This window comes from Populus nigra, chromosome 3 (assembly GCF_951802175.1).
Source record: "Populus nigra chromosome 3, ddPopNigr1.1, whole genome shotgun sequence".
Classification (NCBI taxonomy): domain Eukaryota; kingdom Viridiplantae; phylum Streptophyta; class Magnoliopsida; order Malpighiales; family Salicaceae; genus Populus; species Populus nigra.
In genome coordinates, this window is record NC_084854.1 from 16,260,992 (window position 1) to 16,404,426 (window position 143,435).

General features: G+C 31.7%; 14 protein-coding genes and 1 pseudogene across 20 annotated transcripts; 7 read left to right on the forward strand and 8 right to left on the reverse strand.

The window, feature by feature from the left end:
- Window positions 1-519: 519 nt before the first annotated feature.
- On the reverse strand, window positions 520-5,515 carry LOC133690360 (interactor of constitutive active ROPs 2, chloroplastic-like). 5 transcript variants are annotated; one of them, XM_062110631.1, is made up of 5 exons: window positions 5,308-5,514; window positions 3,940-4,020; window positions 2,895-3,069; window positions 954-2,638; window positions 520-872 (listed from the first exon to the last, which is right to left on the reverse strand). In XM_062110631.1, exons 2-4 carry the CDS (start codon window positions 3,957-3,959, stop codon window positions 971-973), a joined length of 1,863 nt encoding a protein of 620 aa, XP_061966615.1. In that variant the 5' UTR covers window positions 3,960-4,020; window positions 5,308-5,514; the 3' UTR covers window positions 520-872; window positions 954-970. The 5 variants fall into 5 exon arrangements, with proteins under 5 accessions (XP_061966615.1, XP_061966614.1, XP_061966617.1 ...); XM_062110630.1 differs by having other exon boundaries at window positions 520-2,638; window positions 5,308-5,515; XM_062110633.1 differs by having other exon boundaries at window positions 520-2,638; window positions 3,940-4,028; window positions 5,308-5,515.
- A 10,321-nt stretch (window positions 5,516-15,836) lies between these two features.
- On the forward strand, window positions 15,837-19,940 carry LOC133689189 (uncharacterized). Its single transcript, XM_062108969.1, has 6 exons — window positions 15,837-16,432; window positions 16,634-16,825; window positions 16,922-17,161; window positions 17,978-18,195; window positions 18,531-18,785; window positions 19,209-19,940. Exons 1-6 carry the CDS (start codon window positions 15,994-15,996, stop codon window positions 19,461-19,463), a joined length of 1,599 nt encoding a protein of 532 aa, XP_061964953.1. The 5' UTR covers window positions 15,837-15,993; the 3' UTR covers window positions 19,464-19,940.
- A 324-nt stretch (window positions 19,941-20,264) lies between these two features.
- LOC133689190 (mitochondrial import inner membrane translocase subunit TIM14-1) lies at window positions 20,265-22,926 on the reverse strand. Its single transcript, XM_062108970.1, has 3 exons — window positions 22,774-22,926; window positions 22,029-22,207; window positions 20,265-20,687 (listed from the first exon to the last, which is right to left on the reverse strand). The coding sequence occupies exons 1-3, from the start codon at window positions 22,774-22,776 to the stop codon at window positions 20,531-20,533; spliced, it is 339 nt and encodes a 112-aa protein (XP_061964954.1). The 5' UTR covers window positions 22,777-22,926; the 3' UTR covers window positions 20,265-20,530.
- Window positions 22,927-24,720: 1,794 nt separating this feature from the next.
- Window positions 24,721-28,795, reverse strand: LOC133690219 (protein IQ-DOMAIN 2-like). Its single transcript, XM_062110445.1, has 6 exons — window positions 28,492-28,795; window positions 27,636-27,734; window positions 27,227-27,538; window positions 26,770-26,991; window positions 26,189-26,308; window positions 24,721-25,702 (listed from the first exon to the last, which is right to left on the reverse strand). The coding sequence occupies exons 2-6, from the start codon at window positions 27,708-27,710 to the stop codon at window positions 24,995-24,997; spliced, it is 1,437 nt and encodes a 478-aa protein (XP_061966429.1). The 5' UTR covers window positions 27,711-27,734; window positions 28,492-28,795; the 3' UTR covers window positions 24,721-24,994.
- A 5,173-nt stretch (window positions 28,796-33,968) lies between these two features.
- LOC133689557 (beta-1,4-xylosyltransferase IRX9-like) lies at window positions 33,969-37,538 on the reverse strand. Its single transcript, XM_062109453.1, has 3 exons — window positions 36,684-37,538; window positions 35,838-36,066; window positions 33,969-34,260 (listed from the first exon to the last, which is right to left on the reverse strand). The coding sequence occupies exons 1-3, from the start codon at window positions 37,355-37,357 to the stop codon at window positions 34,084-34,086; spliced, it is 1,080 nt and encodes a 359-aa protein (XP_061965437.1). The 5' UTR covers window positions 37,358-37,538; the 3' UTR covers window positions 33,969-34,083.
- A 1,192-nt stretch (window positions 37,539-38,730) lies between these two features.
- On the reverse strand, window positions 38,731-41,507 carry LOC133689556 (elongation factor 1-alpha-like). The gene is made up of 3 exons (XM_062109452.1): window positions 41,348-41,507; window positions 39,952-40,433; window positions 38,731-39,824 (listed from the first exon to the last, which is right to left on the reverse strand). The coding sequence occupies exons 2-3, from the start codon at window positions 40,411-40,413 to the stop codon at window positions 38,943-38,945; spliced, it is 1,344 nt and encodes a 447-aa protein (XP_061965436.1). The 5' UTR covers window positions 40,414-40,433; window positions 41,348-41,507; the 3' UTR covers window positions 38,731-38,942.
- Window positions 41,508-44,423: 2,916 nt separating this feature from the next.
- On the reverse strand, window positions 44,424-49,073 carry LOC133688308 (importin subunit alpha-9-like; annotated as a pseudogene).
- A 1,895-nt stretch (window positions 49,074-50,968) lies between these two features.
- On the forward strand, window positions 50,969-54,577 carry LOC133689995 (lipid phosphate phosphatase gamma). 2 transcript variants are annotated; one of them, XM_062110123.1, is made up of 2 exons: window positions 50,969-51,793; window positions 54,129-54,577. In XM_062110123.1, the coding sequence occupies exon 1, from the start codon at window positions 51,103-51,105 to the stop codon at window positions 51,769-51,771; it is 669 nt and encodes a 222-aa protein (XP_061966107.1). In that variant the 5' UTR covers window positions 50,969-51,102; the 3' UTR covers window positions 51,772-51,793; window positions 54,129-54,577. The 2 variants fall into 2 exon arrangements, with proteins under 2 accessions (XP_061966107.1, XP_061966106.1); XM_062110122.1 differs by having other exon boundaries at window positions 50,969-51,775.
- Window positions 54,578-55,815: 1,238 nt separating this feature from the next.
- On the forward strand, window positions 55,816-59,670 carry LOC133688398 (uncharacterized). The gene is made up of 4 exons (XM_062107874.1): window positions 55,816-56,298; window positions 57,420-57,850; window positions 58,888-59,143; window positions 59,247-59,670. Exons 1-4 carry the CDS (start codon window positions 55,920-55,922, stop codon window positions 59,366-59,368), a joined length of 1,188 nt encoding a protein of 395 aa, XP_061963858.1. The 5' UTR covers window positions 55,816-55,919; the 3' UTR covers window positions 59,369-59,670.
- A 3,730-nt stretch (window positions 59,671-63,400) lies between these two features.
- Window positions 63,401-65,975, forward strand: LOC133687771 (uncharacterized). Its single transcript, XM_062107083.1, has 2 exons — window positions 63,401-64,655; window positions 65,364-65,975. Exons 1-2 carry the CDS (start codon window positions 63,718-63,720, stop codon window positions 65,365-65,367), a joined length of 942 nt encoding a protein of 313 aa, XP_061963067.1. The 5' UTR covers window positions 63,401-63,717; the 3' UTR covers window positions 65,368-65,975.
- A 21,876-nt stretch (window positions 65,976-87,851) lies between these two features.
- On the forward strand, window positions 87,852-89,206 carry LOC133688541 (uncharacterized). The gene is made up of 3 exons (XM_062108051.1): window positions 87,852-88,120; window positions 88,204-88,379; window positions 88,791-89,206. The coding sequence occupies exons 1-3, from the start codon at window positions 88,048-88,050 to the stop codon at window positions 88,809-88,811; spliced, it is 270 nt and encodes an 89-aa protein (XP_061964035.1). The 5' UTR covers window positions 87,852-88,047; the 3' UTR covers window positions 88,812-89,206.
- A 5,165-nt stretch (window positions 89,207-94,371) lies between these two features.
- Window positions 94,372-96,708, forward strand: LOC133689555 (cell number regulator 8-like). Its single transcript, XM_062109451.1, has 3 exons — window positions 94,372-94,889; window positions 95,739-95,941; window positions 96,317-96,708. The coding sequence occupies exons 1-3, from the start codon at window positions 94,586-94,588 to the stop codon at window positions 96,554-96,556; spliced, it is 747 nt and encodes a 248-aa protein (XP_061965435.1). The 5' UTR covers window positions 94,372-94,585; the 3' UTR covers window positions 96,557-96,708.
- A 14,780-nt stretch (window positions 96,709-111,488) lies between these two features.
- On the forward strand, window positions 111,489-113,825 carry LOC133688078 (cell number regulator 8-like). Its single transcript, XM_062107465.1, has 3 exons — window positions 111,489-112,006; window positions 112,856-113,058; window positions 113,434-113,825. Exons 1-3 carry the CDS (start codon window positions 111,703-111,705, stop codon window positions 113,671-113,673), a joined length of 747 nt encoding a protein of 248 aa, XP_061963449.1. The 5' UTR covers window positions 111,489-111,702; the 3' UTR covers window positions 113,674-113,825.
- Window positions 113,826-115,014: 1,189 nt separating this feature from the next.
- LOC133688079 (DNA-binding protein S1FA) lies at window positions 115,015-117,212 on the reverse strand. Of its 2 annotated transcripts, none has more exons than XM_062107467.1 (2): window positions 117,001-117,212; window positions 115,015-115,402 (listed from the first exon to the last, which is right to left on the reverse strand). In XM_062107467.1, exons 1-2 carry the CDS (start codon window positions 117,049-117,051, stop codon window positions 115,202-115,204), a joined length of 252 nt encoding a protein of 83 aa, XP_061963451.1. In that variant the 5' UTR covers window positions 117,052-117,212; the 3' UTR covers window positions 115,015-115,201. The 2 variants fall into 2 exon arrangements, with proteins under 2 accessions (XP_061963451.1, XP_061963450.1); XM_062107466.1 differs by having other exon boundaries at window positions 115,015-115,417; window positions 117,001-117,200.
- A 15,778-nt stretch (window positions 117,213-132,990) lies between these two features.
- LOC133687852 (L-type lectin-domain containing receptor kinase VIII.1-like) lies at window positions 132,991-135,652 on the reverse strand. The gene has a single exon (XM_062107187.1). The coding sequence runs from the start codon at window positions 135,448-135,450 to the stop codon at window positions 133,303-133,305; it is 2,148 nt and encodes a 715-aa protein (XP_061963171.1). The 5' UTR covers window positions 135,451-135,652; the 3' UTR covers window positions 132,991-133,302.
- Between the last annotated feature and the right edge of the window lie 7,783 nt (window positions 135,653-143,435).

Below are 143,435 nucleotides of genomic sequence, written 5' to 3' on the forward strand. Positions count from 1 at the left end.
GTTTCGGCTTGTACAGATCTTGATAAGGATTCAAACCCCTGTTTTTGCTTGTACATATTCTTGATAAGGATTGGGTTGCTAAAAGTGAACCGAACCTTCCGGTTTGGAAGGGGAAAAAACCAAACCGAACTGAAATTAATCGATTTTAACCGGTTTTCGGTTCGGTTCCAAAACTTAAAAAAAAAAAAATAATTTGATTGTTTATTTTGATCCAAAACCGGACCGAACCAGAAATGCTCAGCCCTAGCGGGATAGTGGCAACCAAACAATGTCGGCATTGCTGACGAGAATGATTGCATGGCTATTGATATTGTCTAGAAAAACATTCTGGGGTTCCTCACGAGTGCATAATTGCCGATTTCTTTTGGCAAAATTTCGTAACCAGTTATTACAACAGTCAAACCTTCTGTGAAAATTGCCCCGTGTATTGGAGATATACAGCTGATTCGAATGGATACATGTGAACAAGAAATTGAACAGATGCATTAATTAAAGCAAGCGAAAAAAAAACGATGAAGATAAAAAAGGATGAGACACAGCTAGCTTGGTCTTGTACAAGAAACACAAAATCATCAGCCGAAGTAAACTTGGAGTATCTCCGATAATACAATACAAGTGTCCCTGTTTTTTTTCAGATTCCAAATCAATACATAATTCATGCTGATGCCGTACTAGCAAAGATCAACTGCTTCGTGCAGTGAACTAGATGATATCTACTGGAAAATCAAAAGCCACTGCGACCATCAGATGAAACAAAATGGAACCCCTGAAATTCACCAGTTTCCACGAAACTATACAGCAGTCTTCAAAAGAGCCTAGTCTTTGAAACAAATTTATCCATCATACTAAACTTGGCTGCTACCAACCAGCACCTGCAATTTATATGAACAAGAACATTAAGAGTTGAGAGAAAGTATTCGAACTGATGAAACAACCATAAAATGCGTTGTAACCTGGCAGTAAAGCCTGGCTACTTCTGACCCTTCTTCCACAAGACCCCAATTTTCTTCAGCATGTTCCTGTTTTTCTTCCTTGGCGAATCATCCATATCTTCAGAGCAAGGTGAACCCATATTTCCAGCAATAGGATTATAGCTGCTATCAAGTGAACCTGTTCTCTCTACAAATTTACCATTGTTCCCAGTTGAAAGCATAGCAGCAGCTGCCTCAGCGGCCTTCCTCCACTGGTCTGCCTGCACCTTTAACCTCCTCAATTCAGCCTCCATTTCTGTGTTCGCTGCCTGGGCTGCATCCAGTTGCTCAGTCATCCGTGCTGCTCTTCTGCTACTTTTATCTGCTTCCTCTGTCAGATAACCAAGTTTCATTAGAGCTTCATGTTCTGAAGCCCTTGCAGTTTCTGCCATAGCAACAGCTTCATCACTAACTTTACTTTGCTCTATTTCCCCTTTCTTGATTTCTGTCCTGAGTGTTTCATTTTCCTCAGCTACTCTCTGCAACTGCGCTTCCTTATCCAACAAACTTGCCTTCAACTCTGCCAGATCATGCTCTAAATTCTTCATCCCCATTGCAAGTTCAGCTTCTCTCTCACTTGGCTGATTTTTCTTTATCTTCAACATCAGTCCCTCATTCTCCTCAGAAATGCCCTGCAATTCAGTTTCCTTATCCATCAGGTTAGCCCTCAACTCTTCAATATTATTTTTGGCTTTCTTCAATTCTGTTTCCAATTTAGCCTCTCTTTGGCCTGATTCCAACTTTGTACGTTCAACTTGCTCATAAGCACTTCTAATCTGCAATGTGCTTTGAATATATTCTTCCTGGCACCGTGTCTCGGCTGCTTCTAGTAAGGATCTCAACTGACCTACTTCATTTTTCAAAAGGTTCATCTCTGCTTCGAGCTGTTTTGTTTCCTCATTTTCTACACTTTCATGTGAAACTTGAACATCCCCTGTAGGATTCTCGACTGTTTTCTCACTGACATTTGCCAGATCTGCTTGCAATTTACTCACAAGTTCCTCTAAAGATTTTTCTTGAGCTCTTGATTGTTCCAGCTTCAATGATAAGGATCTGTAAGCCTCCATGGCTTTGACGCCATCAGCCTGCAGCATATCTGCAGTTGCATTTGCTTCTTCCAATTGCTTTTGAGTTTTACTAGCAAGTTCTAGGGCTTGAGCTTCAGATTCCCTGGTATCACTGAGCTCAATTTTCATTTTTTCAACAAGGGAGAGAGTTTCAGTTAGTTCCAGCCTCAACCCCTTTAATTCAGCATGCACTGACTCCACATGTTTTGTTTGGGAAGCTTCAGATTCCACTACCATTTCCAGCTGAGTTTTGAGCCTCTGGGTTTCATTCATGGCAGAAGCCAAGGCTGAATAATCAATAGAGTGCTGTTTCTGTACAGCCTCCAGTTCAGACTCCCAAGCTTTATCACGATCATGGGAGATTTTACGGAGCTCTTGAACACGGACATCTTCAGAACTAGAAAGCTCCATCAATTGATGTTGTGATTCCTCGAGTTTCATTGACATGGTTAAAAGCTGCTTCTTGGTATCTTCAGCTTCCTGCTGGGAACGCCTCTTCCATGACTCTGAAGTGTTCAGTTGCTCTTTTGCCGTCTTCAGATCCTCCTGGAGTTGTGCAAGCTGTGATTCCAATTCTGATATTTTGCTTGGGCGCTTCTTCTGGGCTCGCAAGACAGAGAGAGGATAGCAAAGTGAGTAAACAACAGTATCAACATCAGTAATTTGTGAAAATATTATTAATACAAAAGGTTTCTTTCTCAAAAAAAAATCAACAGAGAAGGTTGACAATTAAGGAATTATATGGCTAAAAACACTCAAATGGTGTGGACAGGTATTTGTAACAGTGACATGGCCAACTGTAAAAGTACTCTCACGGGTAATTCTGTATAACCATTAACTAGTTGTAGCTGAGTACCTCAGTTGCTGGACTTCGTGGTGATTTCCTTTCAGTGACTTTAGGGCTTCTGTCTTTTGGGGTCCTACTTGCTGGATTTGGAGAGACACAGTCAGTTTCTGCTCCAGGTGTCTTGAGTTGCCGAGTTCGAGGTGTTGCAGGAGATTTCTTCCGAGGCACTTCCAAAGAGATGGTTCTGCACTCAAAGTTAGGGGAATGACAACCAGAGCTTGAGAAAATACAAGAAGAATGACATAAAACAAAAGGAAAAACTAAATTGCAACAATGAAAAACTCAAACAAATCTGTTTCAAAAGTGTAAATGCCAGGACTAATCAGGCTATATATCAGTTACTGCTGGATGATAGATTTACTACATCTTGAAAAGATTGGCCATGCAAGAATTCATAGCACACCAGTGTGTTTTAAGATGATACCATAATTTCAATACCTGCCACTTTTTGAATAGATTAACCATACTAAGTTTCAACATTCCCCCACCACTTATATCTTGATGCATCGTCTGATTTACTGTCACTAATTACCTTTGAGATACTAGTCAATATGCTTTGTTGACTGCTGGGATAGAAAAACAGGTTTTTTTTTTTTTTTCAAAAACAAAAGGAAAGGGAAAGTAAAGGAAACAAACGTTGTTTCAAAACTTGGATTCAATTGGTACCCTGTTAAAACTTCATTTTCCTGCCTTGGTGTGATACTCAAACTCATCCTGTTCCTTGTAAAAAAATCTTTCCAGCACTAAGTCTATTCAATTAAATTATCTGTGGGGTTCACATTTAGTTACCAAATGATTCTCTAAATCACTTATACACCTATTGCAGAAGAAAGTTCATTTAGACTTGGAATTAAATGGACTTAAATGAAAGCATTTTTCTGAATGTAGATCAGAAAAACAGTGCAGAAATGAGTAGGTCTACATTACATGAAGAACATAATATTGAGGTCCCATTCAGTTAATGACATAATAAGAAAACAGATCACACGAAAACATACAAACACCTAGAGTGGGTAAAAACATTGTAATACTGCTAAGGAAATGACGATCTTACTTTGCTTTTGGTGTCTGCATTATGGCTTCTATCTCCTTCACTAAAAGTCCTCTTCTTGAAACCCCACCTGGCCCACACCACCTGCAGTTCTTCAGAGGAAATCTTTGGCTGAGAAAGAAATTCAAACGAGAATCTAATACATATGTATCTAAAAGAAAGAATAGTGTGGAGTTGAAAACGATGACAGCCACCTCAAATCAGTATGCACAAACCTAACAAGCAAGAAAAAAAATACAATGCCTTCCAAGAAACTCCCCGGAAACCACCCCCACTACCACCAACCAAAGCCACAAGACAAAATTAAAAACAAAGAAAAGGGTGTAATGAGAAGACCTCATCACATATCATTACATAATCCATCTTTGCAACTTTCTTTTCTCTTTCCTTTTGTATCCCTTTCTTTTTACTCAAGTACTTGTATTGTGCTCCAAACACGGTTGTAAACAGAACAATGGGCCAGAACCAGATAAATGATGATCATCATAACAAAAATGCTGTCCATTTGGAAAATGCCGCGTCATTTAGTTTATAATATAAAAACTAGTTCCGTTCTTAATTGAAATACTTTTGCCTGTCTACTTCTGTATGTGGTGTGAAAAAAACACACTTGATGACAGCTACAAAAGGAAAAGAAGAACACAATAGAAACATTCTATCTCCAAATCCAGAGACATCGTCCGGATTTATTTTATCAAAACTTGCACGTCAAGTGTAACAATAATGGAAAATAAACATGGCATTACCCAGAAACCAGGCAGCCAGAGGGAAATTTGAAAGGGAAACATTCCTTGACTTATATTCTGTAAAATTTTCAGAAGACCCTTGAAGAGATTATGATTTTGAAAAGTGAGAGGCTACCCTTGTCGACTCTAATAATAATAAAAATAAATTTGTAAGGAAACTGAAAACAAATTATTACCCAACATATGAAGCACTCTACACATTGAAAATTTCTCCCTCTTTAGAGTTTTAAACGCTTAGATCTACAATACATTGATTTAAAACAAGCTTACAAAAAAAGAAAAAAAAGCTAGAAACAGAGACAGTAGAAACAGAGATCCATGTTAAGCAAATAAATGTTTTCCAGAAGTATTCTGTCAAAAAAAAAAAAAACCTCAAAGCTTTGGTCTTCTTTGAAAAAACTTTCAAAACTCAAAAGCCAGCCACACTTCAAGCTCTAACTCAAGGCCAACCCACATTTTAATAGAAAATAAGATATCTTTCAGGAAGATGCACAAAAGAAGCATTATTGCTAAGCTTAAAAAGCAAACCCACCAAAGAAAAATCTCAACATAAACACCTCAGAAAACCAAAACAAAACAACGCGTAGCAAAACAAAAACATAACGAGTTCACATTCGGGGCTTACCAGAAAATATCTTCTGCTTCGAAGGAGGCTTCTTTTTTATATATATCTAAAAGAAGAGAGAACAAAACCCTAGTTTAGCTAAACCAAACAGGATGCGAGTTTTGCATTGGTGGAGAGAGGGAGCGCGGAGTAGAGAGAAGGTAGTTGCTTGTGTGCTCAGTTCTCGAGACTCTCTCTGAGTATCTATTACTCCGTCTTTGTTATACTTTGTCAGTGGGAAAAGGCCAGTCATAAAGCAAAAACTTACTGTACAAATATAAACAGGATAGACTATTTAGACACCGGTCATTCTTTTAAAAAAATTGAACTGTTTTAGTTTTAAATTAATATTTATTATTATTATTATTATATATTGATGTAAAAAAATAAAAAATATTATTTTAATACATTTTAAATAAAAAACACTTTAAAAAATAATATTCACTATTTTTTCAAATAAATTCTTAAAGTGGACCATGGTATTAATTTTTTACACATCCTTCACTATCATGTGCCTATTTTCAAATATTTTTGTTTTGTTTGTATTGAGAAAATAAAATCATATTTATTGAACATGGGGATTGGGATTCCATCCACTATGCTAAAAGATAAATCTATATAAGGAGTTATTAAGAGATACATGATCAAATTCCAGGAAAAATTATAAAATTTGAAGTTAGACAAGAGAAACATAATCCTTTCATGTAATCTCAAACAAGTAATCATAAAAATACAAAAAAAATTTTGGCTCACTTGTATGAATGTCCATGTACAAGTTTTATTTTTTTAAAAAAAAAATACTGAGTTTTTGTTTTTTTAAGTGTACAACCTTGAAAGTCTTTAATAGTTTTATACTTTATCATCTTTTTTTTTTGCCATGGTTGCCTTATTATCTATTTTTTAAAAAAAAAATTATTAGGATTTTTCTGGATTAGATTTCAGGCAACAAAGTTATATCTTTTATTATATTTTAAGTAAATCAAACATCTAAATATTTATTTTTTTTAGAAAATATTTTTTGTTATGAGCCAAAGGAAATCAAGGATTATTTGATTATCATGAAAAAAGAGCTTAGCAACATATACAACAGTTAGAAAAGAAAATGAAGAACTAGTTTATAAACAGTTTCAAAACTATCATAACTAAATGAAGAAAGTTGACATGTGATGATGGTTAGCTGAGTTTGTTAATAATTAGTTAGAATTGTTAGTTAGAAAGACATTTACAGAGGTTAGTGAGCTTGAAATCATTGTATATAAACCATTGTATAAAAACTTGTTAACCAAGCAATAAAACAATCCAAGTTTTGCAATTTAATATGATTTATTCTCTCATTCTCTTAAATTCTTTCTATTCTTTTTTAAATTCCTTCAACACTAACTGTTTGTTAAGGGAGAAAGCCTTAACAAATTAGTATCAGAGCCTACAATTCACGGCTAATTAAAGTTCTACATTAATAAACAACTAACAATGATAGAGAATAACAACATTAAGGCCTTGAAGGGACATGGAAGAAAAGCGGACAAACAAATACAATATTTGCATGTGAAACTTTAAGAAATGATAGAAGAATAATATAAGAGGAATGAATAATTTAGATTACAGTTGGATACTATTATAGTTACACATGAGACATTAACATGGGGTATATATAAAAGCATATAGGAAAGGGAGGACTAACACAATGTTTGGTGTATTAATTTCCAATCATATAATGAATCAACATAATATTTGGGAAATCAAGAAGTTCAAATAGTAAGATACAATGTAGCATTGCCTAAAGTAGATTTGCCATTTTTTTAGGAGAGAATCCAAGATGTTAGATAAGAAAATGCAAAAAGTTCTTCAAAATAAACTTCATTATAGTATAACAATGGTTTAAGATAACATCATTTTACTTGGAGGGCAATATAAAAATATGTAATGAGGGATTCTTATATGGGGTAGAAGATTTGGCTAGTTGAGAAGAATTCACAAGGTTTATTTCCATGAGGTTTGGCAATAAAAAAGATGTGGTGGAGGAACTCAACAAAATTGTGCAAGATAAGGTATGGATGAATATATAAAGGGATTTGAGAAACTTAAGTCCTTAATGAATGCATTAAATCCTTACTAACTAGAATCTTATTATATTTCAAGCTTTATCAGTGAGCTTAAAAAAGATATCAAGCCAATGCTCAAGATCTTTAAACCAACAACATTGATACATACCTTTAATTAAACAAAGTGGCATGAATAATATAAGAATGCCTTGGCCAAAAAGACCAAGTTTGTTCTAAAAACAAATCATTTGAAAGTAGAATCATCACGAGGTTCCAAATATTATGCTAAGACTTTGCATGAATAAGGAAAGAGGTTAGAGAAATGTTTTAAATATGGATAAAAATATATATTTGTTCATCAATATAATGTTAATGGGTTGCACATGGTGGGGTGAATAAAGGATGAAAAAGAAGAGTTGTTGAAATGATAAAAGAAAGTAGCAATGAAATTTTAGGTGAAGAAGGTAAAGTGCATGAATATAGATTATCATTGAATGCGCTGACTAATATATATGCACACAACACCACTAGAATCAAAGGTTATTATCAATAAAGAAATATGATCATCTTAATTGATAAGTGTACTCATAACTTCATTGACACTCATATCATTAGATAAATTAAGGCCACTATTATAAAAATTATTATATTAGTTTTGATAATAACAAATGAAAGTGTGATGAGATGTGACTCTTAGAACCCTTAGTTCATATATTTGTATGAATTTTAAGTTGACCTAAGGATTTTAAAGTTAGACAAATATGATATGGTTCTTAGAGTGGATTGGATATGAAATTATTCACCTATTTTATTTTACCTTATTAAAATAAAGTTGTCATTCAAAAAAGAAAGAAGGATAATAAAATTAAAAGGAATAAATAAAGTTATTGATTTACAAATGATTATAGCTGTAAAAATACATAAAAGTTTAATAGAAACAATTTTTGGATATATTAGGCAATTTTATTAATAGAAGCAGTTAAAAAGACCAGATATATTGTACATGATTCAATAATAAAAGCTTTATTAAATGAATTTGAGGAAGCTTTTACAAAACCAACACTATTGCTTATAGTTAGAACTTTAGACCACATGATTCCAATAATGTTTTGGTCTAAATCATTTAATATCAGGCCTTATAAAAGTTCTTGTATGCATAAAGAAGAGATATAAAAGTTAGTGAAAGAGATGCTACAAAATAAGATAATTCAACATAGTTGTAATTTTTATATATTTTCCAGTCTTGCTTGTAAAAAAGGACAATACCTTAAGATTTTGTATTAATTACAAGTAGCTTAATAATTTGATAGTTTAGAATAAATTTCTAATTCCATTGATTAATGATTTAATGGATGAGTTATAAGGTTCATTGTTTTTTTTTCAAGGCTAGACCTTATATTTGGTTATCATCAAGTAAAAATGCATGAAGATGACATAGAGAAAATTGCTTTTAAAACTCATTACAGGCACACTATGTTCAAGTGATGTCATTTGGTTTGACTAATGCTTCAACCACATTTTAGGCCTTAGTGAATACAATATTGGAGCTATTTTAAAAAAAGTATATGTTGATATATTTTTATGATATCTTGGTATATATTTATACATTTGAAATGCACTTATAACATTTAATGCTAGAATTGGAAACCTTAAAGAAAAACCAATTATTTACCAAGAAATTAATATGTTTTTTTTTATATATGAGAAGAAGGTTGGATGTTTAGGGTAAATCATTTTCATATAAGGTGTGATTATAGATTTAAAGAAGATAAAAGTTGTGAGGAACTAGCCACAACCATATTCAATGAAAGAGTTAAGAGGATTTTTTAGGTTAGCATGCTATTATAGGAGGTTTATAAGGGGTTTTAGAATCATTAGTAAGTTGTTGATTGAGTTATTAAAATAGAATATTTTTAACTAAAATGAAAGTTCACAAAAAGCATTTGATGATTTAAAAGATGCCTTGTGCAAGGCTCTATATTCAACCCTTCATAATTTTAATACAACCTTTGTGTTAGAAACCGATGCGTGTGTTAATGGTTTAGATTTTGGTTTAAGTCAAAAGAGAAAACCATTAACTTATTTTAGTGAGGCATCTTGAATTGTCTATTTATGAAAAAAGTTCATGACATTTTTAATAACAATGAAAAGATAGAGACATTATCAAGAACATAATTAGTTTATCATCAAAACTGATCATAAAAAGTTTGAAACATTTGCTAGAACATAAGATACATACACCAATTTAAAATAAAATAAAATGACGAAGTTGTTGTGGGCTAATATATATAATACAATATAGAAAAGATAAATAAAACATGATAATAGATGCATTGTTCAAGAAGATTAGGAATAAGGATTGTTTTGACTCGTAAAAAACTGAAACTGAAAGCATAAAAGTTATTACTACAATCTTACTAGTTTGATAAAATAAGTCAGTGATATTTATAAAGAAGACAAACAACTAAAGAGAATTATTGTTGAAAATTTGATAAATGTTGATAACTAGTTATAATACACATATGAAAAAGGATTTTGAGATATAAAAAAGTTTGTTATTGGCAAACAAGGGAGAAATTAATGAGTCTAAACATGATTTATAAGTTGAAGGATATGCATGAGTGTAAAATTTTTATAAAAAATTCAAGGTTATATTCTATTAGTTTTTTTATAAAAGTATTGATGAAAAAGTTTGTAGAAGAATGTGATGTGTATAAGGAGGCAAAATTGAAAAGAGTGTTATATCATGGGTTGCTTCAACCATTACCGTTGCTAGAAGATATATAGAGAAATATAACTATAAATTTTATTGAAGGGTTGCCAAAGTCAATAAGGAAAAATATAATACTAGTAATTGTGGATAGTTTTACTAAATATAGAAATTGCTAACTATAACCATTATTATATATAAGGTCATAGTCTTTACCGGTTTGTTTTAAAATGAATTCTTCAAGTTACTGGGAGTAAAGCTAATAATGAGTTTATCCTACTATCCTCAAACTTAGGAACAAACAAAATTGGTTAATCAATGTTTAGAAACTTATTCGAGGTGTATGACCATGCATAACCCAAATAAATGGTATGAATGATAATTTTTGGCTCAACGATGGTACAATTCTAGTTACCATTCAACTATTAAGATAAGCCTTTTTTAGATTTTGTATAGCTACCCTCCTTATAGCAAGAAGGTTGATCCACAAGAAACTACTTTAGTATCAATAATTGAGGAAGTGATTCAAAAGAGAGTTATCATAGATCAGTGGCTGTAATTATAATTAGAAAAAACTAGAAAAAAAATGAAGAAGATTACTGATAAAAAGAGGGAAAAAAGAGTTTCAAGTACGAAATTTGGTGTATTTAAAGCTCCAACCTCATAAACAAGTGAGCATGGCTTTCATGAAAAATATCAAGTTGAATCCTATATTTTATGACCCTTACAAGATTATTATTTTACACAGAGGGATAGATGTACCCTCGTAATACATAACACTATCACAAATTGTTTTTTTTTCCTAGTTTGGATCACTTAAACATATCAAGCAATCTAATATTGTTAATTTGATGCACTAAATTGAATATATGCTTGCTCATAAACAATAGAAGAAATTACTAGACTTCATAAAAAAAAGTTTCTAACAAAAATAAAGGATTGAGAAAACATATTAATTCACCAGAAAAGCTAGTGGCTTCCTATTCATGTGGAGAACTATACATTGTAGGCCTTGTATTTCTGGTAGGACAATTCCTCGCATTATGGCCTTTTTCGATATAATTGACAAATGCATTTTTTGCTTTTATAAACTATAAAATCTTTGAATTTATCACTTTCACTTAATTTTATCCCAATCACTTGGGGGTAAAACTTGCTATTATGACCATTTTGACGACATATTTTGTCAACTTAAAGTTGAATCTCATTTTGAATAAGCTTAGAAAGCCACACACCAATCAAGAGTAACAAGAGATATATATATTTTTTGGATTCTAGGTTCAGTTCAATTCAAGCACGATTGAGATTAGAAAAATGAATGATATGCATGTTAATGTGATGCTAGATCTGGTAGTTTATAATTTAAACAGTTTCATAGATCTTATAGTGATGGTTGATACTTTTTTGTTGATGTAGATTTGAGTTTGGCTACACTAAGAGGCGTAAAAGTCGATTAAGAAATAATTATAGGTGGAAGTAGTTGAAACAAAATTTTGATTCATCTAGCTCCACTAGTGTATTTATTTAAAAGTGTTTATGTTGAAAGAACTCAAATTGGGTTTTATTGATTATAGAACCTTAATTGAAAAGGAAAGAGAGAAAAGGGAGACAATGAAACATAAGAAAACGAAAAATAAAATTGACACAATAATTGTTATTTGTGTTATATTATATTCAAAGGCAACTTCATAATTTAATCATTCTTGAAATTTTTATTTGACCAGGATGTAAAGTGTAATTTCTCAATCTATAGCGGGAAAATGAAATCGCAAAAAAACCTTATGATTTTTTTATATAATTATCCAAAGAATTAAATCTGATAATTACTAGAGCAAATTCCCTTCATTATCCGCCTTAATCACCTGCTAAAAAAAAATAATCCTGACAATTTTAGCTATACATTTAATATCTTTTGATTGAATAAAAATTATCCAAAAAATGTTTAGGTTATTGACGAAATTGATCGGTCTTTATCATAGGATGGACATACTAATGGGTTGGTAAAAAGTAATTATTTATGGGGCAAAAAAATATATAAACTCAAAATAGATTGATAAAAAAATATTTTATAATTTGAAAAATTATTTTATAGTAAATCCAAACCTAATATAGGCTTGAAAGCTGAGGCACGAGCCAAGCTAGGCTGCATGCATGTGTGGCTTAAGTCTAAAGTCTATTTTGCTTATGTCTTTATCCCTTTAAAAGCTCAAATCTCTTTCAAATTTAATTTTAACTTTTTATATTTTCACTATATAAACAATAAGAAATTTTTTTTTTCATGTGGGATATAGTTTTTAGATGGTGTTGGGTTTTTTCAAAACTTGCCAAGAAGGGTTCTTTTAAATCCTTTTCTCATTCATGTGTGATATAAAGTAATCATGTTGATATTTCATATTAAAAAGCTAAGAATAAATTTCAATAAATTTTCAACCTAAAAAAAGTGAAAAATATTTTTAATTTGACTTCAAATATATTTATTAACCATGTATTTAAACAATTTATTCTTCACATTTGTAGTTCTCCATTGTCATCCAAATAAAATCTAGGTCCATAAAATTCTAAAAAGTAACCAACTATTGGATTTGTGATCTAAAATTTCTTGAGATGATTGAGACTTGAGTTAAGAAGATGGGTATGTAAATCTGACGAAACAAGATTCAATATAATTTTTCATTTAAAAAGCTGCGTCTCCCAAGAATCCATGCATTTCATAACCAAACGACAAACAAACATGAACAGAATTTAACACTTGTTTGCTTTGAAGTGTCATTTTCCTTCATTAAGTAGGCATTCTTTAGATTTCTCCCACCCCACTGCTGGCTTGCAGAACAGCGCAGATCGAAGAGCCTCTCCGACTCGGGAATTTGGGCGGTTTTCCGGTTCTTAACCGCGCATACACATGTGCTCTGCCTCACTATATGGAGCATTGATGAATAAAAAGGGTGGCGGCCTGGCGTCCAGCTTCGTCCTTCTTGCCAGGGCAACCTAATTACACCGGTGGGCCATCCAAAATCAGAGCATTTTCAGAGGAACATAAATTACAAACCCACAAGACAATGTCAGATGAGACATAGATGTATGGCGATTGAGACATGTTCCGTGTGTGTTTATTATTGCCATGGTGTATAAAAAAGTTCAGATGCAGGGTTAATGTTGGGTTTAAATTCAAATTAATTTTCTCAAAGATAAATGAAACTGAAGTTATTAAAATTGAAGTTAATTAATAATTAAATTTAAATATTAAATGAAACAATAAATTACGAAATAAAAAAAATAAAATAGGCATGCATGCTAAGAAATATTAAAAAAATAAACTAACCAACAAAAGGATTTTAAAAACAAATTTAAATCACATTAACTCGCTAAAATTCAAATTAAATAATATTATAGAATGAGATAATCATCCCAAGAGTTATACCATTTGTTCTTAATATAATTGGAGCAAAAGGTAGATATAAATTAATTTAGATGCACTTTAACACTAAGACCTTGTTTAGGATTGTGGAGCAATTCATTTTTTTATTAAAAATTAATTTTTTAAATTATTTTGATGTGTTGATGTTAAAAATAATTTTTTCAAAAAATATTATTTTAATATATTTTTAAACAAAAAAAATTATTGAGAAAAATACCTTAAAAAACTACTTTCTTTTTGTTGATTTTCAATGAACCAATAAAAATCTCTGTATATAATCTTGAAAGTAAAAAGAGTGTTTAATTATTATTTTTTATACAGGACAAAGACTATATATCTACACACACGTATACATATATAGGCCTTAGGCCTTAGAAGAGAAAAGAAACAAATTATTTTTCTTACCTTAAAAAATAATTTGAAATCCCACCGGCGGCATATAATTTTGCAGATATTGATGAAGCTGGCCTTTAACCATCCTTTCCACTGAGTTACCATGGACCGCCAATGATAACGGGGTGTTTCGAAGATGCAGTAATAATTATTTTTAAATATATTTTTATTTAAAAATATATTAAAATAATATTTTTTTATTTTTAAGAATATATTTTTAATATTAATACATCAAATAATATAAAAATATTAAAAAATAAAAAAATTATTTAAAAAAAAAAACAAAATAAAATCATGCTGCACAAAATCCAATAAGACAAGGAGAAATTCGTGGCTGCCCTTCCCCTCATCCCTGACCGTGAGAGAATGAAGCCACCTTATAACGGGTGTTTTGAAAATACAGTAATAATTAATTTTTAAATATATTTTTATTTAAAAATATATTAAAATAATATTTTTTTATTTTTTTAAATTTATTTTTAATATTATTACATCAGAATAATATAAAATATTAAAAAATAATTAATTTTAAATAAAAATAATTTTTTTTAATTTTATTTTCAAAAATATTTTTAAAACACAACAAAATCAAGCAGCACAAAATCCAACAAGACAAGGAGAAATTCGTGGCTGCCCTTCCCCTTATCCTTGACAGTGAGAAAATGAAGCCACCTTATAATGGGTGTTTTGAAAATATAGTAATAATTAATTTTTAAATATATTTTTTATTTACAAATATATTTTTTTATTTTTTTAAATTTATTTTTAATATTATTACATCAGAATAATATAAAAATATTTAAAAATAATTTTTTAAATAAAAATATATATTTTTAATTTTTTTCAAAAATATTTTTAAAACACAACAAAATCTAGCAGCACAAAATCCAACAAGACAAAAAGAAATTCGTGGTTGTCCTTCCCATAATCCCTGACCGCGAGAGAATGAAGCTACTCTGTCCAATTTTAAATTTATTTAAAAATATGGATATGATTATTTTTTAAAATGTTTTTTATTTAAAAAAATATTAAAATGATATGTTTTTAGTTTTTTTAAATTATTTTTGATATTAACATATTAAAATAATCTAAAAATATAAAAAAATTAATTTAAAATAAAAAAATTAAAAGAATTAAATTTTTTTAAAATGCAAACAACCAATATCTTAACCGAATTCTTTTAGCCACCACCAGGCCCCACTCCCTTGTTGCTCCACATCACATCATGACCTCGACTTTCCATTTTCTCTCCACCCATTTTTTTCTACCCAAGGAGAAACATTAGCGTCTTTCTTCAACTACCCTCTCACCTATTCACCACCCTACGATGTTAAGAAAAAATGCACTTCTAGTCTTCTAAAATCAGAACCAACGGTCACAATTTAAGGAGGACGGACTTACTAGCATCACTGCATCAAAACCTTCTTAAAAAAAAAAGTTGTACAAGAACATTCCCGTGCACATGCATCCACCGCATATTTCTCGCTGACACATCAGCGCCGTACGCAACTACCACCAGAAAAAAAATTATCACACTCACACTCACGCTCACGCTCCCAACCGGACGACACCCACCGGCACAGCCGGTTTTACCAAGGCGTTAAACGCACGCGTGCGTGTATTGGCAGTTGGTCACGTGGCAAAACCGTCACCTTCTGCAATATCCAACGGTCCAAGAGCACCGTCAGGTCTCTCTCCACAGTCCACACACAAAAGGTCCAAAACAGGAGAAACAGCTCGGGAGGGGGAGAGGGAAGACTAGAGGAGAGCGGGATGATATAAGTTAACGAGTCAATTCATAAAAAAATAAAAAAAAAGAAGAGGTTGATAATCACTCCTATTAAATTAAATTAATTAAGCAATGAGAATTGAGATGAGATGATAATCAGAGCCAGCAGTTTTTGTTTTTTCCCCCCTTTTCTTCTTCTTTTTTTTTTTGCCTTCTTTTCTATTCTTAGAAGAAGATTTTATTCTTTATTAATAATGGTCGGCTAGTTTGTTTGGACTTCAAAATAATAATAATAATAATAATAATATTAATATTAATGAAGGCTTGAAACTCACGCTTAGAAAGCAAACTCTCTGTCGTTTTATAGAGTGAGAGGCCAGACGGTATTACTAGAGTTAGGTTTTTTTTTACAGTGAGAATGGCGGAGATGGAAGGAGGTGAAGGGGTGAACACGTGGGCAGACGAGCTAGCTAGTTTAATGGAGGACAGTGGAATCCGATATACCGGAGAGCCAATTGATATGACGGCACCGCCACCGCTACCGCCGATATTCGCTGCAACAGGAATAATGGGATCGGAGACGGAAATGGAAAGGGAAAGGGAGAGTTTGAAGGAGCAAGTGACGGGGTTTTTGAAGTCGTGGGGAGAGATGGTGGTGGATTTAGGGAAAGGATGTAAAGATATAGTGACGCAAAGTAATTTGGTGACCGAAGATTCGTTTATTGTGCGAAAATTTGGAAAGCCAATGGCTAAAGCGTCGGCCAGATTAAAGTTTTTGAACGAGTTTTTGCCTGAGGATCGGGACCCTGCTCTAGCTTGGCCTGTCATTCTCTTCGTATTTGTTCTCGCTCTTGCAGGTAACAATAATATATTTTTGTCAAATTTGTACTCAAGATCTGTATGTATTTATTGAGAAATTACTTAATCTGATTTATATTAATGTGAATTTCGATAGTGTAAATGTGGGTAAAATCTTTTATTATTATTATTATTCTTTCAGTTCTGTGCCGTTTGGCTTTGTGATTCGACTGACTATATCCTTTGTTGTGTCTTCTCAGCACTAAGTATAAATAGCACAGATGATAGCTTGGTTCCGTCGGTAAAGAAAATGCGTGTACATCCGCCTAGTGCTAATCGCATACCGCTTCCTGATGGTCGGCACATGGCTTATCTCGAGCAAGGTGTTCCGGCCGACAGAGCTAGATTTTCTGTGATTGTTCCGCATTCTTTTCTTTCCTCTCGACTCGCAGGTATGTATGAGGAACTGGGATTTAGGGGGCTCTACCAGGTGGCTTATCAATTTTGATGTTTTTTTTTTTAATGTTTTAATGATTGTCCGTTGAAAGGTATACCTGGAGTCAGAACATCACTGCTTCAAGAGTTTGGTGTTCGCTTGATCACGTATGACCTTCCTGGTTTTGGAGAGAGCGATCCTCATGCCATCAGAAATCTTAACTCCTCGGCAATGGATATGCTCTACCTAGCTGATGCTGCTGGTGTTAATGGAAAGTTTTGGGTGCTGAGTTACTCAAGCGGAAGCATGCACTCTTGGGCTGCACTTAGATACATTCCAGACAGAATTGCTGGTATGTCAACCTATTTATTTTTATAAAAGTGATTTACTATGAAAATCTTAACCTTCTTTTTCTATGTTTATAGTTTTTTTTTTAGTTTGAAACTAATACCCTTAAATTCTGATAAATTTCTCATGATTCTCTCTTTTCCCAGCCTGATGATGTCAACATAGGTATTTATTGAATTATAGTTGGTTGGGATCTGATTAACGAGATTCAAGCTGGGAATGTTGAATTTGGCATCATATGAAAGAATAGTGTTGAATTTTGAGAACGAGAATGTAAAACTGCCTGGTGGCGGCAAAAAGTTTGTGGTGACATCGTGTAGCTAGCTAAGGGTTTCATAGATAAACATGACTAAATAAACACAAGAATAATTCGATGAATTTGGAGCTTAAGAAAATGCCATCCACAAGACGAGTCCATCAAGTAGGTTAGTTTCTTGTTGGAGAAATTAAAAACTGGGATGAATGTAATGATTTTGCTCTGGGATCAGCAGGAAAGGTACCATGCATGTGCTCTATAAAGTTCCTTGGATAAGAGATGGTTGGTGCAGTTGTTCTACAATATGCCATGTTTTGGATTTATCACAAACTTTGAACTTCTATACTCTGGCTACTGTGAGCAGAATATTTTTGTACCCCTCTTCTCACGAGCTGAACTTCCAAATTCTCAGATCATGTCTGTATATCAGTAAATGTAATAATGTGATGAAACATACATTTCCTGCTTTCCTACTTAGTATTTCTTCGTTATTCAACCAAGAGTCCATATTTCGTGGGATAAATGTCACGTGATTTATCAGGATCTTCTTTTCTGAATTTGCAGGCGCTGGCATGTTTGCTCCATTGATTAATCCATATGAGCCAAGCATGACAAAGGAAGAGATGAGAAGAACATGGGATCAGTGGTCCTCAAGAAGGAAGCTATTGTATTTCTTAGCTCGGAAATTTCCGAAGTTCCTCGCTTATTTTTATCACCGAAGCTTCCTGTCTGGAAATCATGGTCAAATTGATAAGTGGATGTCTCAATCACTTGGAAAGAAGGTTAATTCTTGTTATCTTGAGTTACTTCTCAGAGGATTTAAGCCTTTCCAGACCTTTACATACGCATTTTACCTGTTGTAATCTTCAACCTCCTTTCATTATATTATCATAAGATGGTTTGCCTATGAGGATTTCAACTAGTATCGTATAACCAGTGTTATGAGTGGAAACACATGGCATCATTCTTGTATTACCGAATACCTGAAATAAACAACCTGGTTCCTGTTTCTGATACATTTGACAATTTACTTGTCTGGACAACCTTCATAAACTACAACTAGTTGTGAAGGATGTTATTTTTCTAATTATTTGTAACATTAGCTTGACATGTTCAGGATGAAATTCTGATCAAGGAGCCAATGTTTGAGGAGTTTTGGCATAGGGATGTCGAGGAGTCGACACGCCAAGGGAGTACAAAATCATTCATTGAGGAAGCTGTGCTACAGGTGTCAAACTGGGGTTTCAGCATAGCAGATCTTCAGGTGCAGAGGAAGTGCCAGAGGAATGGCTTTCTTCTTTGGCTCTGGTCCATGTACAGTCAGGCAGAGTGTGAATTGGTGGGATTTCTTGGTCCAATACACATATGGCAGGTTTGTGAAATGTGAAATCTTCTTTCATGATAGTTGCTGCTTCACCGCCCCTATTCATACTTCACGGAATAGCATTTCTAAGCGGATAGTTTACTTCATTTTGTTTTGAAGATAGAATTCGTTGGGAATAATAAACATTGCATTAGTATTCTGTTTTATAAATCAAAAACTCCCACTCTCTTTCCTAAACCAAAAAGGTACCAAGATAGCATTATAAAAGGCCCCAAATCTCTTCCTGGGTTGTTTTCTGGGATTGCCTTCTCCATTTTGTAAATGGATTTGACATTAGTTGCAGTATAGTTAATTTCTTGAATTTTCAAGTATTAAAACACAATACTCTATACCGACTCAGTTATATAACTATTACACTGCTGAGTGCTACCAAAGTTGTTTTTGTTTTATTTGTTGATTGATGTTGAACAGGGTATGGATGATCAAGTAGTGCCGCCATCAATGATTGATTACATAAGCCGGGTTCTACCAGGGGCCAACTTGCATAAGCTCCCAAATGAAGGCCACTTTTCGTACTACTTTTTCTGTGACGAATGCCACAGACGGATATTCTCTACTCTTTTTGGAGATGCTCTAGGTCCTCTTGACAAGGTGGAAATCGATGGAACTTCATTTGAAGCAGAGGTGGGAGAAGTATCATCCACTACAAATTCTGTCGGGAAATGATACGTCAGTATAGTTATACTCCTTTTAGCACGAAGGAAAGCAATGTAAATACCACAGGTCAGTGGAGCATGAAGAGGTTTAATTCTAGGTGCTATCTGTTTCCAAATTTTTGAATGATGGGCAATACGAAGGAGAGTAGAAAAGCAAGGAGGCCGCGAATCCAGATGAAGGTTTTTCCTTATATAGTGAATTCTCAATAGTCTTAATATTCTTAAATACTACCACTTCAATTTCGAGTAGCCACGTTGAAATTGAATCATATCTGAATTTTTTTTTTCCTGTACGGGTACTTCCTGAGAATTCAATTAACTAGCAGTCGCATCTCAAGAAGCGGAAATGTGAAAAAGTAAGGCAGTAGTTTTCTGTTAGAAGAAAAGATGAGACGGAGTGATTCATTCCAGCACTGAATGCATGGAAAGAATTTCTCATTAGCTGCTAATAATATTTTCTAGATGAGCCATTCAGGCTCTTTATATAGATTTGTTTCCAGTTTTGTTGATGGTTCCTGTAATTTAATGATGGATGATGCACTTACCACACGGCAAGACAGTTTGAGAAGTATCTTCGGATAAGGCAAACACCTATTTGAAGGCGATAGAAGCCACATCCAGAGTTGCTATGAACCATCTGTAACAGTTTTCCTATCGTACACAGCTTCTATTATTCAATTTGAAAAGCAACTCAGGATGGCCAAGTATCTGTCCAACGTAATTAAAATATAAAACACTAGAGCTGCAAGTGTCAGGATAGATTATGGACTACTCCTTAGGTCCTGGTAAATGGGGCAATTTATGGACCACATGAGGAAAACAGCGGGCAAAATCATTATTTTGATCAATAGCATCTGCTTTGGAACATCCAAAGGCCGAACGACAGTTTGTTTCCCTCACATCATACAAAATTCATAAATAAGAAATACAAAATGGCTTTCAGTTGGTGTACCTCTTTTGGGTCCCAAGAAAACGATTAAACAGAGACCCAGAATTTTCTTACTGCAGTACCTGTATCCTCAAATTTGACTCCGCTGCAAATGGCGATTTTGTTTTGAAACAGAGTTAATAGGCGCACTAAAATGCAGATCCACCACCCTTTGTTTTTCCAAGTAAGATATCCTTTGCTTCATTTATTTTAGAAGCAAGGTAATGGCTTCCGCCTGCATCTGGATGGTTTGCGACCATCACCCTCCTATGTGCTTCCTTGACCTTGTCTGCTGCAGTACTTTCCCTATGAAAGATAACCAGTAACAAAATTATCAGTGAGTTTCCCTCAGAGAAAATGTAGATAGATCTCCACAGATGCACGCGTGCCACGGTGTACATAAGAGAAATGAAGAAGTAAACATATGCTCACAACATTGCATAACAGGGTTCATCAACAAAAGTAGGCATATAAATTGGTCTCTAGAAACCAATCTAATAACAATAACAACAACGATGACTTTGCCTTCCCACCCCCACAATTAATGATACTCAGTCTTTTGCAAGGGTGAAGCAATGGATTCCCTTTACTGTACTCATCGTCGCTATCAGGCAGGTCAAGTTCATAAGATAAGCATAACCATTTAAGAGACTGCAGATCTGACAGTAAGAGTAGGGAGTAACTCTACTAGTATATTAGTTATGAGAAGAGGAGAAAACAAGACAAACTTGAGCATGGCCAAGCAAAGATGAGTCAAGCTCTGCGAAGCTTTTGTAAGCTCCATTTGCGTTCCAGGTCACTCAAACAAATTTGAGCATGGCCACACAATGATAAGCCAAGCTTGAGAAGCTTTTCTAAGCTCCATTTTGAGTTTCAAAAACCTTCAAACAGTAAGACGTGACTAAACCAGCTCAAATAGCAACATATTGGATGAGATCACACCTCACTCCAATTAAGATTGGCAGGTCAAAGCCACCATGACGTGATCACCAGTAAAAAAGGTTCATTTTCCTGCTTTTAGAAAACACTAACAAATACACCAAGAACAAAAATAAAGAAAGACTACACCAAAAGACTAGGGGCAAGAGCAAACATAGTAATTGTAGAGCATTTTCTGGCAAATGGAAAACAATGATGCATATCTCAATGTTACAGATCATGTGGCTGACATCAACATCACTTTGGAATCATTTAGTTAATCAATATCTTTGAGATTAGGTTGTAATAAACTACTTGGAAAAGGTTATGTCTTAAAGAATCCCGAGGCACCAAAAAGCTACAAATCCCGCTAATTTTGCAATGACGGATATAAAGCAGCTGCATTTAGGTAGTTTCTGATGATCCCTGTACCCAGCATGTGTGTGAGAACACACACGCGATGCTAGGGAATATTGTTGCTGTTGGACTTTGAGGGGAACACAACTGCCAGGACTTCAGTTTTTAATGGCAAAATGTTGATTTATTGTTATATTTTCATACATAATAATGCCATTGCAACATACATCACTGGTGCTTCATCATATGCGCACTATTTAATGCACACCATCATCACATACACATCAGAAGAAAAGCACTTCTTACTAATGTCATTTCATCAAAATACTAAATATATATTTATTTCTAACAGTTGAAAACCTAACACAGTACCTTACTCCAAGTATTAGAGCTGCTTCTCTCCTCGTCATGACAGATTGAAAACCACCTTCATAAAATTTACGCATTCTAGCAGTTGGAGGCCTTGCTTTGAATGCCTGCCAAGCCTGGATGCCATATCTGCCAGCATATGCCGTAGCTGCTACTGCCATTCCCATTATCAATGGTGTAGCCTGAAGAAAAATTTTCATTTCAACTTCATTATCAACACAACTAAAATAATAAAAACTAATAAATGACAGTCCACCGTATAACTCCAGAAATTAGACCAAATCGTCACGTGATTCTCAAAACTAAACTTAATCTAGCTGACAGCAGTGTTGTCAAGAAGCGCTGAGGCGCTCGAGGCAAGGCGAGGCCACAATGCTTTTATTAGCATCAGGCAATGAATTTCAATGACGCACTGCCTAGGCGAGCACCTCGTGAGTGAGCGCTAAGCGTTAAAGCGAGTGCCTGATTGAAATACTTCTTTTTCTGCTGGATTTTTCTTTTCTTGAACTGATTTATGCATAAATTAGGGAAGCACAATCAAATTTATCGGGAACCAAACAGGTAGTAATCTAAATCTATCAAAAAAGAAAAAAGAAAAAAGAAAAGAAAACCCTAATTCAATAAATAAAGGTTTAATCAGAACCCTAAAAGGCGAAATTAGGGAAGCATCAGTATTTGACATAAGAATCAGGAAACAAATATTTGTAATTCTTGAAGAAAAAACAAAGAAGAAGAGAGAGAGACTCACCATTTCTGAAATGATTGAGAGCTGGAAGAAAAGAGAAGGAACATTCGCGGGCGTAAGGTTTTGATTTTTGCTCGTTTTATAGATTCCAATGCTCGGTTGTTACTTGTTTAGGGTTCGCTTCCTGAGCGTTTTTTTTTTTTAAAAAAAAAAAATTATTATTATCTGTACAGCGCGTTACCTCATCAAAATAATAATAATAAAAAAAGTTACTGGAATAGTACTAGCCAGTTTACATAGTGTTTAGCTTGGTGCAACCACATTACTTTACTTTTTTTTTTGGTTGAAAATTGATTTTTTTATATATTTTTAGTTTTTTTATCTGTAATATTAAAAATAATTTTTTAAAAATAAAAAAAATATTATTTTAATATATTTTCAAGAAAATACATTTTAAAAAATAATTATTACCACACTCTCAAATACTCTCTTAATCTAAAGTGCAGTGTCGTAAAAAACAATTTAATGTAATAAATGTGTGTTTCTGTTTCATAAAGTTTTCTAATTAAAAATAAAAAAAATTAAGTTTAATAAAAAAAATTAAAAAATATATTAAAGGATAAATCATAAAAAAGTTTTTTATGCTAAATATATAAAACACTAAAAAGTATGGGTTAATCATTTTATACATGTGCATTGTTCACTCTTTCATATTTTATCGTAGATTTATTGTTCAAAATTTTTTTTTTTTTTAATTTTGATCCTCCAACTTTTTTTTATCGCTTGCATCCATTTTAGCCAAATTAAAGAATAATTAAATCAAATTTATTAACTAAAAATAAAATTGAAAGATGAAAAATCAAGTGGAAAAGACACAATAGATGAGTGATGGTTTTAAAGTTCACACAAAAATCTAATTCAATACTCAAACTTTACAAATTATACCTAATCAATCCCTTAATATTTTCTCAATTCCATTTTGGTATAAAAATAATTTTTATAATTTTTTATTTCATGATTTGAGAGAAAAGAAAAATATTATTGGATACTGATAGTAAAGAAAGAAAATCAGTATTAACACCAATTCTAAACAACAATATGATCAATTTTGATATCAAAAAGTTCTATTTGGTGATGAGAGTTTCACTTAAAACCCGAAAAACCTATTTATAACCTAAAAAATCCAAAAAACAGCTAAAAAATCCGAAATCAACTCGAACCCAAAAATATTATCCCTATTAGATCTACCCTCATGAAATGGAACACATTGACACCGATATCAACTATTTTTATGGTCGAAATCGTTGTTAATAATGACTTTCTTTTTCTATACCAGAATTTGGTAAGCCTCTCTCTTTCTTCCCACAAGAAAAGGATTAAAAAATTAGAAAAAATAAAATTTAGTACTAAAATTAAATTTATGATAATAAAAGACATTGATTATCTAATAACTAAAAAAATATGAGGATTAAATTAAATTTTTTAAATAAAAATCAAAGTTGTCACCTCTTCTTTTTATTTTGATCGTATCTTTTAATCTAATTTAAAAAATATATAAAAAAAGTAATTGAATATTAATTTAAGCTCAAAATAACTTAATTGTGAAAAAAAATTTAAAACCAAAATTGAAATTTTTTAAAAAAATCACCATTCTAATCAAGAGGATGAATAGTGTAAGAGCTGCAGAATTCACCACGCGCTTACTTTTTGTTAATGTATATCAGAAGCCTATTCAGAACGTGTTTGGCAGTGTGGTTACGGGTGCTTTTTAAATAACTTTTCGTGCCAAAATACATGCCAACGATGTTTTTTCATTTTTTAAAAATCATTTTTGACATCAGCACATCAAAACGATCCAAAACGTACAAACCATATTAAATTTTAGTAAAAAAAAAAAATTTCAAATTTTTTGAAAACACAGCCGCAGCCGCGTTCCCAAACGGTGCCTGATCAGTAAAGAAAAGCAAGTAAACAAGATCGAACAAATGTTGTTATAGGAGAGAACATGGATGTCTTAAAGTCAATATTGAACATTATTTTCCGCAGTACAAATGTAATGACAAACAATGGAAGTAAGGGCAAATATAAACAAAAAGAAACGAACGAATAATGAGTGCTCATGAACAGCTAATTTCCCCGCAAACTGCAACACTTTCTGACCAATGAATAAATAATTAACAGCAGTAGAAGCAGAAGGTTCAGAAATCAAATGATCCTTATGATCTCTCTTTTTCTCCACATCTTAAAAACATACTTAATCGCTTTTCATTCAATTCCTCAACACTTAAATGCCCTCGCCAGCAGCCTCACTGTTTTCTGCTTTTAAGCTGCTTTCCAATTTTGGGGGACCTGAATACATCCTTGCTTTGGCTGGTGAGGGAGGGTAGGAAAGCCGCTTCTTGGCAGACCCCAAGGATCCCTTTTCCTTTTCAGGCGTTCCGTTCATCTCTGCTCCCAATGGGTTTTGTAATCTGGACTTTGCTCTCGCGGATTCTGTAGGTACCATGTAACTTCGAAGTGGTGGAGAGCTTCCAAGGCTCTCATCATCTCTTACAAATGAACCTGCAATGCTATGCCTTCTACTACGATCTGACTGAACACTGACCACACTTTTAGATTCATCATCTAGGCCCCCAATGCCACTCCTTGGGCTGGCTGACTTCAATTTTCTAGCAACTGTAGAAGCAGCTGGCTTGTTAGGAGTTGATTGGAACTGTAGGTTCGTGGTTTTGGTTGGCCTTTCACTTTCTCTTGGAGTTAGTTTATCAGAATTGAGCTGGTAGCGAGCATAAGATTTGCTTATATCCCCTCCAGTAATGCTGCGGCTCGCACTCTTTAGAGATGAGTGGTCATTATTAAGTTCTTTCTCTGTCATGCTCCGGCTCTCCCATGGATGGGCTGCCATCCATCGTTCCAACCAGCTCCAACCCCAGGATGGATTGCCACTCATGAACATTGGGTTTACAGCTCGTGAAGAATTCTTCCAGGCTTGCTGTGAAGTATTTTATGGGAGTTAGACTTGGTTCTTAAAACACATGGTCATTCAAGTTTCATGAAAGTAAATTAAAGGCTGAACATCTTTCAGTCTGGCATAGGGTAAGCACAGACCATGTATTAAGTCGAGACATATATAGTGGTGTATAATAGTGTTCCAGGAAAAAAAATTACACTGCACCATTTTCCAAACCACCATCTACTTAACTTTGACAGATTGACCAAGCAAATAATTGGGAGTCAGCTATTTAACAGACAGGTTTGTGTAAATTTCTAACTTTCAAGCTAGCTCAGTCAGCTGCCATTGCATACTTCATTATTTATCTATTTGACCTCTCTACTAAGCTATTTAACAAACCGGTTTACTCAAATTTCTAACTTTTTGGATGTTAAAATAGCTAAGCTGTCCTCTCATACTTAATTATTCATCTATGTGAGCCCTCCACACTCTCAGCAGAGTAAAGGAAACAGAGGAATTGATCACCTGATGAGAGAAAGAATAAGCCAGTGCTCTTTCCCTTCTCACAGCTGCCTCAAACTTGTTTAGCAGGTTAGCTTCAATCTGTTCCTTTGACTGCAGACTGTCATCCCATTCCTCTCCAATCTGTTACAACATCAAAATGCTCATACTTAGCACAGGGACTGAACCACCAGAGATATTATGTTAGTTCATCAGATAAGAAATATGTGGCAGGATACTGAATTAGGAACCTAAATGAAAACATTGCATGCCCTGCTAAAAGTCCAGTTACGTAGTCATTTGGAAAACATAATTTTAGTATGAATACCGCTTTTACTATTTGGCATTCATGTGCTACCATTTAAAGGAATAATTCTCAACCCACCATATCACTAGTTCTTTTCATATCACATGTTTTTATGAATATCAGCCCTATTAAACAAGGGAAAAAGGTTCATGAAGTCCCCAAGAGCCTTTAAGAGTTCCATATCCATGGCAAAAATGTTGAACAAATCCATGATGACTAAACAGAAAATAAGTCGGTGTCCAATTGAGTAGGGACATTTGAACAGATAATATTACGAATAAACACAAGGGGGACAGACCTGCAAGCTTTCAAACTCTTTTGCATGCTCATGTAGGAGTTGTCTCTGCAGGGCCTGGTTCTCTTCTGACATTCTAATCCTCCTTGTGTGTATCTGTGACTGCACCCGAGCTAGAGTCTGCATGCAGTGGAGAGTATGGGTTGCTTGTCTTTTTATCGTAGGCCTTTCCATCAGAGATTTGAGCCTGAACAGCCCTCTCAGAGCCCGCAATGCTCTTCTTGCCTAAAATGAAATCAGAACAAATGCAAGTGTAGCTTATAAAACCCACTCGTTACTTGAAATTGACAAGACAATAGAAATTAAATAAATAAATAAAAGAATGTACAAACAGTAAAAAAAATTCTTTCTCCAATTACAAGAAAGCATTCCAATACCCAGTTTAGAAGAATTGTTAACTATCCTTTTTCTCTCCAAGACTCCAACATCAATAACAAAGGTAATGCAGCACAAGACATACCATGTATCCTCGGAATGCTGTCTGAATCTTAATTGCCGCCACTTCTTCCTTTGATTTGCCAGCATATTTATTAACCTTGGTTGGTTGAAAAACCTCAGTGGTGGTTTGAACAGTAATCGGAGCATGCTCAGCTACTGCAGCAGTGACACCTGGAACAGAGTAAGTATGCTGGTTCTCTTCATTTGTGGTTTCAATTAATTTCACCTCGTCTGGTTGAGGAGGAGGAGATCGCATTGTAACATTTTCTAAAGAAGTGGAATCCGAATCCAGTTGTTGCTTGCCAAACCATTTCTTCTTCGATTTATTTGATTTCTAAAACCAATAGAACCAAAATTATTCGAGTAAGAACCAATCATGATTACTAAAACAACCTACAATTCAATATTAAAAACCACATTCTTCTAAATACCTGGTCTTTCTTCTCCTTGGAATCAGGGCTGAGAGCTTTCTTTACACTAGAAAACCATTTTCCTTTCCTCCCCATCTTCTTATCATTCCCCAATTCAACCTTTTTCAGAAACAAATCAAAAGATCAAGTTTGGAACATCAATTGTGCATCATATACATTAACGAAATCCTACATATTTTAAACAGAGATGAAGAAAGTTACAAGTGGGATAAAAGCAAAAAAAAAAAAAACATGTGCCATAAGCAGAAATGAGACTCTACATCGGCAATACTAATCATGGAAAAACACGAATAAGGGGATGCAGAGAACGTAATGGTCAAAGACTCAAAGGGGAAGAAATTTAAGAATATCATGCTGTACAATGTGTACATTTTCATCATACAAAAAGGTAGCGGCCAAATTGTAGACTCAGCACAGTTTCTCCCTATCCCGCATTTTTGTCCAGCCAGCATAACAATTAACACAATTATCCAAGTATTTTACAATTAACAAGTCTCGAACAATGAAAGTAAAATTAGTAGTAAGAAGATGGTTGATTTTGCTACCATTCCCACATTTTCTCTCAACCAAACGGAGAAATAAAACTAAGAAAAAACATATTTCTTTTAACCCTTGTGTACATTTTCCATAATTTATCAGCGACCAGAAAAAGAAATAACATGGAAAAAAGTCCAAAGTTTATAAGCCCATCTACAAAAATCTCGGTTCCAAGCAATGCAGCACCAAAGAACCATTTTGAAACTAGGGTTGAATGCCCTAAAAAAAAAACAAAATGATAACAACAAAAAGAAGCAAAAAAAGGCTAATGTTGCATGTAATTGGGGTCCATGAATCAGATTAGAGATAAGAAAAGTACCAGTAAGCGAAGTGGGCAGATCCCAATGAGATTTGTTTTTTGAAATCACAGATGGGTCTCCATCTATCTTCTTTTTTTCTTTCTCCAGAGCACCACAACACAAAAGGGATTAAGAAGAGGAAATTGAAGAGCTTTCTGACTAGAGAGATGTTTTCTTGAATGAAAAGACGAGTGAAAGGAGAGGCATAGGAGTGAAGAAGACACAGCTGGTAATCGTAAGGGGATAGCAGCTAAGCCTAAGGGTGACCCCACTCTTAGAACTGGTAAAATGGGACCCACTTTCATTGATGCATCGCTCTGTTTCTTTCGGGGCAAACGATATTCAGATGCCTTTCTTAAGCCCCGTTTGGTATTTTAAATACTGTTTTGTATATGTTTTTTATTTGAAAGAATATTAAAATAATATTTATATTTTTAAAAATTTATTTTTATTATTAGTACATAACAGATTTAAAAAAATAAAAAAATAAAAAATTTTAATGTTTTTCAATAAAACTTTTGCAAAGTAAAATTAAATGGGTTAGAGTTTGTTTAGATTTGGTATTCTTACTTTTCAAAGTATTATTTTATTAAAATAATTTAAAAATAAAAAAATTAATAAAAAAAAACAAACAAACTCTTATATAGATTCATTGCCAAATGACTGGTCTGTCCTTTAACCATTTTAAAAGCTAAACTGATAGCGTGTAAAAAACATGCCATTGGAGAGAAATAAAAATTTAATACAATTGTACTTCTTTTATTTTATTTTATTTTTGCCTCGCCAGTCTATCTCCTCCTCCTCCTTCCTTGAGCCAGGTCAAACCGCATGCATGGGCACCAGCCCATCTGCAAAAATCCCAAATCCCTCTTCTTCTTCTTCTTCTTTTTTCTAATTTTAAAAAATAAAAAATGACATGGCATTAATCTCTATTAAATAAAAAATCCCAACGAATGTCTTCAATTGACTGTGAGCTCTCAGTAGCCGTTGCCACCTGTTTAAGTTGTAAGAAATTGGGGCACATGGTTATTGAATAAACCAATCAAATCCCAAGGAGTCGCCTTCATGTCTTAATTGAACAACCTAACAGCATGGGCCATGCCAGCATTTCGATACTAATTGGGCTTGGAGTGGGGCCATGGTTGTTAGCAACCTAACAGCATGTCACGTTCTGAATCTTACTCTAATGGGATTTTGTACAGTCATGGAAGAAAATTGCAAGCCTAGTGACGTGTTTGGTCGTTTAAGTATTTCTCAGACTCGTTACGGAATATTATATTTCAATGTTTCTTTCTGTCTAAAATATTATATTTGTATTGTCGTCTATATTGTTCTTGGAAAATAAAGAATCTTGCAAAATAACTACTCTATATGTAAATTAGATCCTTGCTTTGTTGCAAATCCACAAATCATATGCCTAAGCCTAATGTTTTCATATGCCTCAAGCCCAAGAAACAACTCCATCCTTTGTATGGATTAATTAAATCTTGATCATCCTTTTTTGTAATCTTGAAGCTTAACTTGATCCAAATATCTTAAGTTACTCCATTGAATTTTTTTTTTAATATTTTTAGCCCTTGAGCTTGTAATTGGTTTAATTTACACCTTTAATGGATTCTTTGGTAATACTTATTGATTCTCATCAAAACCATTCCTCTAAAATAAATATCATGCAAGATGAGATTAAATTTTTGAAGCTGTCTTATCATGATCCTTGAATCGATCATGTTAAAATCTAGAAATTTATCAACTATAAATTTCTTTCATACTAGAATCTTTAGTTTTCTACTTTCAATCCAAAGCTTTTTGTGGTGCCTTTACATTCTTGATTGAACTATACATATTATATAGTGAGTTGTCTAATACAAAATTGCTATGATTTTATGTGTCAATAGTTGTCATAATAGTGGGGTCAAATTCATTATCTGACAACTTTGACTTAGTAAGATACAATAACATCTTTTTTTTTACTTCTCTTGAAACTGAATCTATTAAACTTTTTAGATTTTTTATCATACATCATAAAACATAATGGTGAAATTCTTTTTATGAAAATAGTACTTGTCAAAACAACATTGGTTTGAACAACCAATTCTTAGGAAGAAAACATGATATGTAATTTAAAACAACAACCAAATTTATATAATAAAAAATGGCTTCTAAAATACAAATCTCAAAGAATTATACTAGACATATTAAAATTTCAACAAAGAAATTAACTAAATTTTTTTTAATAAATTTGCATGCAAGATTATAACAAGTATAAAGTTTATAATTAAGTTATTATAAACAATATTGTCACAAATAAACTAAACAGTTAACTAGCTAGCAATAAGACCTTAAGATTGTTGGTGATATATTAGAGATTACAATTGTTTAGTTTAGATCGCATGCAATTTTATATAGCAAAGTAAAAGTATATATACTTGTAATAGACAAACACATGTAAAAAAATTACAAAACTTAAACCAAAATAAATGTAGATGTAAGGAACTTACTTGTTAAGCTATTAGAATCAAATTCAGATAAAAAGCATGTTGTTGTCAAAGATCAATCATTTATCCTTAAAGCGTTATTGCTCATCTTTTGGTATAAATAAAGTAATTTCAATAAGCTTTTTAAAATCACAACACCACCACCTTCTTTAGTTATATTCCTAAACAAGATCTACGAAATTGAGTAAATAAAAGCCAAAATCTCTTTACAAATAATAAAAATCTAAACTTCAGTGCAAAGAGAAAACAAGACAAAATTTAAACAAGACTAAAGATGAAACGAAGTTAAGAGAATAGTAGAGAAGAAGGAAATGTGTTGCTTCTAAGGATACAAAATATCTTACATTCAACTCCTTTTTATACTGGTTTTTGGATGAAAACTAGTGCAAAATTCTACCATTGCGCTTTAGTTACCCACCATAAACATATTAAAAAACCTGACAGTTTTTGTCTTAACAACCAAACATTTTTACTTAGAAAATAAAATAATTCAAGAGATGGAAGGTTAATTTTCAAAATTTTCATTCATAGGTTAGTAAAAAATAATTTTTGATGAGCTAAACCTAAGCCTAGGACCCGGAGCTCGAGCCCCAGCCAAGCAAGCATACGTTCGTTTGTGGCTTAAACTTCATGCTCACTTTGTCTAGATTCTCACCTCTATAAAAGCTTTGGTGTCCTATAAGCTCATTTTTAACTCTTCAACTTTTTATTATATAAACTACAAAAGAATCTTGTATTCTTCAAATATGGGATAAGGGGTTTTGAGTTTCACATAAATACATCAACTAAGGGTTCTTTTAATTTTTTATCCATCCATAATTTATTTTAATCATGTTAATGGTTCACGTTAAAAAATTTTTGTTATATGATAATTTCTAATAAGTTTTTAACCGTACAAGTGAGTAAACTCCGTTTTTAATTTGACCTCAAATATATTCATTAACCATATTTTTTATATATAAAAACACATTATAATAGTGATTCGCTTAGCAAGTGATCAGTTGTTCATTTTCTAAGTTGATAATCTTTGCTGTAAATTTTCTAACAAAAGTGTGCTTATTAATCTTCTAGTGCAAGAGTGGGACTCCCAAGTACTTACCAATATTAAGAGTTCGATCAAAACCACACATGTTCTTGATATTCTATGCTAAGGCGTAATAGATAGTTTTTAAAAATACATCTTAGGTTTAGTAGTACTCACTTTCTAACTAATAAGACCCAAAAAGATTTGAAAAATAAAGAATTTGTTGTATTTGGATGTAGATGCCTATGCAAATAACAACATGTCTACAGGGAAACAAAGATTGGAAATATGACCCTCCCTACAATGGCTTTCAGACACAACAATATTGATTGACAATCTCTCGAGGCACAAGACACAAATACAAGACTAAGGTAGTGTTTTGTATTTTGGATAATATTAATTGGCTGGATTGGATTAGACAATGATAGACAAATAATTATTTTTTCTTGTGTTTTATGTACATTGGGTTTAATTAACTCGATAATTTATTTTATTTTGTGTTTGGTAGACATTGAACAAAATAGAACATCACACTATAATGATAATAATAGCATTGACTTGTCTAATGTTTAAAGTGTAAATTATAACATATATTTTAATTCAAAAAATTATTTTATTTTATATTTAATATAATAAGTAAATTTTTTTTTAGAAAATCATTATTAGTATTTATCAAAATATTATTTTACTAGGGAAAAAATCCACAATTTTTTATGTTGATTAACATGTTGTTTTGGCGATTAACAAGCTTACACGCACTTGTAATTGCCTCAAATTAACTTATATTTAATTTTTTTGAAAAAAAATAATGTTTTCATTCACAAAGCAAAGAATATTAAAAGAATATTGAAATTAACTTTCTTTAAGTAGGTCTTTTTTAATTAATATAATTTTATAATTTTTTACTATTTTTTTTTACCATCTTTGATGACTTAGATTTATTATAATAGATGATGTTTTATTTATAATAACATGTGGTCCGCTTGAGTTAAAAACAAACAAACAAGTGTGGGTTACTAAGGCTAGCACCCATGAGCTTTCTTTTTATATGCCCAGGTGTGCAAGCCCAAGATGACCCTTCCCCCTTTTCTAAATATTTTTTTAATATTCTAAATTAAAATATTTTTAAATAAAACAATTCTAATAATATTTAAAAAATTATATAATGACATCATATTTTTTAAATAAGATTAGTGACTTTTAAATGGCTTTTAAAGGTAATGTTAAAGGCTTTCATGGATGATAATATGTAAACTAACATGCATAGTTGTAAAAAAGAAATTCCCCATGGATATTCAAATATCCATGGGAATAATTTTTTTTGGTAGTTTTATATAAATTTTTTTGCAAATTAATTATTCCTTTATTTTCATATACAATAGCATAAAAATTATCAAAGCATATTTTTTTTTGAACTTGTTTTTTAAGTGATGATAAGTCTTTATTAAAAAAGTCATTCTATTAATAAAAAAAATATGATTTTATATTTATATAAAGATAAATAAATAAATAAGTGATTTTAGGTAAAGAAACTTTTTAAAGTGATTCATAGAAAATTAGTTTGCTTGATGTAGCTGTATCTCAATAGTTTCTCCAAGAAGAAAAAGTAATGTCAAAGACACGGTCCCAACATTTTTATAAAAATAAATTATTTTTATATGAATTAAATAAATCAGCTTATATGCATGCATTAAATTTTTTTAATATAAAATTTTAAAATTGAGTAACACTATTTATTGATTGGATTAGAAATTCATAACTTGGAGCACACAAATAAGCTAGTTGCGGATTAAAAGTGTGTTTGTTTTTCTGTTTAAAATATACTTTTAAAAATATTTGCTTAAATGAATTTTTTTTATGATTTTAAATAATTTTAATGTGTTTTATTTTAAAAAAAATAAAAAGAATATTATTCTAATATATTTGAAAATAAGAAAACTTAAAAAAAAAACTATTATCATAATTTCAAACACAAAAGTAGAAAATTGAGGATTTATAAAAAATTACTCAGAAAAGAAAAGGAATTGTAAACTGCTCATCACAGGATCAATATCTGTGAATCTCTTTACACACTTTTATCTTGTAGATTACGCTCATATTTTTCTCCGGCTAGCATCCGTGGATCCGGTGGTTGAAAGATGGTAGCTTGGTGATTTTGAAACGGGAAGATTAAGACGCCAAAGCATGATTTTTGAGCAGTCCTCTGGTGGGATTCCCTTCAACTCTGTTTCATCTTCAAGAGCTGCTTGTTTGACAAATTTGATTGAATTCTGTAAGGGGAAAATAAAAGTAAGCTTTGTTAAGGAAAAAAAAAAGAGGAGAGCTCAGCAACCTTTATTAACAAACATCTGGCCACATTTTCTTGTTTCGCACTTACCCTACTTCTTTCAAGGAATTCATAAATTGTAAATAAATTAACAAAATTATTGGAGAATTATTCGGCTATAAAAGTTAAATCATAGTTATAAACTGAGTAATTTTACGGTGTTTAATTAGTAAATAATGATATTTTATTAGTTAAAACACTTGATTTATTTTAAAAAATAGATATAAGAATGAGAGAGAACTTATATGAAAATACATTTATAACTTTTAGTGAGTTCTAGATTTAATTTTCTCCCATACATGTATTTGTTTTTTTTTTTTCAAAGTAGATTTAGTAGAGTAACTAATATGTTATTATTAATTACTCTGTTTATTGCCCTTTGAATATTTGTGTTTTAAGTTTGGTTTATGTTTTTGATATTTAAATTATGTTTGTTAATTTAAGTTTTTTATATTATTATCTATTTATTGAATTAATTAAAAATTACATTGAGATTGAGATTGAGATATATTTAAATTCAGCATAGTTATTTTAATGGAGTATTTTATTAATCTGCTAAATTGACCCTGATAACCAAGGTTATTTTTGAGTTGGTTTCTACATCGGGCACGAAAACTATATACTAAACCATTAAGAAATATTACTATTGAAAAGCCTCATTTCAGCGACAAGCTCATGATTTTCATAGATTAATAATAAATGATTCTAATGTTTGGAAACTAGTTAGGTCACTTGCTCATAATAAACACTTAAAACATCACACTGGAGAAGATTTTCCTCCAAAAAAAAAGAAAGAAATTGAGTTGTTGGATATAGATGCCAAACAAATAATAATATCTTGATTAGATTTGTTCATATTGTAGCTTTTCTTGTCACCAACAAAATCCCCCGACTTCCCTAACAAAACTGGTTCGAGATATTGTTTTTTTTTGTTACCGAGGCTAACTAATTTAATTTGCAATTAAAGGAAATCAGGATATCAAATCATCCCATTACCTCATTGTTATGCAAATATATTGTTAATTTTATAGCGTGTGTAGTATTGTAATTACTTTTTAAATTTTTATTTTTAAAAAATATATCAAAATAATATATTTTTTATTTTTTAAAATTTATTTTTAATATTAAACCATCAAAATAATTTAAAAACGAAAAAACAAAAATTTTGGGAAGGGGTGGCGTTCCCAGATGAGTTCTTAGAATAACGGGAGCTCAGCCAAATGTCTACTAAACCAAAGTAATTAATTCAAAGCATATCTACCAGTTAGTATGATTGGACCCGACAGTATAGTTGACGACTTGATGGTATGATTAACTTCGTGTATGCACTATGACACCATGATTTTCCACAAAAGTAAAGTGATCATTACAATGTTGACAGAATCTCATACTTTTTGAGAACTTTAATGTCCTTATTTAGTGCAGCAACACGAAGGATAATTACCTCGTTACTTTTATTGTGTTTGAAGGTATCTGATCATGATTTCAAAGCTCGGTTTAAGTTAGATGGGTGGGAAGTACCTGTGAGGTTTGTTGGACTGATGAAGGGCGACCCCATCTCTCAGGATCCCAAAGGATCGAACTGTTGAATCCAAAACTTGAAATATGGATTGGAGGCCTTTTATCCGTTTCGTTGTTCATTTTCTTCAGATGCCACCCAATAACCTGCGAGGAATCACATACGGGTCCTTCAATTGTCACTTTGTTTTTGTTTGCTGAAAGTAGAGCCACTGGCCATGTCCCAAACACCCTGCACATTATCCATCAAAAGGAAGTTAGTTATATGAATAATCAATCAGCTAATACTGGGAATCTGTTAAGAACAACTGCGACTAAACGACCAAGTCAGGAGGATTGTTAGTGTTCATCGTGTGTGGTGGAATGGAATCCATAGACTCCAGCAGTCTCTATCTGTGCCTTGTTTTTTCAAAGCGATTAGCTAACATGCATGTCCTCCACCTCTCTTTTCAACAAGTGAAAGCTACATAACTGCACACATGAAGTCCAAGTTGGTTCTCCACAAAGCTTGATCGACAAATCACATAGCCTAACCACCCACTATTGAAAGAGTCAAAAATCAAATGAAGATGTGGGACTCGTGAGATGGATATTGTTTTCTCCCTGAACAATCATGTTTTTCTGTTATAAAAAGCTGTTCGTAAACTTTAAAATCTATACATTTGGTAAACCTGAGCAATCAAGCTTCAAGTGTCCCATTGAGTTTTGCTTAGCAAATACTGAAAGCCTTTTTGTTTTCTTCTCTTTTCTTTCTCTATTCTCATCCTCTTCGTTAAAGTATAGCAGTGGCAATTTAAAATCAATTTGGGAAATAATCATAGAAGTAAGACGCAAGTAGAATTAACGTACTCAATTTGTCTAAGCTCGTCAAAGAAGCCAAGATCATAAACATTGGAAAGCCCGGCAAAATGAACAATTCCACTCAGCCTGTGTTGCTCAATGTGCCTTAAAGCAACATTCCTTTGATGATCCAGCTCTGCTTCAGGATCTGTAAAATTCTCCTTGATGACCAAATGCCTATACATGATGCCTGTTTTTCTAAGTATCTCCGATACTTCATCTGAATCTGATTGCCCTTCCACAACAATCCACAATAATGGTGGCTGAACCAGCCTGATTGTATTAGCTAACCTCCTCAAAAACACCCCTTGGTACGGATCTTCAGTACTAATAGGCGTAACGATAATTGCCAGTCTTCTTGGTAGTAACTTGGGTTCTGGTTCTTCTTCTTTTTCCAAGAATTTTGCAGGTTCAGATTCCTTGGAGCTTAATGGAGTTGGCACAGGACTTTCAGCTATCAAACTTCTGTTAACATTACTAGCATGTGGTGTACTTGATACCTGCTGGTGCAACATTTCAACAGGTTGCGATTTATTTGATGCAACAACATGACTAGAAAAAATTGAAGCCTTGCCCCCTGGAGCGAAACCTGTAAAAAAGCCCATAACAAAACATAAACCAAAATGAACTATAGCTTTCTTCCATAATTGAACTTTCTTCTTTGATCTTTCCAAAGACCCCATCTAGCTAAACCCTTCAAACTGTGATCAAAATCTAAGTTTCTGGGTTTGGTTAGCTAGATATTGAGCACCGAGTTTTGGCCAAAAAAGAAGGGGATTCTTTGGGGGGAGAGTGATAAACGTAGAAGACTAAAATTAATGTACAAGGGAGTCGCTTTATATTGAAGGTTATATAATTGTTTTTTTTTTTTTTTGTCAAGGTTGAAGCTAACTTGTCCATGAAAGGAAGGTACTGGCAAACTCAAAAGGCATGTTTTTTTTTTATTTTATTTTTGGAACATATTTGACAAGGCATTGCTTCGTTTAGTTATCCCTTGAAGTGAAAGAAAACGTAGAAAAATGTGTGCAGAGGCTAGTGGGAAGGGCTTGAGTTGCTGTCTGCACCAAATAGTTGGTGGGATGCAACCCATCAACTAAATAAGACCTGGAAAAACAGTTAATTTTATATTCACCTGTTGTTGAGATTAATTATGTAAACCGTGTATAGAGGGTATCAGATGTTGTCTGTCCCGGGTATTGTCTACTTGTGAGCTGAAGTTGAGCAGCATTTCCCAGTGAGGGTAAAAATGGTTTCGAAAGGCTTGAATGCTCTGGCTTTAGGTATTTATATTTCCATACATGGTAATTCAAAGCATGTGTTCCTATAATCCTAGATTTGGTTCTGAAGTTTTCTTATAGGGGATTCGCAGCCTAGGATTTCCCTTTGTAATTTCTTGGAGGGAGGGAGGATCAAAATACCAGGAAAAAAGAGACCTTTGAGAGAGAAAGTTGACTCGAACAACATGAAATGGATTATACTATTAATAGCAATTTGTTACTTGTTCCAAATGATGATGATGGATACGGTGTCCGTCTCTAATTATTCTTCTCCGCTCAAATAACAATCATTTAATCACTACAACATTTCCAGTAAAAACTGCTATCACAGCTTCTTCATCTTCACGTCAATGATGGGCAGCTGCCGTGATGTAACGAGGGATGTTATGGTTTCAACAGCTTGAGTGGCGCACGTAAAAGCTTCCACCCATCTAATTTCGGACAGCAGAATAGTAAGAACAAAAGAGCAAATTCCTTTAGGCTCCAAAGGCACATGGTTCACGCAACTAGAATAATGCATGTCCATTCCTTCGAAAGTTGAAACAGGGGATCATCATCTTGTACAAGGATGGGAAAGCATCGTTTCCAGTTGAAGCTTTAGTTTTTGTGACAGCATCGGGAACGTTATCTTCTCATCTAAATCAATAGCAAGGGCCAGAGCAAAGCCCAGAAAACTGGCAAGACCAACAATTCTACAACATTGATGACTGAGATGATGCAGGTAAAGATAACTGGCAAGACCAACAATTCTACAGCATTGATGACTGAGATGATGCAGGTAAAGATAACTGCATACCAGAGAACTTTAATTCACGAAGAAGTCTCAAACAACCAAAAAACATAACAAGCTCGGCTTGAAAAATTCCAAAACACGCATAAACTGTAAAGATAAATTGTAAACTGTTCTCAAAACTTGAAGAGAAGAGAAAATAAAATCAAACAAGCAGAAAAGCAGACATAAACTAGCCTAAACTGTAACTAAGCAAACACTTCACTTTTTCTTTACTGCAGACTTGGTGACCTTGGCACCAGATGGATCCTTCTTCTCAACACTCTTAATGACACCAACCGCCACGGTCTGACGCATGTCCCTCACTGCAAAACGACCAAGAGGAGGATAGGCAGAAAAGGTCTCAACAACCATAGGCTTGGTGGGAATCATCTTCACAAACCCAGCATCACCATTCTTCAAGAACTTGGGCTCCTTCTCGAGCTCTTTGCCAGATCGCCTGTCAATCTTGGTCAAAATCTCAGCAAACTTGACAGCAATGTGGCAGGTGTGACAGTCAAGGACAGGGGCATATCCATTCCCAATTTGACCAGGGTGGTTCATGATGATGACCTGAGAGGTGAAGTTGGCAGCCTCCTTGGCAGGATCATCCTTAGAGTTGGAAGCAACAAAACCACGTTTGAGATCCTTGACAGCAACATTCTTAACATTGAAACCAACATTGTCACCTGGAAGGGCCTCCTGAAGAGCTTCATGGTGCATCTCAACAGATTTAACTTCAGTAGTCAGTCCAGTGGGGCCGAAGGTCACGACCATACCAGGCTTCAGGACACCAGTCTCAACACGTCCCACAGGTACAGTTCCAATACCACCAATCTTGTAGACATCCTGAAGTGGAAGACGGAGAGGCTTGTCTGTGGGTCTCTTGGGCTCGCTGATCTGGTCAAGAGCTTCAAGGAGGGTGGGGCCCTTGTACCAGTCAAGGTTGGTGGACCTCTCAATCATGTTATCACCCTCAAAACCAGATATAGGGACAAATGGGATCTTCTCAGGGTTGTAACCAACCTTCTTCAGGTAGGAAGAAACTTCCTTCACGATTTCATCGAACCGAGACTTGGAGTACTTGGGGGTGGTGGCATCCATCTACAAGCAACAGCCAACAAATGAAATGCAACTCTTAGTCAAGTGTTTAAAAATTTTGAACAGTACAAGTTAAAGTATTCATGACATGTAAAAACCAACTGCAAAAATTAGTAGAAAATCATTTAACCTTGTTGCAACAGCAAATCATCTGCTTCACACCAAGGGTGAAGGCAAGCAAGGCATGTTCACGGGTCTGGCCATCCTTGGAGATACCAGCTTCAAAACCACCAGTGGTGGAATCAATAATTAGGACAGCACAGTCAGCCTGTGAGGTACCAGTGATCATATTCTTGATAAAGTCACGATGACCAGGGGCATCAATGACAGTGCAGTAGTACCTAGTTGTCTCAAACTTCCAGAGAGCAATGTCAATTGTGATACCACGCTCTCGCTCAGCCTTAAGCTTGTCCAAAACCCAGGCATACTTGAATGACCTTTTGTTCATCTCAGCAGCTTCCTTCTCAAACCTCTCAATCACACGCTTGTCGATACCTCCAAGCTTGTAGATCAAATGACCAGTAGTTGTTGACTTGCCAGAGTCAACATGACCAATAACCACAATGTTAATGTGAACCTTCTCCTTGCCCATGATGAAATTTGGGAGAGAAACTGGAATTGATAAAATAAAAGACTTAGTAAATACACAAATATATTGAATGGACAGAAAAACATACAAAAGCAACATTTCCAATAATACTAATTAACCAGTCTTATACTTATATTTCAAGTGACCATAATTTCAACAGTAAAGACATACATATGACACGTTCTTAAAAATAGCATTTCATGAACCAAAGACAGAAGCCAAATAGTCATTCGTATATAACAAGTTAAAACCACCCGCAAAACAATCACAGCTTATACATGTGTCTGAATAAAACAGCAAACCTTTGATACAACAATAAGCCTAGATCCGCTTATTAGTTAATAAAAAATAATTTCGGAGGTGTGACTGCTGGGATTCGAGCCCAGGTCTCCACGCAACTAAGGCATGGAATTTACCATTAAAGTACAGTCACTACAGAGTCAAATAAAACATTTTCCCATCAGATTCAGGCACTTTCATCAAAACAAACATGACCAAATGTTATCAAGGTTCAGTTTGCTTCTTCCTTGTTTCCGATGGGAAAAAAGAAAACACAAATTAATAAAAAAAATAGTTTCAAATCAAGATCTTTAAATAAAAACGGTAAAAGCAACTGATTTTCAGAATAGAAAAAAAACCCGATTATATTCATAGCAGAACAGTAAACAATTTAAGAAAAGAAAAACTAATTAAGAGTCTGAATTATTTTTCTTATCTGATTTTAATCAAAATCAACAAAAACTGAGTCATTAGATCTGAAATGAAACACGATCAGTAGCATGAAGCAAAGCAGATAAACAAATAAGAAGAAAAGCTTATAACAGATGACATCAAAATTATAAAAGCTAAAAGCTAGAAAAGAAAAGAGAATCACATTAGATCAGACAAGTAAACATAACAGAATACTAAAGGGGGGGAGAGAGAGACGAGATCTAACCTTGAAGAAAGGAAGTTTAGGGAATCTAAAAAATAAGGAGCTCTCTCGCAGTTACAGAGAGCAAACGAAAGAGACCGAGAATAGCCGCTTATGCTTGGTTAAATAGTGACACTCACTAAGCCATTTGGTCTTAGATTAGGGTTTCTCTATCGGCCGTTGGATTGTTTTTAAACTAATGGTCCAAGATAACCACGTAGCAGCCAGTAATAGAATAAAGTTTCTCTATTGGCCGTTGGATTGTTTTTAAACTAATGGTCCAAGATACCACGGAGCAGCCAGTAATAGAATGCGCTTGTGTTTTGAGGCCATGTCGGTTTCATTATGTTTTTGTTGCCCTTTTCATCTGTGAAGTTCCTTTTTTACCCTCATTCATTCACTCACGAAATCTTCCCGCAAATCCCAATTTGGCCCTACATTAATGATAATCATGGTAACTGCATCCCTAATTAATGCAATTCCGATGGTGCTAGCGCTGAATTTTAGCTTTCATCTTCTTGAGTCATCCCAGCAGATAGCTTCTACGATTCACATCAAGGTATTTGATTTGCTTGTTTGTCCATTCTAGCCATGTCTTCCGATTTGTGCTTTAGATCAAAATTCATAGCTTTTGTTCAGATTGCTGTAGGGTGTGTGATTTGGTTATTTTTTAAAATATTATTTATTTATTTATTATATAACAACATCAAAATAATTTAAAAATATATAAAAAAAATAATTTAAAACTAAAAATTTTTAAAAGTATAATTCACTGCCACGCTAAATAGAACTCAGCTAGACTCATTGCTTGCTAGAATGGCTGTCAACAGCTAATCCCGTTCACGATTCGATGTTATAAACATCTACGCACGCAGTAATGATTCAAGACAAAACTTGTGGGAATATTTCTTTGCACTATGGGAACATAGATGATAGAACGCCAAACCTGCAGCTTTAGGAAGGCCGCTCACTGGACTCGTGTGAAAAAGTCGCATGAAAAATAGGATAACAACACTACGGCAAATCTAATTTTTTTTAAATGGGTACCTAGATTATTTTCCTCGTTATGCTACAATATATATATATATATATATATATATATATATATATATATATATATATATTAACACCCTCAAAACTACCTCCTGTGATATACAACAAAATTCAGGTTGACCCTTCTTTAATTTTTAACTTCAAATTAAACAAGGTTAATTCATATCCAAAGTTTTAAAACTTTAAATTAAACAAGATGAGCGCCATTTGAAATTTAATATTTTTAACTATAGCTTTTATAAAAAAATATATTTTAAATTCTATCATTTACCGGTTTAAACTTCAGCGACAAGTTAATTGATAAAACCATTCAGCAAAAATCCAGCATTACATTTCTTCAGTTTTCCAGATTAAACTTGGTCCATCCCATTTGAAATTTAACATTTTTAACTGCAATTTTCATGAAAAAATATATTTTAAATTCTATTATTTATTAGTGCAAACTTCAGCTGAAAGTCAATCAATAAAAAGGTTACAGTTATTAACTTGATGCATAACCACATTTTTTTAATGAAATTTTCCCCATTCAAGTCAGCTATATTTATGCTAACATCATCACAACTTTACATAATGTTTCAAGTCAACTAAACCAACAATTTTAAACCCTTTAAATAGAGTTGGTCGAGATCTTTGTCTATGGTAAGGGTGGATTTCCTTGTACAATTACTCTATCATCAACTTTATAAATGTTTCACTTCATACATTCAAACATAAATTCTTCATCAATTTTGACAATTACAACTCCTCCATATCAACAAGACTTATTCAATTTCCATGATGGACAAATGATGGGTCCTTCCCTTTTTAATTAATAATGTTGACATCTTGTTTATCTATTAATTAGCTATACCACCACAATTCTATGCAATCTTCATAACAATTTCATTGAATTCCCAACTCCCCTTGATTTCCCCCTTTGACAGAAATTCATCTCATGGTGGGAGATGAATTTTTCTTCTATCATTTTTTCAAACACAATTTCATCAATTTAAACAATCATTCAATCAATTTCAAATTTCCATCATACATATTTTATTAACTAAAATGTATCATTTCACTCACAAGATAAACTCAAACCAAGCTTGAATTAAAGTTTCTCACCTCTTCAACACAAGAAGTTTGAAGGAAAAAGATGTAAAAACAAGTTTTCTTCTTCCTCAAATTCTTTCCTCCCAACTCGTCACTTTATGCTCTCCAAAACTCTAAGAAATCTTCAATTATTAGTTCAAATTCCTCCTACACCCCTCTTTCGGTCCTTTACTCACTCTTATCTAGTGTTTAAATGGATGAATTTAAGGTGGAAATCAAGTAAAGATCAACAAAACTCCCCCTTTCTTCTTAAACATAGTGGTCGACCGTGAATAGCCATTCACAATTTACAAGATTTTCTCTTTCAAATCATTATTTTACCTGATCAGAAAACTTACGTGATTAATTGCTATGTAATATTTCACATACATATTTATTTATTTTTATCTTATCCGACATTTAAATTAATCATCTCGTAATGTTCATTTTGATTCACAAAACTTTTCTGTCTAATTTATCATTTCTCAATAAAAAATTTACCATTTCTAACATTGATTTATCAGTTTTAGACTGGGGGTTTACAAAATTACTTGTCAAATAATCCAAAGATAAGGAAATAATAAGTTTGCAAGCATCCCAAATCCATTTAGCAAAGCCTTATTGTACTGATTTAAGGAGCATAGACACATAAGACATGGTTACTTTTTATTCCATTAAATTATGGAAATATCAAGGAAATGCAAATTTGTAAAGTTCCAAATCAACTCTGGCATAAACATAAACATTGAATTTCCCCATGGTAAACGACAAAATAGTAGGACCATAGTATTAGATTTGGTTTAGTTTTTGATGAGCTCTTTTTTGTTTTTTAACTTCCACTAGTCATTCTGAAGAGTAACTACATGGCAAAAGTAAATGTACAACTTCACAAGATTTTCTTCATATTATAATGCACAGCTTCAAGACATTATATTCAAAGTTACAAAATAAATATTTTGGACGACCACAACAAACTGTATAGGATAACATCCAGAGCACAATTTAAGCTTTATATAATAAACCCAAATATCAATAAATAAATAAATATCAGCAGTAATCAACAAAAGCTTTGTAAAAACTCAAATTGAAGGGTACCGGAATGAGCAATTGCAAGCTATTTGATGATGCTAATCATTGTACAAGCAATTGAAGGGCATCGCTTTTAACCAGCATACTAGTAGCAACATCCGAAAGGGCTGAGAGATACACCACTACCCATGCTACTTTATTTGTCAATTCCTTATCCCTGAATTTGACAAGTTAATGCTACTTTTATCTCGGATAAATTTTCTAAAATAATGGATAAAAAAGTTTCAAGAAATGAGATAACTATTCCCCACAGCAAAGTGAAGAAAGAGGAGAGATGGTAATATTGTCCTGTACAAAATACAAGGATGAAGCTTTAAGACAACAACTTCTCCAAGAATTCTTCCCGGGACAATAAAAGAAAAGGCAAAAAACTAATAGCAGAACCTTAAAAACAGAACCATTTTTTAGTAAGTTAACCATTGCTAATTGCAGCAAGAGAACTACAATCATGATTCTTGCATTCTTAAGTAAAGTCTAATAAGCTAATCAACAAGAAACAAAATTGATTGTTTGGTACATTCTAAGTGGCTCTTCAGAAACTAGTAAGGAAAGGAAAACTGTGAAACACGCTTCAAATAAACAAGCAATCACAGGCACCGGAATGGAAATTGTGGCATATATGATGTAAAACCTGTTCTAGGCCGGCTACATGTAAATGCCATGAAGCAAAAGGTATAATGTGCATAAGATGATTGCCAAGGAACAACACCTTACATACCGAAAATGAGTTGTGAATGATCAGCGGGATACAGGATCAACATCGAAGGCCAACAAATCTTAAAATCTAATCAACTGACTAATTTCAACTAAATGCCATTTTTCAAATGGCATAAGAACCAATATCATTTAAAGCTTTGGGACTTACTTTTTATGGCTCTGGTCATAAGGGTCAGATCTATATAGATTTAACAAGCATTAGAAGAGGGAATAGGGTTGAAAAAACAAAAAGACCAAGAATAGTGCTCAGATGGTAAACATGGGCAGCGACCTCGGCCTCCACAAGGCTTAAAGAAAAGAGCCCTAAGAGAAATTTCAGGAAAGGAAGTTCAAAAGCTTTTTATAGAGAAACCCAGATGATTAGAACTGAAAATGATTGATTGACACCACTTACGCTTTCCTTGAGTGCCAAAGAATTGCATCTAGAACCTCATCAACTCTAATGAGTTTCATTGCAGCTTTAGGATCCGGTCCCTGCATTCAAACACACTGAAGCTATGTTGTGAACGAAATTTAAACAAACACACAAGCACAAGGATGTGCATATGAATATATCACACGATGCACTTGCTGACAAATTTTTTTTGAAGTGATGCTTTCTTTAATGTTCATTATGCAATATGTGCCTGTCACCCTGAATGTGGAATACGTACTTAAATCACAAGAGTGGCTCATGTCCAATGCCTTTAATTGAAGATATTAGGAATTCAATTGATCAAGGCAGAGAAATTCAAAGTTGGTGTAGGGAAGCCTACAACTTAACAACTGATGAAGCAGAAATTGTCACGAAACTCTAATGCTGGCTATATGCAAACTCAACACAAAGTTAGTTGGTACATAGAATTTTGGGTGTCTTTGATAACCAAAATAACAGTTGGATAAATGACTGAGTGGAGTTGGGCTGTAGGTGTTGTGTTTGCTGAAAACTAATTGATAACTTAGTGCTACTTCCAGATATTAGAAAGCAACTAGATAAACTATTTAAAAAAAAGTAGACGTACCATTCAGCATCGCACTGGGATTCCTAGAAATTGCACAGTAGGAATTCTCTAGCATCACACCTAAAAAACTGTTCCATGATGCACCAGCTATTTAAGGCATCTCACCACACAAAGCACTAGATCCTCGCAAATTCTGGCTTGGAACTTATTTTCCAACAAACAAAATTAGATCCCTGCATATAGCCTCTCAAAGGAAGTTACTTGGGGATGTGCCTATGAGTTGTTGATGAGCAACTAGCATCTTGAAGGGTGTGAAGAGCGTTTAATCTTTGGGACATGGTTCTAATTTTACGATAGCATCATAAGCCAAATGTGTGCACACAAATGCAGAAGCTGATCATCACTGCCCAGGCAGCTGTTCTCACAGTTGAACCCTTGTATGGCAGCATCATTCTTGCAAGAGGTGGTAAGGCTCCTTGAGATAGCAAAACACTTCTCAACTCTTCTCCTACAGCAGCAAAATTTTCCAATGCCTGTCACACTGTGCAGCCACAGGAAAGGAACTCTTTTCTACACGGAAATGCAACTATAAATGCCAAAACTAAAGTATCATGTTGATCCACTAGAGTTTCAAGCAACTATCTGATAAAACAAGGAAAGAAACTTACACACATACCCATGAATTACTAGGCTATAATTTTCAGAATTATTAAATTTCAAGAAACAAATGTTTTAATTATTGAAATTAAAGTGGCATTTCATTATCACTCGGATTAACCTTATATTGTTGTCCCAGTATGGGTTCACATCACTGAAACCAACGTGTACTTATATCATAAAGTATTGAGACAAGAAGGCGAAAAAATAATTTCTTGACACTAAAAAGGATACACCAACCATCACAAACCTCCAAGATGTGTAATAAGCAGTGGTAATGCAGGCAGTAATGCTTTTGTTTCTTCTGATTTTCCTGCTGCGATGTTTGTAAGGCTCCGTGCTGCCTCAAGTAACTGCAAATAAGATAGGAATCAGTGTTTGAATTTACATCCTTATTAGAAGCCATGTGCTTTTCAATTTGTTAATAGGCCAGGTAGGCAACATAATACTTTCTCCGACAAGCACTGAGCATTCATTCGTCATACATTGCAATTTAAGAAAGAAAAATGTAACTGCCGATAGATTATGAGAACCTAATATGGATAGAGATCTCCCCCCAAAACAGACCCCTTTTAACTGAGGAGAATAACTCTTTTTAATAATTTAATAGAGCTAAACAATAGCAGGTATGAGAATAGTTCATCAAATTACAGGAACTGCCAAAACAACAACAACAACTTTGTACCTGTTCATCTGGAGAGCCAAATGAGAGACATTGCACAAGCAAGGCAATTGCTCCAGCTTTAAGAGCAGCATCAACAGGAGGGAATTCTGATTTAGACAGCAAACACCTCAGCTCCCGAAGGGCACCAACTAGCTTCTGCATTGCACCTTTTTCCCTCAAGGTTCAAGCATAAAGATGGTTCAAACAAATTCCAAAAGAACTTAGAGGTAAAAAACCCTAAAACAGAATTAAGCATAAAAAAATTTCAATGGCATACATGTTCATGAAAAGGACTGATATGGGCTGAAAACAGAAGACAGATAGTGCTCAGATACATGTCTCTCAACGCCAGAACCGTTATGAAGTTCTATATATACATTCCTTAGGATAACATTCATGCTAAGATCACTAACATTAAGCAAATGTTCTTCAAATATTTTCCTGATCCTTAAAGATACATATCCATATGAAAACTCAGCTCCTAATAATAACAGTTTACCTGCATTGAGCTTATCAAATTCTAAATTCAGTTCCAATAATGTCCGTCATTACTACTCTCAACCTATCTAACGATTTTATTGGTCATACTTCAATTAACCACATTTCTCATCTCCTCTTGACATGCAAAACAAGCTTCTAATTTAACTTGAGCAGCCATGAATTGAAAGATACCAGTCTGCAGATACGACACAGAGCAGTCTATTAATTAAATTACATCCCAAAGGAAATTGATACACATGACTCGAGACAACCTTGACGATTAGCACAGTACTCATTAGCATATTCATGATAACAACAATATTAAAATAGCTAAAGGTATTGGGAGCAATTGAGCTGTGTGAAAAAATTATAAGAAATTACCCAACGTGCGCGGGGAATTTGTTTTCATTTCATGAACATTCTCCTAAAATCCCTAGTTTTCTTTTAATCGTCTTAAGCTAAGTATAGATATGCTGCACGAATTAGCACCTTCATAACAAGAAATTAATGTTATCTTTGCTCTTTATAAATCATCATGTCCTTTTCAATAGGAATGTCATCGCCACTGGGCCCCAATCTACAAAGACGTTAGCACGAACCAACAATTCTCTCCTTTCCTTACCCACCGCCACCGCATTTTGCCGGCTCCTATTCGCCGCAACATTCCCAACTACCCACAGCAAAAATAAATGAGCATTCAATGATATATATAAATCCTTGTGCTGAGTCAAAGTAACAATATGTTTAGTTGAAATGATTCTATGAATTTCTTCAAAAAAAAATCTCGGCAACCAAACAGAACGGTGGAACTGATTTAAGAAAACGGTAAAAGTAGTTTATGAGGGAAGAAAAGAAGGGAGAGACAAACCTGAAGACTTGATAGGATCTCTTTGGTGAGGTGTTAGTCCATCTTCAGCCACTATTTTCGTTTATTTTTCAGTGAGGTTTTTGAATGTGAAGAGAGAAAAAGAAATGATGAGACAGCATAAACAAACCCCTTCACAAATTGCAGCGATTTTATGGTAAATATACTAGAACAACTGGGATATTCACAAGTTCATTCCGTGACGACATAAGGGACAGATGCAGTGAAAAAATAAATTTGTTTGATTAAAAGATAAAAAAAAATATCAAAAAAAATTGTTTTTATAATGATTTTAAATGAATTTTTATTTTAAAAAAATAAAAGGTACAGATAATATATGTTTTTAGAGATAACATTCATTATTTTTTATTTATAAAATATTTTTATAAAAAACTTTCAATTCTAAAATTATTTAATTAAAATATATAAAAATAAAAATTATTATTATTATTATTATTTTAAAACCCAACTCGAGATCGATTCGGGATAAAACTCGGATAACATACTAGGGTTAGTGTAAGAATAAAAAAAGTTATTATAATAGTTTAAAAACTTGATTTGAGAGTCGATCCGAGACAAGACTCGAGTCACAAATAGGATTGATCATTGACCTGAGTTAAGGATAAAAATAGTTATTATCATAATTTTAAACCTCAACTTGAGAATCGATCCAAGATAAGGCTCGGGTTACATGTTAAGAGAATTAACCCGAGATGACCCAAATCAACATAAAATAAAGGTTCAAGTTATCGGTCGGGAGGGTTATCTCAACTGACCAAGAAATTTTATTTGTATTTTTATTTTTAAAAAATAAATGGTTTTTGACTCATGTTTTATCCCAAGTTGATCTAGGTTTTTGACTAAATCAGATCGAGTCAATCATTCCTCTAATTTATTTTTAAACTCAAATCAATTTGGGTTTCGGATCAACCCGTCAAGTCATTTCAAGTTTCATAACTTGGATTATTATAATATTATTAATTTAAACTGACCTAAAAAAAATATCAAATTATTTTTTTTTAGATTTGCAAGTCCAATAACAATATATATTAAGAGTAATATATAATTTTTTATATTTTATTATGTCTTATTTATCATAACCAAATAATATATATAAATAGTTACATTATATTATATATCACTATAAAACATAATTTTATCCCAATTTCATTCTTTGTATTGTCTCTTTTGTTTCTATTTTTTATGTTGAAATTGTAAATAAATATTATAATACACATTAATAAACAATTTGTACAAGAAACAACTGCCTCTTAATGGTAAAATAATTGCACAACTAACTATATTAAATAGGAATTACTCTTACCTAATTTTCAATAGCATGATAAAAAGAGGAGATTGAAAGGAATCCCTGGAAATGTCTGACTTTGACATCAAATTCCTTGCAAAATAAATTCCGAAAAGGTAGAATAAAAATAAGTACGATGATCAAGTAGTCAAAGCATCCAATAAAAAAATATTTATTCTTTTACTTTATCAAATTCGTTTTTTTATGACTAGACAATCAAACATGAATTTCTCATTTTTCTCTAACAAAACAATTCGATTAATATTAGTGTTGATTATTTTCAGTTTAGTTTTTATTTTAAAAAATAATTAAATTAAAATTTTTTAAAAAATTAAAATTAGTTTAAACTGATGGTTTTAGTTTGGTTTATTTTTTGAACAAAAACTGGTTCAAATCAGTTTGATTTAGGTTTTAGTTTTCAGTTTAACTCGGTTTTTCCAGTTTAACTCGGTTTTTTCTGGTTTTTTTCAGTTTAGATTTGATTCAGTTTGATTTTTTCAGTTTTAGATTTATAATACCGTTTAGTACATGAGAAATCAAGTTTAAAATGATTATAGTTTAATACATATTTATATTTAAATATAGTTGTAAATTCTACTAGGATATATTTATGTAATCCTAATGAGAATGGATGTGGTTATTTTTAAAAATATTTTTTATTTAAAAATATATTAAAATAATATAAAAAAATAAAAATAATTAATTTTAAAATAAAATATAATTTTAAACTTTTTAAAATATTTTTAAAATAGAAAAAGAGCTTTTATGAGATTTGGTTTTTTGGCAAGTTCAACTAAACTACTCGCACGTGTCTCCACTTTCCTGGTTACTCCGCCATTGATCTTTCCTGCCTCTTAAAAGCTCTCAACGTGCTCCACACATCCCCTGAAAACCAAACGCCAAAGACAAAGAACAAATCTCTCTCAACTCTCCAAAAAAATGCCCAATCCGCCACTTAAAGCTGTGACTCTCACCCACGTACGCTACCATAAAGGTGACCGATTAGGCCATTTCCTAGCCTGGGTTTCACTAGTTCCTGTCTTCATAAGCCTAGGCGGTTTCTTCACTCACTTCGTATTCCGCCGTGAACTCCATTGCATGTTCTTCGCTTTAGGCCTTATTATTTCCCAATTCATCAACGAAATCATCAAATCGTCTGTCCAACAAGCCCGACCTGAAACCTGTGCACTTCTTGAGATGTGTGATTCTCATGGCTGGCCTTCTAGTCATTCTCAGTACATGTTCTTTTTCGCTGTTTATTTTACTTTATTGACAGTTGAAGGAATTGGGTTGTCTCAGGTTAAGAATAAATGGGCTGTTAATTTTTGTCCATGGTCATTAGCTGTTTTGACCATGTTTTCGAGAGTTTATTTAGGGTATCATACGGTTGCCCAGGTTTTTGCTGGGGCTGCTTTAGGGGTTTTTCTTGGGGCGTGCTGGTTTTGGGTTGTGAATAACGTAATTTATGAATATTTTCCGGTGATTGAGGAGAGTAAGTTTGGAAGGATGTTTTATGTGAAGGATACTTCGCATATTAAGAATGTTTTGAAGTTTGAGTATGATAATGCAAGAGCTGCTAGAAAGAATATGGCTGACAAGGCTAATTGATCAGGTAATTTCGCTCTTGTGGGTAAGTGTGATTTGATCTTGATTTGCCCCTCTCTATTTTTTATTTTCTGGATCTTTTGTTCATTGTTTAAATTCTGAATTTTTTCTTTTTATGTCATTCGTGCATACTGTTTATGTTTAATTAAGAACATTGATTCGTGAGTTTGGTTGAGATTCTTGATTAGATCAAAAACATCAGTTTATGTCTTTGCTGATGATAAGTTGCGATTGAGATTGCACTGTTTTACTGTGGACAATTGTGCTATTAGAAGATCTATGAACTTGGCATTAGAGAAAGTAACACTTGTTGAAGGTTTGTTTACAGGAACAACACAAAAGGCAAGGGAAATTGTAGACAGTAAAACATGAAAAAATGAAATTAAAGGGGCTTTAGCTCTGGCAAATCTGTCTGTTTTAAGATTTTATAACCTGAAGAGAATGTTCATGATGTCACGTTAATCTAGTTCACAACAGCTGTACTTTTATTCTTGAAAAACAATTAAAAGGTTAGTGCACTGTTTTATTTGAATTCCTTTATATATGCAAGTTTCACAGAGGAAATTGTTTGTATCGAATATTCTGTTTTGCTTCTTTACAAAAATGCAAAACAGTAGAATTAACAAATAGCAAGTGATTCCTATCTAAGGAGATGTCCAAATGACTAGGAAAGCTGTTATCTCCAAATGATTAATTAGAATTCAGGAAAAAAAAAAAATTAGACTACGGGAGCAAACTAGAAAGACACAGCTCTATACAATGTTCATGCGAGAAACATTAGTGAAATACAGTATGACTATGTAAGACAACATTTTTTCACTACAGCATGTTCTATCCATCATGCTTCACCGTATTGTTGATGACCCTTCCAACTATTGAGAGTTAAACTTGTTGGCAGTTTTGTGTAATTTTTCATGTGTAAGAATTCCACACCCTTTCTTATTGACCACCATTTTTGTGATGCTGGATCTTAATGCTAGAAGATGCAATCCTTCTCATCCTTGGTTATCTGTCTTGAAAAACTGACATGGTCCATGTTTTTCTATCCTGCATTTTAGCTTTTTTATCAGGTCCACCTTCCTTGTCACCCACCTGATTATCTCTTTTCACTGTGATAAAATTGGCACTACTTCTACTCATTGGCTTAATTGATCCATTAGTTAATCTCTTTGTAGAAGTCGATCCATTTTAATCCATTTATATTTATTTATCCCTCAAATCTCTTCTTCTTTTCAGTGGAAGGTACAAGTTCATCTAGGATAGTCCCATCCCATATGTTTGATCTCTCAATGAGAAAGCTCGGGTTTGTAAGCTATGCAATAGAAAAATCTATTCTCTTCTCTTAGAAGAATAAAATGCTATAAAAAAATTAAATGATTTTTATCCTTCCCATAGTTTTTACTGAAGGAATTTTTCTTTTCTTCCTTTGCTTATTTCTTGCCCCCCTCTTCAACTGTAAGCTTTTGTTGTGGCCTTAGAGGAAGCTGAGTTTCTTCGGTGTCAAATTCCTACTTTTGCAGGTATTTGTAATGATGAAGTGCCCTTTAGAAGAGAAGGTAGTTGTAGACTATAGTTAAGCAGGGCATGAAACCATGACTTGTATTTTTCCTTGTTTGTTTAGAACTTGTATTGCTTTCTTTTATTTTCAAGTTTCCTAGTCAATTTAGGTTATTTTTTTAGTTTTATTTAAAGAGTTGTAAACTTTTTAGAGAAGCAGACTACTTGAACAAAAATATTCAGTAATAAAATTATGAATTAAGGTTCTATGTGATAACTATATTCAGCTTCAGTTATATATTTCTAGCTTGCTTTGTGTTTCTGTCTGCGTCATACGGTGTCAAACAATTAAGTTGTAGCATGCTCATAGATTTGTTGAACAGGCTTTCAGGCCAATTATGAGATGACAAGATGGGAATTATTAAAATGATTTTTAGTGTTTGAATCACTAACTAGTTTGCTTATAGGGTATGGAAACGAAGGATGTTTAGCTGAATGTTGGATAACAAGACAGTAAGAAATAAAATGATATTTCACATGGTTGAATCATTAAGAAACAGCATGCTCTTCGGGTAGTTGAAATATGGATGTGAACCTGAATGTGTGATAACTTGCATGGTGAACTACGATGATTACTAAACCTTTGGCTTGTAATCAAGCTCCTGCGGTGCTGTGAAATGGACACTGTACCAAGTTATCATAAATACTAGATCAAAGCTGGAACTGTGCTTCGGAGGTGTTGTTTGCGTTTGTCTTGCTTGTAAACTGCACAGAAAAGATCTAACATTGACTTATTCAACTCTGGTTGCAATTTCTGATCCCATGCCTTTCAATGAAAATGCCTTTATTGCTCCATTTTGCAGGTTGGTAGCTCCAAAGATGCATTCAGGATTGTGTTTTTGCTTGCATGGATGACACTATTAAGCAAGTGCAGTTTTTCTTTGAAGCAATCTATTTGGGAGCCCACAAGGGAAGCCAACTAGAAGGACTAGCACTAAGTTTAAATTGTTTTCTATCAGCAAGGATGAGCATCTCTGTCTACTGTAGCTCCACTGAAAGGAGTTACCGTTGAAAAAAGTGCATCTTTATACTTGATTTTCAGTAACTTACTGCTTTGTGATGTCCTTAAAGAAGTTTTATTACAGGATAGTAGTTTTTTCCCCTTTTATACGATGTTTTAGGATGCTTGCTAAACATCTGGATGCTTTCATTACATCATGTTCTTGTGGTTAGAAGATGCCCCTCTGTTGGTGTAGCCAGAATAAACCTTTTGTTGATGCTGTGATGAATAATGTTTTCTTATTTTCACCAATTATTTTCCACCTGTCATCCATATTGGTGGTGTGAAATCTAAAGTTGGTTTACATGTTTTCTTCAATTGGACTGCAGGGTTTTTCTTCCATGACTTTAAGATACCATGAATTCGGGTAAAGTTTAATTTACTTTTCGTGCGAAGTGCAAGCATTTTTCTTTGCCCTTTCACCGTGTTTTGAATTTATTTAGCTTTAATTTTTCTTTTGTTTTTTTAATCGTTTAAAAATAAAATTTTTTTAAAATATTTTTTTAATATATTTTTATTCTAAAACACATGGATTAACAAATGACTTCGCTGGGGAACTGATAGTTTATTTCTAAAAGTTTTAAAAAATATTTAGTTTAAATTAATTTTTTTATTTTTTAATTTAATATGTTGATATTAAAAATAAATTTAAAAAAATAATAAAAAAATATTATTTACATGTGTTTCTAAATAAAAAGAAAAATAATTATTATAATATCAAACACACATTTAATTTTTAGATTTGGAGTGAGTAGAGAGAAAGCCTAACCTATCTTTCATAGTTTTTTTTATTAAAAGACTATTTATTTTTATATTTTAAAAAAATTAAAAAAAATTTCTTTGCTTAATTGTTTTTAATATTTTTAAATCGTTTTAATGTGCTAATTTAAAAATTAATTATAAAAAATATTGTAAAAATAATTATCATCTCTTAAAACAATATCAACATCACAAGAATTATGAAATAAAATTGAAATGATGAGGGAATGCATAATCAAAATAGAGAGGAATTGATCAGATCATTTAATTTAAAAGAATTAGTCAAAAGTAGTAGAAGTTATGTTTAAAATATATATTTTTTAATAATATATCAAAATAATATATTTTTTATTTTATAAAATTTATTTTTAATATTAATATATAAAAAATCTAATTTAATTTTTATTTTTAAAAAATAACAAAATAACAATAATTTAACAATAATCCAAACATGTACATAATCATCATTTATAAGAAGAAAACCAACGATAGCTAGGCATTGGCATATAAAGAAAAGAATCTCTACGATATAATAATTACTTTATCCGGGCATAAATATCTGGCATCCCATGGATTTAATATCTTACAATGGGTAGAGCTCGTAGAGAATAAGAGCCTAATTATTTAATTTCTAAATTAGAAATTGAATTTACTGAAACAAGCGGGAAGCATGTGAAGCGATGTGTGACCAACCCAAACTGCTCTCCGCCACCTAACATCGCCTCTCCTCTCTTATTCTTAATTGCCCGCCCGCCGGCCCGCCCACTCTAATTAGTATTATTCAGTTAATTACCTCTCCATCTCTTTCCCTATTTTTGATCTCCGGCATTCAGTAATGTGGAATCTTCTATTAACCGCAGCCATAGCAGGATCCACTGGTTTTATAGCCAAACACGTCTTTACTAACCATCATTCACCATCTGAAAAATGCGAGCAAGAGGAAAACCTCCAAGAATCTCCTGCTTTTGACTCTCCGCTGGTGACAAAAGAATGTCACGGATACGAGAGTAATTGTGATCAGGAAGGAATTTTTAGGTTTTCGAGTTCTGCTTCTGGTTCCAGAGGAAAGAATAAAAAAAAATCGTGTTTGAAGGAGAAATCAGGGGTTTCGTGTCGTAGATTGAAGTTTGCGACTGAAAATGTGAAGAGATCTGGTGGTTTGAAAGGGACTAGTGGAAGAAAGTCGTGTGCTTGCTTGAAGAAGAAAAGAACTGGTAACTTCAGGACTGTCAATTGTGGATTTCTTTTTAATGCTGTTTTGTCTGTTTAGGTGATAGAGGGATGAAAAATGAACAGAATAAATGAAAGCCTGGTGTTTATTCAAGGAGCAGTTGTCCCATCGTGTTGAATTTAGGGTTTTGTTAACCAAAGATAGGGTTTTTACTACAAATTTAATTAATTGAATTAAAGAAAGTAATGGATAGAGCTGGGTTTTTGAACAACAACATTTTTTTTTTTTGCATTGCATTGCATTAGATTATGCTTTGTTAAATAGAAATTGCAAGGATGGTTATCTAATAATTCAAGAATAAAGAGATTCTTGACTTCTAAGAGTACAAGGGTGATTAGGAACGCATCTTTTTTTAAAAGGAAATGTGATTGAAGATGGGGTCTGTTGTCTTGTAAAGACACTGATGGGCTATTCTAATTTAAATGTATAAAGAAATGTGTCATTCTTTTTAATTATTTAACAAAAAGTTCAATTCACTTGTTAAATCATGTTAAAGTTCCTTATTAAAATGTAAAAGAAATGGTTGATATGTTGATGAAAAGAAAATTGCAGCAATGTTGGGCCATTGATTTTGGACATCATGAGGAAAATTTATTCTCAATCGAATATATCTTGCCTACCGCAAGAGCATAACTATACTTTAAGGATTATAATAATGAAATGTATCTGGCTTGCCTTGGTGCTCGCTTAATCAGCATCAGGACTCCTAAACTTACCTTTTGCTCGGGTACTTGAAGAGCATTTTATATGAAGGTGAACCACAAATCCATCAATCATTGTTCACGGCTGTATTGTCTGCTCTCTATGGAACTTGGCATATCAATAGCATCTGTATTGTGATGTAATATCATCTAGTTAGTAGTAGATGGTTTAAAGTTGGTTTTAATGGCATATATTTTTCATAAATAGACAACAAATGGCTGTAAATCATTCTATGTTCTCCAAGAATTTTCCCTATATTTTAGTGGACTTGCATCAGTGCTAATTTTGTTGGTTCACATTATATGAAAGTAATTTTCTTTTTACAATTCTGTGTTTGAATTTGTTCTGAATAGTTGTGGAACAATGATGGTGACATGATTATTTACGTTGTTCTATATGCAGAAAGCTCTTTGTTTGGTCGGGGACTTGGTGTTGGAATCATGTACATGATGTCTGCTGGGAAAGCTGAGATCAGTAAGCTGAGCACTGCCATGGATGAGACGTCAAAAACCATTCATGAATTAAGAACTGAACTCTATAAAAGAAAATCTACCCAGCTTGCTACAAGCTCAGAAAATATTAGTACTGAGCAAATGCAACTAGTGGTTAATAGAATAAGCATGGTGGATAGAGCCCCCAATGATATGAAATTGTGTGGGCTTACTATGGCTGATGATGTTGAATGCCCGAGCAGTGTTCTTACTGAAGAGCCAGAGCCAGCGGTGCTTGAAATGGATCAACTGGAAGCAGAGTTTGAGTCTGAACTGCAAAAACTTCCCTGGTCCAGCACTGAAACTTCTGGCCATGAAATAACAAGGCTAAATCTTGGCAAGGTGAGTCATTCAAGTACCTCTGCGATCCTTTCTGTAAATTTACTTAATGCTTGAAAGTGTGCTTCGGTAGCTCTCTGAACCTACATTGGAGACTCAAGATGGATTTTTTTTTATTATTATTTTTTTGTAAATTTCAAACAGCCTTTTGCCAATTCTTTAATTTATGTATTTCACCCAAACTTTTATAGGCCATTAGCATAATATAATTCCTTTCAATGCTTGGTCTACCATATTTCATTTTAATCCTGGTTGACAAATAAGAGATTATAGAATGAAAATGAGAATCAATTATTACGTATGCTTCCAGTAATGCTTGCTAAAACTGAAATTGACTTGTTACTATGAAATGCTAGAGTTACATTTATGATATCCTTTACTTGGAGCTTGTACATTACTAATTAAAGTTGCAGCAGAAGTCCAGTGTTTTTCGTTCTTTTGTCTACCTTCTGTTCTCTATCATGTCATGTTTTTTAAATCATTCTTGCTGGGCACTGGGTTGTGCTATCATTAGAAATGTCTAGTTATTAAATTTCTAGTGGAAAATTTATCCATATGGTAGTGGATTCTGGACGAGCGTTTCATGCTAGTACCACCTAGTCATATGCAGCAATAGTTGGGTAAACAGTTTGCAAACTGATAGTAAGACAATACAACCTCAGTTCATGCAAAAGTTACAGGTATCTGATGTAGGACCAGGTGAGAAGAATTAGGTTGGAGAGAAGGGGGGAAGAGGATGGAAATAGAGGAAGTGAAAGGAGAGAAACCTGAAGAATTGGAGAGGACAAGTGAACTAGAATTCAGTAATCAATATTCATTCATCTACACTCAAAACAGAATTAATTTCAAGAACAAATCTTATTTCAGATGAAATCCCTGCCGAGGATATCATACAATTAATTAAGGAATTCACGATCCTTGGCTGGTTCTCCATCATGTAACAACCATGGTACTTTCAGTCTTAGTAGTCAGAAAATGTGCTGTGATCGGGCCTTAAGGTAAGAAGAATTGCCTCTTTTAATGGAAAAGCTGTTGTGCAGGCTGAGGTTTCATCTGAAGGATTTTGTGAACTGGAGGGGGCGGATGATGTTTCTTACCAACGCGACGGGGTATTGCCATCTGAATTGGATAACAAACTTTGCCATTTGCTTATTGAACAACAAGAAAACCAAATCACGGGGCTGGAATCCGAATTACATTTAGCACAATCCCAACTCCATGAGAAGGAAGCTGAACTTCAAGCATTGAAGGACTGTGTAAGACGCCTGACTGAATTCTCTCTGTCAACTATATCAGGCAAGTTTTTTATTTAGTCTGATTATTTACCCCTGTTATTTATCATGGCATTGTTATGTGAAATTCAAAGCTACTCCCTCTGAAGCTTTGCATTGTTCCTCAGATGATGAAGTTGAGGTACAACCTGAGCTAGGATGCAACACTGAGTGGGATAAAAATAGCCAGGTGGGATCCGAGTCAAGAAAATCAGTGGTTGGGATGAAAAGACCTATTGACACCGCGTAGTGTGGTTGGTATTTAATACGATACTTTATCTGTATGTGGGTAAGAAGGTAAATTAGTAGCAGTCATAGGATGCCGTCTGATTTAGTGCTATGGGTGGGTCAACATTAATCGAACTTAGGGTTCTCCATGCATGCGCATCCCCCACCTCTGTATCTAGCTTGAGCAGCCCTCCAATGTTTGTATTGGTCTAGTATCGGACTGCAGAAACATGTGGTAGGATTTTATTTTTTTTTACTTGCAGTCTGCATGATTGTTTATTTATTTATGTTTCTTCTATCGTGATATCTTTAATTTTATGTCTACTGTCTAGAAATCAACCCCTTTCACTAATAATAAAAATGATTCCCGATTGACTTTTGCTAGCCTGCCAGCTTGTTGGGCAAAGCTCCTTTTTTTTTTCTCTCCAGAAAGGAACCTGAAACTTCAGTTGACCTTTTGTTCTCTTCTCGGGAAAGATCATTGCTCATAAGTCTATTTGACATTGCTGAATTACTTCACTACACTTAAAGCTCCTGTTCTTATTTGGGTGCTCTGAGGATAAAATTGGAAAAGTATAAGGCTATAGATAAATTCACGGTACGATGGTGGTTGCTTGTGCAGAGACATTATAGATTGGTGGAGCCATGGTGGGGTGCGGACAGGATTTCCCTTTGCTGATCCTAAGAAGATGGGGAGATGACCCCATTTTACATTTGCGACCTGTGAATTTTCATTTTCCCTACATGATGATAAAAAGCATCTCACTTGTCACCGTGGCCACTTTCTTTATTGAAATGGTTGTAGGCGAAACATGGAGAGCACTGACAGGTTGGAAGGCCCTAAGATTTCAAAAGTCTCAAACCTAGACAGACAGACGATTCCAAGATAAGATGATTACGAAAACCGAAGAAACAAATTTCACTAAAATCATCGACAAGAAGAGTGCCGACCATGTCTTTTCTTAAGAGTAATATGAATAGCAATATTGTGCAAAAGACAGTGCCAGTCCTCAATCTTAATTTAGCAAAATCAGGTTTCAAATCCCTGCTGTGATTTCCAGCCCCCTCCCTTGGGTTTGAGAGAGAGAGTACCCTCCTCGGTGGAATGCGGCAACCTATCCTCTTTAGAGTTTAAGAGGGAGTGTTTTATCCGCTGGAACAACCCGTTATCAAACAACGGCGGGGGGTACGGTCTGAAAAGAAGTTCGACAATCTAGCGATGTAGCATTTGCTGAGGCATGTTAGGCCTAGTCACAAAGACCTCACCGTCAATCAACCTGATGGGTTATATAAGTGGAAAAAAAAAGAAGTAAATCAACATCGTTTTATATATATATATATATATTAAAAAAAAATCAGAAGTTGATAGGGGCAAGTGATAATGAATAATTATTTTCGTGTTTTAAAAATATTTTAAAAAATTTATTTTTTTATTTTAAATTAATATTTTAATGTTTTCATATCATTTTAATATATTAATGTTAAAAGTAATTTTTTAAAATAAAAAATATATCATTTTAATATATTTTCAAGTAAAAGTACTATAAAATACCATTGGACATTAAAAATCACCATAACATAACAGTGAAGTAGAGGAGAATCACATGGAGCATTTATTCCATCGAAAAAAAATATATTTAAGGCATAATCACAAACAATTTCCTTATAAGAAATAAGTAGCTATAAGAGATTTATTTGATCAAGTTTTACGCATAAGCAAGAATGGTGGTTGAGCGAATTGGTAGAGGATGAATCAATAATCCAGGAGGCTGACGGCTTGAGGCTAGAATCATTCGTAGCCACCATGTCCTCTTTGAATGCCACTCCTAGTTGATTAAAGTGATAAAAGATAATAAATAAATGAAGTAATTAATTTAACGTCTCCTATATTATATTATATTATATTATATTGAAGATACATCAATCACAGTCCAATCATGGAGATACTTTGAGTTTGAGTGACTTGAGTGGACTACTATAGAACACAGTCCCCTCCTTTCCTGACTCACTCGCTCCACCTTCGTTTGAAGAATCCCAACAAGAGAACTTAACTAATATTTTTCAAATAAAATACAATTTAAAAAAAATAAAAACTACATCAATGTCAAATGAACACTGAAACCACTTATATTTAAGGATAAACTAAGTAATTACCATATAAAATAAAAGGAAATAATAAATTAAAATCAAAGAATTTTTTTTTGGTGAGATAATATTTTTTTTTTTTGATGTTACGGTTCTAAACCGCAATATCAATTATACTTTTTTTTAGTAAGGATAAATATATTAATCGTTTTATAATAGTCAGTTAAACCGATCGATCAATTTTGAAAAATAGAAATTGGCTACTATGTAAGTAATAAATTTTTGATATTTTAATTTGAGTCTATTTTTTAATCTACGAATTGAAAAATAATATATATTTTAACTCATAAAACATATTTAAAAGAAAAGGTTTATAAAATCATAATTTTTATGTGAATTGGTCAACCAGTTCATACAAATAGATCAACTGGCTAACTGGTTGAGCTATATGATTGGTAGTGAGGCTACCACTCCATCTAATGTTTGACAGTGTGGTTGCGGCTGCTTTTCAAATAACTTTTCATGCCGAAATACATACCAATGATGTTTTTTTATTTTTTTAAATCATTTTTGATATCGGCACATCAAAACGATCCAAAATATACAAACCATATTAAATTTTAGCAAAACAAAATTGAATTTTTTGAGAACGCGGTGCGAACGGTTTCTAAATCTAAGAAAAAGATATATTTTATGAGATTTATTATTTACTTTATTATTAAGCAAACAGTTTCTAAATCTAAGAAAAAGATATATTTTATGAGATTTATTATTTACTTTATTATTAAGCAAACGGTTTCTAAATCTAACAAAAAGATATATTTTATGAGATTTATTATTTACTTTATTATTAAAAAAACAAATCAGATTCTAATCATTTAGAAATTTTAACTAAATTGTACTACCCCAACTCTAATTAATAAAATTCATAGCAAATTCTCAAAAATTAACGTAAAAGCAAACTTCACTAAAATTAAATATAAATCATGATACAAAATATAATGGATATTTTCATGATCAATTACATTAAATCAAACCCAAATTCATAGCAAATTTAAATCATTCAAAGAAAATATCAAATTCATCAGGTTATCAATAATTCAATGTAATGTGTATGAAATCAATCATGTTCATGCTCTATTGTATGAAATCATCAAACAAGGTTAATTATATTATTAGTCCAACAATTCATATAAAATCTTTAATTTGACAACTTATCAAAAATTAAACGCAATATATAATTAATTTAAATTATTTTATGTTCAACTATGTCAAATTAACCCTAAGTGATGGCATTATAAGCTACTTTATCATTAATTTAACAAACCTTAAATTCATTATAAACCTTAAAATTAACCTAAAAAATTATTTCATTTCAATCAAACCAAATACAAATTCATAGCAATATAATATGTTTATCTTTATTGTAAGAATAGAAAAATGATTAGGTATTTGCCGGCGGAAACGGCAATAACAGCTACAATAATGATAATGATGAATTTTTAATAGAAAAACATCAAAGGATATCTAGAAACTAAAATGTGTTCTAAGTTTTTGGATATATAAATGAGTTTAAATTTCGTAATATATTAAGTTGTTGCATTTTAGAAACATAAAAATCATATTTTTAAAGTGTGAAAACATAAAATATAATATTTCACTCAATCTTTTACCATTAATTTAATATACTGTGATAATTTGTATTTTTTTAAACCGTCGTATTTACCCTTACTAATTTCCACATCCAACGGTTATCATCACGGAACCACCCTTGTAAGTCCTAAGATGCACATGGCATTGTGCAAAGTGCTTTTAATTGGAGCGATAATAAATTAATTAAATGAATGCTTTAATAAAAGAGCAATAACTAGTGACTGGCCGTCCTCGAAGGCCACAACCTTACACACATCCTCGAGATAGAAAAATCTTACAGACAGATACCACCACCCAACCCATCCGTGCAGAGATAAAATAAAAATAAATACGCGAAAACCCCTCGACACAAAAACTAATTAAAAAAGAAAAAAACCAAAGAGAAACTCCAACAAGGTGAGCGCTGAGTACCACCACCACATCTTCTCTTCTCTTCTCTTCTCATTTCTCAGCTTCAGCCACCAATCCAGCTCAATAACTCTCTCAACATATCTTCTTCCCTACCTCAAAAAAAAAAAAAAAAAAAAAAAAAACAAAACAAAAAAAGGACAAAAAACCAGACAAACCCCAGGGACTCTCAAACTAGACAAAATTAAACACAACACACACAAAGAGTGAGTTTTGTTTAAAAACATGAAGCTGTCTGCCAAACCCATATCGAGTCCGGGTCGGACAGAGAAGTACTACCCACCACCATTGATGAGGTTCTTGAGAACCAATGTTGGTAGCAGAAGTAGAGGAAGGTCACGTTCAAGCCCGATGTTTGTTAGAAAGAAGAATATAGCGATTGAAACTCAAGAACCTTCCTCTCCAAAAGTCACCTGCATGGGTCAAGTCCGGGTCAGGAGGTCCAAACAAGCCAATACTCAACCTGGAAAACCCAAAAAACGCCGGTGCAAATGGATCCAGAAAACCCTACTTTGTCACCACCATTTCAATAGGAGAAGACTCAAACTCAAGTCTTTTAGACCTTCTTGGCCCAAATGGGTACATTTCTTTCGTGTTGGTATTGAGAGAAAAAACAAAATTGTTGAGGACTGTAGTTCCTCGAAGGTTGAACCAAAGATTGGTGTCAGAAGTGAAGATTTTGAGCAAGAAAGGGAGGAAGAAGAAATGGAACCCAAAGTTTATGTCTCAACAGAAAACACACCACCAAGGAATGCTTTGTTGTTGACTAGATGCAGATCTGCACCGTACAGATCTTCTTCTTTAGCTGGTAGATTTTGGGGGTCACCTTCGGAGAGCGAAGAAACAGGCCAGAAACAGCGTGGTACACCGCAAGAAAACGGAGAAAATGAAAGTCCCACATCGAAAAGAGAGTCTGTTTCTCAAGAGCCCGATCAAGAATCAAGTTTGGATCCAGAAACTGAAGTAAAGATTAGTCATTTCAAAGAATCTGAAGGCTCAATTACTTCAATCAGGGAGAGAAATGCAAATTCTGCAAATATTGAAGAGTCAAAAACAGAGAAGGTTTCCACTGTACGGCCCTTGGTACTTACAAGATGTAAATCCGAACCAGCAAGAACCGGAGAGAAGCTTGATGTAGAGATGGTTTTCTGGAAGAAGAGAAGGTTGGGTTTCGCATAATTAATTGTTGATTACTAGCACTTCATTAACTATTTTAATTACCACTTTTGTTTATTTTTTATTGGCAACTGAACTGAATAGTAGACTAGCAGTATAGTTTCCAAAGTATAATCATGATATTTTTTATTCGGGTGGTTTTTATTATAATTCATACATCTGGGGTTGTACGAGAGAATCTCTACTAGCTCTTTGGTAATATAAAAAGGTAGACAACGAAGAAAAATATGTAGCTGCTTGCTTCGCCCTATATATTCTCTGCCATTGATTATGGTCAGATGATAAAGAAAAGAACCTCCTGCTACCTTTTATGTTTCTTTTATTATTATATATTTCGTGGAGCTGTTTTCTTTGTTTTTTTATGCTTTTGATTTTATGGGGATTTGTTTCTCTTAATTTCTCCAACTGATAATCCGTGTATCCAATAAAGTAAAGATTTAAACCAGTCAAAGCGCTCTTGGATACTCTGACCAGCTTTTCGATTGGATGCGTAGTTTATTGCATCTTCATGAGATTGATCACCTTTCTTTTAGCAGTAAACTTGCACAACTTTTTCTTGCGTTTAAATCATATTATTTAAATGGTGAATAAACTTCACCAGCTAATCCTTCCAAATATCTGTGAGAACTGTGAAGGGAACCGTGATTATGTTCGTTAATGTGAAAGCTACTGAGCCATCATTCATTTCTTACCAGGTAAGAAACGTAGGGGATGAGATTTCTGGTTAGACCGAACTGCTGCATGGTTGTCCGAATTAGAAGAAAATAGGAATGGATGTGAGGGGTTGTCCCAACGAACGCACGAAATGATCATGCCTATCCATTTTGTGGATTGTTATCATGATGGAGATGGACTGATTGGATTGTCCTCGCTTATCAAATCATCGTGAAAAGGCTCAAAACCGGGGAGGCCAAAACTGAACAAAAAAGGAAGAAAGAAGTTGAGCTAGAAGATTTTTTCTTGGTCGAGAAGGGCAAAACCAAGGAGGACAACCTTGGGCTTAAAACCGGTCCTATAGAGGAAAAGTTGAGCTAAAAAACGAGCCCAACAACAGCCAACACCAAGAAGAAACAATGCCCAAAACGAGCCCAATATAAGAGGAGAAGAAAAAAGGCAGCTAGATCCTTTTTATTTTTCTCCTGTTTTGGAAAACTCTCCCGAGTACATAGACATGGCAAACAAAATGATGTTTAAGCATACTAATCGCCTCTGGATACTTAATCTTACAAGTTATCAGTGTGATGCTTGCCTAAACATTGTTTTACGTGTTAGCAAGGTGAATACTTCACGACCAAATCATTTTACTAGTTAGTTGTGCAATTGTATATAATAAAGTTAATTATTCTACATGATTACCCTATGTTCCCAACCCAGCACTCTATAGTGCAAGTTCGTGTGATCTAGCTCGAATAAATAATCATGGTCATTAAATATATAACATAACATATATTCGCACACAACTACTTAAAAAAAACATGTTTTAAGATTAACTCTCTTGCAAACACGTAAGAGAGAGAAAGGGAGCTCATATTCACTCCATCAACTTGTCGTTGTATGCTCCTTGCAAACACACACACACAACCTTATAAGTTCTCCTTCACTCTAATAGTGTTAACTTAAGCATTGAAGAGTTTTTTAAGCCTATCAAAGGACATGTTTTGTAGGTGCTTGTAAGGTATGGGTTCAATAACTCGAACTCCAAAGCATATATTTGAAGAAGTCTTCCAAAGCCTATTAAATTGTTGTTTAAAGGTCTAAATTCATTGGAAGTTTTTCTAACTTCGTTAACGACACTGTTTGTGGGGACAAGAATATAAGTAAATTAATTCCCTTTTTTTTGAATATTTTTAGAGTTTTTTTCATAGTTGACAACCTTAAAATGCTAGGACATGGAAGAGTGATTAAACTCCCCACTATAGGTATATTTTCTCCTTCATTTCTTCACAAAATAGCCTATCAAATGAAAGTGCACTGAGACTATTGTAGTCATAAAAGAATAGCTTAAAGCCTTGCCTCTCCCACAACAAATTATCCATTCATTAGCTCTATTTATTGTACCATCGAGTATCTGCAAGCAACTTTAATTTCTTGATGTGGTAGGGAAAGACAACGTATAAAAGAGCAAATAAGAATGTCACCACTTTTAAACTCCTCCTAAAAGCCGTTCTCATCACCATAAAAAATGTTCTCAAATAGGATTCTAGATCTCTAAAAGTCTAAAAATAAATCATCAATAAGTCACATCCATAGATTGACCCTTATCATTGCCATCGCTTCTTCTTAGAATTCTATTTCCTAATATGAGGTAAGTCTGTGGTTATACAAACTATAAAAAATGAATGAATCCACCTCTAGATGGAAGGTTCTCCAATTTGTAAAAGAGTATTGAATACCTGTATTTCTAGGAATTTAATCTTTATTAAGATGTTTCTAGATAACCATAATTGACTTACAAACCCAAAAGAACATTTACAAAATATATAATGAAGTTTGAAGCTCATCATACGAGACATTAATGCCATTTCTAAAATCCTCCAACCAAGTTCCACGAGTCCATACATGCATGATATCATAGTTTGGACCCTTACTCCATCTTTACCTTTAACAATCTCTATGCGAAGCTTGTGGATCATTTTAGCACAAACATAGTAGCTAAAAAGAGCTTGATTGAGCTCTTTACCATTACTTAATAAGAAAGTGAGAGCATCAAAGTATATTTGAAAAGGTTAAACAAGAAAATGTTCAAGGTGAAAGTTTTGCTTGAACCCATCATTACCAAGACCTTGATTAATAGGGGTACACAACTGTTATAACCTATATTTACCCCTAAAATGCTTTTCTAAGATAGCCATTTTTTTTAAAAAGGAAGCAAAAAATAAGAAAATCCAAAATTATATATTTTTAAATCAAGTTGGTCAAAATCTCTAATGTTTTAATGGGACATGACTTATTTTTCATTGTTTGAAAAGCACACTAAGAGTGCAATTGAAGAGAAATTAGTTGTAATTAAAGAAATTAAAGGACCAAGGACCAAAGTGTTGAATTAACATAGTTTCAAGAGGTCATATTAATTAAATCATGGCGTTAAATGCATAATCTTTTTTTCATATATCTTTATAGTTGATTTTCACTTTTATTGAAAAGTTCAGAAAATTAAGGACCATTTTGAAAATTTTAAAAAACAAAATGGTATATTGGATCGTGACTAAGGACTCAATTGAAAAGCTTTCCTTGATTTGGTCTTGTTTTCATCTCAGATTGTATAATTACAATTTTGAAAGGTTTAAAACTAAAAACGTGTTGATATTCGGGGGCTAACTTGAACTTTGACTGTACAAAACACTGTCGTTTCAAGATGTTGGTATAAATACCAAGCATCCCTTTTATCTTATTCTTCAAAGGCCAAAAACCTAAAACCTTAGCTAGCCTAGTCATTTTCTTGACCAATTCCTTATCAACCACTGCCATTTTTTACAATCGTATTGTTGATTTGTCCAAATTTAAGTGTCGGTTTCTCATAATCTTGGCATCGTTTGCCGTGGTTGGCCTTTCCCTAAATAGGTACGAGTCTTGTGTTTCCCCTTTTATTTTTCTTAATGATTTAATCGCTAAATCCTAAGAGAGAGCATTTTACACTCTTATACTACAACCTGACTATCATGGGTTTGTTTGTATACATTCAACTATGTAGATTTAATGGTTCTAATCCTAGGGTTTAGGTTTTTTTCCTTTCTTATATAAATAACGACTTAAAGTTTTAACAATAAAGAAGAGGAATATATTAATAATGGAGAGGTAGAATAGTAATCAAGGGATGTTATACACATAAAGAAGAAAATCAAAGGGAGATATGTGGTTTTGGTTCTTGATCTTTCTGTTTTTTTTTTTAATTTCTGGGTAGTGAATAAAAGATAGAGTTTTTGAGAGTGAAGGAGACTAAACCACTACCATTTAGAAGGCTCACCTTACAGCCAGTCCAACTAGATCATGGATGTACCATCTAGGTATACCCTTTTATTCATACTTTTGCATATTTAAGTTTCCATATGCCCACTGCTTTTCATATGTTTAAATGTGTGGCCTTGCATTTTTGGAATGATGTTAATATCTTTTTAAGTGTAATCCTGTGTTATTTCCTTGTATCTTGGCTTGTAAAATGCTTAAAGTTATTTGCTTAAATCACCATAGATTTGTTATTGACTATATATGGCCATATAGGACTTTAGTGTAATTTCTATAGGAGGTTGAAATGTTGTGAGTGTTTTTTTGAATGTTTCTGGTTATAAGGGTACCACTAATGTTAGATATGTTTAAAACTTTTGGTATAATTTCCTGAACTCTTAAAGAAGTGGCTTAAAACTGATGGTTTTAATGTTTCATTACTTATGAGCATCAGTGGATGCTTGGTACTTATTTGACCTAAAATCTATGATCTTGATCATGTTTTATTAAGATTCTTAGTTTAATTATTAAAACATGTCTATTTTGATACATTGTGTTTATATCTAGAAGGCCTATATATTATTGTGGCTAAATCTTGTGCATGATGCGACATGTTGATGTGGTTGTATTGCTAAAATACTTTATCATTGTTGAATTTAGTACTCAAGTTTAGTTATTTCTAAAAATATTTGTGTTCAAATTGTATTATAGTTGAAACCTACATCAAATTTTCATCTTGTGTTTGACATTTTCTTGATTATATATTGCATTGTCATAGTCAATTACATCATGTTTTGATTTTGATCTTGAAATTGCCAAGGTAATAAGTGTTGCTCCCTTTGGTCTTCAATTAAAAAAAACTCAAAACCAATCATACATGCATTTCTTAGGCCTTAAATCAAGTTTGCAAAGCCCATTAGGTTTTGGCCTACATTGAAAGGTCTAGGCTGATATTCCAATCATTTTTTTAAAAAACCATCATTTCCTTTTAAAATTGTGTTAAAATTAAGATTTTCTTTTGTTATCTACTCTTAGTATTTAGGGTAGATAAACTTATAACAAGCTATTAACTTGGATATTAACGAGGAGTAACACTTCATTCCCTTTGCTTTCAAACTAAAAAATGAGTCTTTAAAACTTCAAAACCTTTAGGTATAATATTCATCAATGACAAATTTATGTCAATTTAGGGTATTAATTTCTTCAATTGGGGTAAAAAAAATTAAAAATTAGAATTAAGTTGTCCACTTATAGTCTTTGTACATACACAAGTTTTACCAACCAATATGCATAATCGTTTCCATAAAAAAAGTGAGCTAGATGTTGATGATCCTTTATTTTGAAAATTATAACTAGTAGTTTCCATTCTACTTAAATTTTAAGCAAACTTTATATATGATAACTAATCTCTGATACCAATTATTGTTCAAAAATTAATGCAACTTAACACCTAAAAGGGATGTATTAGGTGTGTCACTAAATTGAAAAATTAAAACAAATTACTTCAAGTAAATGCAATAACCAACCATATAATTAAAGTACTTAAAGTAAAGAGTTATGGAAGAGAATCTACAAACTTATTCTTAAAGTCGTTTGACAATCTTACATCCACACCTCAAGTATCAAACCGTACTTAAGTATTGTATTCCTTCACTAACCCAAGTTCATGAGTATAATTGCCACTTGATAAATCCATACCGAGATTTTGCACCACTTAAATAAATCTCTTCTTCAAGATTTTTCTGTTGGTGAATTCACCTCACCAATACCAAGGGTTTTTTCCTAACTCTTAAAGGTTTACAATAGTGTTTTGTTTTCATAACAAAACTTTCTTAATAGAGAGAATAATACAATTGAAGTTCTAAAATCTCTATAACTCATTAGATAGCATTTATAGGATTTAAAGGTGTTTAAGTGTATGGGAATGATATTGAATATTCTTTGTGCTACAATATGAAGGTTTAATAACATAAATTAGAGTATAATAAGTGATTGACTATTTTATATTAATTTTACTCTTAAAATAGCTTACATATCATATATGTTCGGATTCTTTTGCTAATTTTGCAATTAGACAAGTTATGTGCGCGCGCGCGCGCGTGTTTCTAAAAGAAACTAACCATTTATAGCCATTATTGTTCCTTTAACAGCTAAAACATTCCACCAGTTTGGATTGGTCAAGCCAATCAATCGACTAGTTCCTGCAGAATTCCTAAGTGTTCATCACTGATGAATAAGTGGTCGTCCAACTTATTTGGTAACCTCAAATAATCGATCGATTCATGCAGAATTCTAGAATGCATGCATAATGAAGTGTGCAAATTTATTTTAATTATGCTATTAAGTAGGACATAAAGATTACATTTAAGCACTAAAATGAATATTTATTCTAAATTTTCACTTTACTTCCATCTTAGACTTCATAATTGATTTCTTTATGGAACTCATTATGCTTATCAATGTGTTCTTACTTCTTTCTATAAAACTTGCTTAAAACTTATTCTCAACCAAACATATTATTAGTCTATTATACATTTTATTATTATCATAAAAATATTTTAAAACATGAATGTGTAACTCTAAAGGTCAATGGGTTTGACTTAAAAAAATTTTAAGATGATATCTTTTTTTTTCTTTAATATTGAAATAATAACATATTAGATTGATCCAACTTTCAAAACTTAACCCGCTAAACCCATAACCCTTTTCAAGGGCTCTATTAAGTTTGATGACTTTGTTCGGTTTGCTTTCTACAAGATTATCATAGTCTCAAATAAATGTTCTAATATTTGATTAGTACTTGATTTTGCGACCATCTATTTTAAAATCAACCAAATATTAAAGGATAAAATTAAAAAAAAACTAATAAAAAAAGAGGACCTGCTTCACAGTTCTTTTGAACAATACAAGTAGGTGATTTGAGTTCATTACTTATCTAAAACCCCACTTTCATTTGGGTAAATTTCAATTTGATCGCTTAAATATTACATATTGTTTTAATTTCATCTAAAATCTTTGATTTATTTCACTTAGCCTTTATTTTTTTTTATCACTCTTTCAATTATCCCTGTAACTTTTATTTTTGCTTTAATTTTCCTTTCTATCCATTTCCATTAGGAATAGTGATAAAAAAAATGTGTAAATTTCAAATTCATTTCCAAAGTCTATGAAATATCTCAACACCATCAATAAAATAAGGACAACAATAAACGCATAAAAATTAAAAAAAACGAAAAAATTAATTGGCAAAGATATGATAGAACTTGAAAGGGTTAGTTTTTTTTTATAAAAAAACCCTAATCCTACCAACTTCAATTCTCACTCAGCAATATCACTTAAATGAAAATTAAGAGATTCAAATGGAATTTTTGCTTCAATCTTTCATTTTTGCTATTTTTGTTAGGATAGTAATGGAAACGTACATAAATTTTAATTTCATTCCCAAAGTTTATGAAATATCTCAATATCATGAAAAAAAAGTGAACAAAAAATAAAAGGATAGAAAATTAACAAAAATAGAAATAGAAATTCAATTGGAAGATATATGATAAAACTTGAGAGAGGTTGTTTCTCAAGAAATACCTCAATCCTACCATCTTCAATATCTCTCACTTGGCAACATCACATTTTTGTTCTTCAATTCTATAATTTAATTAAAATTAAGAATATTCATCAAAACATCACTATTGATTTTCAGAAACATGCATTAACTCTCAAGGTTGGAGTATAAACGTGTATGGCATACCAGCAGCTTACATGTCATTTTCTCCAGCAACTAATATGTTGCCTCTTTGTAATCCAAGACCCATTCCAATCCAGCCATGGCAAAGCTGTTGATAGCTGTGGAGGGTGGTGCCATATGGGCATGTACAGCAGCACCAGGGACAATTTGAGGCGCACTTGAGGGTATAGCTGTTGTGGTCAACTGTGTGACTTGTTCCGTCCCCGTCCCGGGTTCGACCCTCTATGTGCACGTTCGTTACCCCAGCGGTGCCTAACTTGCCCCTGGGCTTGCAGGAGGTCCAGTGGGCCGTGGGGAATAGTCGTGGTGCGCGCAAGCTGACCCGAACACCCCACGTAAATAAAAAAAAAAAAATTTTAAGGCCAAAGATGTGACCATCGTAATTAATTTGGTTCCCAACCACTTCCTTTATCTTTTATTGCATGGCACTGTACACTTGCTATTGAAAGTATCATTCTGATTATTTTTTAAAGTGTTTTTTTATTTTTAAATATAATAAAATAATATTTTTTTATTTTTTAAAAATTATTTTTAATATCAGCGTATTAAAATGATTTAAAAATATAAAAAATATTAATTTAAAGTAAATAAAAAAAATTTAAACTTTTTCAAAAATATTTTTGAACCACAAAAATAAGCTCGTGAATTACTATGATTTTCTTGCTATGCAAAAAATTAGGATTTTCAAAGAGATTAGATTGTGAGATTTTGTGTTTGATTTTCTGACAAAAAAAAAAACAGTAAGCAATGACACTGTTGAACAGTGAAGAACCAGTTACAGTTAATTTGGGGTTGCAAATCACTTACGGTGAGAAGGAAGTTAATTAGATTGATTCAGGAAATGGTTGCGCATTTGCACTAATTTAACAAATTATATATAAATCGTGCGGAAATTCCTTAAATGAAAATAGTTAAATTGAAAATTGCAAGGTTAAACTTGGCATTACAATTACAGAAAAAAAAACTAAATACCCTAGTAAAAACACTTTACAAAGCACTGTGTATATTGGAACAATTCTTTTGTTAGGATTTTTTATTTCAGCCACCAAACTTTTTTTCTTTCAATTTCTTTCTTAAATATTGCATTGTGTAGAATATTAAGCTTATAATTTGTTTCAATTACCTTGCTATGTAATATTCTGATATTAATATTGCTTGATTTTGATGGATAGAATTCAATTCCATTGCTAATAAAAACAAAGACTTTAGAGATCAAATTTGACATGAAAAAACAAATTTCTTTTTTTTATTGTTCATGAGGTGCATTTTTTTTTAATTTTGATCCCCAGAGTTTTTTTTTAATTTTCATTTTTTATCCTTGTTTGTTAATGTTTTTATATTTTGATCCAAAACTTTATTTTGTTCATGTTTCAGTTATTAAATCTAGGAAAGAAGAGAGAAAGTAATTAAAAAAAAAAGTATGAGAGAAAAAAATAGCTAGTTGGCCACATTCCAGCAACAAAAAAATTATTTTTAATGTCAATGAGTTTCATTTGATGATAATAGTTTGATTAAGGTGTTTTTCCTTCTTAATTTACAAAAAAAGTTGATAAAGGTTCAATATTGTTTTTTTGAATAGGGCTAACTTTTGTTTTTGTAATTGACTAGAGGTTGTTTTGGAGGTTAAATAGGGGATTATTAAGGTTCATGAGATGTTTTTTCATGTGTTTCTAAGCAAAACCAAAAGCTTGAAAAAGGGTTTATTTGAATCCAATGACTTGGAACCTGGTTTTTTAGTTACTTTAAAACTAGTATATGACACATCGTCTATTTTTTTTTTTTTTAAATATGGACATATGACATTTTTAAGAAGAAAAAACAAGAAGGCCAAGTGCACTGGTCCACCTAAGCATAGGCTCCTAGTCCTTTTTTGGCCTTTATTTTTTTTTATATTTTCCATCAATTTTGCATTAAAACAATTTGATTAAAATGTTTTTGGGATATTATTTTATTAAATTTCGTTCTAATTTTAATTTATTTTCAAATAAGATTATAACATGTGTTTTTTTTATATAATATTAGCAAGCACTTTTTAATTTTGTATAGTTTTTCATGATTTTTTTTTAAAAAAACTTTAATTTGATGGCTTTCCTATATGTTTTATTTTTTCATTATGATACAATTAAATAAAAATAGCTTAAAAAACAAAGTTACTAAACCTAACTGGATTTATGACTTAAGTTGTGGGTTCGACAAGTTAACTTATATCGATTCAAAACATCGTGGTCTAATTAATTTTGATTGAGAATAAAATATTTGTTTTCTTAATTTCATAATTGTAAGTTTCTTATATAATCTATTCAAATTTATTATTTTTATTTTTTCATATGGTTGCAAGAAGATGATTAATTCATTATTTTTTAATTCTTTAATTAGAGCTTGCTTTCATAATTATAATGATTGTTTTTATTAAAAAATAATACTTCTCATAAAAACTTTTCATCAAAAGTAAAAAAAATATGTGAATAAATATTTTTGTTTATATATATATATATATATGGTCTTTACTTTTTATTTAAAATTGTTATAAATTTTGTTTTTACCTTTTTTGTTTTTTATTCAATTATCTATACTCTAATAAAAAAACATTTTTTGTTGTCTAAATGAAAAAAAATATATGAGTCAAAAAAGATAATCTCGATAAAAAATACATTGATCTTTGATAATTTTATTTATTGTCATTTTTTATAAATATTTATTTTTATTATCATTTAACTAGATAAAAATAAATTTTAGACAACTAAGTTATTAAACAGGTGAAAGCTTGATCTAAGCTAAAGGCTGGATGGATTAATTTAGTTTGATGTAAATCAATTTAAAAATATTATTTATTTAATATTTAAAAAATATTTAATCAATATTGTTTTTAAAATATTTTTTTTAATATTCAAATCAGATTTTGATTAGAGGAATTGATTCAAGATGTATTTACTAGATTAACTGAATCATATTAGATCTTCTCCTATCCAGTTGACTTGTACAGTCTCTTGCAAGTCAACTGAGCGTTGCATTGGCAACCAACTAATTAATTCTACAAGAGCTGTTTTAGATAAAATATAATACACACTTGCTTTATAAACGACGTCATTTGTTGGAATCTAACAAGTTCCATTCTAGAATGCAGAGAATTTACCTGAATTTGTGTCGAGAGAACAACCAACAACTCCTTTGGAAGTAGTCCTTCATGGAGATTCTAGTCAACCAAGATTTCATAGGTGATGGAACAAGATCTTTACCGGAACTTTTTCATGTAAAAAATGCCGAAATTGAAGAAAGCATGCATGTATAAATTTCCTAACATGCTGAATGTTAGAGAATAATATAAATTATATCCTGAAATTTTACATAACAACTTAAGCTATTGGATTAAAATGATTCTTTGACAATGTATTAGAGTCTTGATGACCAAGTGGTCATGAGTTCGAATCTCCCCATTCTTATTTATTTGATAAAAATTAAGTATAAGTTAGTATGAGTCTATGCAAGTTTCAAGTCCAAAAGGCTACTTGAGGGGGTGTGTTAGAGAATAATATAAATCATATCCTATGACCTTACCTAACAATTTAAGCTATTGGATTGAGATAATTCTATGACACTCCCAACCTAATTTTCAGGCGGGGAGCTAACGCCTATGGTATTTTCCCGACTCTTGCATCTTTGGTTTAGGGCAAGACCAATCTCATGGGCCACACATATCTAAAATAATACTCGGGCATATCATCCATATATTTGAACACGATGCCTAAAATCAATTCCTACATACAAGTATAGAAATCTTCACTACCAAACTATATCTGCATCTCTTATAATGATAAGTGAGTTTGGATGAATTTAGTGGAATACAAGTGAGCAATCACAATTACTTGGGTATGATGAGTGGAACACACCTCATGACTCATTAAAATAAAAATTACTCTCCAATTCTTCCACCCAAGCAAAAGAACAAGGTTTAAGGGTATAAATACCCCTTGATCCACCAAGATAAGAGGTTCTGAATCTCTTTATTCTCCACTGCATACATATTTTTTAGAGTATATCTCTCTAAAACATCATTGCACTCTCTCTTATTATAAAGATAATTACTTAAGCGTCTGAGAGTTTCGTAACCCATCATAAATGACCTTTTATAGGTACATATCCTCCGACACCAAGCTATATCCATCTTGGCTATTTTAGCTTAAAAAAGTGAAATAGATTGTTATGACCAAGTGATTAACTGACATCAAGCTATTTGGATTTTATAGGATATCAATAGGCTATAGGTATTTGATTAAGAAAGTTTGTTTTTTGAAATAAAGATGATGATGATAAAAATGGTAAAATCATGAGAATGAGGCAAAGAATTATATAAAGTAAAGCAAAACAATCTTTCTTTGGAGCTGGTTAGGTTTCCTGGGCTGTTCTGTTTTTTGAAAGACATGAAGAGAGTTTATTTATGGAAAGGAAACCTAGGATTGAGTGGTAGAGATAGGCATACCTTATACTATATTATTAGCCCGCACTACGATGCAGGTCATATAAAGAAACTAGCGGTAAAAAATTTTAGGGGTTGTTAATGTTATTTTCAAAAGATTTTTTTTAACTGTGTAGAAATTGATATGATGTGACTCGATCATTTTGACAAGTCCAAAGACAATATGAATGACTATTAAAAATATAATTTAAGTCAAAATAAATATTTAAGATGAGTTTTTTTAATAAACACTGAGATGACAATATATTGAATCAATTCGGGTCGACTTGGATTAACTGCCAATACATATACCAAGTCAGGAGATCATGATAATCCCATAGAAACATATCAAAATAAATTATGAAACTCAATTTCTAATGAACCCAATATTGAAGGATGAAACTGAAAAAAATAATTAAAAAAAGGACCTAGAAAAATAACTTGAGTAAACCCGGGTTAACCTGCCAAACCCATGATTTAGGTAATGAGATTAAGATGACCTAATAAAAACCAAATTAAAACAAATTATAAAGCTAAAATCCCAATTAAATCAGTTAAATTATTTTAAAAATTATGATAATATAATAGTTGAGTTTTGTGTCATTTACACCTTAATTTATTTCAACCAATATCAATAGATTAATAGGTATCAAGTCCTTTAAGTTATTTAAAAGATGATATAGGATTTAAATTATGTTATGTTTTCAATTGAGCCTTTTTTTTTTGTAAAAAAAACAAATAATAATGAAATCAAGTGATACAATTTATATTATCAATTCCAAAAATTAGGAGTAATTTAAAAATTAAATTGAATATTCCTCAAGAATTAATTTTTATTTTATTGTAGGATATGATTCTTTGAATTCAATAAGTTCTTCTATAAATATCTAATTATGTTGAGTATATACATTTTGATGGGCAGATATATGAGCATGTTTGTGGATAAATTTCTCTTTGGTATTTGAATTTATAAATTAATGCAATATATTATTTTCAAAATCTTAAAGTATTTTATAACTTAAATCGAGCATGTATTGAAAACTAATTCGATAAATGATTAATTTTGTTGAATAAGTGGTTAAATCTGTGAAAAAAATAATCTATATTTCAGATTAAAATTCCTGAAATAATTTATAATAATGTCAGTTCTGCTTACAATCTATTATTAGTTATTAGATATGAAGAGATAACAAAATATGACTCGTTATCCATCAATCATAACATTGCTTTTTCGCTGCTTCATCGATGGTCAATAGTCTCGTCAGAAAAGGGCTCGGAGGTTCAAAGTTCTCCAATTTCTCGAGTGTTGTCTCTTAGTGCATGATTTTCTTGCGTCTCAGATCCTCGGCGATTCTCTTGTTTCCTGATGGGCTAAAAAGTTGGTGTTTTTTGTTATTAAATTCTTGCTACTTTATCTTCGTATGGTTGTCAGCATCTTACAGTGACATGCACTCCCATCGAATTATGTGATAATAACAAAATTATAAATTTATATTTAATAAAATTCAATAAATAAATAAATAGCAAGTTGTTAACAATAAATCTCTGAACACTCCGATGGATCTTCATATTCTATGTTTCTTTACTTTAATGGAGTAAATTGTTTGCTTTCTTCTTGTATTCAGTCTGTTAGTTTGATCTTCTCAATCATCGTGATTTTGCTTAAACCAGAAATCATGTGCATATATTGGATTTGATGTTCTTTGAATAAATGATGGAGGATTATTAATATTGGTAAGAAATCAAGATCTCTAGTCTAGTCTAGTCGGATTATCCATCAACAAAGCTTATTGGTAACTCGTGATTTGTTGTGGGTTAGATAAAAAATTAATTTGTAATAAAAAAATGCTTTCAATTTTTATTATATCAAGAAATATTTTAATTGTGAAATAAAAATTATAAATTTATATTTAATAAAATTCAATAAATAAATAAATAGCAAGTTGTTAATAATAATAACAAAATAAATTGAAAAGCAAAAAAATAAATATAAATTAAAATATATAATCTTGTGTTGGCAAAGATATTCAGCTTTTTTCATTTAATTACATGTCAATATTATTTCAACAAAAATAATAGTTTATATTCTACTGAACCAAAATAATACGTTGGCCTAATCCCTCATTTTCTTATGAAGTTAAGAAATTTTGTACAATTTAAAATAAGAATAAAAAAGCTATTCCTTTAATTTAAATTCCTTTTATCTTATTAATGTGTTCCCTTTCTATCCGGATTTTTTTAATCATAATAATTTTTAGACAAATCTCATCATAATCATAAAAGCAAGTCTAAATTAAATAAAAATAATGTTCTAATAATTATGATGTGAATGTATTAAAAAAAGTATAACAATAACACAGCACTCATGCGTTGTCAAGGAAAATATATTGGCAATAGTATTAAACTTGACCTTGCGCGTAGGGCTAACCTATAGACCACTTATCCTGACCCCTTTCCTGGTTTGGAATTTAAATTAAACTTGGTAACATAAATGAATCAGTCAACCTATTCAATACTTGGTTTGAACTTAGAAAAATTGAAGACGACCTTGATTTAGATTTTTTTTCTAATATTGAATCGATGATGTTTTGGACTAATCAGATTTGGTCAAGTTAACCTATTAATCTTGCAATCCGAGTTATGGACTCAATTATTTAATTGTTTTAGTTTTTGAAATTTATTTTTACTTAATCAAGCGAAATAAAAATAGATGTGCGCAAGAAAATAATTGAATATAATTTAAGGGAAAAAAACAAAAAAAAAACAATAAAAAACATCATGGAAGGTTGTACAAAAATGTTATAACCTCGTTTGAAAACAAAGTAAAAACTGAATGATGTTTAATAAAATATATCCCAAATAGTTTTTAGTATTTAATAAAAAATATGTAAAATGTATTTTTATTTAATTTATTTTAATGAATTTTAATTAAAATTAAAGATTAGTTAGGTTGGACTCTTGCATGGCCTAGGTTTTAAATTAAATATCAATTAGAGTAAACTTTATATGACCTAGTCGACGAAGCAAATATACGCGTGACCAAGTCAAACTAGAAAAAAACCCAATTTGACATAAAAAGTTCAAGGTTAACAGAATTTTAACTTTTTTTAAAAATATTAAAATGCAGGTATTTTAGATTGACTCGGCTAAAATGGGGTTAACCAGCCAAACACATGACATAATTTATAGACTTAGTTGGGTCTATCAATGTTTTCTTTTTGAAATTATTTCTTGTTTAATAATTATATGACAATAAAAACAGGCATACACAAGAAAGAAATCGAATAAAATTACAAAGGAAAAGAAAAACATAATAAAGGTTGCACAAAAAGAGCACTTGTAATATAATAAAATTTGGCTATGATCTTTGTAAAAAACAAAAAAAGAGAGTAAAGAATCAATGATATTTAATAAAAAAATATCAAATAAATCTTTAATCAATATATTTTAATGGATTTAAATTAAAATTATAAACAAAATATAAAAAACAATGAATAAAATAGGTGGGCTAGTGCGTCTATCCAACAAAGATGAAGTTCAAACTCACACACCAGGTCTTTTTGGTTTTTTTTTTAATGTTAAATGATGGAAAACATGTCAACCATCTTTTTATTTTTTAATTTTTAAAAAAATATAGACAATAAGTCTTCTATTAGTGTAGATTCTAGCAATTAGAAAGGTCATCGAAAAGTTGGAGTATAGTTTTTTTAATCCAAAAACTAATTTCTCAACCTATTTTCACAAAACAAATCCAATAAAATTTTCATAAACCTAAAAAAAACCCATATCTAACCTCAAATTAACTTTTAATCGATTAAGATATATAAAATCATCCCAAAAAAAATTCTCGAGCCCTTATCTATATTTTTTTAAGCAAGATGAAGGCTAAAAAACACCTAAATAAAATTATTCTCATCAAATAGAATTTGTTGACACCAAGATTAATTGTTTTCGTTGTCAAAATATGGTGAACCTACAACTTTCTCTCACTCCCTTGTCTTTGAAAAAGTTTCTCTCTTATTTGTTAAACTCAGGGATTGAAACGTAATAAAAATAAAGTTTTGAAGAAAAACATGAAATTTTCAAACCAAAGAGATCTAAAATGAAAATGAAAAAATTCCAAGGGCTAAAATCCTTTAAAAGGCAAGAACAGTGGAAAAAAAACACCTTGCATTATTACTAACTGTGAAATCTAGACCCTCGAGTCTTAATTGGTTTACATAATAACATCAAATTCTATTTCTCAAAATCAAACATTAATCTAATGTCGAGGATTGTTTTCATGGTGGGAAGTCCATAGATAGTAAATTGAAACAAACCATTAAAGCCAATTCCAAATCAACATGCAATGTAGAATGACTAAATTGAAAAAACAATTATTTGGTTAAACTATTATATAAATTTAACATAACTTTATATGGCATATTTTAAAAGAAGGATGTAACTATATATATATATATATATATATATATAACTAGGTATTTCACTATATCAATCATAGTAACTACTAGATTTTTGGCCTACACGATGACATAAGTTAAATCATTTTATCTAATCTTAATAAAATTGTAAAGACTTTAGGAAGTAAGAAATTTCATTGAAAAAAACACTTTTTAAAGTATTTATATAGTGATATATTGAACAACATTTAAAAATAAAAAATTGAGACAACAACATATTAGCTTGATCTAGGTCAAATATGATTAACTATCAAATCCACGATTTAGGATATGAGACCATGATAACTCCATGAAATCCAAATCAAAATAAAATAAAAAGTTTAATTCTAATCAACCAAGTATTAAAGGCTAAAAATGAAAAATGAAAAAGAAAAAGAAAGAAAGGAAAAAAAAAGCTATATTTAAGCAAACAAAAATATCATGAAAGTGAGTATATTATGTTTATATTTAAGAAATTATTTTAAATTAATTGAAAACCAAGATTTATTTTAAAAATGCTAAATTTAACATAAAAAAACAAATAAAAAGATCTAAGACAACCTAGGTCATTTTCAGAATTGGTGAAAAATTCTTTAGAAAGCAAAAAAAAGAAAAAGGAGAGCTTTAAAAAAGGACAAAAACTGGGAAAAAAATTGAGCTTAAAAAAGAGAAAAAAAAGCACATAATATGCGGAAAATTTAGAGAAAATCTCATAAACTAAAAAAAATGTTAACAATTGATTTATATAGTAGAAAACTAACATTAATTTGACTTAATGGACCAAAATTTGATAAAAAGACCAAAACACATTGAAAACCCAAAATAACTAAAATAATAAAATAAAACTTAACCCAAATAAACCCTCAAATGCCGGAGGCCGTAAAATAAACTAATAAATAATAGGCCAACTAATTAAAATAAAACCAAAATTGAATTTTATAATCTGCTAGCAAAATCAAAATCCAACTTCAAATGAATGGTTCTCCTTATATCCTTGAAAAGCTGTGGATGTCTACTTTCTAATGCAATTAAAATCGCATCAAAATTCATTATGTAGCTCTAATTGTGACAAAATAGTAGAGAAAATTCAAATTTGACAGATTTAAATCTTTGTTTTCCAATCTTTCTGTAATGTTTGGATGCTCCTCTACAAGTGCTTCTTAAACATGAATTAAATTAATTAAGCTTTGTTCTTCATTATTTGATATCCTCTCAAAGTCCACATTATCCCATATATCTCGAAAAAGTCTCTTAATGGCCTCTTTAAAACTTTTTGCTCTAAATCTTGTGATTAGATCCAATGAAACTTCTAATGGATCTCTTGGTGTTGAAGCTAGGATCGCACTAATAAGCCACGACATGCATCACTTATACACTGTTAGACGACTTACTTGTTGGCTCGTATAAGCATGTTCTAGATGTTTTTTTTTATATATTTATTAAAATACCATATTGTCTTTTATACCATATAATTATCACAAAACAAAAACCAAGATGAAAGTACAAATAAGTCCCTAGAGGCAAGATTAAGACATTTGGATTACAAGGACAATAAAGTCATTTAATCATGTTGTGAAAATTGAAATTACAAAAAAGCTCCTAGATCCAAGTTGAATATTTTTTTTTCATTTAAGGGAAATTAAGTAATTATATTATGCAAAAAAAAATCAAAAGATTGAGCTGCCCCTAATTAATTTTATAATAACCAATAGACAACATGAAATTACCTAAAATAGTAATTTCATTGTTTCAATTCCCAGTAAATTAAGACATTTCTATAATATTTTTCCTATAAGTTTTAGGTTTTCATTAAAAAGTTTTTTTTAACCTTTTTTCTCAAACTCTTTTTTGAATTGTAACCTTTTATGAATAATTTGATGACCATTTTGTTAAAATTTGATCAAGAAAGACAATTAAACAAAAAATGACCAGAGTGTAAAACAAGAAGGAACCCTAAGGCCAATTTCAAATTTACACGAGAAATTACTTTTTGGTTCATCATCCTTTCCTTAACCTATTTTCACAAAAAAATCCATTAAATTCTTCATAAACCTAAAAGAAACCCATATCTAACTTTTAAGTAATTATATTATGCAAAACAATATCAAAAGATTGAGCTGCCCCTAATCAATTTTATAACAACCAATAGACAACGTGAAATTACCTAAAATAGTAATTTTATTGTTTCAATTCCCAGTAAATTAAGACATTTCTACAATTATTTTCCCATAAGTTTTAGGTTTTCATTAAAAAGGTTTTTTTCAACCTTTTTTCTCATACTTTTTTTTTAATTGTAACTTTTTATGAATAATTTGATGACAATTTTGTTAAAATTTGATCAAGAAGGACAATTGAACAAAAAATAACCAGAGTGTAAAACAAGAAAAAAACCTAAAGCTAATTTCAAATTCACATGAGAAATTACTTTTTGGTTCAACATCTTTTCCTTTTTTTTTTCTTTTATAGTTCATATAGTTTTTGGAATTTTTAAAATTTTTTTTATCTAAAAGTTCATTTTGTAGGCTTTGTGTCTGAGAAAGGAGAGAAAAACTCATTGGATAACAGTGAGGGAGGGAGAAACTCCTTTGTTGGCCTTATTTCAGCGATTGAAATAACTGATCTTGGTGTCAACATGTTCTGTTAAAAAAAAAGAGTTCTATAAAGATGTTTTTAGATTTTCAAGTTGCCTAAAAAAATAAATATGAGTTCAAAGAGAATTTGTTTGATTTCATTTTGTATTTTTGGACCAATTGAATGATGTTTTGAATTGACATATTGATTTATTGAGATGTTAAGGATGTTTATTAGGTGTTTTAGAGTTAAAATAAGTTCAAAATATATTTTTTTTACCTAAAAACCCCAACCCTAATTTTCTAGGCACCTTTGTAATGGGTCTGACCTCGCAGGCCAACGTGTATTTGGCTCTCTGTTTGTTAAGTTGACAGTAAACCCTTGTCCCTTTTTATTTTTTTTAAAATTTTTTTATGGATTTAAATTTAAATGCACTATAAAAAATTAAGCATTATTTCTCAATTATTACTCAATTTTATCATTTTTCTTAAATGATAATATAGGTTTTTATGAGAATGGTAATATTTACTTTCCTAATTATTACATGTCTAATATGAAAAACAAAACTTATGAATATTAAATTAACATAAAATTATGTTTTTTAAAAAAGATTTTAATACATTTTTTATATAATTTTTTCACATTTATCATTTTTTTTGTCTTCAATCATATACAAAATACTAAGACTTTATTTTAATATTTTATTTTAAAATTTCTTTTAAGATCATAATGGATTTTTGTTTAGAAAACAATACTTGCAATTTACAAAATGTCCTAGCATTGAGTTTATTCTTAATTTTACAAGTGTCTATTTTTTATCATATTACTAAATAAAATATAGTTTTAAAGAACAAAAAGTTGTTTAGCCCAGTGGAATCCATGATATAATTCGTGTGTTTAACAATTTTACTAAAGTTATTAAACTCGATGGAGTCAATGACTTAAGTCGTGGGTTTGAGGGGTTAATTTGAGATATTTTTTAAAATTGATTTATTTTAACTTAATCCTCCAACATTGAGATGATTGAGAATTGATTATAATTTGATTTAGTTTTGTGATATAATTTGAATCCCCATCTAAATAAGAAGTTGAATATAAAGATTTTAAGATTGATCTATAAGGCTGCTTTACTGACATTGTCAAAAAACTATCCAAAACCTGAATATTTTTTTTATGTTCAAAAATAAATTTAGTCTGACCTGTAACGTAGCGCATGCCAGTTATCTAGTAACTACTATAAGAATTTATTAAGCAAGATTAATAAATAAAATTTAGTTTGTCATCATCATCCTATTGATAATAATGGAGCAACTTGAATTTAAATCTATAACGAGTGGTTCAATTTCCTTAATCACTTGAGCACTACTAAATCAATACTCCCTAAACAAAATGATCTTAGGAAGCTCACAATTTCTTAATTAAAATATCAGCCATAAAAAAATATCTATTTAGGGGCAAATACATTTTTAGCTGCTTTATAACTCGAACAATTGGGATAAATACATGTCAAAAATGCCCTTTTCTTTTGTCACTTCCCTATGATCTCCATGATAGGATCTATTGTAGATGATAAGACAATTGAAATTAAGCACAGGTTTAGTGGAATCCACGTATACTTCTTGACTGATTGCAAACTCACTATGTGACTCTTACATTTAGCCTTTTTATCTTTGGAAAAATACATGTTAATTATGGATATCCTTCAACCATATCTAGCCACCCAATATGACAGCACACCCGGCCCACTTATAATTCCCATGAAAACGATTTGTAGCTCATTGGACCAAATTATGTAACCGAGTAAGTTTTGGCTAAAAAGTTTTTTTTTGGTCAAATTGTTGTTAGTTCGTGAATAAAAAATTTAAAATTTTTAGTTCCCAAACTATTTTTTGTTTTAATGTAATCCCTTTGTTAGTTTTTGTTCAATTGATAAAAAAAATTAAACTAGAATAATGATGGCACTGGAAGAAGAGAAAGAGAAAGCTAGTCGTTCATGGAACCATAAGATCAAAAATAGGATGCACACTTACCAACCAACTGTGATTTCATGTTTATGACCATTTGACAGAGTTGTTCATAATCTACCAAGAGTTGCTCATATTTTTCAATGAGATGAGTCGTGTGTTGTTACAAGGCCACGAACTCCTGAGATTGGGTGCTTGATAGCAATTGGGAGCTCCCAACGGTTGAGACACTACGGGCCGCCCACAAGTTCTTGGCCGTAGTGTTGGAGAGTCCGTATATTCAATTTCTATCGGGTCCACCAGACGATCCTGCTTTCATCCACAAATTCGGATCAAAACCTAGGTGAGTTGAAGAATCGTCCCCGTATCTCTCCCTTAACCAGCTATTATATGTCTCTTGAAAATTAAAAAAGAAATCATCAAATTTAATTCAAGAAAATAATAACTTATGAAAGAAAATGGTTAAACGAACATACCATGAAGTGTTGAGCGCGGTTGTTAATGAATTATTGCATCCTTTTTTAGCAGTCTTCACTTCGTACGTGTCTCAACAAATAGCTTCATTGGGCTCAGTCCATGTTCAAAAAGCATATCCTATAAAAAAATATTACAAGTTAAATATATTTATAAATAATAACAAATTAATTAATCCTAGATGTCACTAAAATTAATTTTATCATTCATTTTTTATGTGCAACGAACGGATTATGACCATAATTTTATTGGAATATTATTGGATCATAAATCTCCACCTTACAAGGTAGAATCCAGTTCATTGTACTGTCCATATTTACATGGGTGTCTAGAGTGATTTCGTTGAGACACGATTTACACGAGTATAAATAAGAATTATTTACCAATTATATTGTCAAGATGAGAGGTTATTAAAACTTGATTAAAGAAGAAGTGGAGATGAAATGTTTTATCAGAGGTAGTGGAGCACTTGGAAACCGGCCACTTGGGTGGTTTTGTTTGAGAATGTGGTTGAAGTTATAATTTTTTTTTAAAAAGTATTTTTTTAATGTTTTTAAATTGTTTTAATATACTAATGTCAAAAATAATTTTTTTTAAATAAAAAAATATTATTTTAAAATATTTATAAGTAAAAAACATTTTAAATTGCACCTATTATTACATTTCTAAAAACACCAAAAAGAAAAAAATGGGTAAGCTTGATAACATCCCACAAACAATAAGTGGGAGTGAAATGTTTCTTTCTTAGAAGCTAAAAGATACTACCACTAAATACGTGATATAGCATTTAAATCTTGATCACTTATTCATTACTGCACCAAAAGAAGCAGAATGGTAGAGAGGAATTCGTCCATCACCCGAGTCAACATGCACACATACTATACTCTCTAGCGTGGCATGCATATAGAATTATTGATGCATTATTTATGAAAGAGTTTAGGTTTAGGTTAAGATAAGTAAATGCATGCTGCTAATTTGAGAGCAGGGTGAACCACTTGTTAATTTCCATGATTAGATACATACAGTATTCCAAATGAGTTCACTTGACCTAAATTTTATGTATGATCTGTACCTTGATTTTATTTCTCAATCTCAAATCTGTAATTGGAACTTGAATGGTTTTCAAGAGCTTACCGATGCTGTCCACCAACTCTCCCCGGCGGCCTTTCGTTAACCATAAGGCACAGGCTTATGCTCCATAATTTTTGAGGCTAAGTAAGAATTTAGGGTTCAAAAGGTTAGAGGTACCAGATCATTTTACTCCCAACCACAGACACACTGCAAACAGAGATTATAATCGATCAGACTCATCTTCCACGTTAAAGGAATTATGTTGTGCTTGATAAATATAAAGGAACACAAATAACAAGAGAGTAGGTTTGAGTAATGAAATCCAGCCAATCGAGCTGAATGCGATGTCCCTCAATAAGACATTACAATAATACACACATGGAGTTGTCTACACCAAAAAGAAAGAACAAAAAACAAGAAGAAGAAGAAGAAGCGAGGAAACACTTGAAGCAATTATAACCTAAAGTTAAGTATATGGTATTGGTACACAAACATAAATGTTCCAACCCAACACATCTACATCGTTACCTTGCAACTTATTGCTGTGTCGATTGTGACGGTTTCAATTTGCTAAAAAGCTGAAAGAAGAGAAAATTTAACCTCAACTGCCTCTACGTACTTGGTGCTTATTTCTTGACCCCTCCCATTACTTCTATTATGTACCCTTCTTCAATATATATACAAGACCATTTCGTCTCTCAAACTAGTATATTCTGAAATTCCATGGAGCTTAAGTATAGCACACCCACCACCTTTCTTCTATGCCTCCTCATTGTCACGCCTTGCATTTCAAGAGGTTTGTAACTGCATATATATACTTTGTAACAGTAGGAGGATCGGATGGTTTGCTAATTTGGAAATATTTTTCTTAATTCGTAGGGGGATCGGATGCGGCAGAGTCAGAAGTTTATGAAATTGATTATAGAGGATCAGAGACTCACTCATCAGTTATGCCTCCTCCCAGCCACTCTCATGGCAGGCCTTGGATTCATCAAGATACTGTCAAGAAATCTCATAAACCCCAAGGTTTTAGAGGTGGTAACAACGGAGAACAAGTAAGACCAAGTATTTATATTACGAAAGTATAAATTAATCATTTAAGTTGTGAAGTGCCTAATAAATTGCAAGGTGATCAACAGGTACCTTGATAGACCTCTTGTGACACTAAATATATTTCTTGATTTCTAAATTTTTGGATTTCATGAAAAGTAAAAGAGTTTTGTTTCACTATATGTTAGTATTTATAGTAGACCCGGGCTGTTGTTAGTAATTTCCAATAACTCTGCTTAATACGCTTCGCTCTCTTTACTCTGTTCCACTTCACTCTGAGCCACAAACTACAACACGCAGCTTGTCCCTTTCTGCAAATTCACGAGTTGTTAATTAAGATTCCAGCTGGTGTATGTGCATTTCTGATAAGTTTGACTGACTGTTTTGTCTTGTCTTTGCTTAATTATGTTTTGCAGGCTGATAAAATTCATGGATGAGTGAGTTCTAGAGGAAGTATCAGTTTTGTTTCAAATCACTACAGTTTAGTTCCTTTGATCTCTTAGGCATGGATAGAAAATATGCAAATTAAGAAATGATATAGATGGTAATATTCCTTTGTCATTTTTTAGTTTTCTGCCAATGGTTGTAAATGTGATCTAAGCTACTGAGTTTGTGTATTTGTAATTACTGTTTAATATCTTCAAATCTTAAGAAGGATGGTTTCTTGTGAGGGTTTAGAAGCTCCTTGTTGTAAATGCTATCAGATTTTTTTTCTTTTTTTTTTAAGGTAGAAATTAACAAAAAGAAACTTGTTATAATTATACTGTAAACCAAAAGAGAAAGAGTTTTTACTTCAGGCTTTTAAGTAGATTTCGATAGTGTTTTTTTTTTCAATTTGGTCTTTGAGCTTTTCTTTTGCACAATTTAGCCCAAATTAGAATCCAATTATATATTTTTTTGGGAGGGAAGATTGAATTGAAAGATAAAGAACTGAAGTGAAAAAATCAGGTAAAATAGGTAGATGGTGACTTTTTAATTTGTTTGAAAAGTTTATTTTAGCCCCCTAATTTTTTTAGCTATCAGGTAACAAGTCTCTCTGATTTGTAAAAAAAAAATTGATTTTGGTACCACATTTTTTCCCCTTTTTTCCAGTCTTTTTTGGGAGGAGGACGCGCGCGCGGGGGGAGGGGGGGAGGGTCGCCGGATTCTAGTGTAGAGGAAGAAAGTTTTCGTTACCTTAGATTTCGGCCACTAAAACAATTGATTTTTGTATCAAATGGTTTCATATGATAAGGGAAGTTACGATTAGTGTTTATTTACCTTGAAAATACCTAAAACAACATATCTGATCTTGAGAAGAATTTTGGTTTCAGGTTTAAGGGGTATTTTTCTTGTATTTTTGAAGGCTCTTGATTGATTTAACAAGGTTTTTAGGGTATTTTCTAGATGTTTTAGGTTAAAAAAAAGGAGTGAAAATGAGTTTTTGTGAGAAAAAACAACAACCCTATTTTTCCGGTCAACCAGTTGCTAGATTTTAGAGAGCTCTAGACAACATGTCGTCTTCCCCACCCCCTCCCCCCCCCTAAGTAATTGGGGTGGATTACATGTTATATGCCCCTATTAACTTAAGAAAAAAGAGACGCTCGCGTGCGGTCTTGTTGAGCTAGGCACTCAGCCTGGACTCGTTCTCTCTTTTTTTAATTTTTGATTTTTTTATTAATACTGTTTTTATTTAAAATAATTTTTAATTTATGTTTTAATTAATACCCATTCTCAATTATTTTTTGAATTATTTTAATTAATATTATTATACTAGGTGTGTTCAATTCTTTAAGAGATTAGTATGATTTATTTGTGTGTGTGTGTATCTATTAATTTTTTTTTATAATATTTTTAATATGTGTAGCCTTGCATGATATTTTTTTTATTTTATTCAATAATTTTTTTATAAATTATTTTTAGTAAACAAATTAATTTAACACAATCACATAAATAACCCTTATTGTAATATTAAATATCTTGATTTATATTTGTCTGTCAATTTTTCCAATTACATTTGTTTTTATCATGTATTTATGTTTTCAATTTGATGCTTATTTTTATGATTTTTTCCTTAATCCTTTTATAAAAGTGTTTTTTTTTTAATTTCACTCTCCAATCCAAGTTGATAGTGTATTGTGCCTTTTATTTTTATTTTTTGCTTTTGTTAATGTTTTTGTTCTTTTCGATTTAACTCTTTGATTTTATCCCTCATTCTTTTAATTGTAATTTTTTATGGATTTTTTGTGTAATTTTTTTTTTATTTCATCTTTCAACATTTTATTTCCTAGAAATTGTGCTTCATGATGTTTTCATGCATTGTGTTTATGATCATATAACCCGGATCAGGAGTTCGAAAAGCTAACTAGGGTTGACATCTTTTTTATCTTATCATTTTCAGATGAATGAATGTATTGTTTCTTATCACTTCAAGGTATACAATTGACACCAAACTACAAAGAAACACTTCACCTATGATTTTCAGCCATCTACATCAAACATCTGCACCCTATTTGGCTCGATAACATCTTGTCCCTAGTCAGTATACTCTACGTTGAGCATATCCAAGTTAATTGGGAAACAATCTTCCAATCAATGAACGTGGAGTTACATAGTTTCAAAATCAGGTGTGATTTGTTTCTAATGGAAGGTTTATATCCCCTTTAAATGATTTAGGTTCATTAATGGTATATTGACATCCCAAGTTCCACAATGGTTTCGATAAAATGTCCTACATAATCACCCTTGACTAAAGAAGAACAAACCCATAAAAAACTAGTTTTTTAAGTTTCTTTCTCTGGTTAGGATTCATTTAAAAGAGAAACAAAACACCATAACCTTCAGGAATATATTATAGAAATGAGAGAGGGCATAACCACCTAGATTTTAAAAAAAACCATTATGGTTTTGTAACCTGCTAGTTTTTTTGGCATATAATAAAGGGTTTTGTTTTTAAAAAAAGGGAAAAAACAAAAGGGAAATTAGAGAGAGAATTGAGTGAAATACCAGACGATTTTTATAGTGAAAAATACAATAAAAATAGTGTGAAAAAGTTTGGAAGAAGAAATAAAAAAGGAAGAAGAACACACAAGTTAAGGATAAGGATTAGGGGTTGGGAATAAGAAGAAAGAGGTAAGAAATTCCAAAGAAAGAGGACAACATTGTTGAAAAATGTATACACTGGAGCTTGGTGAGAGAGTGTAGCTCAATGAGCACACCTATCCTTTAATCCTTTTTAAATTCACATTTTAATTTTTATTGTTTATCTCTAGTAATTATTTGTTAGTTTTAAAGTAATGTATATGTTTTAATATAGAAAAATATATTTTGGAAATGATATGCAATGTTTGAAAAAGTAAGCTCAAGAGTATTATCAATGCATAGTTTGATGTTTTTGTGGTTGTTAGTATTATATTATCAGTGTGTTTAAATATGATATATGATGTTTTGAAGTTTTGTTTAGTCATTTAGATTTGTTTTGATTAAATGTATTGATAAATGATTTACCAAAACTATGACTATAAGATATTTTTTTAATATGATGTTGGGTTTAATCAAGTTATGTTCATTTTAAAATTGATTGAAAACAGATGTTAAATCAATGCAATAGTGCTCATGGTTGAGGAGATGTGTTTTTGAATATTTTGTGATTTGATTTGAGAAATTATTGCATTGTTACTTTATTTTCTTGAGTTTTTTATGTTTTAAGCAAGTTGAAATTGGCGTGTTTAAGTTGTGCTTGCTTACAGGGTTTAGGTCACCATTCTGGGTCTTTAGCCATTTATGGGTTTAACTAGTTTTATAGGGTTTTTACTGGTTTTATTGGGTTTTCATGTAAATGTTCATAAGCTTTTTTATTATTATTTCTTATAAACTGGTTTTATGGTATTGAGCTTAGATAAAAACCTATACACCTATATACTATCATTCTCTGCTGTTTATTTATTTATTAAATGCTTGATTTGAGTCGATCAATCCTAACCAACTTTGAATACCTGAGTTTAAGTTTAAGACTGCTAGGATTGATTCATGCATTTTATAGTCTATTTTTTATATTTTATACCTTTAATACTTTGATCTTCCAACTTGGTTTTTGGGTTTATATTGATGTTCTTTATGTTCTTAGTAAATTTCAACCAAAATTTTTGTTTGATATTTGTTATTTCTTCTCCAGTGTTGGTTGTGCTATTGGGCCTTGGGCCAGGCTAAGAAGTACAGTCCATATAATTAGGTTGAGTCTTTTAAGTTTTAAGGCTGTGTTTGGCAACCATAATTTTTTTTTCCAACAAACATAGTCTTATTCAAATTTCAATTAAATCTCATATGTTTGAAGGACCATTTTGTAATTAATTTTGGGTTTTCCACATTATTTTTTATCCTTTCATATTTAATATTTGGAATCATGAACTTATATGTAAGATGTTTTTCTCATATTAGACAAACTAGTTTTTTTTTAAAAAATATATCTATAAAAACAAAAAAATCTTTTTTTTTAAATAAAATTATGTTTTAAATTTCACATGGCCAAGTTTATTTTGTTCAATAACCATGTATTGTATAATTTTTTCAAGGATCAAAATGACAAAAAAGAAAGAAAAGAGAACCTAAAGGGATTACACTGTACCAATATGTAGTGCCAACATCTCTACCCCTTCAATAATTGCAATCATAAATAATGAGTTCATTTAGTTTATTTTATAATGTTTGTATTGTGTTTATAATGTAATTATTTATGTTTGGAAACTTATAAATTAATCATCTGATTGGTGTTGATTGTTATCTTATTAAAAGATCATCGTTTTTTTTTCTAAACCTCACAGTTTCATATTTTTATGAAAATCTAAATTGTAAAAGGATACAATTTTATTTTATTTTCTTAAAAAAAAAACAATTCGTATTTTAATCAGGTGATTGTCTACAAGAGTCAAAATACTACATTATTATATTTCAACCTTAATAGACTAAGGTTTAGGCCCCGTTTGTTTGCTGGAAAGTAGTTTTTTTTTGGAAAGTGAATTCCGAGGAAAGTGAATTCCAGGAAAGTGAATTCTAGAAAAGTTTTTTCCGATATTTGGTTGTGTAATGAAAAATAAGTTGGAAAACACTCTTCAGTGTTTGGTTATGTTATGAAAAATGAGCTGGAAAATAACTTATTAATGTTTTATTTTTTCAAGTTTATTAAAACAATGAGGAACAAATCTTACAAATTAAAAAGTTGAATGAGAATGAAATTGAAAAAAAAAATTCATAAATTATCTCAGATAAAATAAATAATAATCAAAATAATAGAGATCAAATAAAAAATAAAAAAATTAAAAGATGAAGAAATTGAAATAATAATAATTAACATTTCACAAATTATTTCAAATAAAATAAGTAACAATCAAAAGAATGAGGATCAAATTTGATAGATAAAAAATTTCAATAAAAAAATGATAAGAAAAAAGCAAATAACAATTATAAAAATAAAGACCAAAGTTAATATAAAAATTAAATTTTAATAGATGAAATTAAAAAATAAATATTCAAAACAAAATATATATAACAATCAAAACTTTGAGGATCAAATTTGATATAATAAACAAATAATGATATTTCTAAATTTTTCACAACTTCCGGAAAGTGTTTTCCGCCTAAATTTTTCAGGAAAACACTTTCCTGGAAACCAAGCCAAATTTTCCTTTGACTAGAAAGTGTTTTCCGTTGACCAACTTTCCTAATGACAAATAAACATATGAAAGTTTGAAAAGTGTTTTCCCGGAAACTACTTTCCGAAAAACAAACACAGCCAAAAAGGAAAACACTTTTCTGAAAACCAAATCAAATTTTTCTTTGACTGGAAAATGTTTTTTTACCGGAAAGTGTTTTTTGTTGACCATCTTTTTTAATGATAAACAAACACATAAAAATTTAAAAAATTATTTTCTAAACACCAAATATGGTCTTAATTAATTTAAATCGGAAAGGACTAGGAAATAACTTAATCCATAAGAAATCAGGTAGGACAACGGTGGACGCGGTTTTCGACATCATCAAGAATGAAAATAATAACAGAGAATACCAACAACCACAAATTTTGGGATTGACTCTTGACCACTTAATGTTCTCTCTTTCTTTGCTAACGTTTCCAGATTCAATTTCCTCTGCCATTTCACCCTTTTTCAATTTTCACTTGTCTCTATAAAATTCAATTGCAGGGCTTGCTTTTCTTCTCGATTCAGTTCTCTCCAATATGGCTGACAACAGCAATCCAAGCTTTGACAGAAACAATAATGATGGCGAGGAAGCGAGCCCTCTTTTGAACAAGAACCTTGAAGAACAAAACGACAAGAAACCCACCAAGGTTTCTCCTGATGCAAAGACGGCCACCGCCTCCCCGGGATCTGCTTCGCCTGAATATGGGTGGGCCGTGAATGGGCTGCCGTTGAGTCATGGGAACGTGGTGGGTGAGCCTATGGGTCGGAATCAGTGGGACTCCAGCCTTTTTGCTTGCCTTGGTCGCAACGATGAATTCTGTAGCAGCGATCTTGAAGTCTGTAAGTCTTTAATTTTATTTGTGATGCTCGTTTTTTGAATCAGTTATACATTCTTTCAATTGGGTTATTGATTGATTAAACTGTAGCAATGCAATTGTTCTAGATGTTAATGATTGATGGATTAGCTGATCATTTATTTTGCAATTTTTATCACGAGAATGTTATCAAGAATAGGTGATTGATTATTTTTCTAATTTACGAATTCTTGAAATTGCCCATGGTTTTGTTATAATTGGGGTATTGCTTTATTAAGCTGTAGCAAAGTAATGAATCAATTGCTTTTGTCCAATGATAATATAAACTGCAAATTGTATCATGGCAATGTTAATTAGGATCAGTAATTGGTTATTTCATAATCAATTGGGGATTTGCAAGTTGATTTCTGTTTTTCCATTGGTAAATTGCTGGTATTTTGTGCTCTTTATGTACACGAAACAAAAGCAAGTGGATTTCAATTTCTTTATTGTCTATTTTTTTGCACATTGTTGCTTCTCTATGTGATGATCATATTCTTTATTAAGCTTGGACTGGTTCAATAGCTTTGTTGGGTGTGCTTCATTTTGTTATATGCACCCATTATGTTCACATAAAATCCAACGCAATATGAAATGCCTCGTTAGTTTTTCAAGTGAAATTTGAGAAAAATTTCATTTCCCTTGGTCATTAATTTTGCGTAAGCAGGTTGATGGTATCGTTGTGGGTGGATCAAATCTATAAAGAATGTGGTATAGGCTATTCATAGGAGGAATTATCATTAGCTTATTTGGAAGCATTTAGCATGCAGTGATTTCAGATCATTTTGGGCATATCTCTTAATCACCTCACATTCCTAATTTTGAATTTTGTAAGGTCTTCTTGGAAGCACTGTCCCTTGCATGCTGTACGGAAGCAATGTAGAGAGACTTGGATCTGCTCCTGGAACATTTGCATCCCACTGCATGTCATACTGTGGTCTGTACCTGATCGGCAGGTCATTTTTCGGTGGGAATTGCATTGCACCATGGTTTTCATATTCTAGCCGTACAGCTATCCGTCGGAAGTTTAACCTAGAGGCAAGCTATTTCCCAAGTCTTGCTCCTATATATGTGCATTTTAAACATAATTTTGAGTTCTAATACTTAGTGTAGCTTTATTGTCACCCCTGTTATAATCATTAGTTATGTGTTGGTAACTTCATTTCTCTTACAATTTCATCATTGTATGCCCTCTTGATCATGACTGCCCCATTCTTCTGAAACTGCCCCTTTTCTTTTTCATAGAGCTGGGGCTTTAAATGAGAGATTTTTTTCCACACACTGCAATATTGCGTATTGTAAAAAGCCCCCCCCAAATTTATACCTGGTCAGAGTGCTTTAGGACCGTTGAAATTTCCTTTTGGATAGATTGCCTTCCGAGCATTAATTTCTGTGGCTGTTCATGTGAAACAGGGTAGCTGTGAGGCACTTGATAGGTCATGTGGGTGCTGTGGGAGCTTTGTGGAAGATGATTTGCAACGTGAGCAATGTGAGACAGCATGTGATTTTGCAACTCATGTTTTCTGCCACTCATTAGCCCTTTGCCAGGAAGGTCGTGAGGTCCGTCGTAGGGTGCCCCATCCTGGGTTCAATGCTCAACCGGTCTTGGTTATGATCCCACCTGGGGAGCAATCCATGGGCCGTGGAGCCTGAAATTCGTCCTTTGCCAGCATCAGAAACTTATCATCCGGTTTATACTTATTTGGGGTTTGATATTATAGATGTCACGTTAAAGTTTCTGAAGACCATATTGCTTTGTTAGATCAACCCATAGCATAAATAAATAAGTACTCGTTGATTTTGAACATGTGTCGTATATTTTGTGTTTAAAATTCATGATCGAAGTGTCTAATGTTTTGCTGAAGCACGTGCCTTTTTGTTATATCATCCGAACGTTGCTTCTTGTGAGGTTCATGGCGAATGCAAAATGAAAACGAATTTAATGACACCTTTAAAACTTGAAACTAAAATGGTGTTTAAGGAAATGATAGCCATTATGATAGTTTAAAATGTTTTTTTATTTGAAAATATATTAAAATTATATATATTTTTTATTTTTTTAAAATTATTTTTAATATTAATATATAAAATTAAAAAAAAAATAATAATTTTCACAGCGTTTCAAAACACATCCTCAATAAAAGTGCTAGGAAGGGTCCGCACACAAGCCGGCCGGCCCTTATCTTCCCTTATCTTGATAAGGTGGGGAATGGTCATACAGTTACTCTGAATTCATCAGCCCAGTCAGAAGCTATTTTCTTCGGAATGGTTCCCTGCGAGTTCTTCGTTCAGCCTTTCGGCTATCTTCTCCTCCCAGTGTCCTAGATTCCCCATCGCTCTCTTCTTCCTAAAGCCAATTCTTCACTCAACGTACTTGAACCATGTCTCTTCACGTGAGTCGACACCTGCTTCCATTATTGCCAATCCGATGGTATGATGCAAGTGCTTTTGAGGAGGAAATTCCGTAAAAAGTAAAACATTTTCTTTCTTCTCAACAGCTTTAGTAGAAGGAAAAGCCAAATAAGTTCAAAAGCTCAGCAAGAGAGCCTTCAGAAAATTATTTGCAAACCATTGAAGAAATTAAAAACCGCACCAGAACCCTACTCCAAATGACATTCTTCTGTTCATCGAAGAAATCATAGCCTCAGCTCACTAAAAAATATCTTCAATCAATTCTTAGTTGCTGAGACATACACTATCCATATACCTAGCGCTGTCTCTTTCGAAACCCAATCATAACACCAAACACCTATTCCCGTTACATTTCTCGTGGATAAACACTCCAAAATTAATACTCACTAGGCAAGCCACTCTTCGCATAAACCAGTTCATAGCCCCAAACACGTAAGACACTATGATTCAATTGGACTAGGCATCTAGGCCCATTTGCCGAGGCCTTGGTATCCTAAATTGGTACCAGTCTTTATCCTAAGGGGCCTAACATAGCTTAAAAAAATCGAAAAGACTTGCTGAAGCGAAGGAAGAATGAGAAGCTAAATTTTAAAGACAGCAGCATTTTAACCCCTTGTTCTACTGAAACATAGGATAGCAGCTTCTAAGTATGTAGTCTTGACTAAGCGGAAAACATTACTGACAGTGCTCTCATGACATCAAAAAAGGGAAAATTTCGAACACAACAGTTCACCACAGCGAAGACCAACAGATAGTATAGTAGAAAACTACACAACAGTCTTAGATTTTCACTCTCCTGGTGCCGAGACACCTTGCTTAAAAAAGAGAAAAAAAGCACATGCGGAAAATTTAGAGAAAATCTCATAAACTAAAAAAAATGTTAACAATTGATTTATATAGTAGAAAACTAACATTAATTTGACTTAATGGACTAAAATTTGATAAAAGACCAAAACACATTGAAAACCCAAAATAACTAAAATAATAAAATAAAACTTAACCCAAATAAACCCTCAAATGCCGTAGGCCGTAAAATAAACTAATAAATAATAGGCCAATTAATTAAAATAAAACCAAAATTGTATTTTATAATCTGCTAGCAAAATCAAAATCCAACTTCAAATGAATGATTCTCCTTATATTCTTGGAAAGCTGTGGATGTCTACTTTCCAATGCAACTAAAATCGCATCAAAATTCATTATGTAGCTCCAATTGTGACAAAATAGTAGAGAAAAGTCAAATTAGACAGATTTAAATCTTTGTTTTCCAATCTTTCTGTAATGTTTGGATGCTCCTCTACAAATGCTTCTTAAACATGAATTAAATTAATTAAGCTTTATTCTTCATTATTTGATATCCTCTCAAAGTCCACCTTATCCCATATATCTCGAAGAAGTCTCTTAATGGCCTCTTTAAACCTTTTTGCTCTAAATCTTGTGATTAGATCCAATGAAACTTCTAATGGATCTCTTGGTGTTGAAGCTAGGATCGCACCAATAAGCCACGACATGCATCACTTATACACTGTTAGACGACTTACTTGTTGGCTCGTATAAGCATGTTCTAGATGTTTTTTTTTATATTTATTAAAATACCATATTGCCTTTTAAACCATATAATTATTGTCATAACCCAATTTTGGCCCTTTGACTTTTAATTTAATTTTTACAGGGTTTAAAATGAAAAATTAAAAGATCAGAGATTTATTTCGATGAAAAGTGTGATTTGTCAAGTTCCGTGAAAATTAAGGACTACAATGTGCTTTTATCATTCTATCTTTATCTTCAAGATAATCTTTATCTTCGAGATAGTCCTTATCTTTAAGATAATGATAGTTATCCGCTTTCAAATTTGATTCTTAATCAAATTCAAACTTCAAAGAAGAAAATGAGTTTGATTGAAACTTGGTTTCTCACACGCGAAAGGACTCTGACACTATAAATACAAATCTCAGGGTATGAAAAGAAGGGGAGAGGGGGATGATTAGAGAAAAACCCCCTCAGAAAAAGGCCATTAGCAGAAATCAACCCAAAAAAGAAAATATACAGGATTTTGGGACCGGAAAAATCAACAAAACAGAGACCGAAAACCAGAGCAACAAAACAGAAACCGAAAACCAGAGAATAAAACAGAGGTCTCAACAACAGAGGAGGAAACCAGACGAAAAAACCCAAGGGAAAGCAGGGGCAGTAGAATAAACAGAGATTACACCGAGAAGGAGAGAAAGGCACAGAAGGGTCATATATCAGCCCTGCTATATTTGTCTTCGTCCCTGCAGAAAAAGAACAACAAAGAACCAAGGACTATTGACAACCGGCATCACCATTGTCTAGTTTCCTTCATCTTAAAACAGAGGAGACAAAACACAAACAAAGAAAAACAGCAGAAGGAAAGAACACAAGCAGAGGAATGTCACGAGATCGCTGCTACTACCTTCAGCGTTTCCAGAACCAGGAGAGAAAGCAAAGGAAAACAAGAATCAAAGGCATAGTAAAGAAGAGGAGAAGAGAACAGACGACCACCACGCTTCAGTTATCATCTCGGTTCCTGCATTGAGGTAAGCCCCATTTCTTTTGCATTTTAATTCACTGCTACAGTGGCAGTGAATTATAATTCACTAGGCAGGCGTGCGTTGCGCACGTCTGCCATCCGTCCGGGTGAGTCAACTGGGTCAAGCCCAGCCCAAAAAAATAAAAAAAAACAGAAAAATAAAAAAAAAATAGAAAGAAATAATAAATAAAAAAAATGTGTATGCCTGAATAAAAATAATGTAAATTTATTGGTTTATTCACTGACGCCAGAGTCATGAATAAAAATACCGGTTTAAATTTATATTATTTTTATTCGTTATATTTTATTTTATTTAGATGAATAAAAATAATGTAAATTTATTGGTTTATTCACTGACGCCAGAGTCAGGAATAAAAATACCGATTTAAATTTATATTATTTTTATTCGTTGTATTTTATTTTATTTAGCTAGAAAAATAAAACAAATTGTGTTTGCGTAAAAATAAATTTATTTTATTTTTGTATTCACTGACGCCAGAGTCAGGAATAAAAATACCGATTTAAATTTATTTTGTTTATATAGCTACGTAATATTTACCAACGCCAGAGTTGGAAGTATCCGTAGTTGAATATTCACTGACGTCAGAGTCAGGAATATTACACGCAAATCATCATAGTATAAACTAATAAACATTTAGCAATTTAAGACGAAACTAGCAATGCAGCCTGCTTCAGGCAGGACATTTAAGGGGTGATAATATCTTCCCTTTTAAGTAACCAGTCCCGAACCATAGAATCTCTGTTGACCAGTTAGGGTTCCTAGTAACCATAATACTAGGTGGCGACTCCTTAAACAAGACCATTCACCATTAAAGAACAGGATGCTAGAAATCCATTCTTTCCAAAGATTTAATAATTTTTAAGGTCGGCATATCGACCACTATCGAGCAAACAATCATGCGAGAGTTGGATAGTTTCGCGAGCCTTACCCAGGCTAAAGCCATTGGAGTGCCGTTACTCCTCCACTTATCTTAAAGTTGATACCACACGTATTTAAAAATGAGATAAGTGATGCGTGAAAACCTTAGATCCATATCCAATATCTATGCATGATAAACATGAAAAACAATGCATGCTAAAACAATAAAAAGAGCAAAAATAAATAAATAGATAAATAAAAATTGATAAACTCAACATAGCCACAACAAGGAGAAAAAAAAACAGTACAAAAAATATAGTTTAGCAATAAAAAAGACAAATAGCAAAGCTTAGTCCTAAGGTCCCCAGTGGAGTCGCCATTCTGTTGCACCCGACATCGCGGCGGCCTTAAAAATTTATTAAATCTTTGGAAAAGAACGGATTTCTGGCATCCTGTTCTTTAATGGTGAATGGTCTTGTTTAAGGAGTCGCCACCTAGTATTATGGTCACTAGGAACCCTAATTGGTCAACAGAGATTTTATGGTACGAGACTGGTTACGTAAAAGAGAAGATATTATCACCCCTTAAACGTTCTGCCTGAGGCAGATTGCATTGCTGGTTTTGTCTTAAATTGCTAAATGTTTATTAGTTTACGCTATGATAATTTGCTTATAATATTCCTGACTCTGGCGTCAGTGAATATTCAACTACGAATATCTCCAACTCTGGCGTTGGTAAATATTACGTAGTTCTAAAATAAATTAGATCAATATTTTTTTATTCCCTCCTTTAGCAGTGAATAAATAAATAAAAATAAATTTATTTTTAAGCATGCACACATTTTTTATTTTTCTAGCTAAATAAAATAAATATAATGAATAAAAATAATATAAATTTAAAAAATAAATTTATTTTTAAGCATGCACACATTTTTTATTTTTCTAGCTAAATAAAATAAATATAATGAATAAAAATAATATAAATTTAAACCGGTATTTTTATTCCTGACTCTGGCGTCAGTGAATAAACCAATAAATTTACATTATTTTTATTCATGCATACACATTTTTATTTTTATTTTTATTTTCTAATAACGAATAAACATAATATAAACTTAAACCGGTATTTTTATTCCTGACTCTGGCGTCAGTGAATAAACCAATAAATTATATTTTTTATATTTTTATATTTTTTTCCTAGGAATATTTTTCCTATATTTTTTTATATATTTTTTATTTTTTCGTAGGACTAAGCTTCACATGTGTATGCAAAAGTAGTGAATTAAATTGGCCTATGTACAGTACCCATGCAATTATAATTGCAAAGCAAAGGGAAATGAAGAACTTACCTGTGCAGGAGGCGAAGTCGAAGACGGTGGCTTGCTTTGGATCCCTCGGTTTCTCCTCCCTCCTCTGCTTCTTCCGCTCATCCTCCTCCTGCTCGTCCCCCTTCTGTCTTGTTTTTTTTTGGGTTTATTTGCTTCTCTCTCAGTCTCCTGCGCTGCTGTTGCTGAGAAGCTGCGCCGATGGACTGTCGTTGAATGTTACAACTAGGTCCCGTATGATGCTGTGAAGAAAGACAGTAGTCGCTATTATTGCTGGACTGAGCTGCTGCAGAAGGAGGAAATGGTGGCTAAGGAGCACCTGCTGTCATTGCTTCAATGGAGAAGAGAATAAAAAAAAACTCCAGGTGCTGGGTTTGAACTGAAAGACTTCCACGATTGTAGACAAAGCTAACTGTTCATCCTTTGGAAACCTGCTGTTGTTGGAGGAGCGCATGCTGGACGACTCATGCATGCTCACGATGCATGGAGAGGGCGTTGCTGCTGCTGTCACCGGGGAGAAGAGAGGGTATTGTAGCACCGGCCGAACTGTAGGGGAGCTGGTGTCGCGTGGTGCTATTATGGCTGGTGCATACTCCAAGTGGTTGAGGCTTCAGTTGGCAGGGAGGGAAGGAAGTGAGGTTGAAGATAGTGGTGAAGAGAAAACAGAGAAACGAGCTGAGGGGGAGGGTCTAGTTCCGGAGAGAGAGACCAAAGGGTGGTCTTTTAAAAGTAGGGGTGAGGGAGTGGTTCCTGTGAGAAGGCAATGCTTTGGCTGGTTTAGGGAGCAGGGGAAGAACGGCGGGGACAAAGAAGCTAGGGGGAGGGGGCAGCGGCTGCCATTCTAGATTTCGGCCGCGCCCCTTTTCTTTTTGTAAATCTCTTTTTTTCTTTTTTTTTAGGTTTCTGGTAATGGTCTTCTCCTGTTTTTTTTTTTGTCTTTTAGGATTTTTTTCTCTAATCGTCTTCCTTCTTTCCCTCCTTGTTTTTCATACCCTGAGATCTATATTTATAGTGCCAGAGTCCCTTCGCTTGTGAGAAACCAAGTTTCAATCAAACTCATTCTCTTTTTTGAAGTTTGAATTTGATTAAGAATTAAATTTGAAAGCGGATAACTATCATTATCTTAAAGACAAGGATTATCTCGAAGATAAAGATTATCTTGAAGATAGGGATTATCTTGAAGATAAAGATAGAATGATAAAAGCACATTGTAGTCCTTAATTTTCACGGAAGTTGACAAATCACACTTTTCATCGAAATAAATCTTTGATCTTTTAATTTTTCATTTTAAACCCTGTAAAAATTAAATTAAAAGTCAAAGGGCCAAAATTGGGTTATGACAATAATTATATGGTTTAAAAGGCAATATGGTATTTGAATAAATATAAAAAAAAACATCTAGAACATGCTTATACGAGCCAACAAGTAAGTCGTCTAACAGTGTATAAGTGATGCATGTCGTGGCTTATTGGGTTAAAAGTCAAAGGGCTAAAATTGGGTTATGACAATTATCACAAAACAAAAACCAAGATGAAAGTACAAATAAGTCCCTAGAGGCAAGATTAAGACTTTTGGATTACAAGGACAATAAAGTCATTTAATCATGTTGTGAAAATTGAAATTACAAAAAAGCTCCTAGATCCAAGTTTTAGGTAATTTCATGTTGTCTATTGGTTATTATAAAATGTTGAGACACGATTTACACGAGTATAAATAAGAATTATTTACCAGTTATATTGTCAAGATGAGAGGTTATTAAAACTTGATTAAAGAAGAAGTGGAGATGAAATGTTTTATCACAGGTAGTGGAGCACTTGGAAACCGGCCACTTGGGTGGTTTTGTTTGAGAATGTGGTTGAAGTTATAATTTTTTTTAAAAAATTATTTTTTTAATATTTTAAATTGTTTTGATATACTAATGTCAAAAATAATTTTTTTTAAATAAAAAAATATTATTTTAAAATATTTATAAGTAAAAAACATTTTAAATCGCACCTATTATTACATTTCTAAAAACACCAAAAAGAAAAAAATGGGTAAGCTTGATAACATCCCACAAACAATAAGTGGGAGTGAAATGTTTCTTTCTTAGAAGCTAAAAGATACTACCACTAAATACGTGATATAGCATTTAAATCTTGATCACTTATTCATTACTGCACCAAAAGAAGCAGAATGGTAGAGAGGAATTCGTCCATCACCCGAGTCAACATGCACACATACTATACTCTCTAGTGTGGCATGCATATAGAATTATTGATGCATTATTTATGAAAGAGTTTAGGTTTAGGTTAAGATAAGTAAATGCATGTTGCTAATTTGAGAGCAGGGTGAACCATTTGTTAATTTCCATGATTAGATACATACAGTATTCCAAATGAGTTCACTTAACCTAAATTTTCTATATGATCTGTACCTTGATTTTATTTCTCAATCTCAAATCTATAATTGGAACTTGAATGGTTTTCAAGAGCTTACCGATGCTGTCCACCGACTCTCCCCGGCGGCCTTTCTTAACCATAAGGCACATGCTTATGCTCCATAATTTTTGAGGCTAAGTAAGAATTTAGGGTTCAAAAGGTTGGAGATACCAAATCATTTTACTCCCAACCACAGACACACTGCAAACAGAGATTATAATCGATCAGACCCATCTTCCACGTTAAAGGTATTATGTTGTGCTTGATAAACATAAAGGAACACAAATAACAAGAGAGTAGGTGTGAGTAATGTGAAATCCAGCCAATCGAGCTGAATGGGATGTCCCTCAATAAGACATTACAATAATACACACATGGAGCTGTCTACACCAAAAAGAAAGAACAAAAAACAACAACAACAAGAAGAAGCGAGGAAACACTTGAAGCAATTATAACCTAAAGTTAAGTATATGGTATTGGTACACAAACATAAATGTTCCAACCCAACAGAAGAGAAAATTTAACCTCAACTGCCTCTACGTACCTGGTGCTTATTCCGTGACCCCTCCCATTACTTCTATTATGTACCCTTCTTCAATATATATACAAGACCATTTCGTCTCTCAAACTAGTATATTCTGAAATTCCATGGAGCTTAAGTATAGCACAGCCACCACCATTCTTCTATGCCTCCTCCTTGTCACGCCTTACATTTCAAGAGGTTTGTAACAACATATATACTTTGTAACAGTAGGAGTTTTTCAAAGTGTAGCAAAACTTGGGCCACTGTTATTGGCATGGATGGTTTGCTAATTTGGAAATGTTTTTCTTAATTCGTAGGGGGATCTGATGCGGCAGAGTCAGAAGTTTATGAAATTGATTATAGAGGACCAGAGACTCACTCATCAGTTATGCCTCTTCCCAGCCACTCTCATGGCAGGCCTTGGATTCATCAAGATACTGTCAAGAAATCTCATAAACCCCAAGGTTTTAGAGGTGGTAACAACGGAGAACAAGTAAGACCAAGTATTTATATTACGAAAGTATAAATTAATCATTTAAGTTGTGAAGTGCCTAATAAATTGCAAGGTGATCAACAGGTACCTTGATAGACCTCTTGTGACACTAAATATATTTCTTGATTTCTAAATTTTTGGATTTCATGAAAAGTAAAAGAGTTTTGTTTCACTATATGTTAGTATTTATAGTAGACCCAAGCTGTTGTTAGTAATTTCCAATAACTCTGCTTAATACGCTTCGCTCTCCTTACTCTGTTCCACTTCACTCTGAGCCACAAACTACAACACGCAGCTTGTCCCTTTCTGCAAATTCACGAGTTGTTAATTAAGATTCCAGCTGGTGTATGTGCATTTCTGATAAGTTTGACTGAGTGTTTTGTCTTGTCTTTGCTTAATTATATTTTGCAGGCTGATAAATTCATGGATGAGTGAGTTGTAGAGGAAGTATCAGTTTTGTTTCAAATCACTACAGTTTAGTTCCTTTGATCTCTTAGGCATGGATAGAAAATATGCAAATTGAGAAATGATATAGATGGTAATATTCCTTTGTCATTTTTTAGTTTTCTGCCAATGGTTGTAAATGTGATCTAAGCTACTGAGTTTGTGTATCTGTAATTACTGTTTAATATCTTCAAATCTTAAGAAGGATGGTTTCTTGTGAGGGTTTAGAAGCTCCTTGTTGTAAATGCTATCAGATTTTTTTTTTTAAGGTAGAAATTAACAAGAAGAAACCTGTTATAATTATACTGTAAACCAAAAGAGAAAGAGTTTTTACTTCAAGCTTTTAAGTAGATTTCGATAGTGTTTTTTTTTTCAATTTGGTCTTTGAGCTTTTCTTTTGCACAATTAAGCCCAAATTAGAATCCAATTATATATTTTTTTGGGAGGGAAGATTGAATTGAAAGATAAAGAACTGAAGTGAAAAAATCAGGTAAAATAGGTAGATGGTGACTTTTTAATTTGTTTGAAAAGTTTATTTTAGCCCCCTAATTTTTTTAGCTATCAGGTAACAAGTCTCTCTGATTTGTAAAAAAAAAATTGATTTTGGTACCACATTTTTCCCCCTTTTTTCCAGTCTTTTTTGGGAGGAGGACGCGCGGGGGGGGGGGGGGGGGAATCGCCGGATTCTAGTGTAGAGGAAGAAAGTTTTCGTTACCTTAGATTTCGGCCACTAAAACAATTGATTTTTGTATCAAATGGTTTCATATGATAAGGGAAGTTACGATTAGTGTTTATTTACCTTGAAAATACCTAAAACAACATATCTGATCTCGAGAAGAATTTTGGTTTCAGGTTTAAGGGGTATTTTTCTTGTATTTTTGAAGGCTCTTGATTGATTTAACAAGGCTTTTAGGATATTTTCTAGGTGTTTTAGGTTAAAAAAAAAGGAGTGAAAATGAGTTTTTGTGAGAAAAAACAACAACCCTATTTTTCCGGTCAATCAGTTGCTAGATTTTGGAGAGCTCTAGACAACATGTCGTCCCCCCCCCCCCCTCCCAAGTAATTGGGGTGGATTACATGTTATATGCCCCCATTAACTTAAGAAAAAATAGACGCTCGCGTGCGGTCTTGTTGAGCTAGGCACTCGACCTGGACTCGTTTTTTTTTTTTTTTTTTTTAATTTTTGATTTTTTTTATTAATAATGTTTTTATTTAAAATAATTTTTTAATTTATGTTTTAATCAATACCCATTCTCAATTATTTTTTGAATTATTTTAATTAATATTATTATACTAGGTGTGTTCAATTCTTTAAGAGATTAGTATGATTTATTTGTGTGTGTATCTATTAAATTTTTTTATAATATTTTTAATATGTGTAGCCTTGCATGATATTTTTTTTTATTTTATTCAATAATTTTTTTATAAATTATTTTTAGTAAACAAATTAATTTAACACAATCACATAAATAACCCTTATTGTAATATTAAATATCTTGATTTATATTTGTCTGTTAATTTTTCCAATTACATTTGTTTTTATCATGTATTTATGTTTTCAATTTGATGCTTATTTTTATGATTTTTTCCTTAATCCTTTTATAAAAGTGTTTTTTTTTTAATTTCACTCTCCAATCCAATTTGATAGTGTATTATGCCTTTTATTTTTATTTTTTATTTTTGCTTTTGTTAATGTTTTTGTTCTTTTCGATTTAACTCTTTGATTTTATCCCTCATTCTTTTAATTGTAATTTTTTATGGATTTTTTGTGTAATTTTTTTTTTATTTCATCTTTCAACATTTTATTTCCTAGAAATTGTGCTTCATGATGTTTTCATGCATTGTGTTTATGATCATATAACCCGGATCAGGAGTTCGAAAAGCTAACTAGGGTTGACATCTTTTTTATCTTATCATTTTCAGATGAATGAATGTATTGTTTCTTATCACTTCAAGGTATACAATTGACACCAAACTACAAAGAAACACTTCACCTATGATTTTCAGCCATCTACATCAAACATCTGCACCCTATTTGGCTCGATAACATCTTGTCCCTAGTCAGTATACTCTACGTTGAGCATATCCAAGTTAATTGGGAAACAATCTTCCAATCAATGAACGTGGAGTTACATAGTTTCAAAATCAGGTGTGATTTGTTTCTAATGGAAGGTTTATATCCCCTTTAAATGATTTAGGTTCATTAATGGTATATTGACATCCCAAGTTCCACAATGGTTTCGATAAAATGTCCTACATAATCACCCTTGACTAAAGAAGAACAAACCCATAAAAAACTAGTTTTTTAAGTTTCTTTCTCTGGTTAGGATTCATTTAAAAGAGAAACAAAACACCATAACCTTCAGGAATATATTATAGAAATGAGAGAGGGCATAACCACCTAGATTTAAAAAAAAACCATTATGGTTTTGTAACCTGCTAGTTTTTTTGGCATATAATAAAGGGTTTTGTTTTTAAAAAAAGGGAAAAAACAAAAGGGAAATTAGAGAGAGAATTGAGTGAAATACCAGACGATTTTTATAGTGAAAAATACAATAAAAATAGTGTGAAAAAGTTTGGAAGAAGAAATAAAAAAGGAAGAAGAACACACAAGTTAAGGATAAGGATTAGGGGTTGGGAATAAGAAGAAAGAGGTAAGAAATTCCAAAGAAAGAGGACAACATTGTTGAAAAATGTATACACTGGAGCTTGGTGAGAGAGTGTAGCTCAATGAGCACACCTATCCTTTAATCCTTTTTAAATTCACATTTTAATTTTTATTGTTTATCTCTAGTAATTATTTGTTAGTTTTAAAGTAATGTATATGTTTTAATATAGAAAAATATATTTTGGAAATGATATGCAATGTTTGAAAAAGTAAGCTCAAGAGTATTATCAATGCATAGTTTGATGTTTTTGTGGTTGTTAGTATTATATTATCAGTGTGTTTAAATATGATATATGATGTTTTGAAGTTTTGTTTAGTCATTTAGATTTGTTTTGATTAAATGTATTGATAAATGATTTACCAAAACTATGACTATAAGATATTTTTTTAATATGATGTTGGGTTTAATCAAGTTATGTTCATTTTAAAATTGATTGAAAACAGATGTTAAATCAATGCAATAGTGCTCATGGTTGAGGAGATGTGTTTTTGAATATTTTGTGATTTGATTTGAGAAATTATTGCATTGTTACTTTATTTTCTTGAGTTTTTTATGTTTTAAGCAAGTTGAAATTGGCGTGTTTAAGTTGTGCTTGCTTACAGGGTTTAGGTCACCATTCTGGGTCTTTAGCCATTTATGGGTTTAACTAGTTTTATAGGGTTTTTACTGGTTTTATTGGGTTTTCATGTAAATGTTCATAAGCTTTTTTATTATTATTTCTTATAAACTGGTTTTATGGTATTGAGCTTAGATAAAAACCTATACACCTATATACTATCATTCTCTGCTGTTTATTTATTTATTAAATGCTTGATTTGAGTCGATCAATCCTAACCAACTTTGAATACCTGAGTTTAAGTTTAAGACTGCTAGGATTGATTCATGCATTTTATAGTCTATTTTTTATATTTTATACCTTTAATACTTTGATCTTCCAACTTGGTTTTTGGGTTTATATTGATGTTCTTTATGTTCTTAGTAAATTTCAACCAAAATTTTTGTTTGATATTTGTTATTTCTTCTCCAGTGTTGGTTGTGCTATTGGGCCTTGGGCCAGGCTAAGAAGTACAGTCCATATAATTAGGTTGAGTCTTTTAAGTTTTAAGGCTGTGTTTGGCAACCATAATTTTTTTTTCCAACAAACATAGTCTTATTCAAATTTCAATTAAATCTCATATGTTTGAAGGACCATTTTGTAATTAATTTTGGGTTTCCCACATTATTTTTTATCCTTTCATATTTAATATTTGGAATCATGAACTTATATGTAAGATGTTTTTCTCATATTAAACAAACTAGTTTTTTTTTAAAAAATATATCTATAAAAACAAAAAAATCTTTTTTTTTAAATAAAATTATGTTTTAAATTTCACATGGCCAAGTTTATTTTGTTCAATAACCATGTATTGTATAATTTTTTCAAGGATCAAAATGACAAAAAAGAAAGAAAAGAGAACCTAAAGGGATTACACTGTACCAATATGTAGTGCCAACATCTCTACCTCTTCAATAATTGCAATCATAAATAATGAGTTCATTTAGTTTATTTTATAATGTTTGTATTGTGTTTATAATGTAATTATTTATGTTTGGAAACTTATAAATTAATCATCTGATTGGTGTTGATTGTTATCTTATTAAAAGATCATCGTTTTTTTTTCTAAACCTCACCGTTTCATATTTTTATGAAAATCTAAATTGTAAAAGGATACAATTTTATTTTATTTTCTTAAAAAAAAAACAATTCGTATTTTAATCAGGCGATTGTCTACAAGAGTCAAAATACTACATTATTATATTTCAACCTTAATAGACTAAGGTTTAGGCCCCGTTTGTTTGCTGGAAAGTAGTTTTTTTTGGAAAGTGAATTCCGAGGAAAATGAATTCCAGGAAAGTGAATTCTAGAAAAGTTTTTTCCGATATTTGGTTGTGTAATGAAAAATAAGTTAGAAAACACTCTTCAGTGTTTGGTTATGTTATGAAAAATGAGCTGGAAAATAACTTATTAATGTTTTATTTTTTCAAGTTTATTAAAAAAATAAGGAACAAATCTTACAAATTAAAAAGTTGAATGAGAATGAAATTGAAAAAAAAAATTCATAAATTATCTCAGATAAAATAAATAATAATCAAAATAATAGAGATCAAATAAAAAATAAAAAATTAAAAGATGAAGAAATTGAAATAATAATAATTAACATTTCACAAATTATTTCAAATAAAATAAGTAACAATCAAAAGAATGAGGATCAAATTTGATAGATAAAAAATTTCAATAAAAAAATGATAAGAAAAAAGCAAATAACAATTATAAAAATAAAGACCAAAGTTAATATAAAAATTAAATTTTAATAGATGAAATTAAAAAATAAATATTCAAAACAAAATATATATAACAATCAAAACTTTGAGGATCAAATTTGATATAATAAACAAATAATGATATTTCTAAATTTTTCACAACTTCCGGAAAGTGTTTTCCGCCTAAATTTTCCAGGAAAACACTTTCCTGGAAACCAAGCCAAATTTTCATTTGACTAGAAAGTGTTTTCCGTTGACCAACTTTCCTAATGACAAATAAACATATGAAAGTTTGAAAAGTGTTTTCCCGGAAACTACTTTCCGAAAAACAAACACAGCCAAAAAGGAAAACACTTTTCTGAAAACCAAATCAAATTTTTCTTTGACTGGAAAGTGTTTTTTTACCGGAAAGTGTTTTTTGTTGACCATCTTTTTTAATGATAAACAAACACATAAAAATTTAAAAAATTATTTTCTAAAAACCAAATATGGTCTTAATTAATTTAAATCGGAAAGGACTAGGAAATAACTTAATCCATAAGAAATCAGGTAGGACAACGGTGGACGCGGTTTTCGACATCATCAAGAATGAAAATAATAACAGAGAATACCAACAACCACAAATTTTGGGATTGACTCTTGACCACTTAATGTTCTCTCTTTCTTTGCTAACGTTTCCAGATTCAATTTCCTCTGCCATTTCACCCTTTTTCAATTTTCACTTGTCTCTATAAAATTCAATTGCAGGGCTTGCTTTTCTTCTCGATTCAGTTCTCTCCAATATGGCTGACAACAGCAATCCAAGCTTTGACAGAAACAATAATGATGGCGAGGAAGCGAGCCCTCTTTTGAACAAGAACCTTGAAGAACAAAACGACAAGAAACCCACCAAGGTTTCTCCTGATGCAAAGACGGCCACCGCCTCCCCGGGATCTGCTTCGCCTGAATATGGGTGGGCCGTGAATGGGCTGCCGTTGAGTCATGGGAACGTGGTGGGTGAGCCTATGGGTCGGAATCAGTGGGACTCCAGCCTTTTTGCTTGCCTTGGTCGCAACGATGAATTCTGTAGCAGCGATCTTGAAGTCTGTAAGTCTTTAATTTTATTTGTGATGCTCGTTTTTTGAATCAGTTATACATTCTTTCAATTGGGTTATTGATTGATTAAACTGTAGCAATGCAATTGTTCTAGATGTTAATGATTGATGGATTAGCTGATCATTTATTTTGCAATTTTTATCACGAGAATGTTATCAAGAATAGGTGATTGATTATTTTTCTAATTTACGAATTCTTGAAATTGCCCATGGTTTTGTTATAATTGGGGTATTGCTTTATTAAGCTGTAGCAAAGTAATGAATCAATTGCTTTTGTCCAATGATAATATAAACTGCAAATTGTATCATGGCAATGTTAATTAGGATCAGTAATTGGTTATTTCATAATCAATTGGGGATTTGCAAGTTGATTTCTGTTTTTCCATTGGTAAATTGCTGGTATTTTGTGCTCTTTATGTACACGAAACAAAAGCAAGTGGATTTCAATTTCTTTATTGTCTATTTTTTTGCACATTGTTGCTTCTCTATGTGATGATCATATTCTTTATTAAGCTTGGACTGGTTCAATAGCTTTGTTGGGTGTGCTTCATTTTGTTATATGCACCCATTATGTTCACATAAAATCCAACGCAATATGAAATGCCTCGTTAGTTTTTCAAGTGAAATTTGAGAAAAATTTCATTTCCCTTGGTCATTAATTTTGCGTAAGCAGGTTGATGGTATCGTTGTGGGTGGATCAAATCTATAAAGAATGTGGTATAGGCTATTCATAGGAGGAATTATCATTAGCTTATTTGGAAGCATTTAGCATGCAGTGATTTCAGATCATTTTGGGCATATCTCTTAATCACCTCACATTCCTAATTTTGAATTTTGTAAGGTCTTCTTGGAAGCACTGTCCCTTGCATGCTGTACGGAAGCAATGTAGAGAGACTTGGATCTGCTCCTGGAACATTTGCATCCCACTGCATGTCATACTGTGGTCTGTACCTGATCGGCAGGTCATTTTTCGGTGGGAATTGCATTGCACCATGGTTTTCATATTCTAGCCGTACAGCTATCCGTCGGAAGTTTAACCTAGAGGCAAGCTATTTCCCAAGTCTTGCTCCTATATATGTGCATTTTAAACATAATTTTGAGTTCTAATACTTAGTGTAGCTTTATTGTCACCCCTGTTATAATCATTAGTTATGTGTTGGTAACTTCATTTCTCTTACAATTTCATCATTGTATGCCCTCTTGATCATGACTGCCCCATTCTTCTGAAACTGCCCCTTTTCTTTTTCATAGAGCTGGGGCTTTAAATGAGAGATTTTTTTCCACACACTGCAATATTGCGTATTGTAAAAAGCCCCCCCCAAATTTATACCTGGTCAGAGTGCTTTAGGACCGTTGAAATTTCCTTTTGGATAGATTGCCTTCCGAGCATTAATTTCTGTGGCTGTTCATGTGAAACAGGGTAGCTGTGAGGCACTTGATAGGTCATGTGGGTGCTGTGGGAGCTTTGTGGAAGATGATTTGCAACGTGAGCAATGTGAGACAGCATGTGATTTTGCAACTCATGTTTTCTGCCACTCATTAGCCCTTTGCCAGGAAGGTCGTGAGGTCCGTCGTAGGGTGCCCCATCCTGGGTTCAATGCTCAACCGGTCTTGGTTATGATCCCACCTGGGGAGCAATCCATGGGCCGTGGAGCCTGAAATTCGTCCTTTGCCAGCATCAGAAACTTATCATCCGGTTTATACTTATTTGGGGTTTGATATTATAGATGTCACGTTAAAGTTTCTGAAGACCATATTGCTTTGTTAGATCAACCCATAGCATAAATAAATAAGTACTCGTTGATTTTGAACATGTGTCGTATATTTTGTGTTTAAAATTCATGATCGAAGTGTCTAATGTTTTGCTGAAGCACGTGCCTTTTTGTTATATCATCCGAACGTTGCTTCTTGTGAGGTTCATGGCGAATGCAAAATGAAAACGAATTTAATGACACCTTTAAAACTTGAAACTAAAATGGTGTTTAAGGAAATGATAGCCATTATGATAGTTTAAAATGTTTTTTTATTTGAAAATATATTAAAATTATATATATTTTTTATTTTTTTAAAATTATTTTTAATATTAATATATAAAATTAAAAAAAAAATAATAATTTTCACAGCGTTTCAAAACACATCCTCAATAAAAGTGCTAGGAAGGGTCCGCACACAAGCCGGCCGGCCCTTATCTTCCCTTATCTTGATAAGGTGGGGAATGGTCATACAGTTACTCTGAATTCATCAGCCCAGTCAGAAGCTATTTTCTTCGGAATGGTTCCCTGCGAGTTCTTCGTTCAGCCTTTCGGCTATCTTCTCCTCCCAGTGTCCTAGATTCCCCATCGCTCTCTTCTTCCTAAAGCCAATTCTTCACTCAACGTACTTGAACCATGTCTCTTCACGTGAGTCGACACCTGCTTCCATTATTGCCAATCCGATGGTATGATGCAAGTGCTTTTGAGGAGGAAATTCCGTAAAAAGTAAAACATTTTCTTTCTTCTCAACAGCTTTAGTAGAAGGAAAAGCCAAATAAGTTCAAAAGCTCAGCAAGAGAGCCTTCAGAAAATTATTTGCAAACCATTGAAGAAATTAAAAACCGCACCAGAACCCTACTCCAAATGACATTCTTCTGTTCATCGAAGAAATCATAGCCTCAGCTCACTAAAAAATATCTTCAATCAATTCTTAGTTGCTGAGACATACACTATCCATATACCTAGCGCTGTCTCTTTCGAAACCCAATCATAACACCAAACACCTATTCCCGTTACATTTCTCGTGGATAAACACTCCAAAATTAATACTCACTAGGCAAGCCACTCTTCGCATAAACCAGTTCATAGCCCCAAACACGTAAGACACTATGATTCAATTGGACTAGGCATCTAGGCCCATTTGCCGAGGCCTTGGTATCCTAAATTGGTACCAGTCTTTATCCTAAGGGGCCTAACATAGCTTAAAAAAATCGAAAAGACTTGCTGAAGCGAAGGAAGAATGAGAAGCTAAATTTTAAAGACAGCAGCATTTTAACCCCTTGTTCTACTGAAACATAGGATAGTAGCTTCTAAGTATGTAGTCTTGACTAAGCGGAAAACATTACTGACAGTGCTCTCATGACATCAAAAAAGGGAAAATTTCGAACACAACAGTTCACCACAGCGAAGACCAACAGATAGTAAATCTTAGATTTTCACTCTCCTGGTGCTGAGACACCTTGCTTCAGTCTCTCCTTCTTCATCTTCTTCTTCGAGATGGGCTTCTTCTTTCTCGGAGGAAGGGTCTTCTGCGCGTATGAGTAAAGTACATAATTTCCAACTAGGAATGTCAAAAGTAACCCGCCAATAACCAGCAGCACTATCAATCCTGGGTTTAACCCTTTAGGCTCAGCATCCTTGATCAAATCCCCCTGTTCATCGTAAAATTTAATTGAACAAAAAGAAATCAGGAAGAAAGAAAAAACACAGCCCACCAGCAAACAGTCAACATGTAGAAAAAAATTGAATTACATAGGCCAATCTATACATGATACAGAAAACCGTAACCCAAGAAATTTACATTTAAAATTATCATTAAGAGGACTCGTCATAAAATGGCCGATTATCTAAATAGTGACACAATTCAATAGAGTTCTAATGACATTTCAGATAAAAGTGCCTATGTTAAACCTGTTCAGGTGTAACCCATCTTGCAGAGGGCATAAGAATGCTCAAATACCCATATATCAATATATCCATTTAGCTAATGTTTAATTCCAAAATAAATGATCATGGGTGTATAAAAGACGGATTTAATAAAAAGTTAGTGTGGTAACTCCACACATCTTTACAACCATCTCTCCTCACAATTCCACATCAACAAGCATCCACACGACTTTCAATACAACTGGCTAAAATAACACAACTTAGATGGAAAAGGAAATGGTTATCTGACAAAGCAAATAAATCAAAAAAGTGTGATTGAAGTGAATGGCAATAGGTAGTTCTGGTTAGGAATCAAACAATGTCTGGTGCAAGTTATCGAATTAGACTGATGAGTGGCAAAAATTGACTTAAATAACAATAAGTTCTGGTTGTCTTTTAAAGGAGGCCTAAACAAATCCATTTACAATTAAATCATACTTTCATTTAGGCTATGTCAGCTTTCGAACCAAAAAGCCTAAGCTCAACATCACTCGGACACCAAAAGTCTATAAATCTAGGATCTCCAGAAAAGTATTTTTTTTAAAAAAAAAAATACAGCCCTAAAAGTTGTTTATTATAATCAAAACAAATCCCTTGGATTAAAACAAAAATGTCAACTAATCACAGAGAATTTTAAACACAGCATAATTATAACAAAAGAAAGGTAAGATTTTCACATAATCTCAAACAAACACTTCATAAACAAAAAAAAGCTTTATGATTAACAGTCAAGTCGGAAAAAATAACATGAAAATCTTAAAATTAATAATAATAAACTGAACTGTTAGGACAGAAAGACTATATAACACGAGATCATATCAAGAATCAATAATTAACAGGTTGTTTGGAAACTTAAGATTTGAGATAAAAATGAAATCATTTCAACACCATTTACCCAATTCTAGTTTTTGAAAAGCTACAAGCAGCATCAGTGAATTCTACAACCAATTACGAATTTGAAAATCACTGATTTGCTTCAGAATTGACCCAATAAAAATTAATTATGCTTGGAATTAAGTTTTTTAGAGATAAGGGCAAATTGGGTAAATGATGTATTTTCACTAACCCAATTCAAATGAATTCCACAGTTTTAAGACCTTATCCAAACAAAACAAAAAAAAAATCAATTAACAAATCAATTCAATCTACTTTAATATTGAAATCAATTCTAGCATAAAAATGACTCCAAACAAGATGTAAAGACAACAATAAACAAGATCTCTGAATTAAAATTCAATTCTATGAGTACAGATCTCGGGTTTGAATTTTCGAGAGAGAAAAATGAAGTATATAGAAGCATGCAGCATACCATGTTTTGGAAGGAAGGAGGAGAATTAGAGAACTCGAAATCGTCTTCCATGACTGCGAGAGATCAGCTCCTCGCTGTTCCAACTAGACTTTTAGAAGATTCCAGAGAGAAATAACAAGACAGGGAGAGATCCACAGATCTATATAACCCTCGGAACGGAAACGAAACTGTGGGTGTTATAGTTGGTTTTATGACAACTTCTTGTTGGCCCTCAAAAGTTTAAACGTTTTGTTTTAGCCCCTGTTTGGTGACCTTTTTATGTGTGCGCAGTGCGCCTTCTTTGACACTTCCCTCGAATTGTTTTGTGCATCTTCGATAATAAATTAATAAAATGGTATTAAAAATACAAATCTCTATAAAAATAATTAGTAGAATATTATGAATTTATTTATAAATTATAAATTCTATCATTTAAGATGACGGTGATGACATTTTGAGGATAAAAGTAAATTATAACTTAATTTTTGTAGTTTATCAAATTATTTAACTAATTTATGATGTTTCAACAATAATTAATAATTAAATAGTTCTTTGATTAATATTGATAATACTCTTTTTTTTTCTAATAATATCCTCTTTCCACTCAAATCTTCCACCTTAGCTACTTATATTTTGTAGAAAAAAAATGACAAGGAATATGAAATTGAAGGAAAAAAAAACCATAGTGAATTTAAAACTATAAGGATGAATGATAGTTTATAAGACTATAGTTTTTAATTTTGTTGAATTGCAAGGTCTTTATTATAAATAACTTTTTATATGTATATAAATATATAATAGCGGTTGTTTTTCAAAATATTTTTTACTTGAAAATATATCAAAATAATATATTTTTTATTTTTAAAAAATTTATTTTTGATATTAAAACATCAAAAAAATATGAATATATATAAAAAATAAAAAATTTCAATTCTTTTCAATAACACTTTTAAAATATAAAAATAAATATTTTATTAATCACTACTCCTGAAATAAGAAATTGTTATTCTTGACTTTCCACCAGTAATAAGAATGTCATTTTATCATTTTTTATTCATATTTTTTTAGCATTCCCTTTTCAAACAAAGTTGGCTCCTTGTAAAACGGGTTTTAATTAGGGGTACTGTAGAAAAAATTACTTTAATATTTTGACTACATAATCAGTGGATTTTATCCAGCTCATTATTTGATATAGCCGGGTATGTAAAGATAGGGTTTTGATAAGTCATATAAAGATTTATACTAAATAAATTACGTGGATAGCATAATAAATGTTTTCATAGATTAATATAACATGTTTTGATTTAAGAGAAATTTTGATCACACTAAACCAAGATAATAACGAATGATTATTGGGCCAGATTTATTTCGTTTACAGGATACTATACATGTCATTTTCTTACGAGGAGAAACCGTATTGCTCATCGGATCATTAGATCTCCTGAAATAAAGTTCAGAAGCTGTTATTTGATCCAATTCTGCTATTTTTCCTAGTTATTTTTAGAGTTATTGTTTATTTTTGGATTTTATGGTAATTTCTTTATGTGTTAGGATCTTGGTTTTGTTTCTTGTTCGAGATCAATCTTTTTACCCTATAAAAAACATTGTAAACCTTTTTAGGAGGCAGACTTGGTCATTTTTTTTTTCATAAATAAGACAAGGTTTTAGGTTTCTTATGTTTTAACCTTAATTTAGTCTATCTTCTGTCTTTATATGCTTGTTGTTATCTTATTGTGCTTTAGTGTGTATCAGTTGGTATCAAATCCCAACGATCCCAAGTTTATATAGCTTGATTTGTGCAATAATTTCATTGATAATTGTTTGCTTGTTGTGTGTTGTTAACAATCATGACAAGAAGATGTGGAGCAGGGTGTGACCAACAAAGGGATAGTAAGGCTCATTTTTAGGAGAGAAACATCTAGGAGCTCATCATGGAGGACATACAGAGACATATCATAAAATTGACTCGTAGGTTAGAAGAGAAAGAGCTATAAAAACATAAATAGAATCAAGATAATAACCATAAGTCCTTGACCAATACTGAAAACTAGAGATATAATAAAAAAAAGATAGCCTATTGATAAGAAAGAGATAGAATCTAGAGATTTCAGGTTTTACATTAAAATCCTAGAATTTCACAAAAACTTTACAACCAAAGGAGTTCATAGATGGGATGAATGAGGTAGAATGAATTTTTTAATGCAAAAAGGTCCTCAATAGATATGAGTAAAGCTTATTGCAATCACATTAAAGGGTGAGGGTTTTCCAAGTAGGAATAGTTGAAGAGGACATGAGAGAGATAAGGAAAGCTGAGAATAAGTTATTGAGAAAAGATGAAGAAGTTGAAAGAGCACTTTTTTCCATTTAGATATACCCAGACCTTGTACTAAAGGCTCCACATGTTGAAACAAGGAGTTAAATTTGTCAATGATTATACGGGTGGGTTTTATCAATTAGTGGCTAGGAATGAGCTGACAAAAATGAAAGAAGAACTAGTGGCAAAAGATCTGAGTAAGTTACGACAATCTATTCAAAACATGTTGTGCTTATAGTTTTTATAGATAGTTTCAAAGTCAAGGCCTTGACAATGGAGAAGCAGTAAACTGTTGGGCTATAAACAAAAAACTTTTTTCTATAAAAAATCAATACAATAGATGAGGGTCCAACAGTAATTCAAGACCAACATGCATCAGGCTAGTAAGTATCACATGTAAACTAAAAAGTCATCTAAGAAATAATATGTTGATAAATATGCCCATGAATGGTGTGGTTGATCATGTTTATAATGATTCTAATAGTAGTGAAGAGATTTTGAATGTGAATGACAATATTACACTAGTTGTCTAAAAGATCATGTTATCATCAAAAGGTGATTCAAAATAGGATTGGTTGTGTTCTAACATCTTCTAAACAACATGTATTGTTAACCATAATGCATGCTATATGATCATCGATAATGATAACTATAAAAAAATACAATGTCAGTCGAAGTGTTGAATAAGTTGCACCTTGACACAGAAAGACAATTCACCCTTTTTAAGCTAAAATGGATGAATGAAGACATTAAGGTAATCGTGGACAAACACTTTCTCATTTTATTTTCTATAGGCAAAATATATTTTAATAATCTTTGTTGTGATGTGGTGGCTATGGATGCATGTCATATGTATTGTTGGGCAAGCCATGACAATATGACAAGAATATCATGCATGATGGAAGACATAATACGTATGACCTTAGTATAAAAGTGAATGTATAGTACTGTCACATAGAAAGGATGAGGAAATTGTTGAACACGAGGGTAAAAATAAGTTATTTTTATCAAGATTTGTGGAGAATGAGACAAAAGAAAAGGAAGAGGTGGAGAGTCTAAGTAAGGGAAGTAAGGGTTTGTTGTGTAACAAGTCATTGGTGATCAGTAATGGTTCTGTCAAATTCAAGAGTGTTTTAGAAATTGATTTTTGGCTTAATTTATCTAAGTCGATCACACGATAAAGGTCTAAAAATGGTCAACTATAATAGTGGCATTGTGATGACCAGAACTTTAAGACAAGTTTTCCAACTCGGCAAGAATGATGTAACCAGGTTTGTAAAGATAGGGGTCCTAGGGAGAGTTATATGGGGATCTGTCTCAAACAAATTATGTGGATGACCTAAAAAATGCTTTCATGGATTAATGAGACAGGCCTGCCCTAGAGAAAGTCTAGTTGTGCCAAATTAGAATAGTGACTTAAAATGACAATAACAGGATATTTGATCATTGGATCAGACTCAAATTTTTACAAGAGATTCTACATATTCTACATATTGTTTTCTTATGAGAAAAGATTATGTCACTCATTAAACTGTTGGATCTCCCAGAATTAGATCCAAAAGTTGTTGTTTAGGTTAGTTTTGCTACTTTTCCTAGTTATTTTTTAAATAATTGTTTATTTTTGGATTTTGTGTTAATTTCCTTTATGTGTTAGGATTTTGGTTTTCCTTTCCTAGTTTAAGTTAGTTTTTAGCCTATTAAAGGCATTGGAAAACTTTTTAGGAGATAAACTTTATCAAATATTTATTTTAGAAATAAAATAAGGTTTTAGAATTTTTTGTGTTTTGACCCTAATTCAGTGTATTCTTTGTCTTTTAGTGCCTATTATTGTTTTGTTGTACTTTCATCAGTATTATTATTTTGCTTTGCAAAGATCTTTCTATCATAACTTTATTAATTAATATTTTTATATAACACATTTTTTAAGAAAGTGTAAACTGAATGCTTGACAACTTTTTTTTTAGAATCTACAATAACTAGGTTGTTTTTTTATCAATTTTTAATTGATTTTTTTAAAATTTTATTCTTTAAAATTAGATTAATTAGAAATTAGACTGTATAATTTGTTTCAATTTTCTTTCTATAGGGTCATAATAGTTTTATGATCCGATTGTAGATTTTGTAAGTTAACGTCCCAGGTTGAACCAAATCCATCCAATATGTTTTTGTATCAATATTTAACAAAATTATGTCATATTGAAATTTTTTAGTCAAACTATGTTTTTATCATTCGTTTAGGTTGCTTATAGATCTACCAAGTCGACGGGGTCATAACAAGTTAACTCCCATACGACTTAATTTTTTTTTCAACTATAAAACATGTTAAAAATGTCTAAATATTTTTTATACATTAATAAAAATTGATTTGACTCACAACATATCGCGAACAAATTATCTATTAGATTTATGAATTAAATACTTATTTTAATTTAAAAACTAATTAATTAATTTTTATAGTATAAGCTTTTCTTGTCCTTATCAATTTTTTATTAACAAAAAACTAATAGGGGTGGTGCTTTTACTGTGCACCACCTTACAAAATACTATTCATTTCAATAATATCTTTTTTTTTTTAAATCTGTGTTTTTTCTCTAATTTTATCCTTCAATATTTGGTTTATTGGAGATTGTGCTTCATAATTTATTATGGTTTACTTTTTATGTGGTTAGCTTGGTCTTATGACTCGTATCGCGAGTTTAGCAGGTTAATTCAGTTAAATTTAGTTTTTTTTATATATATTTTTTAATTGATATTTTTTTTCCAATTTCATCTTTTAATGTTGAGTTGATTAGGAATTATACTTCATGATTTATTTCGATTTGCTTTCTATAAAGTTATCTTGGTCTCATGACTTGGGTAACGGGTTTGTCGAGTTAACCTGGTTAACTAGAGTTTTTATTTTGTCTTTTTTTAATTAGTATTTTTTTCAATTTCATCTTTTGATATTGTGTTGATTAATAATTAGGCTTCATGATTTGTTTCAGTTTGCTTCTATAAGGTTATCTTGGTCTTATAACTTGAATCACGTAAACTCTAGTTGTTTTATTGTGTCTTGTTTTTAGATTGATTTTTTTTTAATTTAATCCTTCAACAATGAGTTTATTGGAAGTTTAGTTTCATAATTTATGTTGATTTTATTTCTATAGGGTTATCTTGGATCGTAGGTTTGGCAGGTTAACCTAGGTTGAATCAGACCATTTTTTATGTTTACTTTTTATAAGGTTACCCTAGTTCCATAAACCGAGTCACGAGGTTAATAAGTTAACTTAGATCATTCTTTTCTTTGTTTTTAATTTTTTTTTAATTTTTATTTTTCAACATTAATTTTATTGGAAATTTAGCTTCATAATTTATTTTAATTTTTTTGGGTTATGATGGTCTTATGATTTGAGTCATGGATTTGCATGTTAACTCAAGTTAAACTGGGTCAATCCGATATGTTTTCGTTTCAATATTCATTTTAAAAAAAATATTTTCTTGAATTTTTATGAGTTAAACTATGTTTTTACATGTCATTTAGGTTATCTTTTGACATGTCAAGTTGATTAAGTTATACCAAGTCAATTCCTATATAATTTTTTTTACTAGAAAAATATGATAAAGTTGATGTCTATCCTCTCTCTCGTCTGATGAACTCTTTTTTTTTTTCTTAATTCAAATTCCACTCCTTTTTTATTGCCATCTTTATTTCTTAATTCATTGTCATTAAAGCAAGTTTGTTGGAGTAAATAATTTATTTTTAATTATTATTTATTTTGGAGGAAATACTTTCCCTAAATCTAATTCACCTAGTCAAATCAACCAACATGACATCTGAAAAAAGAATTGACATAATAATAATAAAAAAAAATTGTATTTAAAACAAAGAATAACCGAGCAACCCCGTGATATGAATTTATCCTATACCTATCTTTCAAGGCAAACCAAGTTGAAGGAAGGGGACAAAATCCATGTTAAAAACCCTTGATTATGAGGGGAAAGGAAGAAAAAATGGTATTCACGTTAGAGAAAGTTATTTTAATTTTATAAAGAATCTAAAATGAATAAAAAAATCTACCTGATTTGTTTGCTGAGAATAATAATTATGCCAAAAACCTAAAAAAAGGACACTCATCTATTAACATATCACATGCTAGAAAGAAACATAAAAATCATGAGCATATTAATGGTTTTTTCATCAATTTTAGAAAAAAAAAAGAGAGAGGAGAGGAAGAACAAAATATTCTTGTATAGTATAGTGTTGTGTTGTAGCCTTGTACGGGCTTCAAAGTATGGCATGACATGACAGGGAACATGTCATGTTTCCCAATTTCTAATACTACTCATGTTTCCCAATTTTCATTCATGTCTCGCCATATATTTTTTCTTCTTTGTGTATTAAATGAATATCTTAAAATATATTTTTTACTCATACACATATATTTAATTTTTAAAAATACTTTTTAAGAATGTAATTATATTAAAGATTTGGTCTTTTTATTTCATCAAATTCATATGGAAAAATCAATTGCTAAAACTAAACAATAAATCATTTTATATAATTTAATTATTTTTAACAATTAAAAAATGAACGAGTTAGATTAAATTAATTTTTTTATGAATTGATTTAAATTAATTAATATAAGAGTGATTTCTTTATTAAAAAGTACAGTAAGAGGGTTTTTTTTATTGAATGTAGGATTTTTTTAATATTGTAAAAGAAAATGAATATCATTATTGAAAAATTAATATTATAATTAAAATATTCATAATATAGAGAAATAAAAATCGGTCATATTCTTTTAAAAATAGATTTAATGATAAAGAGGTAGGGAATAAATGAAAAAATATATATTTGTGATGAAATTATTATCTTTCATTTGTAACTATGTTAAATTTTAACTTTGTGTTCATACAAATATTTTATTTGATATATAATTGGTTTAATTATTAAATATATTTTAAAAAATAATTTAATAACCGTGTAAATCATAAATTATTATCTTCTTAGTAGTATATTATCTTTTTTTTTTTTACAATGATTACAAATCCTTTTTTAACATGATTTTGATGAATGAATAAATTACGATTTTAAGTTAGTTAAAAAAATTAGTATTTATTATAAACTAAAATAAAAATAATTATCTGTATTTATTATTCTAAAAATTATAAATTTGATGATAATACATACTAAGAATAAAATAAACTTGTATGCATTTTGTTCCGTAATTTCCCTCGTCAACCAAGCAGAATATACATAGACTATAGTTATGCGTTGTATATTATTACAAAAAAACAACTCCCTCTTCATTGCCAAGTGATTGTTCTAGTACTTGATATATCACCTCCGGTACCTTTAGACACCAAACAATGAATCCAATCATTAGCAATTAAGCCTTCTCCCCAGTATTCTTGGTCCTAGTCTTTTCCCCAGGCAACCTATCAGTATTGGATTAAATATTAAGGCTAGATCATTAAACTATTAAATACCAAATTACATTGCATTAGCAAGTAATAATAATATTATCATCACTATCTTAATCAATTTAGGATTAGGAATCTGTTTGAAAACATAGTGTGGTTTGAATTATATTTTTTTCCCGATTATAATTTTGAAAGCATTTGATTAATCAATATAAACTAAAATTATAATTTTTTATTATTATTATTTGAGTTTAATTTTTTTTACTATTTGAGTTTTCATGATTACTTATTTGATAGACGGCTCCAAGTTTTTATGCTAAGTAAGGCACTTTAGTAACTAGTAATTATAGGTTGGCTTGCTTTTTGTAGTTTTGCAGATGCTTTGTTTTCTAATTCCTATTCTACACATTCTCCTATGTTAGTTGATTGTTTTTATGAATGAAGGTTGTTTTTATGAATGAAGGTTTCACACATATATATATATATATAAAAACAACCTTCATTCATAAAAACATATATATATATATATATATATATATATATATATATGTTTTTATGAATGAAGGTTGTTTTTATGAATGAAGGTTTCACACATATATATATATATATATATATATATATATATATATATATATAAAGATAGACGGGGTATGTGTTCAATCTCAGAATAGTTTGGTGATGGGTCACATGCTAATATCATCCTGTAGGCTGTAGATGATCATACTCTGGCACTCTACTTGCTAAAGCGATGCATAATTAAATACCAGCGGGCCATTTAAAAATGTTATCTAGCTTATAAGATAATCTCTTGTAGTTGTTCAAAACCATTTTGGGAAAATGAGTGTGTCCGCCTCTCGATCTGAAAATCAGACAACATTGTCATTTACATTTGCTTAAGAATCTTATTACAAATGGTCGGCAATGGGCACAATTTACACCAAAATTGAGCTTGATAACTAAATGAACGGTAAGCACACATGCCACTGCCTTATTTAATTACAGGGATCGACACCAACAAGCAATGTTTACAGCAATATATCTTAGCAGTGATCCAGCAAGTAAGACACCAAATAATTATTAGACAAATAAGAAACAGGACAATACTTTTGTTGGTATATTAAGGTACAAAATCTATCCTCAAGGTGATTTTTTTTAAAGATTATTTTGGGTATTCGGGTCAGCTTGCAAGCATCTTGACTAATCCCACAGATCCTGAAATTAACGACAATATAAGCCTCCAGTGACCCTAAGATTTGTAAGACTCGAACTGATGAGCTATAGGAAACAAATTTAAAATTTGATCAATTAGGTTATATTTTTCAAGATTATCATAAGCAAGGTGAATTAATGTTTTAGGTCATGGAATATCACGGGTCTTTGTAGTGTACGATGTTATGAATTTTAAGCTGCATGTGCATCAGTGGAAGATTGTGCTTTATAATTTTGTGGTAATGTATTTTTGAAAGCTGGAATATTTAGCTGAGCTCCTTGAATTTGGAATGCAGGCGAATCAGTCTTGATATCTGAAAAGTAGCCTGCATTTTGTCACTCATTTCTGCTGATACATGACAAGGTGCATTGCTGGATCTGGGTCACCAAGACACAGGATAACATGAAGGCATGTTGGGGTTGGCTGTGCCTATTTCCACGTAACAAATTATTAAGTTCCAACCAAATTTGTTTGCTAGCTAATGAAATAGGCCTATAGATATTGGATTCTCAAATATTATATACATAATGAAAACAATAAAGTAATTTTTTTTAGGATTTTCTAAGATCTTGATGGACATATAAAGTTGTTTAGGAATTTATTATCTAAAAATATGATCTTCTTCAACTTGTAATAATTTTTTAAAGGCTAAGTTGTCGCAAACCACAAGTTATTTAATTGTCCACCCTCCAACAGTAATCCACACAAACCACCAGTAAGAAATCTCCTAAATTTATATTTCGATTCATTTGAAAGCATTTTAATTAACTCATATTGATGTACAAGCATATCAAAATTGAATTCTTTAACGTAATTAGTATCTTCGTTAGTTATTTATAAAGCATGTCATATATCCCTAGTATTTTTACAAGATGATATTATATTAAACTCACTTCTAATCAAGGCATAATAAAAAGTGCTCATAATTTTAGCTTCCATAGAAGACAACTTCTTATCACCGTCGGTATAGTCACTTCTAGGTTTAAGAATTTTTATATCATTTTCAATTTTAGTAGGCATATGAGGTTCATTTTTAATAAATATCCATAAATAATAGTCAATAGATTGAAGATATATAATCACCCTAACTTTCCAATAGGCATAATCATTACCATAAAAAAAAAGTGGCCTAAAGGTTGTAGATCCTTCATTTGGAATATTAAAACTAGTGGTTGACATTCTGCTCAAATCTAAGCAAACTTATATACATGTGAGAACCAAGCTCTGATACCAAAGAGTAGATTATACAATTGAAAACTATAATTTTTATAACTCACTCAATAGCACTTAGAATGATTGAAGATGTGTAAGTGTAATAAGTGTGAGATTTTATACTTTTATACTAGAATATGAAGATTTAATTTAGCACAACTTAGAGTATGTTATGATTGATGATTTCTAGTTTTTTTGTTTGAATAGCTTCTATATCATATATGTTTAAAATCTCTCATTTATTTTGCATAAAAGAGAGCTATATATATGTTTTTAAAAGAAACTGGCAATTTATAGCTGTTGGAATGCCTTTAACAGCTAAAGCAGTTGATCGGTTCAAATAACATATCATTTGGTCAATAATTAATATCTTTTCATTAATAATATTCTGATTTAATAGTAAAGCATGAAGTATGCATGTCATGTTAAATCATGTTCTCTATATAATAGTCATTGATCGTTTGAATAAGATTTGAAACTCTTAATTTACATAGGGTGATGAATCCTTTATTGATCACTCTAGTACCTTCATATAGTTCATGTTATATCCAATATCTGTGTTTTCGTTACCTTGATTAAGATAACATATAACGAGATCAAAACATAATATTCTCTATATAAGTTAACTTAATGATCTCAAGTGTAATGATCACTTACACAACCGTCACGTGAGTCTTTCTATAAACATAGATGATCTCTCTATATATAATTCTCATAAGGGTCAGTTCAGTATACATGTCTTATGACAAACTCCTATATACTAGTTTTAGTTATCCCTTATACCTCAGCTTATGAGAATTTCTTCCTTTCATTAAGGAAAGAATATAATGTGTATCAATCTCTACCGCTCTAATAAATGTCAAGTATTTAAAAGAACATCGACCATGAACATTTTAGGAACAATGCTTTGATGCAATTGGAATCCTATATTTATAACAACTTTATAATTTTCTTTGCGAAGAATTTTTGTCTCATAAACTTTTTCTTTATCCTAGATTCATAAATCAAATATTAGATTTATTAATCTAATATTATATGAATATTAAAGATAAAATAAGCTTTTATTAATAATAAATATGTATTTACACGAATATAATAATGCCACGTGCAACCAACCGATTGGCTACGAGGCATATTAAACTAACAATCTTTCACTAGCACTAAAGCCAGTCACTCATATATCTAATACCATATTGGTACATGTAGTATTAATGCTTCTACATGGATAATGATTTAGTAAAAGGATCTTCTAGATTTTTTTGGTGGATATTTGCTTTATCTTTACATCTTTTATTTAATTGATTTATCAAATCAAATGAATTTTTTAAATACTTGTTTAAATCATTGATGAGACCTTGGTTCATTTGCTTATGCAATGACTCCATTATTATTATAGTACAGGGCATTAACCACTTTTGAATAAACAATGTTGGGTAAAAAAAAGGCTACATTTCCACCCACTTTTAATTTTGATCCATTTGTGTTTACTTTTTGCAAACAATAAAATCAAATTATTTTCACAAAACCAAGCATTAACCTGATATTGGGATTGAGAATGTGATAACCAAAGTTTTTTTTAAAAAAAATTAAAAAAACAAAATCATTATCACAATCAACATTGTTTCCATTTACAATCCATAATGATTATGTAATGAAACACTAAAGATGTCCTCACAATCCTAACTCTTAATTTTTTTTTTTCTAGCTACATGTATACATACAACTTTTTATATAAGTAACGAATACCATCACTTAACCAACCTTACCAACCTTCTCTTTTAAAAATATAACAATTTTAGTAAAATGTTAGAAGGTGTAATTTTATTTTTATTTTAGCTTTCTTTTATAATGCCTTCACATTAATTTCAACTAGTTTTCTTTTATTACATAATTATCAAAACTTGTTTGGTATCTAAGTTGTCACCCCTGACAAAAATAAGACCTCCAAAATTAAAAAAAAACAATATAAAAAATAGAGTCGTCATCTAGTTATTTAAAGAGACTAAAAGTCCTAAAATGTGCATTGGTTTTAGAGATCTGAGTAAGGATTTGGTTTTGCTTAAGAGAAAATAAAAATCACAACTATGTCAACCTTTCCAAGGAAAGATTGCCTCAACTGTTTGTCTTCCTAAATTCATACCATTAACTATTCAAGTTATTTTCTAAGATTATTTGCAATCATTTATTGTTAATGGATGTTTGTTTAGTTAACATTGGACCCTAAATCAGTAGTTTGACAACTCAATGTTTTTTTTTTTTCAAATTCTATATATATTTTTTTATATTTCTTAACCCTTCTTCTTCTTATTATTACTATTATTATTACTCTATAAAAATAAGAATTGAACATAACACTATGTTCGACCCATGTTGATCTCTCCTTTAAGGAGACTTGTTAACTTATTATTTGACCTCATTTTCAGGTTAAAGCATTGTGTTGGGCCTACATCAATCCCTAAAATTAAGAGACACGTCAACTTAACTATTAAAATCCAAGTTTAATAAAAAATAATAACGTTAACTTAATGAAAACTTGTCGCCTCATTTTCTTAAACTACTTTTGAGGTTGAAAATGTCGTGTTAGGCCTACACCAGCCTCTAAAAACCAGGAGACATATTGACCTAACTGTTAAAACCCATGTTTTATCCAAACATGACATTAATGTGACAAAAACCTGATATTTACATGCACATGCATACATAAAAAGACAAAAGCATAATTTTATGAAATGAAACTAAAGTTAATACAAAACCAATAAGAATAAAATAACAAAAATCCATGGGTAAATAGTAACCTACTTTCAAAAATGAATTTTACACATATATGCATATGTAAAAATGTGTGAGCTTAGTTTTATAAAACGAAGCTAACATGATTGCAAAGTCAACAAAAATACATAGATAAATATTAGTCATGCATGAATAGTGTAATGGGAGTTATTTTTATTTTTAATTAGTAACATTCACAACCTCTTGGAAAAAGAAGAAAAGAGAAGGAAGAAGGATTTGTATCACGTTAAAGTTGGTTACATACGAGGGAAGAGCTATTATAGTGGCTTCTAGTGGCAGGGAAGGTGGCATGCCAACGGTGGAAAGTCTTTTTAGGTAGTTCTCTCTATAACTATGAGTTTTTCTCTCCAATTTTTTTCTCTTTTTTTTCCTTTTTTTTTTATTTTCTCTCTTTTTCTTCCTAGCTCAGACCACCTCCATTTCCATCTCAAAACTTTGTTTTTCTTATTCTCTCTTTCTCAACATTGTCTCTCTCTAACCTTGATCCTTTTCTTTTCTTGCTTCTCCCCTCTATTTATAGGCAAGGATAAAGCTTATGGGACCTTTTTATGGTGTGATTGTGGCCATTGGTTTCTTTAGGTTAATCTCAACCCTTCACCATGGTTATACTCTTTATTCAAGGCTATTTTTGTTGGCTTATTTGCACCACTTTTTTAATGGCTTAAAAGGGCAACATATTTTTTTTAGTTGAGCATGTAGTACCACAAAAGGAGGAAAGTGGTGTTTTGTTTAACAAGTTTGAGGGGTAACGAGAATTGTTTTAACCCATGCAAAAGAAATGATGTTATTTTGGTGCATTTTTTTTTTCAAGAGTGAAACACACTATTTCATTTAAAATACAACGACTTTATTTGCTTTTAAAATAAAATGTTGTTGTTTTGATTTAAAAAGAATTTTTCATGCTTTCAATGAAGTCCTTCAATTTCTCTGCTTTTTGAATTTGGTCATTGAATCTTTAATGTTTTTTCATCCAATTTCAACCTCTTACTCAATATTGTTTCTCAATTTTATCTTTGATTGCATTAAAATGGTACTTCCATGTGGCCACCTCTTTCCATTTATTCATTAGCTTTTTAATTTTTAATTATTTAGCGGATTTCAACTATTTGGGTGGTTCTTTCTATAACTATGAGTTTCTCTCTCTCTTCATTTTTTTTTCTCTTTTTTTTCCCTCTTATTTTCCCTCCTTTTCTTCCTAGTTCAGACCACCTCCATTTCCAGCTCAAAAACTTTGTTTTTCTTATTCTTTCTTTCTCAACATTGTCTCTCTCTAACCTTGATCTTTTTCTTTTCTTGCTTCTCCCCTCTATTTATAGGCGAGGATAAAGCTTATGGGACCTTTTTATGGTGTGATTGTGGCCATTGGTTTCTTTAGGTTAATCTCAACCCTTCACCATGGTTATACTCTTTATCCAAGGCTATTTTTGTTGGCTTCTTTGCACCACTTTTTTAATGGCTTAAAAGGGCAAGACATTTTTTTTAGTTGAGCATGTAGTACCCATGTAAAGGAGGAAAGTGGTGTTTTGTTTAACAAGTTTGAGAGGCATGAGAGAGAGAAAATTTCCAACCAAGAGACATGAAAAACAAAAGATTGCAGAACATGCCACGCAGGAGGGAAACGAGGATTGTTTTAACCCATGCAAAAAAAAAAAGATGTTATTTTGGTGCATTTTTTTTTCAAGAGTGAAACACACTATTTCATTTAAAATACAGCGACTTTGTTTGCTTTTAAAATAAAATGTGTTGTTTTGATTTAAAAAGAATTTTTCATGTTTTCAATGAAGTCCTTCAATTTCTCTGCTTTTTTGAATTTGGTCATTTTGAATCTTTAATGTTTTTTCATCCAATTTTAACCTCTTATTGGATACTGTTTCTTAATTTTGTCCTTGATTGCATTAAAATGGTGCTTCTATGTGGCCACCTCTTTCCATTTATTCATTAGCTTTTTAATTTTTAATTATTTAGCGGATTTCAACTATTTGCTCAATATTTCTTTTTAATTTCACCCTTGATTATATTAAAATGATCATTGCATGTGGCCGCCTTTTCCATTCAGTCATTGACTTTTTATTTTTTATTTTTTTAGTTAATTTCAATCATGTTCTCAATATTTATTCTCATTTTCATTGTTAATTGCATTCTTTTTCTTCTTCTTCTTTTCCCTTATTCTCATTGTTTCTCCTTGATTTTTCTTATTAAATATTTTTTAAGATATTTGAGAGGAGTAAAATATGAGGTTATGACATAAGTGTTGAAAAATTCAAGACTATAGCAGGCTCACTCTTTAATGAGCTATTATCGATCTCAAATACAAGCATAATTATCTTCTTTTTTTTTTAATCATTTGCATGACAAATTTGTCTTTGTTTAGATAAAGATAGGACACTAAGTTTTATAGTATTAAGAGAACAACTAGTTACATTTTACTAGCTACTTTTTATACTCATTGTTTTAGAAAAAAAAACAACACAAAAAGAAATAAAAACCCATGAATCACTAAAAATAATAAAATATCTCAAACTAGATTTCTGTTGTGAGACTTCTTTAGATGATGAGCTGGTGGTCGGATAACTACACAATGAAGTTAATTAAACAATTATTCTTCTCTTCTCTTTTCAAAGAACGAAGTTAATATGATCCCATCCCATCCTCCTGTTTTGAGACTCTTTCCAATCTTGGGTGCAAAATAATAATAGTTGCAAATTGTGTTATTAAAATCTTATCCATACCTTTCCTAAACAAAATTATTTCCTCATGTATTAATGACGTACCAAATAAAAAATATTATTTCATTTATCTTTTATTCTCAATACTTTTTTTTTCTCAAAATATTTAGCTATTTTTGTAATTTGTAACACTAGGAAGATAATTGCTTGAAAATTTTGATGATATTCGGGTGATAACCAGTGGTCGGCACATTTTTAAAAAAAATAGAATAATTGTTTAATTAACTAGTAGGGGAGATAACAAAAAAATAGAATAATTGTTTAATTAACTTCATTGTGCCGTTAGGCTCATCATCTCCAAAGAAGTCTCTAAAAAGCTAACAAAAAACATGCACACACCTACTTGCCACTAATGCTTTACCAATCCTCTACTCAAACTTCTATTTCTGCTTTTGACTAAAAGCTTGCTTGTGAAGGCAAACACAAAGTACCCTCCCCCTTCCACGAAGGAGAACACATCCACTGAGAAAAGCATGAAAATGACTCCCACCACCATTTTTATTTGCCTCTACGACTATAGTTTAAGCCCCCCACTACTATTTGTAGTGTACCAGAAGATACATTAATTTAACACCCAAAAAAATGTCCCTACAAAAACTTGAGATTACAGTGGATGTTATAGTGTTATTCATGCATAAACGAATAATAATAATTTTAAAAAATATATATCACACTAGGTCATGACCTCTTATGAAGCTGTTTTCTGATGAGGAACTTGAAATGGCGATCAGGCCGTTACAGTCGGACACACTGTCTTGCAAACTCAACAAGAGGTGTGAAGTGCTAAAGCTCAATGTAGGCTTTGCTCTTGGAACGAGAGGGACCTCGGCTTCCCCCACAAGCATCTGGACCACAACCCTCATAGCGGGTCTAGCCATTGGGTCAGGGTGCGAACAAGCTAACCCAACCAGCAGAACCCTCCTCATCTCACTCTCCTCAAACTGACCCTCAAGTCTAGCATCAGCTGCCATTAGCAATCTCCCTTCTCTGTGTAAACTCCAAACCCACTCCACCAAATTCCCATTAACCGCAACTTTTCCAACCCCACTAGTCTCTCTCTCAATGGGTCTTCTCCCACTAGCCACTTCAAGAACCACAGCTCCATAGCTAAACACATCAGTTTTCTCAGTAGCTCTTCCTGTTAAAAGATACTCGGGAGCTAAATACCCCATTGTACCAGCAGCTACTGTTGCATCTGGCGATTTATCATGTTCAATTTGCCTTGCCAAACCAAAATCTCCTAATCTTGCGTTAAACCCCTCATCCAACATAATATTGCTGGTCTTGATATCTCTATGAATCACCTGGTTTTCACATTCTTGATGCAAATAAGCTAGAGCAGAAGCAACACCAAGTAAAACTTTACGCCTATGTGACCATGGCAAAGGCGTTCTTGCCTCAAACAACGCTTTATCAAGACTCCCATTGGGCATCAAATCATAAACTAACAATATTTCTCCTTTCTCATAGCACCAACCTTGAAGCCGAACAAGATTTCGATGCCTTAGAGTCCCAATTATTGACAATTCAGATAAAAACTCATTCTTTCCTTGACTGCTATGACTACACCTCTTCACTGCCACAATTTCACCAGTCTCCGCCAATATACCCTTATAAACAGTCCCAAATGCTCCGTGACCAATAATTCTATTCGCATTGAAGCATTTGGTAGCTGATTTAAGCTCTCTGTAACTAAACTCCTTAGGCATTTTAATAACCTCTGATGCAAAAGACACTGACTTTTTCACATGCTTGAATCTTTTAGAGAAAACCCAGATAAGAACACCAGCAAAAATAACAAAAAAAGCACTAGCAGTCACCACCCCTGCAACAGCCCCTGCACCCTGCTTGCAAAGTTGATTATGACATGAATTAGACTTGTCACTCTTACCACTAACTGACTCTAAACCGCTAGGAGCCAATGTTGGTGGCGGGGACTTAACAGAATTAGCCGATGGATTCATCAAACTAGCCGTCGGAGGTGGAGGTACTGAAGAAGGTGACTCGGAACCTAAACTTGACTGAAAAGAAGAACTAAAACTCCACCATTCAATACTATGAATCTCTGTACTTCCTTGTGTAGACCCAGAAAACCCAACATACATAAAATCACTAACATACTGGTCTAAATCAAGACTAAAAGACAAAATTGGTTCTTTGGGCTTAAGATTTGAGTAGGAAACAGAAATGTTGAAGCTTTGATTAGTACCATCATAATCGATCCAAGCATTAACAAGATCACCACTTTTTAGATCAATATTAATAGCTCCTAAATCACTTATTTGTGTAGAAACCATACTATTAAGATCCAAACCCACATGGTTCCCATTAATATCTTTAAACTCCACGTCCATTAAAGTATCAAACTCGACCGCCACAAAACTGGAAGCAGCCTCAGGCCCATCGTCGACGTTGAGGAGTCCAAGGAAGCCGCCGGCAGCGCCGAGGGCGTCGGAGTCCGGAGAGAGGACAAAAGCTAGGCCACCGCCGATGGAGGAAGGGTTTAGATTAGTAACAGAAAAGGAGAAGAAAGTGGAGAAACTAGCGATGGAGTGAGCGGATGGTTGTCGGAATCTGATGGGTTTAGAGTAGAGAACTTTGCCGGCGCCAGAATTCGGGACGGCCAGGTCACGAGTGAGACGGACGCTGCCATTGTTTAAGTGAGCGTCGCCGAGGAGTTTAAGACTGCTAAGAGTTAAAGTACCGAAGTCAAAATCAGTTGATGATGCTTTGGTTCTTAGTAGTACTAAACACAGGAGGAGAAACAGGACAACTGGTGAAGGAACAATGTGCGAAGTTTTGTGAAAGAGAGACATTAAGACTTTAACATTATAGAACTGAGTGTTTCAGGTTTATTGGAGAAGTGAGGGGGAGGAGGAGATTGAGAATTCTTCACGGGTTTTGAGAGAGAGAGAGGGAGAGATTGGAATCTAAGCAAGGAAACAAAGGAATAGTGTTGTGAGGGAATCCGAAGGAGAGGTGAAGAAGACAGGTAGTAGTGTTGGAGTGACACATAGCCATTTGTAACGGTTATTTTTTCGGTGACTAAAGAGACTTTTTTTTATTATTATTTGATTCAGACAGTTAATTAAATTATATCGCTGCAACCAGTAGCAGAGAGGGACAGCACATTAAAAAATAAAATAAATGAGAGGTATTCATTGTACCCTACTTTAACACAGTACTGTTCAATGAAATAGTGGGGTTTTTTTTCGATCAATATTTTGTTAATATTATTCTTTAATATTATATTTATTTTTATTAAAATATTTAACTTTTGGATACAGGTTAATTTAATTGACTAATATTTTTTTAATTAATTTTTAAATAATTAAGAATTAAGTTTTATAATTTTTTTTATTAGATTATTTCACTCTTATGACCCAAAAATAATGTTTAACTGATTAACCTAAATTTACTCGGGTCGTTTGTTGTGTTCTTTTTCTTAATTGATTTTTTTAATGTCATTATTTAATATTGGGTCGGTTGAAAATGAAGTTTTATAATTTATTTTGATTTACTTTTTATAGGGATATTTTGGTTTCATAATTAGGGTCGCATGTTTTGGTATTTTAACCCCGATTAAATCGGATTGTTTTCTTTTCTATTTTCTCTCTAAGATATTATTTTAATCTCATGACCCAATGCATGGATCCTTCAACATTGGATTTGTTTTTTTATTGAGTTTTTCTCATCTCATAATTTGAGTAGTGGGTTAACACAATTGACCCAGTTTTTTTTAATTGAATTTTTTTTTAATTTCATCATTTAATATTGAATTTGATTAGGAATTAGACTTTATGATTTATTTCGATTGACTTTTTGTTAGGTTATCACTACCTCATTGATGTAAATCAGCCCACTAACAATATTGATCCATTACACATTTCAAATGAGCCCATCACAAGGTCTAAAAAGAAGGCATTGAAATGACTGGTTGTGCAAGTTTCTATTGGATCTCCTAAAAAACTTGAGGATGTTTTGGAGCATTAAAAGGAGGAATCAGTAAATTTAATCTATGTGCAAAAGGAATCCAATTCACCTTTATTTAGACCATGAAGTTTCGACAACAAAGCTGTCAATTTTATATCAGTTTCCATCAGCTTTGTTCTATGATGTTTTCATGTGTTTTGTGGATTCCTAACTGATTTTGAATTTCCTATTATGTATGAAAATAATAATTATTTCCTTTAAATTTATTATTTTTATTTTATTTTCCTTGTTAGGTGAAGAGAAAACACAGCAAAGAAAACAAAAAAATTCGAGTTGACTTAGAAAACACATGTGGTAACAAAAAAGAGCATTAAAGGCATCATTTTTTTTCCTTCTAAAAGAAGGATAAATTCAAGGCTAAGATCAGAATTCTATTCTAACTTGGAAACCAAAGGGATGACAACTTCTTTTTTAGTTCCTAGGATTAGTGACAACATTATAAGCTATAACTAAGTCTTGTCTCATACCTATAATATTTTTTTCTTTTCTTCTTTTCTCAACAACAGAACAAAACTTAGACTTATAAGATTTATTTTTATTTTCTCAGCTACAACCAAAGCTTGTTTGGACTTAATTAATATTTTATTTTGAGCTAGGATCCAAGGCTTGTTTGGATTAGGGTTTGAGCATACTAGTAAAGGTTTTAGGCCAATTTTTGTAAAGAAATCAATTCAACCCACAAGGGTAGATCCATTAGCGTTAATTTCTCCAAACTTTTTAAACACATGTAAAGCCTAAATTTCAGCATCTTTAATGAATAATACTTCTGAACTTTTCAGTTTAATATGTGAGAGAGATTCTTGTATTTTTTTGTTCTTGAACGAACTAAAATTGACTTATCAAAGATTATATGGTTTTATGGCCTTATTCGACTTCATTCTAATAGTGTTGGTGTCTTGGAACAAGTTTCTATTGTGTCACACTCCTATCAAACCTCTTTTGACTTTTAAGGATAAGATCTCAATCTTGATTGTAGGTTACGTCAATACATGATCATGAGGTTCATATCAGTTGGAGTTAGAGCAAGGCTCAAAGAACATGTCATATCCTTTTAGTATTTTTGTTTTCCTAATGTTCATTAAGTTTTTTTTAATGTTTGTGTCAGTCTTCTTCTTCTTCTTCTTTGTATCTGCGATATACTAGTAAAAAAAATTAATATTTTGTTTTGTTATTGTCTTTAAACATATCAACAACGTAAAAGTGAAAAAATAAAAAATAAAAGAAGAAGAGAAATTATTCAAAACTTGTTATTTTTTCATAGAAACACAACTCAGAGAGAACCCTAAGCAAACCACCTTAGAATTAATTGAAATTTTATATACTTCTTATTGGAGTGAAATTGCACTATATATATAAATTTGGGATGATTTAGATATTATTTTCTTGAGGTTTCAATTTGGAGTTTAATTCTACCATAAACTGATCATACATGAGTTTCAATACCTATGTATAAGGGAACGATCTATAAACTGAGATTTATAGTTTGCTTGGTATCAGGATACTATATATTTAATCTCATGTCATTATAATATCATTAGGTATGAGTTTCAATTATAGTGTTTTAAAATTGAGTAACAATTAGATTTGTGTCAAGTTTCAAAACATGTTTAACTTCTGTTTGTTTCAACCAAATCAGTTTATTTCTATTATATTTTGGTTATTTAGGAATCAAATAAGTGTCTTGATTAATTTTCACTTCTGTTTGATTACACGTCTTTGTTTGTCCATAATTCGCACAAATTTGCATTACTACTCGCGAAATTGTAATCATAGTTTTTTTGGCTTATTTTTAGTATATTTATTTATTCTTGAGATTCTTAAGTCTATTTTCATAATTGGATTTCGTTGCAAAAGCCTCTGACTTTGACTGGTTGGATTTTTGGTTTTGAAAGAACCGAAAGAAAGTTATGAGGTAAAAGGTATAGTGAATTTATTAGAGTAAAAAGCCTTGATTTTGTGTGAAACACGAGGGGTGTGAGGATATATTTTGTTCTACTCACCAATTTTTTACAGAATTTAAAGGATGTCTGAAAACAACAAATCAACAACATTAAACGCTGATTTTTTTTTTCCAAATACGAGTTATGGGCCAGCAAATTAAACTCTTAACTAAGGTGACCAAGAAGCTAAAGGATGAAATGGACTCAATGAAACAAGATAATAGTGGGGTTGATCACCAAAGAAGTAATTTTAAAAGGGTTGTACAAAATGATAGAACTGGTTTTGATGAGTTTATTGATGATAACACAAATATAGGTGATGATGACCATAAGTTTTCATCCATGGGCTAAGGAAACATGTTTGGGTCGAATAAATCAAGAATTAATATAAGCTTAGGACATAGTGTAGTTTTTTGTCAGGGAGAATTCCTAATATTTTGGGTATCATAATGATTCATGTAGAGATTTAAGTACCATTAAGTTGAAAATATTTGCTTTCTAAGGAAAGAATGATTTAGAAGCATATCTGGAATGAGAAAAAAAGGTTGATTGGATCTTTGACTGTCATCACTACACAAAACATAAAAAGATAAAACTCGTTGTTATTGAGTTTACAAATCATGCATTAATATAAAAGGATCAACTTGTTTTGAGCAGGAGGAGGAATGGTGAAAAGCCTATTGAGTCATGGGATGACATGAAGGCCATAATGAGAAAATAATTTGTTCCTAACTTTTATTACATAGAGCTCTTTCAGAAACTACAAAGTTTATATCAGGGTTCGAAAAGTGTGAAAGATTACCATAAAAAGATGAAGATTGTAATGATTAGGGCTAATGTGGTTGAAAATAAAAAATTTATTATGACTAAGTTTTTTTAATGGGATGAATAAAAATATAGCTAATGTTATTGAGTTACAACACTATATGGAGGTAGAAGATGTGGTTCATATGTCTATGAAAGTGGAGAGACAACTTAAAAAGAAATGACATGTTTGGCCAGCATTCAATTCGAGTTTTTCATCATCTTAGAAGTTGAATTTGAGGAGAGAAGGGGCTGCCTAACCAAAATCTTTTGTCCCTGCCAAAGCTGAACCACCTAAAGCTAAGGTTGAAACCTTTATGGGGTTCAAAGGTAAATCTAACACCCAACCTAAATATACTCATTATGTTAAATGTTTTAGGTGTCAAGAGCTTGAACATTATACTTTCTAATCAACCAGGTCACATTAGATCAACTACCACATGATTTAAATTTTTATTCTTCACTAGAAAGAAACACATTAGTAGCATTTAATTTTTTTTTACGTTCAAGAAAAATCTAACCTGACCCGCAGTGTAATGTGAGTTAATAATTGAGTTTTATCTAAAAAAAGTATTAAATTGATATTTTTTTAATAATTTTGATGTATTGATATAAAAAAATAAAAAATTATTTTAATATATTTTCAAGTGAAAAATATTTTTTAAAAGTACCATATACCACAATAACAAACAAACTTCTTAATGTTAAATTGCATATGTTAATTAGAATAAAAAAAGATATGAAAATAATAAATAATTTTTAAGAGATTGATCCAAAGTATGCTTTGCATGAATGATACAAGTAAAAAAGACTTTAACAAAGGAAAAGAAAAAAAAAAGAGAGAGGGAGGGAGAGGGAGAATAGTAAAACTGAAAAGAGATTAAAAAGAGAACAATGGCATAGAGAAATTGAAATAGAGTTGTCCTCTAGGCCTTTAGTTAAAACTGAGTTGCTTTAGCAGAACATGATTATATTTTTGTCTTGAAATGAGGCTTAATTTCTTTTGAAAATCAACACGAATGGTATCTTTTTGTTGTTATAAATACATCATGCAAATACAAATAATCAATCTAAAAAGAAGAGAAATTAAAGATAAATTATAATATTCATTTTAAAGTATTATGAAATTATAAAACAATTGAGAAGATTAATTAATGAAAAAATAGAGAGCAGGGATATTAATAAATAAAAGAAGAAGAAAGGTCAGTCTATGCATCCAGCCAAAAAATATAATCCAGGTGCACCTAGTTTTGTTAAAATTATTTTTCAAAAGAAAAGGAGATTTCATTTACTCAAGCTTTTTTTAAAATGGAATGAAAGACAAGTACTTTTAGTTGAGGTTGGTTTGGAAAAATATATGTTTGGTTAAAACTGTGGTTGAAATTGAGGTTGTATAAAAATTAGTTTAATGTGTTTGGTTAAAAAATGCTTTTCAAATTGAGGTCATAAAATAATTAATATATATTGATGGTTTTTAATTTAAATATTGTATATTCAACTACTATTATTACATCATGAAATAAATAATATTGATATTAAATATTTTTTATTATTCCATTAAACTATGTGCAATTTCATCACGTACAAAATCTATCCAACAAGGACTATATTTTTCATGGTTTCTTAAGCGCGCAACAACATCAGGTACACATATCATCAAGAACAAAATTGGAATTGCAATCAAATTCTGAAAATGCTACGTCATCAAACGATTTCCTTCTAGTTTTTCAAATAAAATACAATTAAAAATAAAAAATAAAATTTAATTTTTTTATTTTACTGGGTCGGACCTAGTTCAATGCATTTATCTCTGGACCGTAATGTTAAACACTAATTTTTCGAATAAAACACAATTAAAAATAAAAAATAAAATTTATTTATTTTATTTTACTGGGTCAGACCCGGTTCAATGCATTTAGCTCTGGACCGTAATGTTAAACACTAGTTTTTCAAATAAAACACAATTACAAAAATAAAAAATAAATTTTTTATTATTATTTTACTGAGTCGGACCCAGTTCAATGCATTTAATTTTGGACCCGACCCGACCCGGTCCAGCCGGAACAGTGGAGATTCTCCACGGCAGAAGAGATGAAAATAAGCAACAATGTTGCTTGGCAGCTGCATTTTCCAACTTTTGTTAAACCACAAGTTTGGCCACAAGAATTGATGGGTCCCATCAATATAAAAGTAGGTTTTAAACATAACCAAATATAAAAAACTGTTGCTGGATATAACCTCGGGTGCAGCCGCATTATCAAACGACACCTTTGATAGAAGATATGTCATTAATTACTATATTTTTCAATCATTTCTAATGATTGAAACAAAGTTTTTGAATTTCAAAATCCAAAATTTAACATATTTTCACCTAAAAATACATCAAAAAAAAAATTCTAAAAACTCTAATAAATACATTTTTAGCCTTAAAAAAATCTAATTAGTGTAATAAAATTAAAAAATCAAAATGAGAAAAAAAAACATCACGACCCTAATCTACCTTTTCTAGCATGTTTAAAGGAAACAAAATTATCTTCATTGAACTTCTCTTTTTAAGACAAACTCATTGACACTAAAATCTATTTTTGTGATCAGGATGTGACTACTCCAAACTTTATCTCTTCTCTCTTAATATTTAGAGACTAAAACATGAAAAAAATAAAGTTTAGTATTAAAGTATAAAATCCTTAAACATCAAGAATTAAACATGCATAAATTTCCTCTCCTTTTTAACCATGAAAATGAATTAAAGGGCTATGTGTCTTATATGTGTATTAATTTTGGTCCTTGTGCATTCAAATGTTTTAACTGAAACCTAAAATTCTATTTTATAATAATGATATTTAATTTATTTTAGGAATATTCTTAGACACTTCACAATGTAACAATGTATAAGAACATGCAAAATAAAACAAATCATAACACATAAAACAATATCAATATATCTTGCAATGATGAAATTGCAAAGAAATTTATTTTGATTACCGTATTGGAAAACAATTTAGGGGCCTTAAAGGGAAAAGAGCATAAAAAATGCATAGTCTACAAAACACTGTTGATTGACTCCAAATCTTTTATTTTTGTTTTTAATAATTAGCACCATGTAAAGAAGTATTGTAAAATATATGGTGACGCTATAGTTTTAGGTGTCGATCCACTGATGATCTTTAGGAAAAATGCATATTTTGTAAAAAAAATTAATATGATTATTAAATATGAGAACGGATTAAAAGAAAAAACTACATCATCATGTTACTGGGTAAATTTATAGATTATTAAATCATTTTGGTTAATCGTTTTTATTAAAAAATAATATTTTGTTTTTTTCCTTGATAATTAACTTGCCTTGATGTGATTTGAATTAAATTTAATTATGTTAATCAAGTTATTAAAAACTTATTTTTCAAATTAATATTTTATTCAAATAAACTAAAACTTTAGCTTGAATCAAACCATGCAAATAAGTCAGATTTAATGTATGTTTGGTGATATGCCGCAATTTATTTTAGCAAAAATGTATATTAATTAAAAATATATTAAAATAATATTTTTTAGTTTTATTTTTGATATATATAAAAATATAAAAAAAGAAAATAAATAAATGTTTTTTAAGTAAAAAGTATTTTAATGTTTTTTAAAAAATAATAAAAAATGATAGCCTTAACAACGTAATGTTTTTTTTAAATAATATGTGTTTTCAAATAAAAAATATTTTAAATTTAAAAAAATACTATAAAAAACAGTACTTAATAACTATGACCAGGACACCCAAATTTGAGAGCGCGTTCATACCCACAGCTAGAGTACGCGTGCGTTGCGAGAATATGCATTTCTTTCACGTCAACTCAAAAACGAAGATAACTAGTAAAAAAAATTAAAAATAAAATTAAGGATTGCAGTGCCTGTACGGGACTTTGTGGAATAAAGAGGTTAATTTACGGTCCCAAGCAAGGGAGGGGCCTTCAGACAGAGAGTCAGGGTGCCATATATATACACGATCCAAACCACGTCACGTGAAATCATGAGACTGCGTGGATTCGAGAGTTTTTCAACTTACGAGTTTG

Excerpts from the sequence above, each read along its gene's own strand:
- LOC133688078 (XM_062107465.1), top strand. The coding sequence starts at position 111,703 with ATGGCTGACAACAGCAATCCAAGCTTTGACAGAAACAATAATGATGGC. Across the intron at positions 112,007-112,855 it reads TAGCAGCGATCTTGAAGTCT|GTCTTCTTGGAAGCACTGTC; the intron begins GTAAGTCTTTAA and ends GAATTTTGTAAG. Across the intron at positions 113,059-113,433 it reads GTCGGAAGTTTAACCTAGAG|GGTAGCTGTGAGGCACTTGA; the intron begins GCAAGCTATTTC and ends CATGTGAAACAG.
- LOC133690219 (XM_062110445.1), bottom strand. The coding sequence starts at position 27,710 with ATGGGGAGGAAAGGAAAATGGTTTTCTAGTGTAAAGAAAGCTCTCAGC. Across the intron at positions 27,539-27,635 it reads CCAAGGAGAAGAAAGACCAG|AAATCAAATAAATCGAAGAA; the intron begins GTATTTAGAAGA and ends TATTGGTTTTAG. Across the intron at positions 26,992-27,226 it reads CAGCATTCCGAGGATACATG|GCAAGAAGAGCATTGCGGGC; the intron begins GTATGTCTTGTG and ends ATTTCATTTTAG.
- LOC133687771 (XM_062107083.1), top strand. The coding sequence starts at position 63,718 with ATGAAGCTGTCTGCCAAACCCATATCGAGTCCGGGTCGGACAGAGAAG.
- LOC133687852 (XM_062107187.1), bottom strand. The coding sequence starts at position 135,450 with ATGTCTCTCTTTCACAAAACTTCGCACATTGTTCCTTCACCAGTTGTC.
- LOC133689995 (XM_062110123.1), top strand. The coding sequence starts at position 51,103 with ATGCCCAATCCGCCACTTAAAGCTGTGACTCTCACCCACGTACGCTAC.
- LOC133689190 (XM_062108970.1), bottom strand. Across the intron at positions 20,688-22,028 it reads GCTCTAATACTTGGAGTAAG|GGAAAGTACTGCAGCAGACA; the intron begins GTACTGTGTTAG and ends TATCTTTCATAG.
- LOC133688398 (XM_062107874.1), top strand. The coding sequence starts at position 55,920 with ATGTGGAATCTTCTATTAACCGCAGCCATAGCAGGATCCACTGGTTTT. Across the intron at positions 56,299-57,419 it reads CTTGAAGAAGAAAAGAACTG|AAAGCTCTTTGTTTGGTCGG; the intron begins GTAACTTCAGGA and ends TTCTATATGCAG. Across the intron at positions 57,851-58,887 it reads CAAGGCTAAATCTTGGCAAG|GCTGAGGTTTCATCTGAAGG; the intron begins GTGAGTCATTCA and ends GCTGTTGTGCAG.
- LOC133688079 (XM_062107466.1), bottom strand. The coding sequence starts at position 117,051 with ATGGAAGACGATTTCGAGTTCTCTAATTCTCCTCCTTCCTTCCAAAAC. Across the intron at positions 115,418-117,000 it reads CTCCTTCCTTCCAAAACATG|GGGGATTTGATCAAGGATGC; the intron begins GTATGCTGCATG and ends TACGATGAACAG.
- LOC133690360 (XM_062110630.1), bottom strand. The coding sequence starts at position 3,959 with ATGCAGACACCAAAAGCAAA. Across the intron at positions 3,070-3,939 it reads ATGCAGACACCAAAAGCAAA|AACCATCTCTTTGGAAGTGC; the intron begins GTAAGATCGTCA and ends CTTTGAGTGCAG. Across the intron at positions 2,639-2,894 it reads CACGAAGTCCAGCAACTGAG|AAGAAGCGCCCAAGCAAAAT; the intron begins GTACTCAGCTAC and ends TTGCGAGCCCAG.
- LOC133688541 (XM_062108051.1), top strand. The coding sequence starts at position 88,048 with ATGGAGCTTAAGTATAGCACACCCACCACCTTTCTTCTATGCCTCCTC. Across the intron at positions 88,121-88,203 it reads CACGCCTTGCATTTCAAGAG|GGGGATCGGATGCGGCAGAG; the intron begins GTTTGTAACTGC and ends CTTAATTCGTAG. Across the intron at positions 88,380-88,790 it reads GTGGTAACAACGGAGAACAA|GCTGATAAAATTCATGGATG; the intron begins GTAAGACCAAGT and ends TATGTTTTGCAG.
- LOC133689189 (XM_062108969.1), top strand. The coding sequence starts at position 15,994 with ATGGCGGAGATGGAAGGAGGTGAAGGGGTGAACACGTGGGCAGACGAG. Across the intron at positions 17,162-17,977 it reads CATTCCAGACAGAATTGCTG|GCGCTGGCATGTTTGCTCCA; the intron begins GTATGTCAACCT and ends CTGAATTTGCAG. Across the intron at positions 18,196-18,530 it reads CTCAATCACTTGGAAAGAAG|GATGAAATTCTGATCAAGGA; the intron begins GTTAATTCTTGT and ends TGACATGTTCAG.
- LOC133689556 (XM_062109452.1), bottom strand. The coding sequence starts at position 40,413 with ATGGGCAAGGAGAAGGTTCACATTAACATTGTGGTTATTGGTCATGTT. Across the intron at positions 39,825-39,951 it reads TGATTTGCTGTTGCAACAAG|ATGGATGCCACCACCCCCAA; the intron begins GTTAAATGATTT and ends TGTTGCTTGTAG.
- LOC133689555 (XM_062109451.1), top strand. The coding sequence starts at position 94,586 with ATGGCTGACAACAGCAATCCAAGCTTTGACAGAAACAATAATGATGGC. Across the intron at positions 94,890-95,738 it reads TAGCAGCGATCTTGAAGTCT|GTCTTCTTGGAAGCACTGTC; the intron begins GTAAGTCTTTAA and ends GAATTTTGTAAG. Across the intron at positions 95,942-96,316 it reads GTCGGAAGTTTAACCTAGAG|GGTAGCTGTGAGGCACTTGA; the intron begins GCAAGCTATTTC and ends CATGTGAAACAG.
- LOC133689557 (XM_062109453.1), bottom strand. The coding sequence starts at position 37,357 with ATGGGGTCTTTGGAAAGATCAAAGAAGAAAGTTCAATTATGGAAGAAA. Across the intron at positions 36,067-36,683 it reads GACGAGCTTAGACAAATTGA|GGTGTTTGGGACATGGCCAG; the intron begins GTACGTTAATTC and ends GATAATGTGCAG. Across the intron at positions 34,261-35,837 it reads CAGTCCAACAAACCTCACAG|AATTCAATCAAATTTGTCAA; the intron begins GTACTTCCCACC and ends TTCCCCTTACAG.